At 42.7% G+C, this 110977-nt stretch overlaps 2 protein-coding genes across 3 annotated transcripts; both read left to right on the top strand.

Moving 5' to 3' along the window:
- The first annotated feature begins 23499 nt into the window (after positions 1-23499).
- Positions 23500-74482, top strand: LOC120057398 (transcription initiation factor TFIID subunit 6-like). 2 transcript variants are annotated; one of them, XM_039006007.1, is made up of 15 exons: positions 23500-23686; positions 43941-44101; positions 44305-44391; positions 46240-46393; positions 46653-46709; positions 48375-48491; positions 51499-51620; positions 54438-54515; positions 68120-68221; positions 68505-68687; positions 68863-68937; positions 70864-70989; positions 71296-71469; positions 71738-71929; positions 73664-74482. In XM_039006007.1, the coding sequence occupies exons 2-15, from the start codon at positions 43946-43948 to the stop codon at positions 73937-73939; spliced, it is 1899 nt and encodes a 632-aa protein (XP_038861935.1). In that variant the 5' UTR covers positions 23500-23686; positions 43941-43945; the 3' UTR covers positions 73940-74482. The 2 variants fall into 2 exon arrangements, with proteins under 2 accessions (XP_038861935.1, XP_038861936.1); XM_039006008.1 differs by lacking the exon at positions 23500-23686 and adding an exon at positions 34630-35440.
- A 15963-nt stretch (positions 74483-90445) lies between these two features.
- Positions 90446-110454, top strand: LOC120057397 (transmembrane protein 272-like). Its single transcript, XM_039006006.1, has 5 exons — positions 90446-90672; positions 104131-104214; positions 104643-104693; positions 104821-105030; positions 109255-110454. Exons 2-5 carry the CDS (start codon positions 104151-104153, stop codon positions 109461-109463), a joined length of 534 nt encoding a protein of 177 aa, XP_038861934.1. The 5' UTR covers positions 90446-90672; positions 104131-104150; the 3' UTR covers positions 109464-110454.
- Positions 110455-110977: the final 523 nt, after the last annotated feature.

Below are 110977 nucleotides of genomic sequence, written 5' to 3'. Positions count from 1 at the left end.
TTAAGACTGATAGACCTAATTGACAGATGCCAATCAAAGACAAATCACAGAACATATCACACTCTTTGTGTAATAAGAAATATATATTTTTTAGGCAAAATAATCACAGGACCCAGAGTCACGCTGTCTCAAACCACAGCCTGAAATGGAATACAGGATGCACAATGTTAACAGGGTTGCTTTAGACGAGTGATCCATTGCTTCAAACGGAATGATCTTGGAAACCCAAAACCTTGTGTCGACGAACGATTACAAACTGAAGGACTCGGATGTGTCCTAGCAACAGATTGTATTTTGTAATTTTTTACATGTAACCTTTATTTAACTAGGCATGTCAGTTAAGAACAAATTCTTATTTACAATGACGGCCTACCCCAGCCAAACCGGGACGACGCTGAACCATTGTGAGCCGCCCAATGGGACTCCCAATCATGGCCGGATGTGAAACAGTCTGGATTCGAACCAGGGACTGTAGTGACGCCTCTTGCGCTGAGATGCAGAGCCAGAATAACAACCTATCCCTCAACGTAACCAAGACTAAGGAGATGATTGTGGACTACAGGAAAAAGAGCACTGAGCACGCCCCCATTCTCATCGACTGGGCTGTAGTGGAGCAGGTTGAGAGCTTCAAGTTTCTTGGTGTCCACATCAACAACAAACTAGAATGGTCCAAACACACCAAGACAGTCGTGAAGAGGGCATGACAAAGCCTATTCCCCCTCAGGAAACTAAAAAGATTTGGCATGGGTCCTGAGATCCTCAAAAGGTTCTACAGCTGCAACATCGAGAGCATCCTGACCGGTTGCATCACTGCCTGGTACGGCAATTGCTCGGCCTCCGACCGCAAGGCACTTCAGAGGGAAGTACGTACGGCCCAGTACATCACTGGGGCAAAGCTGCCTGCCATCCAGGACCTCTACACCAGGCGGTGTCAGAGGAAGACCCTAAAAATTGTCAAAGACCCCAGCCACCCCAGTCATAGACTGTTCTCTCTACTACCGCATGGCAAGCGGTACCGGAGTGCCAAGTCTAGGACAAAAAGGCTTCTCAACAATTTTTACCCCCAAGCCATAAGACTCCTGAACAGGTAACCAAATGGTTACCCAGAATATTTGCATTGTGTTCCCCCACCCATCCCCCCTTTTACACTGCTGCTACTCTGTTTATCTTATGTGCATAGTCACTTTAACTATACATTCATGTACATACTACCTCAATTGGCCCGACCAACCAGTGCTCCTGCACATTGGCTAACCGGGCTATCTGCATTGTGTCCCACCACCCGCCAACCCCTCCTTTTACGCTACTGCTACTCTCTGTTCATCATATATGCATAGTAACTTTAACCATACCTACATGTACATACTACCTCAATCAGCCTGACTAACCGATGTCTGTATAAGCCTTGCTACTGTTATTTTTCAAATGTCTTTTTACTGTTGTTTTATTTCTTTACACACACACACACACACACACACACACACACACACACACACACACACACACTTGTAAGTAAGCATTTCACTAAGGTCTACACCTGTTGTATTCGGCGCACGTGACAAATAAACTGATTTCATTTGATTTAGACCGTTGTGTGACTCGGGGGGCCACAATGTGATTTCACCCCACCCCCAATTAAAAAAAGATATAATTATACTGGTTACAGGGCCCAGTTTTTCAAATGTTATCTGCTAGGATTTCCCCAACCGGATAGGATATAATGTTTGAAATTGGGTTTTTCAAAACTGAAAAATGATATTCAGTTCCTCCTGATTGGATAAAGAATTTGGTCATCCAATGTCACCTTTAAATCAAAGAAAGGTAGTCTTGAAAAAGACACCAGTGATGAAATCTTATTAAGAAGGAAACAGAGGGCAGAAAATCTGACTTGTCTTGCTGAAGAGAAGATCAAGTTGACAATGCTCCAACAAAAAGAGAAAACTGTACCTTCGCTTCCTTCAAGCACGCTTGAAAGATGCCAGGATTACATTTTCAGATGAAGACTTCTGAACAATATGGATTTGTGTTTAGAATTATTGAGTTATCCGGTGAGATGGTACATTTTCTAAAAATATTGAATACTTATTAAGTGTTATATTAAAAGTCATGCTTTACATTTTCTTCAAATATTTAACACTTATTAAGTGTTATATTAAAAGTAATGAAATAAAAAAAAATATAACTGACAAGCAAGCTCGTTTATCTTAGCTATATTCATATAGTTCATCATGCGCCAGTCTTTCAAAAGTTAGCTTATTGGATTTTGGCAATCTGCTAGGATTAAATGTTAGCATTGGGGTTTTCAAAACTGAACATTTTTATTCTGATCCTCTGGATAGAGATAAAAGCCAATTTAAGCTTGATCCGAAAATGTGGTCGGACAATACGTGTGGAGGGTGTGACGCGATTGCGGAGCCTCCAGAGGCACGCACAGGCCAAATTGAGGCGCGTACCGCATCGCTGTGGGCCTCCCAAATGTTGTAACAATGCGGAGTGCTCCGCATAGCTCCGCAGTGACATGATTGGTTGACGGTGGGTGTGGGCGGAAGGTCCTCTATAAACACAAACTCACTTCCTTGACAACTTCCTTCACAAAAGCTCTGCTCAGTAGGACTGACCATGCAGCACATTTAAGTGTGGCATTTATGGACAAAGGGAAAGCTTTTTCATGTGTACCAAATTGTTAAAATGATATTTGACTGATTTCTATCCATTTATGTGCCAGACCACGCCCACGTGGATGTTTTTTGGTCAATAGCGGCCGTGTTGTTTTAGGTTGTAGTCTGGAAAATACTGCGCTGAGAGACCTTTGTCCATAAGAGAGAGACTCTTTTGGACAGGTCTCTAAATTGTAATCTATTGGGCGAGTTATCTTGCAAAATTTTCTTTAGCCAAAAAGACAGTAAAGTTTTTCTGAACTTTGTATCTGGATCAACATAACTCACCCAGTAGATGGCAATATAGAGACCTATCCAAAAATCTGAATCTGCATTCTTTGATCTTGATATTGTGGTATCTGGATCAGAACGATCCCATCCGATAAGTCTCAAAAACCGTCTCAAAAACAGTTAGATCGATCTGATCCTGGATAGCAAAAAAACTGGATTACAGAATCCGGATCCGTCTGATCACCCACAAAAGGTTTTGATAAACCGGCCCCTGGTGATCACAGCATGCCAAAGACAAATTGTAGCAAAAGCCACATTCACATTGCAATAAGTCCAGGTCTAACAAATTCTTGTGTGAAAGGTTGTCAAAGTAGCCCTGGGATAATTTTAACCCAGGGTTAAGATGAGCCCTGTGCTAAGATAATGCAGTGTGAAAAGGCATAGAGGCCACAATGTCTTGGTCAGTGACTAGGCTGATGAATCAGACTGTGATACCAGCTTCTGGTACAGTCTGAAACTAAACAGTGCAAAAATGTGGAACGTTTCCTTACAAGCCAGAATGTCGAATAATAATAATACATTTGAACTTACTCTACCAGTAGTCCATTCCTTCTCACTCGTCTCCACTCAACACGCCATCAGTTTCAAACAGAAGACCCGCTTCTGCCATGTTACCGAACCCAATAAACACCTTCTTTAAATTTGCATTGTTGGATTAGGGCTGGACTACTGCATTTGCCCCCCCCACCCCAAAAGAATCATGCTATTCTACACATTTTGTCAGTTTTATAGCAAATTTCCTGCAATGCTACACATTTTGCTATCATATGCTATTTATGGGCCCCGGAACATGCCCTGCGTACCCATTCGGTAATCCTGCCCTGATAGCAAGCAACTGAAAGGTGCATAAACGCCACCTACTGTACTGGATTGTAAGGCTGGTCACGGCCACCCTATTAATCTATTTATCTTATTTTAGCCCTGTGTTTCCACCTACTATTCTGGAGTGTGAATTCCTTACACTCTGTGACACAAAATGGAAGGGGTAAAGGACAGGAAAAGATTATAAAAATTGCCCTACCTTCTAACCCTACAACCATTAAAACCTCACCACCATTCTACATCTGATCGTACACCAGGCCCGCAGCCTGACAAGACCGTTGAACAGACCTTGTAACTCCTCTGTAGTAAAATGTCGTACACCCATGTACTTCTCTGCAGCTGCCACCACAACATATATTTTCCGTGATTTACATTCCATTTCTGCAGTACAGTTAATAACCATGGCTATGAATGCTAAGAAGCCAACATTACTGAAACGTGTTATTTCCGATCACTATTGGCCTCGGCCTACTCATAGAGAGCCTCTTAAGATCCCTCGCCCTGGACCCATCTTCGTCTACTACTTTTCATTGCTTCAGCATACGACACCTTCTGTACTACTCTGATCCTGGCAACCTCAATCTGCCTTTCTATCACCGGACACTTCTGATCTCCAGAACCATGGGTACCACTACAGTTAACACACTCAGCTTTTTCCAAAGATACTACACGTTCCTTTGTCTCATGCCCTAATGCACACTTCTCACATCTAGGAATCTCCCTCCTACACATAGCCATAAGCTTGGCACATAAAACACCATAATGGATTCGGGACAAAAACTCTCACGGGATAACTGACACATCCTAACTTGACTTTGTTGGGTAAAGACTCTGCGTCAAAACTCATCAGGACAGACAGCATCCGTTTCACCACGCTCTCCACCGGGTCTGTGTCGCACCAAGCGGCATGAGTCACAAACACCGGGAATCCTCCATTTCTGTTGATCCTCCTCAACACTTAGCGTCACTCCAGTTATCACTCCTTTCAATGGCGCCCTGCTGCGGAGAGCAAAGGAAGTCACAGTTCTTGGCGCGGAGTGTCGGCTCCCTCTGGATGAAAATCATCATAAATCCACTTAGAGTTACTTTCAACGATTCAACAGGCCAACCACTTCTCCACCAATCCTGACACCATATATGGATCAGCCAGAAGGCAAGGATCCATTCTCCCCAAAAATCTTGCTCCCACTGGGTCAGAATCATCCTTGTAATCATCGGGACGAGGCCCGAAGTCGTCAGTCTTCAACGCACCTGCCACCGCAGATAATTCATCCTAACCCTCTACCTGCCGCCATTACTCCCCAAGGTTTCCTGCCCAGATTCATCGCATGATGCCTTAAAAAAACAAATAATAATAATTAAGACTATGATTGGAAGAATCAGGTGTGTTGCCGATTGGCCTTCATATGCCTACACTGTCCCTAGGGTTCAGGGACCGTACTCACAGGCAGCCCAATTCTGATATTTTTCCCACTAATTTGTATTTTGACCAATCACAGATCTTCACATCAGATCTTTTTTTAGGGCTGATCTAATTGGTCAAAATACCAATTAGTGGGGGGAACAATTGGGCCGCTTGTCTAAAACGCAGCCACAGTGTGAATCGCCACCTGATAATTTTGCATATCTGGCTTGTTCAAATCTGAAGAACAGTTACTGTGGCAGTCTCGTGTGCATTTCTGACAGTAGCAAAGGTAGAGTTCCTGCCCGACTAGATGCGTAGGCATTGCATCAACCAATGGTTGCGTGCCACGTCATCAGACAAACATATCATATGTGTTTAGCTGATATATTAACTAGACCCAAGACCCTGTTCCTCATAAGACCCTTTATAACAAGCCCAACATTGCATTTTCCTAGGAATGCCCTGTAACTTGATTAATCAGGAACCTTGGGACTTGTGATAACCTGATTCACATTAAGCCAAGACTAGCGATTGGTCTGGCTTTGCAAACTCAGGAAACCAAGGCCAAAGAAATCTAGGATTTGCAGAAACATGTGAAAAGAGTTGCCAGACTTTCTATGTGCAACATTCTTGTTGGTCGAGTCTACGGAATATGCCCTCTGATAATTTGTACATCTTGAGTAGGGCTAGAGTTGGACTGAATCTGCCCTCAATTATAATGAAAAAGAATGACATAACTGCCCTGACCATCTTGAACTCATTAGAAACCCCCGTAAAACACTGCAAAGGATATTATCCTAAATCTCTTAAGTCGGCATTCTTAACAAATAAGGCAATATTTCTGATTGCTCCTTGGGAGGGGGCAAAGTATGGCCCGCTGGCCACTTCAATTACCCCTTTTTTGTCCTAATTTCGTGGTATCCAATTGGTAGTTACAGACTTGTCCCATCGCTGCAACTCCCGTGTGGACTCGGGAGAGGCGAATTCAAGAGCCATGCGTCCTCCGAAACACGACCCAGCCAAGCAGCACTGCTTCTTGACACAATGCCCGCTTAACCCGGAAGCCAGCCGCACCAACGTGTCAGAGGAAACACCGTACACCTGGCGGCCATGTCAGCATGCGGCCGGCCCGCCACAGGAGTTGCTAGAGCACGATGGGACAAGGAAATCTCGGCCTGCCAAACCCTCTCCTAACCCGGACGACGCTGGGCCAATTGTGCACAGCCTCATGGTTCTCCCAGTCATGGCCAGCTGTGACACAGCCTGGGATCGAACCCGTGTCTGTAGTGACACCTCAAGCACTGCGATACAGTGCCTTAGACCGCTGCTCCACCTGGGAGGTCCCCCAAAAAACGTGGCGCTCTGTTGAATTTAAAAATCCCGATGTGGCCCTTGAGCCAAAAGGTTTTCCCACCCCTGCTCTAGCTAGTATGCAGTGCATAATGATAAAGATAGAAACGCATTGTCAAACTATACTGAAAAATATATATAAACGCAACATGTAAAGTGTTGGTCCCGTGTATCATAATCTGAAATAAAAGATACCAGACATTTTCCATACGCACAAAGAGCTTATTTCTCTCAAATGTTGTGCACCCATTTGTTTACATCCCTGTTAGTGAGCATTTCTTATTTGCCAAGATAATCCACCCGCCTCACAGGTGTGGCATATCAAGAAGCTGAATAAACAGCATGATCATTACACAGGTGCACATTGTGCTGGGGACAATGAAGGGCCACTCTGACAACACAATTCCACAGCTGTCTCTAGTTTGAGGGAGGGTGCAATTGGCATGTTGACTGCAGGAATGCCCACCAGAGCTGTTGCCAGAGAATTAGTTTTTTTTCTCTACCATAAGCTGCCTCCATTGTCATTTTAGAGAATTTGGTAGTACGTCCAACCAGCCTCACAACCGCAGACCACATGTAACCATGCTGGCCCAGGACCATGCCGGTCCAGGATTTGCACAACCAAAACATTTCTACACAAACTGTCAGAAACCGTCTCAGGGAAACTAATCTGTGAGATCGTCGTCCTCACCAAGGTCTTGACCTGACTGTAGTCTGGTGTCGTAACCAACTGCAGTTTGCAAATCCTCACCTTCGATGGCCACTGGCACGCTGGAGAAGTGTGCTCTTCACGGATGAATCACGGTTTCAACTGTACTGGGCAGATGGTATGACGTCTTGTGGGCGAGCGGTTTGCTGATGTCAATGTTGTGAACAGAGTGCCCCATGGTGGTGGTGGGGTTATGGTATGGGCAGGCATAAGCTACGCCCATTGTCGTGCCATTCATCCAATGCCATCACCTCATGTTTCAGTATCATAATGCATGGCCCCATGTCGCAAGGATCTGTACACAATTCCTCGACGCTAAAATAGTCCCAGTTCTTCCATGGCCTGCATACTCACCAGACATGTTACCCATTGAGCATGTTTGGGATGCTCTGGATCGACGTGTATGACAGCGTGTTCCAATTCCCGCCAATATCCAGCAACTTTGCACAGCCATTGAAGAGGAGTGGAACAACATTCCGCAGGCCACAATCAACAGCCTGATCAACTCTACGCAAAGGAGATGTGTCAAGGTAAATGGTGGTCACACCAGATACCGACTGGTTTTCTGATTCACGCTCCTACCATTTTTCGTAAGGTATCTGTGACCATCAGATGCATATCTGTATTATCAATAGTGGTTATGATTAGCATGGTGGAACCAACCTGATCGCTGCATTTACCTTTCTATTTCACTTCAGATATCATGATGTGTACAGTGAAATAGAATGGTAAACGAAGCGATCAGGCTGGTTCCACCAGGCTAGGTTATGAAGGTGAATTCGGACAAAACACAGAACTGTTTTAACCTTTGACCTGGTAACATGTCACCAACCTGATTCAAGTGTCCTCCCTGTTCCATTTCTAGGAATGCTCACAGCGAAGAAATGTCTGTGTGATGCTGAGGGTCCTCTTACTGGTCTTCTCCATGTTTGGCTGCAAACTGGACATCTCAAACTGCAGCAGCAGCAATCCTCATAAACAATGTATTTCCTCATCTTATGAGGTTGTGTTGACTGGGAGGGCCTGTGACACAATAGGCAGCCACGTGGTAAATTGCATTTTGTTATAATGGACAAAGATTTTTGAAAATGCACTTCACAACCAAAATGACTATCTGCTTGGCTGGGTCATTAACCTACTAGTTTATCAAACCAGTTATTTTTTAATACAACTTTTCACATAACACACATTGCAGTAACTCTGGTCAAGCCAATTCTAGGTCATCACTAGTTACCACAGCCACAAAGTCATAAACCCCACCCATTTCAAAAAATGATTCATTTGATTTGAAACCTAATCAGACTGCTAACCTCATGCCTAACCTTTAAGACCAAAATATTTTTGTTTTCATGAATTTTTACGATATAGCCAATTTTGACTTTGTGGCTGTGGTAACCCAAATTCTATGCTTTACAAGATCTAGACTGACTAGCTCCAGATTGGATTGATTCAGGCAAGTGACACCGTTACGGTTTGTTGCGCCTAGTTCACTGTATTAGTCAGACTCAGACATGAGTTAGCTACCACCATATCTGCATCCATTATTTATTTTAGCTAGCTACCTAGATTTGCACATGGAGCTTTTCAAAAAAGGGGGCATGATTTGTTGACAATGGTTATCCAAACTTAATTTACTCGTTGTGAAGCACTGCGGTTCTAAACTCCGTTTTAGACTAACTATGACCAAAATTATCCTATTTACACTTTGTAGTCAATTTTGACACTAAAATAAATGTTTGGCTCATATCGATGCCACATATGCAGTTATCAAAGGGATTAGTTACTTTTTAGGGGGAGTCATTCTTGAAATTCACATACCCACCATGATACAATACATTCCCTTACCATGAGTTCCAATCTTAGAATGATCCTTGTCAACCAAAGGCTTGGCTTCATCCTTCTCTTTACCTAGATCTTCAATCAGACCCTCTTTCTCTGTGGTAAACTCTGCTCCAAAGTCTCCAATGGGCTCAGGAATTAACTCAGGGTCTGGGATGGGCTCCAGCTCTGAGAACAGACTATAGTTAGCACAGAGCCTACATTCAATTACCACACATCCAAACCAGAAAGGTCATTACCTCCTTGGGACCGATTAGTCCTTTCTGCCTGAAGAGGCCATCATATGTTGTAGAGCTAACGAAACCTTGCTTGTTGTCGGGTCCGACCATCGGGCCCAAGGAAGTACCAGCATTTTGGGATTGGGCATAATAAGGTCCAGGAAAGAAATGTAATAGCTAGTGTTGCCAGAATTGGTAGCATATATGGATATGAAAAGTGTGCCTAATGGCCCCCTTTAGAGTGCACTACTTTTGACCACCACTTACATAAGGTATAACAACATAAAGTCATTTCAGACAGTCAAAGTACCTCTTCAAGTCCATTCCAGTCGACTGGGCCTCCTGTCCCATGTACTGAAGGGGACGCCAGGGATATGGATACCATCCCTCCCCGTGGAGTTAAAGGTGCACTCTTCTGTTTGGTTGGGAAGACCATCATGGGGCCCAAAGTGGTATCCTGTCCCATACTAAAAGGACAACATTTTCATTAAATGCATGCAGGGTCAACGTCTCACTAATGCATTTGCAGTCAAGACACCATGGCTCTTTCAATTAGCCTCTGCTACCCTCTGCCTATTGGCTACTTAGTTTATTCAAGCCAGTCTCAAAATATAACACTACCACTTTAAGACAAAAAAAAGCTGACTCACTTTTCAAATATGTATAGAAATGTACATGTTTTGTGCTCTTGTAGGAAGCAATCACTCCCCTATTGCTGACTACAAATGATCTGTAACTGGGCTAATAATCAAATCAAATCAAATGTATTTATATAGCCCTTCTTACATCAGCTGATATATCAAAGTGCTTTACAGAAACCCAGCCTAAAACCCCAAACAGCAAGCAATGCAGGTGTAGAAGCACGGTGGCTAGGAAAAACTCCCTAGAAAGGCCAAAACCTAGGAAGAAACCTAGAGAGGAACCAGGCTATGAGGGGTGGCCAGTCCTCTTCTGGCTGTGCCGGGTGGAGATTATAACAGAACATGGCCAAGATGTTCAAATGTTCATAAATGACCTGCATGGTCAAATAATAGTAATCACAGTGCACAGTGAACTCGCTAACTAGTAAAGGATATGAACAAAATGTGCACACATGGCAACATGCAGCTTTACTCACGACTGCTCATGCTGTAAACACAATCCAGTTAAAAGTAAAATGGCACAGATCCATGGCAATGGTCTATTTGCATATAGGCCTACTGCAGCTCTGATTGTTTATGCCACACCGGTCTGTGTAGAGTATGGGCTGAGTAGTGCGTGTCAATGCAATAGAGTCCTACTTCGAAGAGATCGGCTTACAACAAAATCTCCTGCATAGTCACCTCCAGAGTGGCGCAGCTGTCTAAGTCACAGCATTGCAGTGCTAGAAGCGTCACTACAGACCCCTGGTCGATCCCAGGCTGTGTTGCAGCCGGCTGCAACCGGGAGACCCATGAGGCGGCGCACAATTGGCCCAGCATTGTCTGGGATAAGCGAGCAGTGTGTCAAGAAGCAGTGCGGCTTGGCAGGGCCTAAACGAACTGCAATAATTGTATTTTTTGTTATTTACGGACTCAGGAGAGGACTCATGAGAGGCATGCGTCCTCTCCCGAGTCCGTAAATAACAAAAAATACAATTATTGCAGTTCGTTTTGTGTCTGTATGTTGCATTAAAAGTGGCTAATATTGCATTGATTCGATCACAATTGCCACGGTAAAGTGAAACGTTAATAGGGAAAACTCTAGAACAAGCATTTGAGTTAAGAATTAACATACCAGACGAGGATGACCACGCGATGCTGCCGAGGTCTACGATTAGTCACGACCCCAAAACGCAACACGAGGTTGAAGAAGACAAAGGAACCTCTTAACAATCAATGCTACGGTTGAGTAGGGCCACTCAAGGACACGTCTCCCTAACACTTCTTTGCTTACTACATGATTCCGTATGTGTTATTTCATAGTTTTGATGTCTTCACTATTATTCTACAATGTAGAAAATAGTAAAAATAAAGAAAAACCCTTGATTGAGTAGGTGTGTCAAAAACATTTGACTGCTACAGTATGTGAAGATCTATGTTGCACATGACTGGGAAATGATCACTGCCCAATGGCAATTTTAGCATGTAAATCTTGGTGGGGCAAAGTTAAAAAAAATATATGTTTATATTTGCATGCCAGCAAAGCCACTAAACAATACATGAATTGCACTATAACAGTGACAAACAGTTAGGGCCTACATAAAGCTGTCCCAACAGCAGAGCTTTCTCTTCAGCACCATGGAGTGAATCCACTGCTACACCTGGCTATCAGCAGAGCCTTGTCTGGCGCAAAACAATTCATTCAGCCTCATTTACTTCCTTTAAAAAAAACATAGCTGACTTGCTTAAACAAATGTGGTTTCTACTGACAATTGAGATGTACAAGCTGTGGCACATGGGGACGACAAGCGGATAAGAGGGAATCCGTAATTTAGATAAAGACATTAATGAGCGAGCTAAGAAAGACGTAGTCAATATAACTATTTGTTCAGCACTTTTGAAATGTACAGCGACAGAATTCAGAACATGGGCTTTTCTTACAGTATTCTCCCTGTACACCAAGTCAGAACCGTAGGATAAATGAAGGGGGCATATAAACAGACAATGAAAGCTCTTACAATATTCGATGATGACATTTCTCTAAAACAGTAGGGTGAGGCACATAGGCTACTAACAGCTTAGTACACAACATACGCTTAGTATTACTTTCTTAGCTACAGTATACATATCTCCCTTGCATATGACATCATTTATGCAGCAGCATACAATACATTATTGGACTCACCTTGTTGTGCTGTGTTCACTTGAACAGGAAAGTGGGCCGGCGGTCCTTCTTGTGTGCAAGTTCTGTTATCCAAGATGGCGTAGCAGTCAGACGTCTTTGTCTTTGTCCTGTCGTGTCCCTTGTATATATCTTTTTACATCTTTTTCTTCACATACCTTTTTAAAATATTTTCCTAAACTTCAACTTCTAAATACTCTCCTGCAACCCACCTCACCCAATGTGGCGTGGATCTGCTTTTTTCTAAAGTATTTCTATTTACTTCGGATCTGGAATCCCTCAACTGAAGCTAGCCAGCTAACTACATACCAGCTATCAGTTAGCAAACCATTGCTAGCGGTCATCAGCTAACCTTTAGCTCGGAAAGCTCTCACCAGTTCGAACAACGTGACTCAAACCAGAGCATAACGGACCTATTTCTCTCCATATCCCCGGATTCCTACCGCAAACTCTGAACATTTTCATCTGGATTTTCGCAACTAGCTAACCGCAATCCCGGGTGACCACTCCTGGCTAGTGTTTCCATCCCGGAGCAAGCACCAATTAGCCTGAAGCTAGCCCGGCCAGGGCTCCTGTGCTACCACCGAAGCCCACTCCTGGGCTACAATATCCGGACCCCTTCTACTGCCGGTACGGGGCACGGAACCCCGTGCATCCTCTACGACTGGAATACCGACATAATCTGCCCGAGGACTCCAACAGGCCCCTCAGGCGCGACGCCCGCTGAAGGTCCATTCTGCTAACCTGCTAGGCATGCTAACTACCTAGAGCTACCTGGAACCCTACTAATTCCACGACTGGTCTATCGACATCACCGCAAGAAGAGGCAAAAACAGACTTACCCCCATCGCGACGTCCCCCAAAGGCTAACTTGCTAGCCCCGGTCTGCTAATTGCTAGCTTGCCTGCCCCGGTCTGCTAACTGCTAGCTTGCCTGCCCTGGTCTGCTAACTGCTTGCTTGCTAACCCAGTCTGCTAACTGCTAGCTTGTTTAGCCTCGGCCTACTAACTGTTAGCTTGTTAGCATCGGCCTGCTAACTGTCTGAATCACCGTGTCCCCAGTCAGCCCAACCACTCACTGGACCCATATGTTCACTTGGCTACGCATGCCTCTCTCTAATATCAATATGCCTCGTCCATTACTGTCCTAGTTAGTGATTACTGTCTTATTTCACTGTAGAGCCTCTAGCCCTGCTCAATATGCCTTAACCAACCATGTTGTTCCACCTCCTACATATGCAATGACATCACTTGGTTTAAACGCCTCTAGAGACTATATCTCTCTCATCATTACTCAATGCCTAGGTTTACCTCCAATGTACTCACATCCTACCATACATTTGTCTGTACACTATGCCTTGAATCTATGCTATCGAGCCCAGAAACCTGCTCCTTTTACTCTCTGTTCCGAATGTGCTAGACGGCCAGTTCGTATAGCATTTAGCCATACCCTTATCCTACTTCTCCTCTGTTCCTCTGGTGATGTAGAGGTTAATCCAGGTCCTGCAGTGCCTAGCCCCACTCCCACTCCCCAGGTGCTCTCATTTGTTGACTTCTGTAACCGTAAAGCCTTGGTTTCATGCATGTTAACATTAGAAGCCTACTCCCCAAGTTTGTTTTACTCACTGCTTTAGCACACTCTGCCAACCCGGATGTCTTAGCCGTGTCTGAATCCTGGCTTAGGAAAACCACCAAAAACCCTGAAATCTTCATTGCTAACTATAACATTTTCCGCCAAGATAGAACTGCCAAAGGGGGCGGTGTTGCAATCTACTGCCAAGATAGCCTGCAGAGTTCTGTATTACTATCCAAGTCTGTACCCAAACAATTCGAGCTTCTACTTCTAAAAATTCACCTTTCCAGAAACAAGTCTCTCACTGTTGCCGCTTGCTATAGACCTCCCTCTGCCCCCAGCTGTGCCCTCGATACCATATGTGAATTGATTGCTCCCCATCTATCTTCTGAGCTCGTGCTACTAGGTGACCTAAACTGGGACATGCTTAACACCCCGGCCATCCTACAATCTAAGCTTGATGCCCTCAATCTCACACAAATTATCAATGAACCTACCAGGTACAACTCCAAATCCGTAAACACGGGCACCCTCATAGATGTCATCCTAACTAACTTGCCCTCCAAATACACCTCTGCTGTTTTCAATCAAGATCTCAGCGATCACTGCCTCATTGCCTGCATCCGTAATGGGTCTGCGACTAAACGACCACGCCTCATCACTGTCAAACGCTCCCTAAAACACTTCTGCGAGCAGGCCTTTCTAATCGACCTGGCCGGGGTATCCTGGATTGACATTGACCTCATCCCGTCAGTAGATGATGCCTGGCTATTCTTTAAAAGTGCCTTCCTCACCATCTTAAATAAGCATGCCCCATTCAAAAAATGTAGAACTAGGAATAGATATAGTCCTTGGTTCACTCCAGACCTGTCTGCCCTTGACCAGCACAAAAACATCCGGTGGCGTTCTGCATTAGCATCGATTAGCCCCCGTGATATGCAACTCTTCAGGGAAGATAGGAACAAATATACACAGGCAGTTAGGAAAGCTAAGGCTAGCTTTTTCAAACAGAAATTTGCATCCTGTAGTACTAACTCAAAAAGGTTCTGGGACACTGTAAAGTCCATGGAGAATAAGAGCACCTCCTCCCAGCTACCCACTGCTCTGAGACTAGGAAAAACTGTCACCACCGATAAATCTACTATAATTGAGAATTTCAAAAAGCATTTCTCTACGGCTGACCATGCTTTCCACCTGGCTACCCCTACCCCGGTCAACTGCACGGCACCCTCCACAGCAACCCGCCAAAGCCCCCACCATTTCTCCTTCACCCATATCCAGATAGCTGATGTTCTGAAAGAGTTGCAAAATCTGGACCCCTTCAAATCAGCCGGGCCAGACAATCAGGACCCTCTCTTTCTAAAATTATCTGCTGAAATTGTTGTAACCCCTATTACTAGCCTGTTCAACCTCTCTTTCATATCGTCTGAGATTCCCAAAGATTGGAAAGCCGCCGCGGTCATCCCCCTCTTCAAAGGGGGTGACACTCTAGACCCAAACTACTACAGACCGATATCTATCCTACCCTGTCTTTCTAAGGTCTTCGAAAGCCAAGTTAACAAACAGACCATTTCGAATCCCACCGTATTCATCGACCTGGCCAAGGCTTTTGCCTCTATGCAATCTGGTTTCAGAGCTGGTCATGGGTGCACCTCAGCCACGCGCAAGGTCCTAAACGACATCATAACCGCCATCGATAAGAGACATTACTGCGCAGCCGTATTCATCGACGTGGCAAAGGCTTTCGACTCTGTCAATCACCACATTCTTATTGGCAGACTCGACCGCCTTGGTTTCTCAAATGATTGCCTCGCCTGCTTTACCAACTACTTCTCAGACAGAGTTCAGTGTGTCAAATCGGAGGGCCTGTTGTCCGAACCTCTGGCAGTCTCTATGGGGGTGCCACAGGGTTCAATCCTCGGGCCGACTCTCTTCTCTGTATACATCAATGATGTTGCTCTTGCTGCTGGTGATTCTCTGATACACCTCTACGCAGACGACACAATTCTGTATACTTCTGGCCCCTCTTTGGACACTGTGTTAACTAACCTCCAGACGAGCTTCAATGCCATACAACTCTCCTTCCGTGGCCTCCAACTGCTCTTAAACGCAAGTAAAACTAAATGCATGCTATTCAATCATTCGATCACTGCCCACACCTGCTCGCTCGTCCAGCATCACTACTCTGGACGGCTCTGACTAAGAATACGTGGACAACTACAAATACCTAGGTGTCTGGTTCGACTGTAAACTCTCCTTCCAGACTCATATTAAGCATCTCCAATCCAAAATGAAATCTAGAATCGGCTTCCTATATCGCAACAAAGCATCCTTCACTCATGCTGCCAAACATACTCTCGTGAAACTGACCATCCTACCGATCCTCGACTTCGGTGATGTCATCTATAAAATAGCCTCCAACACTCTACTCAACAAACTGGATGCAGTCTATCACAGTGCCATCCGTTTTGTCACCAAAGCCCCATACACTACCCATCATTGCGACCTGTACGCTCTCGTTGGTTGGCCCTTGCTTCATACTCGTCGCCAAACCCACTGGCTACAGGTTATCTACAAGTCTCTGCTAGGTAAAGCCCCGCCTTATCTCAGCTCACTCGTCACCATAGCAGCACCCACTCGTAGCACGCGCTCCAGCAGGTATATCTCAATGGTCACCCCCAAAGCCAATTCCTCCTTTGGTCGTCTTTCCTTCCAGTTCTCTGCTGCCAATGACTGGAACGAACTGCAAAAATCTCTGAAGCTGGAAACACTTATCTTCTTCACTAGCTTTAAGCACCAGCTGTCAGAGCAGCTCACAGATCACTGCACCTGTACATAGCCCATCTATAATTTAGCCCAAACAACTACCTCTTCCCCTACTGTATTTATTTATTTATTTTGCTCCTTTGCACCCCATTATTTCTATTTCTACTTTGCACATTCTTCCACTGCAAATCTACCACTCCAGTGTTTTACTTGCTATATTGTATTTACCTCGCCACCATGGCCTTTTTTTCCTTTACCTCCCTTATCTCACCTCATTTGCTCACATTTTATATAGACTTATTTTTCTACTGTATTATTGACTGTATGTTCTGTTTATTCCATGTGTAACTGTCGAATTGCTATGCTTTATCTTGGCCAGGTCGCAGTTGCAGATGAGAACTTGTTCTCAACTAGCCTACCTGGTTAAATAAAGGTGAAATTAAATAACATTTAAAAAATCTAACTTCGTCATCAAAGTCTGGCATCCTCTGGATTTATGATGCTTTCAAAGACAACTGGGAATCATGACGTTAGTGATCTTCAGGTCGGAGCTCTAGAAAGAGACCTGAGTTCTCGTCTTGGAATTAAGAGTTGGAGGACTGTTCAAAACATATTTTTCCAGTTTGTGTTAGTTTTTTTCCCCAGAGTTCCCAGTTGTCTTGAACTTGCTGAAATCTGAGATTTCCCAGTTCCGAGTTTCCAGTTGTTTTGAACGTGGCAGAAGTCATGCTGGATTGACAGCATGGCCAATATATTCAACCTTTTCTGGCCCATGGTGTAGCATGGGAATGTTTATCCTTTAAAGCTTGGAAAAGAGACCTTTAAAATAGCAGACTTGGACCACACACCCTCTCCACTGAATAGCAGGTTAGTGATTGCTTCTCAATGCTTGGAGTTAGCTACTGATTCGTTCCAAACCACTCAATGTTGAATTTGCGATTTCCAACTTGTTGCGTAATGTTTATGTCCAATGGCCGATGAGCACCGATATGTTTTATATATAATTTCTCTTCATATGACAAGGATGGAAAAGGATTTGCCAGTAGATTGCCGACTTGATGCATGATGATGACAGCTTTTCTAGCTACGATTTTGAAAGTATGATGTTGACATGATCAGTACAATCAAAGCTATAACGTGATTTTACATAGTTTTATCTGTGGCCAATGACCTTGAACCTTCTTGGATGGGTAATTCTTATGTAAATCTATGGCAGCACCCAAGGGGCTTGAATTTTCGAGGTCTCACTGTAGACTTCGCGGTGACGTAGTGTCCCCTTGAGCCAATCAAGGTGCAACTAGAGAACATTACCAAACCCCTATGCGGCATATTTTCCGCTGGCTGTCCCATCAGGGTAAACTCACATTTACCCGTGTACCCCAACCATCATTTATACAAACTAGTCCCCTGCGCTCCATAAAATCTTTAACTTCTTATGGCTGCAGGGGCAGTATTGAGTAGCTTGGATGAAAGGTGTACAGAGGTGCCCATAGTAAACTGCCTGCTCCTCAGTCCCAGATGCTAATATATGCATATTATTATTACCATTGGATATAAAACACTCTGAAGTTTCTGAAACTGTTTGAATGATGTCTGTGAGTATAACAGAACTCATATGGCAGGCAAAAACCTGAGAAAAAATCCAAACAGGAAGTGGGAATTATGAGGCTGGTCGATTTTCAACCAAGATCCTATTGAAATCACAGCGAGATATGGATGAGTTTGCACTTCCTACGGCTTCCACTAGGTGTAAGCAGTCTGTATAACCTTGTCTGATGCCTCTACTGTGAAGGGGGGCCGAATGAGAGGGGAATTAGTCAGGTCTGCCATGACCTGACCATGCGCGTTCACATGAGAGGGAGCTCTGTTCCATCGCTCATCTGAAGTCAATGTAATTCTCCAGTTGGAACGTTATTCAAGATTTATGTTAAAAACATTCTAAAGATTGATTCAATACATCGTTTGACATGTTTCTACTGACTGTTACGGAACTTTTGGACATTTCGTCAGCTTTTAGTGAACGCGCTTCCTGACGTTGGATTTGTTTACCAAACACGCTAACAAAAATAGCTATTTGGACATAAATGATGGACATTACCGAACAAAACTAACATTTCTTGTGGAAGTGGGAGTCCTGGGAGTGCATTCCGAAGAAGATCAGCAAAGGTAAGTGAAGATTTATAATGCTTTTTATGAGTTTTGTTGACTGCACAATTTGGCGGGTAACTGTATGGCTTGCTTTTGTGGCTGAACGCTGTTTTCAGATGATTGAATATTGTGTTTTGCCGTAAAGCTTTTTGAAATCTGACACAGCGGTTGCATTAAGAACAAGTGTATCTTTAATTCTATGTAAAACATGTATCTTTCATCAAAGTTTATGATGAGTATTTATGTTATTTGACGTGGCTCTCTGCAATTTCTCCGGATATCTTGGAGGCATTTCTGAACATGGCGCCAATGTAAACTGAGGTTTTTGTATTTAAATATTAACTTTATCGAACAAAACATATATGTATTGTGTAACATGAAGTCCTATGAGTGTCATCTGATGAAGATCATCAAAGGTTAGTGATTTATTTTATCTCTATTTCTGCTTTTTGTGACTCCTGTCTTTGGCTGGAAAAATGACTGTGTTTGTGATTTTGCGGTGACCTAACATAATCGTTTGTGGTGCTTTCGCTGAAAAGCCTATTTGAAATTGGACACTTTGGTGGGATTAACAACAAGATTACCTTTAAAATGGTATAAAATACATGTATGTTTGAGGAATTTTAATTATGAGATTTCTGTTGTTTGAATTTGGCGACCTGCACTTTCAGTGGCTGTTGTCATATCGATCCCGTTAACGGAATTGCAGCCATAAAAAGTTTTAACCACTAAACTATTGTCATCTGTGATATTGCTGCCTCAAAAGCGGTTATGCACATTTACATCTCCACACTTTATCTCCTTATCACCTGAACTGGATTTCACAACTATGTTTAATTCATTGGGGTGGCAGGTATCTTAGTGGTTAGAGCGTTGGACTAGTAACTGAAAGGTTGCAAGATCAAACCCCGAGCTGACAAGGTGAAAATCTGTCGTTCTGCCCCTGGACAAGGCAGTTAACCCACTGTTCCTAGGCTGTCATTGAAAATAAGAATTTGTTCTAATCTGACTTGCCTAGTTAAATAAAGATTTCAAAAAATAAATATATATATATACATACATACAGAAATGGGCATAAAAGGATTATTGTAATTAAACAATGTGATATTACTCCCATCTCTACAAATCTCCACTGCCACACATTCATGTTCTTTGAAACCATTAATTGCTTTATGTGCTACAACTTATTTGATAAATGTAGCACACCCACCACCTGAACCTTCTATTGTATCACTTCTCACAGAGATAAACCCAGGTATAATATAATCCAATTGAGGTTTAAGAAATGTTTCTTGTATACACACACCACGTCGGATGAAACATCTAAATCATGTATAAACTTCTTAAATTCCTTTCCATTGGCTATCAAACTCCTAGCGTTCCATTGATCAACAAGGAACACCATAATACTATGTATTATCCTGATCATCATTTGCTATTTGGTTCAGCATCCGATGTATCACTTCTACCGTAACTTCAGAAATCCCCAGAATGTCTTTGGCTGCCTTCACTACTTATTTTATTTGTGCAGTCCTGCTCTTATGTGTTGCAGTCATATTGATTGCCCTACACATAAAGGCCAAGAAGTCTACACGATCTACTACCATGGTTCTCTGTAATCGATCATTTATGCTTGCATATCACATTAACAATCAGCTGAGGTTCCACTGGCGTCCTCGGAGTGACCACTATCCATGTTGTATCTGGAGTATTTTGAACACTTGGTTTGTTATTCACTTTCCGAACGGCCTCAGCATAGGATATATTGTTTGTAATGTTGTACCTCTGCGCTTCCATGGCTTTCCGTTGTACTTCACATCCTCCATATGCTGCACTGTTCTCCGTCAGAGTTACAACATTTAACTTTAGCATCAGGCTCACATTTCCCATACTTGTGATCAGTGGCGATGCGTCATTCATGCAGAGCCCCACCTGTTTAGCTTGCATATTATTTTGGCATTAATACGTGTCTCATATCACTTTGCAAACAATGTAAAAAATCATTGAGTTAATAACGCTGCATACAGACATGGTATCTTTTTAGCTTTCTTGAATAAGGCAGCTCCAAAATGTAGCTGTTTCAGCCTAGCTCAGCGCTTTCTGTTGTGGTGGGGCAGCCAAATCAAATCAAATTGTATTTGTCACATACACATGGTTAGCAGATGTTAATGCGAGTGTAGCGAAATGCTTGTGCTTCTAGTTCCGACAATGCAGTAATAACCAACAAGTAATCTAACCTAACAATTCCACAACTACTACCTTATACACACAAGTGTAAAGGGATAAAGAATATGTACATAAAGATATATGAATGAGTGATGGTACATAACGGCATAGGCAAGATGCAGTAGATGGTATCGAGTACAGTATATACATATGAGATGAGTAATGTAGGGTATGTAAACATAAAAGTGCATAGTTTAAAGTGGCTAGTGATACATGTATTACATAAAGATGCCAAGATGCAGCAGATGATATAGAGTACAGTATGTACTCATTTTCTCTAGTTGCGCCGTGATTGGCTCAGTGTTCTGTCACTCATGAGGACACTACGTCACCGCAAAATCTACAGGTAGAGCTAGAAAATTCAAGCCCCTTGGGGGCTGCCATAGACTTACATTAGGAGTGCCCATCCAAGAAGGCTTAAGGTCATTGGCCACAGATAAAATTATGTCAAATCACATTACATCTATTGTAGCTTTGATTGGACTGGTCATGTCAAGATCATACTTTCAAAATCTTTGCTAGTAAGCTAGAAAAGCTGTCATCATCATGCATCAAGTCAGCAATCTACTGGCAAATCCTTTTCCATCCTTGTCATATGAAGATAAATTATAGATTAAAACATATTGGTGCTCATCGGCCATTGGACATAAACATTACAAGTTGGAAATCCAACAATGAGTGCTAAGGCGCCACTACAGCCCCGGGTTCGATCCCTGACTGTGTCACAGCCGGCTGTGACCGAGAGACCCATGAGGCGGCTCAGAATTGGCCCAGCATCGTCTGGATTAGGGGAGGGTTTGGCCGGCCGGGATGTCCTTGTCTCATTGTGCTCTAGCAACTCCTTGTGGCGGCCAGATGCCGGCAAGCTGACTTCGGTCATCAGTTCGAAAGTGTGTCCTCCGACACATTGGTGCAGCTGGGTTCCCGGGTTAAGCGAGCAGTGTGTCAAGAAGCATTGCGGCTTGGCTCTCGACCTTCGCCGAGTCCGTAGGGGAGTTGCAGCAATGAGACAAGATCGTAACTACCAATTGTCTATCACGAAAAAGGGGATAAGGCCATGGACCAGAAAAGTTTGAATACATTGGCAAGTCATCCATATCAGCTATGTTTTCTAAAATGGCAGTATATGAGGCTGAATGAACTGTTTCGCTGTCAGACAAGGCTCCGCTGATAGCCAGGTGTAGCGGTGGTAAGGATTCAGCTTTATGTAGGCCCTAACAGATTGTGGCCACCGTTTGCCACCATTATAGTGCAATTAATGTATTGTTTAGTGTTGTGTTGTGTAGTGGCTTTGCTGGCATGCATCTCACTTTTTCTTTTTTTTTGCCATACCAAAATTTACATGCTAAAATCGCCACTGCTTGTGATCCCTACCACACTTTGCACATCTCATTTTAACTTTGCACACATTAGCAAAATGACCCATCCCTTGGCCCTTAAAGCACCGAAGTGGTGGCGGCACATACTCTCTGACTGGATAACTGAGTGATCCTAGCTGCACCCTATTCTGCAGGTTCCCTTCAAATTGTAACAGTACAGTTGCAGTGTCTACTCGACTGCACTCTTTTTGCTTTTCACATCAATAACTTTTATTCCTTTCAGGGAAGCCTTAACTTCTTCCATGATCATTTCCAATGACATCCCAGCAATTACTCCTCTCATTTTAGACATAGCACCGGGAATGTGACATTTCACCTAACTCCCATTTGGTGAGTTCAATCTCAAAACTTTCTCCTGCTGAATTTCAATGTTTGCAATGATCACGACCTTCCCATAACCCAGAGGTTTGGCATCCTTGATCACCCCAATCTCTTCCCTAATTGCTTTTGTAAAATGCAATGGCTGAAAGTACTTACTTGCTGTTTCTGGGAACACTACCATAACTGTGGAACTTTCTACTCCAACTCTTTGTCTAGAGTGGTCTTGTGCTTTACAGGTCTACTCTCAACACTACTCATTGTTTACCCAGCAGTATTCATCCCTCCATCACCCTCATTGCGGTTCTTACTCCAATTCCTCCGATTTACAACAGGTGTAAATAGCTGATCATCAATAGTTTTATCATCATTATCAATTGCCCTAATGCTACCATCTGACCTATCCGCCATGCCAACCCCAGTCACAGTACAGGTGTGCCAAATAAACAGCTTGTTACCGACCATGTTTTCTGGACCTTGCATCTGATTGGTCAATATCTTTCATCCTTAGGCAAGTTATCGGTGACGTTCCAGGTTGTCTTTTTTGGAATCGTGTTTGCGCTTGGATAAGTGTTCTCAGGAACCACATCCATATGATATAGGAATCTTCTGAGCTGTGCAGCGCGACTGCAATAAAGACAACCTGTAACAGACCTGTGGCTTAAGATAGGTTTGCATTGTAGGAACTAGGATATAATAAATATATATATATATATATAATATAGTAAATATGGAACAATTGCTGCCAGTCAGAACTAGCCGATTGATAAAAACATCCAACTAATCCTTACAGATGTGTAGTGTGAAATATTCAACAAAAAAAGTTACATTAAAGTGTTACGAAATCCTTATGTATACTATATTTTACAATAAGACCAGCTTCATAAAACTGTATACCACCATAGATACAAATGTAAAACGCTTGAAAATAGAGGATGTCACTTCATTCACGTAAACATGTTTGAGGACCTTGAAAGGTAAAACAAAATGGCGGATTTTCAGAAAACGGGGTCAGAGCTGCAGACCATAAAGCAGTTAAAATAAACCTACAAATGAATATATACTGCAATGATCTAGATTTGCAAAGAAGCCATTATCGCACATTTTAATAGTATTTGTTTCTTTTTAATTCGTTTAACTTTCTCCTGTTGGTGTTTAACGGCCGTATTTGTAGCTTTACAAAGGTAAGACCGCTATGCTAGGCTAATCAACTTGGCTTTCTAGCATTAGCGAACGTCAGCTAACTGTTATCCAGCTAGTAAATCAACAAAATGCACCAAGTTATCTGGCTTGCACGCTGTATAGAAATTGTTAAAATAACACACTTTGGAGAGTTTGCTGTATGTGTTGCTTTTGGTTCTGATTAGTAGTTCGCTAGCTAATGATCAGACCGTATAAACTGCTGGTAACTACTAACTAGCCAGCAAGTTTACATTTCGATGACTACCGTTTGCTCTCAGAGTTTAAAATAAGAAACGCATATGTTATTACTAGGCTGTTGATCCTATGCTATGGAAAGTAGAAAACACATACGTGTATAGCTTTTGTCCATTCAGACAGAATGAGGGAACATCGGGGTGCATTCATTACCTCTTGCAACGGAAACAGTTCACCGTTCAAGAACGAAACGGAGGGACCTACCGGAATTTGTCCAATTGAAACTCTCCTTTCCGTTGCAAAATGGTTTCCGTTTGAAGTAAACGGTTTCTGTTGCAAAACGTTTGGCAACAATCGGCATAATGAATACGCCCCATCGTACTTGCTTGTTCGTTCAGCCATTCATGGGGGGAAAGAATCGGGTTTTGAGATAAACGCCGAAAATAGGTTTACACAGGTTTAGGAGATCGTACACGTTATGTTCTGAGATAATAGCAGTCAGTTAACATGACCTTTATGAATTATGAAGCCTGTGTGCTTTTTCTGATTACATAGTCACTTTTTGTAAATGTAAGCATTTATCTCATGAAAATGACCATAGCACAAACCGTATAAGATCTCCTAAACTCTCTCCTATCGTGGACGTCATGGTTTCCCCTTGATGCATGTAATCTTACATTTCTCCACTATCCATTCGTGAATTGCCAGAAACCTAACATTAGATACTGGGACATGGCCTGGATTCAGAGGCATGCTTTGTGTTCAAAACAAGATGAGTCGTTTTTGAATGAATTAGAACAGTATGCTTTCTTTCTAAGATGCATTTGTAAGTTATTTATAACATAGACATTAGAACTCAAATAGGAAAACAGACAGTTCCCTTTGTTGGTCCTCTGTACAACATAGCTATAGGGAGATTGCACGCTAGCGCCCTCTACTGAGTAACATTAGAAGGACACCTGATGTGATTCAATTATATACACTGCTCAAAAAAATAAAGGGAACACTTAAACAACACAATGTAACTCCAAGTCAATCACACTTCTGTGAAATCAAACTGTCCACTTAGGAAGCAACACTGATTGACAATAAATTTCACATGCTGTTGTGCAAATGGAATAGACAAAAGGTGGAAATTATAGGCAATTAGCAAGACACCCCCAATAAAGGAGTGGTTCTGTAGGTGGTGACCACAGACCACTTCTCAGTTCCTATGCTTCCTGGCTGATGTTTTGGTCACTTTTGAATGCTGGCGGTGCTTTCACTCTAGTGGTAGCATGAGACAGAGTCTACAACCCACACAAGTGGCTCAGGTAGTGCAGCTCATCCAGGATGGCACATCAATGCGAGCTGTGGCAAGAAGGTTTGCTGTGTCTGTCAGCGTAGTGTCCAGAGCATGGAGGCGCTACCAGGAGACAGGCCAGTACATCAGGAGACGTGGAGGAGGCCGTAGGAGGGCAACAACCCAGCAGCAGGACCGCTACCTCCGCCTTTGTGCAAGGAGGAGCACTGCCAGAGCCCTGCAAAATGACCTCCAGCAGGCCACAAATGTGCATGTGTCAGCATATGGTCTCACAAGGGGTCTGAGGATCTCATCTCGGTACCTAATGGCAGTCAGGCTACCTCTGGCGAGCACATGGAGGGCTGTGCGGCCCCACAAAGAAATGCCACCCCACACCATGACTGACCCACCGCCAAACCGGTCATGCTGGAGGATGTTGCAGGCAGCAGAACGTTCTGCACGGCGTCTCCAGACTCTGTCACGTCTGTCACATGTGCTCATGTGCTCAGTGTGAACCTGCTTTCATCTGTGAAGAGCACAGGGCGCCAGTGGCGAATTTGCCAATCTATGTGTTCTCTGGCAAATGCCAAATGTCCTACACGGTGTTGGGCTGTAAGCACAACCCCCACCTGTGGACGTCGGGCCCTCATACCACCCTCATGGAGTCTGTTTCTGACCGTTTGAGCAGACACATGCACATTTGTGGCCTGCTGGAGGTCATTTTGCAGGGCTCTGTCAGTGCTCCTCCTGCTCCTTCTTGCACAAAGGCGGAGGTAGCGGTCCTGCTGCTGGGTTGTTGCCCTCCTACGGCCTCCTCCACGTCTCCTGATGTACTGGCCTGTCTCCTGGTAGCGCCTCCATGCTCTGGACACTACGCTGACAGACACAGCAAACCTTCTTGCCACAGCTCGCATTGATGTGCCATCCTGGATGAGCTGCACTACCTGAGCCACTTGTGTGGGTTGTAGACTCCGTCTCATGCTACCACTAGAGTGAAAGCACCTCCAGCATTCAAAAGTGACCAAAACATCAGCCAGGAAGCATAGGAACTGAGAAGTGGTCTGTGGTCACCACCTGTAGAACCACTCCTTTATTGGGGGTGTCTTGCTAATTGCCTATAATTTCCACCTTTTGTCTATTCCATTTGCACAACAGCATGTGAAATTTATTGTCAATCAGTTTTGCTTCCTAAGTGGACAGTTTGATTTCACAGAAGTGTGATTGACTTGGAGTTACATTGTGTTGTTTAAGTGTTCCCTTTATTTTTTTGAGCAGTGTATATTATGGTAAGTGTAACTTCTGTATAGCACTTTGACATCGGCTGATGTATAAAGGGCTTTATAAATACATTTGATTGATTAATTGAAACTTGCATGCTCAGGCTGCTCTGGATTGAACCAGCTCGTGCGATGACTGTCACTGGCTGCGTCTAAGCTCTCTCTCTCTCTCTCTCTCTCTCTCCCCCTCTTGAGGCGTGTAACTTTCCTTAGAAGGTTTGGTGAGACAGAAGTTCACTTTCCTCCCGTGGGTGCCTGTACGCTGAGTTGCAGGATACGAGGGTGGATCTGGGTTCATAATCGAATCACATGGAGCTGTACTCCCAGCATGGCGATATAGTGCTGGCTGAAATGTCGGTGTCCTTCAGTGTCACATAGGACTCGTGTAGGATGACGACGTGGTTTCTCTGGCTGGTTAACTTTTTTTTCTGAGACTGTGATGGAGGGTTTGGCTTTGGGGCAGCCACACATCCTTGATACGGATGTAGTAGGGGAATCCCTGGCTTCTAGAGCGCCGCTCATGGAGCTATGTCACCAAGCGGCTGCACGCTTGTCAGTGGAGTGGCCGTCCTCCCCCCACGGCGGAAGGCATTCAGGTTTGTTGGGGAATATCTGCTATCGGTCAAACACTGCTTGCCTCTTTTTCCAGACTTCGTCGATGAGCTTAAGATGACCTGGGCCCAGCCGCATTCAGCCATGCTGATGTTGAATGGGTAGTCCCACTTTATGAATGTGGAGAGGGTGGGGTTTGTCCACGTGGCTGTGGTGGATGGGAAGCTAGCTGGCTACTTAGCCCCTTTGGCTAACAAAAGGATGGCTAACCCCAACCCATTTTGCACTAGTTTGCTATCTGTTAGTGCCATTTAGAAATGGTTAGCCTAGGCTATAATCCCCCTAAACATCAGAATCATTAAGCACATTCCTTCTTACCAAATCAATCAAGTTTATTTTATATCAATCAAGTTTATTTTATATAGCCCTTCGTACATCAGCTAATATCTCGAAGTGCTGTACAGAAACCCAGCCTAAAACCCCAAACAGCAAGCAATGCAGGTGTAGATGCACGGTGGCTAGGAAAAACTCCCTAGAAAGGCCAAAACCTAGGAAGAAACCTAGAGAGGAACCAGGCTATGAGGGGTGGCCAGTCCTCTTCTGGCTGTGCCGGGTGGAGATTATAACAGAACATGTTCAAAATGTTCATAAATGACAAGCATGGTCAAATAATAATCAGGAATAAATGTCAGTTGGCTTTTCATAGCCGATCATTAAGAGTTGAAAACAGCAGGTCTGGGACAGGTAGGGGTTCCATAACTGCAGGCAGAACAGTTGAAACTGGAACAGCAGCAAGGCCAGGTGGACTGGGGACAGCAAGGAGTCATCATGCCCAGTAGTCCTGACGTATGGTCCTAGGGCTCAGGTCCTCCGAGAGAGAGAAAGAAAGAGAGAATTAGAGAGAGCATACTTAAATTCACACAGGACACTGGATAAGACAGGAGAAGTACTCCAGATATAACCAACTGGCCCTAGCCCCCCGACACAAACTACTGCAGCATAAATACTGGAGGCTGAGACAGGAGGGGTCAGGAGACACTGTGGCCCCATCCGATGATACCCCCGGACAGGGCCAAACAGGAAGGATATAACCCCACCCACTTTGCCAAAGCACAGCCCCCGCACCACTAGAGGGATACCTTCAACCACCAACTTACAATCCTGAGACAAGGCCGAGTATAGCCCACAAAGATCTCCACCACAGCACAAACCAAGGGGGGGCGCCAACCCAGACAGGAAGATCACGTCAGTAACTCAACCCACTCAAGTGACGCACCCCTCCTAGGGACGGCATGAAAGAGCACCAGTAAGCCAGTGACTCAGCCCCTGTAATAGGGTTAGAGGTAGAGAATCCCAGTGGAGGGGAACCGGCCAGGCAGAGACAGCAAGGGCGGTTCGTTGCTCCAGAGCCTTTCCGTTCACCTTCACACTCCTGGGCCAGACTACACTCAATCATATGACCTACTGAAGAGATAAGTCTTCAGTAAAGACTTAAAGGTTGAGACCGAGTCTGCGTCTCTCACATGGGTAGGCAGACCATTCCATAAAAATGGAGATCTATAGGAGAAAGCCCTGCCTCCAGCTGTTTGCTTAGAAATTCTAGGGACAATTAGGAGGCCTGCGTCTTGTGACCGTAGCGTACGTGTAGGTATGTATGGCAGGACCAACTCGGAAAGATAGGTAGGAGCAAGCCCATGTAACGCTTTATAGGTTAACAGTAAAACCTTGAAATCAGCCCTTGCCTTAACAGGAAGCCAGTGTAGGGAAGCTAGCACTGGAGTAATATGATCAAATTTCTTGGTTCTAGTCAGGATTCTAGCAGCCGTATTTAGCACTAACTGAAGTTTATTTAGTGCTTTATCCGGGTAGCCGGAAAGTAGAGCATTGCAGTAGTCTAACCTAGAAGTAACAAATGCATTAATTAATTTTTCTGCATCATTTTTGGACAGAAAATTTCTGATTTTTGCAATGTTACGTAGATGGAAAAAAGCTGTCCTTGAAACAGTCTTGATATGTTCGTCAAAAGAGAGATCAGGGTCAAGAGTAACGCCGAGGTCCTTCACAGTTTTATTTGAGACGACTTTACAACCATCAAGATTAATTGTCAGATTTAACAGAAGATCTCTTTGATTTTTGGGACCTAGAACAAGCATCTCTGTTTTGTCCGAGTTTAAAGGTAGAAAGTTTGCAGCCAACCACTTCCTTATGTCTGAAACACAGGCTTCTGGTCCCGTGTGGCTCAGTTGGTAGAGCATGGCGCTTGCAACGCCAGGGTTGTGGGTTCATTCCCCACGGGGGGACCAGGATGAATATGTATGAACTTTCCAATTTGTAAGTCGCTCTGGATAAGAGCGTCTGCTAAATGACTTAAATGTAAAAAATGTAAATGTTCTAGCGAGGGCAATTTTGTGGCTTCACCATGTTTCATTGAAATGTACAGCTGTGTGTCATCCGCATAGCAGTGAAAGTTAACATTATGTTTTCGAATATAACATCCCCAAGAGGTAAAATAGATAGTGAAAACAATAGTGGTCCTAAAACGGAACCTTGAGGAACACCGAAATGTACAGTTGATTTGTCAGAGGACAAACCATTCACAGAGACAAACTGATATCTTTCCGACAGATAAGATCTAAACCAGGCCAGAACTTGTCCGTGTAGACCAATTTGGGTTTCCAGTCTCTCCAAAAGAATGTGGTGATCGATGGTGTCAAAGGCAGCACTAAGGTCTAGTAGCACGAGGACAGATGCAGAGCCTCGGTCTGACGCCATTAAAAGGTCATTTACCACCTTCACAAGTGCAGTCTCAGTGCTATGATGGGGTTTAAAACCAGACTGAATGATTTCGTATACATTGTTTGTCTTCAGGAAGGCAGTGAGTTGCTGCGCAACAGCTTTTTCAAAAATTTTGGAGAGGAATGGAAGATTCGATATAGGCCGATCGTTTTTTATATTTTCTGGGTCAAGGTTTGGCTTTTTCAAGAGAGGCTTTATTACTGCCACTTTTAGTGAGTTTGGTACACATCCGGTGGATAGAGAGCCGTTTATTATGTTCAACATAGGAGGGCCAAGCACAGGAAGCAGCTCTTTCAGTAGTTTAGTAGGAATAGGATCCAGTATGCAGCTTGAAGGTTTAGAGGCCATGATTATTTTCATCATTGTGTCAAGAGATATAGTACTAAAACACTTAAGTGTCTCTACCGATCCCAGGCCCTGGCAGAGCTGTGCAGATCCAGGACAGCTAAGCCCTGGAGGAATACGCAGATTTAAAGAGGAGTCCGTAATTTGCTTTCTAATGATCATGATCTTTTCCTCAAAGAAGTTCATGAATTTATTACTGCTGAAGTGAAAGCCATCCTCTCTTGGGGAATGCTGCTTTTTAGTTAGCTTTGCAACAGTATCAAAAAGAAATTTTGGATTGTTCTTATTTTCCTCAATTAAGTTGGAAAAGTAGGATGATCGAGCAGCAGTGAGGGCTCTTCGATACTGCACGGTACTGTCTTTCCAAGCTAGTCGGAAGACTTCCAGTTTGGTGTGGCGCCATTTCCGTTCCAATTTTCTGGAAGCTTGCTTCAGAGCTCGGGTATTTTCTGTATACCAGGGAGCTAGTTTCTTATGACAAATGTTTTTCGTTTTTAGGGGTGCAACTGCATCTAGGGTATTGCGCAAGGTTAAATTGAGTTCCTCAGTTAGGTGGTTAACTGATTTTTGTCCTCTGACGTCCTTGGGTAGGCAGAAGGAGTCTGGAAGGGCATCAAGGAATTTGTGTTGTCTGAGAATTTATAGCACGACTTTTGATGCTCCTTGGTTGGAGTCTGAGCAGATTATTTGTTGCGATTTCAAACGTAATAAAATGGTGGTCCGATAGTCCAGGATTATGAGGAAAAACATTAAGATCTACAACATTTATTCCATGGGACAAAACTAGGTCCAGAGTATGACTGTGGCAGTGAGTAGGTCCAGAGACATGTTGGACAAAACCCACTGAGTCGATGATGGCTCCGAAAGCCTTTTGGAGTGGGTCTGTGGACTTTTCCATATGAATATTAAAATCACCAAAAATTAGAATATTATCTGCTATGACTACAAGGTCCGATAGGAACTCAGAGAGGAACGCTGTATATGGCCCGGGAGGCCTGTAAACAGTAGCTATAAAAAATGATTGAGTAGGCTGCATAGATTTCATGACTAGAAGCTCAAAAGACGAAAATGTCTTTTTTTTTTGTGTAAATTTAAATTTGCTATCGTAAATGTTAGCAACACCTCCGCCTTTGCGGGATGCACGGGGGATTTGGTCAAAGAGATGTTGTGTCCGTGCATCACCATGCAGTGTTCAATGTGGAATTGTTCATCTGTTTATACAATTCTAAAGAACAGGTAGAATAAACGAAATTGAATACTGTGTTCCACAATATAATAGAACAAATTGATATTCCGGTTTCAATAAATTAATCTTAAATGGCACTTGCTTTTTCATTGACTGAATATATGCGCTCTATATGGGGAAATGTAGCAATTAGGATTTATCTGCAATGGTTATAAATTAGGCATTGTTGCAATTTGTTGGCATATAGATAAATGCGTGCATTTTTTTCTAGTGCTGGCCTTGTGTTGTAAAAATATTTTTTTTACCATTCAAGTACAAAAAAAAAATTCATGTGACTACTCGAACGATGAAAATAAATGTCAAATGCTCCCAGATATTCGAAATGTTCTGCAGGACTGACGTCGCTGACGTAGGAATAGACACGCCGAATAATTGGTTGAGCCTCTGGACTGAGCACAGAAAGTTAAATGTATTGAACTAACTTATTAGAAAAGTAGTTCTTTGCACTCGTTTCTCAATTCCTGAAAAGAATGCATCAGTAAATCGTATTCCGGCAACTATCAGAAGAAGTAATGCCTCTTCTTGTGCTCTTCTTCTTGTGTGTGGTTGTGTAGCCAGTTAGCATGCCTAAACAGTCATTTCTAAAGGCTTTTCCCAAAAACCTTACCAATTAAATGTTGATTGCAAAGTAGACCTACCTGGCAGAATGATATCATGATGATTTGTATCAATCATGTGGGCATTTGTTTTGCAAACTCTCCCATCCTATGCAACACCGCTACAGAAACAGTGCTACCAAACACAACGATCTCTTGCTGGTGCACAATTGACTTATTTGTCACATGTGCGGAGTACAAGTGTAGACTTTACCATGAAATGCTTACTTACGAGCCTTTTCCCAACAATACAATTGAAAAGTAAGAAAATTAACAAATAAAAAAATAGTAACACAATAAAATAACAATGAGGCTATATACAAGGAATGCCGGTACCAAGGTAGTTGGTGTGATTGAGGTAATATTTTACCTATTTCAGGAAACTAGGCGTATGTTGCGTGTCACTAAAAATCTACATGTGTTTTTTGGCAGAAATGCCTTCTGGAACATGTGAACTTTCATGTGCCTTACTATCAAACTTGTATGCCATTTGTAAATACAAATACAATTGTTAAATTACGAGCCTAGTTGGTTTAGCCACAGAAAAAGGCAGGAACCTTCCCGCTAGCCATGATTGGTTGAGATAATGAGTAGGCTGGACATGCCGAGAGATGAGTTTGGATTTGTCTGCCATGTAGCACGCTTCTGTCTATTTGAGCTGGTCAGTATGTGTAGTAGGTAATCCTCTCTAACGTGGCTTTAAAAAAAAAAATATCACGTATTAAAACTGCATAAGTGTTGCTCACCACTTTCTGGAGGACTGAGTTTTGAAATCAGTGGAAATAGAGTATGATAGCTAAGGAGATGGAGAAAACCTGTCTCCAGATTACGTCTTCAAACTAAGGGCAACCATGGCATCTGGGGCAGAGGGAGAAGCATACATTCATGTACGATACTCTAGCTAGTAGGGGTGGGTGGTATACCGGTATGAACGTGAATACCCGTATGACGTTGTGCCATGATATGGATTTTGCCATATCGTGCATATCATAATAAATTAATAAATGTTTGAAATAAGACGTTTTTTGTTTCGTTCAAATTTTCAGTCGAGTCATACAGCCTAGTGGGCTAGTTCAAATTGTTTATCTTTCACTAAGAACATAACCTTTTTTAGCAAATAAAAAAAACTAGAAGCATGGACGTTACACACAATCTGCCTGCCAATCAAAGTCAACAAACAAGCATGCGCAACTGCAGAGTAAGCAAACATTTAGTGAAGTAAACTCCTTTCGTTAGCAAAAGTGTCCAAAAATCAAGCGCAAAAGTGTAAGCAAGCATTGAGGATGACTGAAGACAAGGAAAATAACGCTATTGAGGTTGATTTGCAGGACAACGAAGAATTGGTTCGTTTGGAACTGGTTTGGCTTTAAGATATCCGACCTCGACCAACAAACAGTACTGTGTAAGTTGTCAGAGCATTGTGCTAGGCAAAGGTGGAAACACCAGCAATCTTTTTCACCACCTGAAAACCCTGCATGTGCACGAATATGAAGAATCTACCAGAATGCGTGCAACATACCCCCGGAGCAAGTCCCAAGACATCTTCAAGCCAGACCCACACTCAGCTATCACTCAAGGCATCATTCGTTAGTGGTACTCCCTATGACAAGAAGAGCAAGAAGTGGAATGAGATAACGAGTGCAATTATGTATCACATAGCGATAGACATGGAACCAATTCAAACTGTGGAGAAAGACGGTTTCAGAAAGTTGATTCGAACTCTAGACCCAAGATACGAGATCCCGAGCCGTAAATACTTCAGCAAAACATGTCTGCCAGAATGTTACACAGAATGTCGGGACAGAGTTGCCAATTAAATTCGTAACGCTGCATTCTTCTCTACCACTGCCGAATTATGGTCATGCCGGACCACAGATCCATACATTAGCCTCACAATTCATTACATTGACGACAACTGGAAGCTGCAAAGCAAATGCCTTCAGACCTCTTATTTCCCAGACCGACACATCAGAGAAATAATTGCAGCTGGGCTGAGGGAGGCACTTTCATCCTGGGGCTTGAAAGAGTCGCGTCAAGTATGTATGACTACCGACAGCGAATCGAACATGGTCACAGCGTTGAAGCTGAACAAATGCACAAGACTAGGTTTTTTCGGACACAGGCTACACATTGCTATTGGTAAGTTTCCACGTCCAAAACACACAGAGCTAGGTAGAAAAATAACATAACTTAAAAACAACAACTTAAAATGCAGAAAGCTATTGTATTCCTTATCTCCTCTGTTTAAAGTTATAGCTGACTACACCACCTGATCCTTCTTATACTTTAAGTCGAATATATACAGCTATCCAAATCTATCATATTTGTAAATGTGTGCAATATCCAAACATTACATTGCTTTTATTTCTAATTGATACATTAGCCTGTGGTTTCAAGATATGAATCTATCTTCTCTCTTTTAATAATAAATAGCCTACTCAATAAATGATCCCGTTTTCGAAAGCAACATAGCTCTCTTAATCACGACAGTTGTATATACATCTATAGATGGATTACATTTGTAATCATGTCCAGTGTCCATGCTGTAAATTGATGTAATTACAGCAGATGCAATGTTATTTCTATTGAATAATTGTGATTCATATGTAATTATTTTTCACTTTTTTATTTTTCAGAGAAGAGTGTCCAAAACGAACCTCTGGTTTCCCAGTATGCAAGAAAGTGGTCAGCACATTTTCCTATAGTTGGAAGCAGAAGGCCCTGATAAGTGCACAGGATAAACTGAGTCTTCCCCTCCACAAGCTCATCACGGAATCCCCGACAAGGTGGGGATCTCGACTGCAGATGATGGAAAGAGTCCTGGAGCAGGAAATGGCCATCACACAAGTCCTGGCAGCAGACAAAAAAACACGGCACCTTGCACCCTCCTGGCAAGACATTGAGGTCTTTGAATCTATCACGGCAGCACTTAAGCCCCTCCAGGAGAGACATACGTGAGTGTGTCCTATCTGAAGCCGGTCCTCCATTTGTTCAAGATGGAGGTTCTGAAATTAAATGGTGGCGAAGCCAACCTGACCCGAGAGATTAAGATGAGTGTCCTCAATTACCTGAATGACAAATACACCGACCCTGAAACAGATGAGCTGCTCACCATGGCTACCTTTCTGGACTCAAGGTTCAAGACCACCTACATGACCACTGAGAAGCTGGTGAAGGTGAGAGCTGCCTCCGAGACAGAAGCCCTCCTGGTATGGGAACACAGCCGTGGGAGACTTCTCTCTTGAAGAGGACTAGAGTGAGAGAGAGAAGCAAGCTGCCACTGCTCCACAATCCGCAAAGAAGTCCAAGAAGAGCCTTGGGAGCTTCTTTAAGAAAAGCAGTAGTGCACCTGCCTTAAGAACCCAGAGACAGGTCATGGAGCGAGAGCTGGACAGCTACACTCTGATGATGGCAGCAGACAGTCAGGCTGATCCTTTGGAGTGGTGGCGAGTTCACACTTCCCACAAGTGAGTTGTCTGGCAAAGAAATACTTATACATCCCTGACACAAGTTTGCCCTTTGAGATGGCATTTAGCAGTTGGGGCAATGTGGTCACATGCCACAGGGCAACTTTGAAGCCAGAAACTGTCAATAGGCTGGTGTTCCTGGCACGGAACTTGTGAAGAGGGAGGCAGTGAATTGTTACATGTTATTGCTTATTGCTTGAAGAAGTTCGTTTGAAAAGGTTTACAACTTGAATTCATAATGACCAGTGTTATGCTGAAAAAAGACAGCACTTCTTATATTTGTCAGGAAAAAGTAAAAAAATAAATAAAAAGGTTTTACTCTTTTTTTTTTTTAGTTACATTTTACTGCATATTTATTTAACTCATATAGCTTTGTTTATGTTTCATGTTGGCACAGGTTTACCACAGAAGTAAAAAAGAAAAATGTGCAATGCCCCCTTTCTGTTTCTCTAAGTTTAAAAGCAATATTTTGTAATATATTAACTTTGAAGGGCTTAAAATATAAAATAAATAAATAACAGTATATTGTGATATTATATCGTTATCGTCTGGACAGTGGAAAATATCGTGATATACATTTTTGTTCATATCGCCCACCCCTACTAGCTAGCTATATTTTCAGATATTGCACGTTTATAATTTAGTCAGTCATTTTCATTTCAAGTTAGTGTGCTGTTAGCTAGCTAACGTTACGTGTATGATCTGTGTAGTAATATTACTCGTATCTCAGAGCCATTTGGTTAGCTACCTGCAGATTCATGCAGGGTAGTAATGTCATGAGTTGGGATTATGGTTCATTGTTTAGCTAGTTAGCTAGCTACATGTCTTAACAAAAGACTCCACAATGCGAGCAACCATTTCAATAATATGTTCATGATGTCACTGCAACAACTGTTGATAGATGTAGCTGGTAAATTTGCTCTGGCTATCTACTCCAATTTCAGAGCACTCTGGTCTGAGTGTGCCAGAGCACAGAATAACTGACGAATTTACGAACGCTCAACACCCATTGAATATGTCCCTTGTCAGTAAACAGAGCGTTGGCCAAAAAGCGTAATTCAATTGTTGCCAGCAGCACAGTTGCAGTCACCAACGCTCTGGATAACATAACTGCTTAACCAGCTCTGCTAGGGCGAATTCAATGGTCAGAGTGAGCTGTTCTCTCATTTGTCTGGAAATAGCTAGCAAGCTAGCCAACTTTAGCCAGTTAGCTTGGGTGCTTGACTGCTGTTGTTAGGACAGAACGATCGGATCAACCCTACTCCTCGTCCAGAGTGTGCAGTGTGTGCTCAGAGCGCTCCTTAACCTCACTGTTGTAGGGGGCAGTATTTTAGACTAGAATTAGAAAATTAGGGGGTAGAAATGTTATGCTCTTAGTGTAACCTTTATTTAACTAGGCAAGTCAGTTAAAAACAAATTATTATTTACAAAGACAGCCTACTCCTTCCTCCCCATCAGGGAATTGAACCCCGGTCTCCCACACGACACAGGGATGCTTTAGTTAAATAGCCCAGTACTGTAGCCTACTCCCGATCATCACGTTGTACAGCGCCATATTTTCCTAACGGAAACCCAGAGGGTTTTAATTTTTCTTGGAATAGAAACACCATAATATTCATCAAATTAAGCAAAATTTCTTAAAATCAGTCCCATATACTATGTTATTACAAAAAAAGGTTTTATATTCTCTAGTACAGCCACTATTGAAGGCTATCAAATGCTTCTCAAAGATGCCCTCTGGTGATCAAACTAGCACTAACTAGCGTTAATGGTACCAGTGGTTCACACTTAAATAACGTGCCATAAAATTCTGCGGCACCATGCAAGCTGCGCCGCAGTACGCTGCAACTTTTAAAGGACGAACCACTGTAATGGTAATCTGGTGCGTACCAAATGGCACCTAACTTTTTAGTTAAAATGTAATTTCAGCAATTACATGTGGAAAAACATATGAGTGAACATTAGCAAGACAGCAGTAGATGAAACCAGGGGTTGGAAGGGAAATCATTTTAGTTTTGAACAGAACAATAATTTTTCCCCATTCCGTTCCACTGTTCCGACCCAGCAAAATTAAAGTTCTAAACCGGTTCAAAACAAAACAAAAGTAACTGTTTATATTGTTCCTTTCTATTCCTTTTTAAATGTCTGAAATCAGTTTAGCTCGACATTAAATGACTTCATCAATGGATAGAGCAGCTTGGTATGGAGCGGGCAAGCTATGTACATGCATTGGACAGACAAGTGTAGTGTAGGTGGTGACATGCGATTGAAATTTTGCAGGTGAGGAGAACGCTGGGCATCATCTGAATTAAGCCCACAGAATTATACCTAAGGAGGAGCGGCTTTTATGAAGGAACTTTGAATGTCTTTGAACTTCAGAGAATTGGCTTAACTGCCGTTGGACCAGAGCTAGCCCTTGATCATGACTCAGTTCCATTACATTACATATAATGCTGCTTAGAGTTTTTGAGAGCTAGACTAGAGCTAGCTAACACACTTATGTGTAGTTAATAAGTCCATTGTGAAACGTGATAACTAACTAGCATTGAAAAAGTTATTCCATTGTTCTCTGATTAATCACACACAAACTGGCAAAGATTTTCATCTGGCAGGCAGACACTGGAATAAGTTTCTGAGTAACAGAGAGGGCTTTGCATAGGCACTTTGTTGCGTTTTTTGTGGGACTGGAAAAAAATGCCTAGAACGTAAAATAACGGTATTAACGGGTTCCCATGGTTTTAAAAGAACGGTTCTGCTCTGGAACATTATTCTGGCTCTGTTCCTCAAACCAGTTTTCGGTCCTGTTCCCTGAACCAGTTACAACCCCTGGATGAAACAGAAAGTGAATTCTCTCCTCCCTCCCCGGTTTTAGCTTGCAGCTATCACTGTCTAGGTTTAGGATATTTAGTAGCCCATACCAGTGACAAACTTGTGTTATCGACATATGGCAGTGCACAAATACAAATCTAGCTCACTTATTTTGCCGGCTAGAAAGAAATAGCCACAGATTCATTCAGTAATGGGGGAAGAGGCCTTAGCAAGGTAACATTATCTGCTGCATCTTCAACAAGAAGCAACTGACCTACCTGGAGCTGACACCAATTAGTCGACTGTTCGATTGTTTGGTCGATAGGCTGTTGGTCGACCAATATTTTTTTTAGTCGAGCAGTAGCAAATATTATATATATTTTTTTATGGCACACAAGACACCTGTCTTTTTTGCGCCCATCTGTGAACTAATCCATTGCAGAAGCCGAGAATAATCCATTGCGGAGGCCTCAGTGATGGCACAGTCCAAGAAGAAGGTGTGTGTGGCTAAGATGCTCAATGCACATCTCTCTCCAGAATGCTCACTCCTGCCAATTTGTGCACATTCATTGTTTCATGACATCATTGTATGAATTGTTTGCGTTTGATTGTTAGTGTCTATTACACATTTCCATGACACATCACCAGTAGTAAATGTACCGTTAATTCCAATCATTTCTGTTAATGCATTCAATATATTATTCCAATCTTTTATCATTGTCAGAGTGGACAGGTTGTTTGTAGAGTGCACAACCTATGCTACACTTGTGAGAAACAAGTTTTGGTTTATTTTATTCCATTTTCGAGTTTTGCCAATTTAGTCATTGTCTTGAGTGGTCCTGTCAGTGTTGAGTATGGACGCACACCTGATTATGCATAGAAGTAGGACTATAGGCTACATGGCCTGCGTGCAAATGTAGACATATAAATGTGCCCATTTGGGGATCTGATAGTATTTCTGATTGGCTTGACGCACCACCACTAATGAGCTGTGGAGCTTCTTAAAGTAATGTTTTCTTCACCTCAAACAGCAAGCAATATTTTCTACCTGCAGGCTTCAATGTTTTTATTTGTTGGCTTTATGTAAGCTATTTTTACATAGTTGGCAATGTCAATATAAGTTGACTTTTAAATTTGTATCATATTCATTTGGATTTAATTTTGATTAACCACATGACAATGATTGAGATACAAATTACATTTTTATAAATTAAGTTAAACTGTTCCACGAAAATATGCATATGAAAACCATAACTGGCATGCAGATCAGTAAAATTGGCTAGATACATTGGAATTCCACATGAGAAAGTTTGCCGACTCTTCAGTGTAGCCTATTACCGGCAACACCAGGAGAGTACTGGCAGAGAAAGCCAGCAGTGGCATGGTCAGGTTAAGGTTTTTTTCTTCGGGTTATTTTGATCTTTGGCTCCTTCTTGAGTAATTTGTCTAATTTCATCATTCAGTGAGCTTAAAGCATCAAACAAGCTCAATGCATATACATTTCTTTTTACAGTCGATTGGTCAAAAGAACAGACGACTTTCGGTTGACCCACATTTTTTTTTTTAGCCGGGGACAGCCCTACTTGATCCTAAGATCCAAAAATAAACTTTTCTATGGACCAATATCTACATTCCAACACTCCAAAAAAAGCATGGCTAACACGGAACCCAAACCGGCTGCCCGTGTGCGCCATCGTGCATACATTTATTTTGTCCAAGCTTGCACTTGCTAGCTAATTTGTCCTATTTAGCTAGCTTGCTGTTGCTAGCTAATTTGTTCTGGGATATAAACATGGAGTTGTTATTTTACCTGAAATGCACAAGGTCCTCTACCCCGCCAATTAATCTACACCTAAAATGGTCACTCGAATCGTTTCTAGTCATCTCTCTTCCTTCCAGGCCTTTTCTTCTCTTGACTTTATATTGCGATTGGCAACTTTCATAAATTAGATGCATTACCGCCACTGACCTCATTCGTCTTTCAGTCACCTACGTGGGTATAACCAATGAGGAGATGGCACGGTGGTACCTGCTTCTATAAACCAATGAGGAGATGGGAGAGGCAGGACTTGCAGCGCGATCTGTGTCAAAAATAGAACTGATTTCTATTTTAGCCCTTGGCAACGCAGATGCTCGTTGGCGCGCGCAATAATTGAATAACATAGATTTCAACTTTTATTTTGCAACGCTCACACACGCGACGCGAGCGGTGTAGTCAGCCTGTAGGGGCTTCTGCGAAATCCATGGCCAAAGTGTTGCAGTTCAGTTTAGCCCGCACTCGGCAAGCCTGCCTTGAAAACATCTCTTTCCCAAAGGCTTGTACTATCTATGACCGCATCAGCAGTTAGCTACCAACAGCTGTCAGACATGTTTACATTTGGTTCGTTTTATAAGTGCTTTAAGATGGAAGAAGTCAGCTAAATGTGGTCGCTCTATAGCTAGCTAACATTAGCATAGAGGTAGCAAGCAAGCTATTTCTTTCACTTACCCGATTCATTTCCATGCCATTGATAATGCTTGCGGTCTCTGCTGGTGCCGTTGTCTGTTTTTAGATGCTTTAGAAGCCACGTTAATGGTTGTGATAGCATCCACTTTGAGAAGCAACTTCTTGCTGAATCCCTCCAACCATTGTTGATAGCTGTGGAAGTTCTTGGATGAAATGTGCCCCACCGAAGTTAGAGCTGATTTGGAGAACCTCAAACCCAACTTTTAGAACAACATTATACTATTATAACAATTGATTTAAGAGTTTGTAATTTGAGAATGTTTTCTTGAGGTGCTGTAAGTTACTATTATATGAGTTTCTGGCATTGAGAAATAGGTGTTACACTGTCTTTTAAAAGGTGTGCCCCATCTTAGGCCGGTTTGTAAACCTATTGCGCCCACTTGGGCTTCGGATGTGCTGTGTGAGGACCCTTTTAAACTGATGGATTCTGTGGATCTGAAGATCCTCTCCTACAAGACCACCCTGCTTGTGGCTTTGGCCTCGGCTAAACGCGTTGGAGATCTCCACGCCTTATACCTTGACTACACCGCCCGCGTCGCATGTGCGAGCATTGCAAAATAGATTTTGAAATCCATGTTATTCAATTATGGCACCCACACTGCTCGCGCGTATCAACGAGTGTGTGCGTTGCCAAGGGCTAAAATAGAAGTACTTTCTATTTCTGAGGCAGATCGCACTGCAAGTCCTGCCTCTCCCATCTCCTCATTGTTTTATAGAAGCAGGTACCCTCGTGCCATTTCCTTATTGGTTATACCCACGTGGGTGATTGAAAGACGAACTGTGTTGCCGGTCGTCATGGTAATACTATGAAAGTTTAGATGCCAATCACCATATAAGTTCAAAGATGAAAAGGCCTGGAAGGAGGAGAGATGACTAGAAACGATTCGGTTGACCGTTTTATGTGTGGATTAATTGTCTGTAGACCCTGCCACATACGTCTCGTGTCTGAGCCGTTGAATTGTGACTCCACTTTGTCTCTATACTGACATTTTGCCTGATTGCCTTACGGAGGGAGTAACTACACTGTTTGTATTCGGCCATATTACCAGTCACCTTGCCATAGTTAAATACTGTAGTTCGCGCTTTCGGTATTTCAACAATCCACTGTTTCTGGTTAGGGTACGTTTTGATAGTCACAGTGGGTACATCATCTCCAATACAATTCCTGATAAACTCAGTCACCGTATCAGTGATTTCGTCGATGTTGTTGTCGGAGGCTACCCGGAACATGTCATATTTGGTTGTAATGTTTTACGTCAAGGGTGGTCAACCATCTCTTAGGAGAGCTAATAGGTGTGCAGGCTTTTATTCCTGTCCACCTCTAAAGGTGTCAGCATGCTTCAGTTCAGCTGGTGCCTAGCTGAACTCTGCTAGCCGAACCGAACACGTGTACTTGCATACTCCCTTAAATGACCTTAGCTTGAAAAACGAGAAAAAAGCGTCAATATGACCGTTTGTCCATTTTGAAACGTATAGCCAGTATACATTACCTCAAAATAGTCCGAATGAATCAAAGACAAAATCTGTCATTAATTTTGCCAAGGAGATCTTAGTCGTGCAATTTTACATCTAACTAAGATATTTGGTGCTGTATTTCTCCATGAAAAAATGTGCATGAAAATGAGTCGTCTCTTGTTGAATGACAACAAAGACTTTATTGAAGAATCCCTACTGTTGACCAATCACCGACGAAGGATCATAGACTTCGACTCCGAATTCAGCTTGCCTCCAGAAAAAATGTTGCGTGTACTCACCGAAGTCCAAAACGAACAAAAGCGTCACATAATGTCATGCTAATATATGCACCAACTCTGCCGAACTGTTTAGGCTGGGAAGCATGCGGATGCCTTAGCAACCCACATTTTAGAAATGAGCTGCTCAACCGGACCTTGATAAAACTGTCTCTGATGTGTTTGAGCAGGGCTTGATGAAAAGCCTGCACACCCAGTAGCTCTCCAGACTGAGGGTTTACCACATGCGTTTTATACAGTTGCCTAACAGGTATTCATTCTACTTTGTGGAATGAAGTGCCTTGCTCAATGACAGGAGACGGTACATGGGATCAGAGAGCAGCCTCTCAGTGTTGATACCACATTACGCTTACTATTGTATATAGAAACACAACCAATTGTTGGTCATAGAAATTTGGTTAAAAGTGATGGGGAAATCATGAGATTCCATCTGTCAAAATGTGTATGAACCCTGTTACTAGCATATGCGCCTAAATATTTTGCTGTGTGACCTGACCTGGAATTTTGATTTAGGAGCACCAGTGAACCTAGAAGAAAAAAAAGCTTTAGTACCTCAAAATGTTTCATTGGGCTCCTAAATGTCTTTGTGTGCATCTACATTTGTCAACTTAGGCACACACGTTCTCATTGTAAAAATAAACGTTGACTCTAAGGTGACGTTGCGTTCTAATGCATCTTTCGCCCTTAAGGTCATGGATGTCCTACAGGTCTCTAGCTTTTGAGCTTTTTCCCCTTTTTGCCGCCTCTGTTTGCTTCTGAGGAGCAGCGGCTGTTACATGTCCGGTACGAGCGTTACGTATGTACATTGAGCATTTCTAAACAGCGTCTCTCCCACTGGATTGTGGAGTCTATTTCTCTGGCATATGACAGCAGGAGGCAGGAATTACCTAATGGTTTACACTGTGCTTACGGCTGGAGAGGGAGAGGGTCATTTGGCAGTGTGTAGATTGTGCAATACCTGGGTACTGCACATTTTCCTGTTGGGTTGTAACTCTGGGTAGACTGCCGTGGACCATTTCATTTGGTGTCCACTGGGGTCATCTTGGGCGTGATTTTGTATCCCCATAGCTGTGTTGAACCGAGTTGATCGACTAAAAGGGAACGTACAGATGACTATAACTACTGTTTACTGAAGGAGGGAAACAACGTACAACACCTGTTCGGCCCGCACCGCCCAGTTCTGGACTCGGTGAAGCTCGGTACTGAATTGAAGGAATTCATCCGGGCTTCGGGTTATCACCTGTGGAAGGCGGCCTTATCAGACGTGATTCTAATTGTCTTCAGTAGAAGGCGCAATCATGCAAACTCCCCATAACTGTGTTTTACCTCGTTTCCTTTCTTCAGGAAACAGTAGTTATAGTCATAAGTAACTACGTTTTCTTTCAGCTTGACATGCCTCCTCGTTGACCTCTGCGCTATCTCTCTTATCCAACAGCCACCATGGCTGAGGAGCGGAGGCCGAAGCAGTGCACTGTGGTTCTGCCCACGGAGTCAATGAAGGCCATGGCAGAGTCCATAGGAGTGGGGCAGCTACAGGAGGAGAGCTGTGCCGCCCTAAGCGAGGAGGTCAGCTACAGAATAAAGGAGATCGCCCAGGTAAGAACAGGGCCGTGTTCCGTAGGGCACACAGTAGCAAAATGATTTGCAACAGAGAATGATAAACGGTGATCTTATTGGACGACTCATTCTGACATGTCGCACCTCAGTTCATATCAATACCAATGAACACAGGGTAATTGTGTTATGAAATGTGATCCTTTGCTCATATCTTCTGTTTTCCCCCTCCCTTTGTCTTCCAGGACGCGTTGAAGTTTATGCACCACGGAAAGAGATGTAAACTGACGACCAGCGACATAGATCACGCTCTTAAACTGAAGAATGTAGAGGTGAGGGGGACTATACTACGCCATCATGGAGAAATGGTTCTTTCTTTGAAGAACTTTTTGCAGGACCTCAATGAAGTACAGTATATAGGCTATATTGAAAGGAGCATTTCAGGTTTAATTTGCATAAGCAGACTTGTCAATTTAATGATATCAATCAATTGGTGGTATACTGTGCCTTTGGAAAACATTCAGACCCCCTTGACTTTTTCCACATTTTGTTACGTTACAGCCTTATTCTAAAATGGATAAAAAAAATAAAAAAAATGGTCAGCAATCTACACACAATACCCCATAATGCGAAAACAGTTTTTTAAACGTTTTTGCAAAAAACAACAGATAACATATTTACATCAGTATTCAGACACTTTGCTATGAGACACGTAATTGAGGTCAAGTGCATCTTGTTTCCATTGATCATCCTTGAGCTGTTTATACAACTTGATTGTAGTCCCCCTGTGGCAAATTCAATTGATTGGACATGATTTGGAAAGGCACACACCTGTCTATATAAGGTCCCACAGTTGACAGTGTATGTCAAAGCAAAAACCAAGCCATGAGGTCGAAGGAATTGTCTGTAGAGCTCCGAGACAGGATTGTGTCGAAGCACAGATCTGGGTCCCCAAGAACACAGTGGCCTCCATCATTCTTAAATGGAAAAAGTTTGGAACCACCAAGACTCTTCCTAGAGCTGGCTGCCCGGCCTGACTGAGCAATCTGAGGAAAAGGGCCTTGGTCAGCGATTGTCACTCTGACAGAGCTCTAGAGTGTCTCTGTGGAGATGGGACAATCTTCTAGAAGGACAACCATCTCTGCAGCACTCCACCAATCAGGCCTTTATGGTAGAGTGGCCAGACGGAAGCTACTCCTCAGTAAAAGGCACATGACAGCCCACTTGGAGTTTGCCAAAAGGCATTAAAGACCCTCAGACCATGAGAAACAAGATTCTTTAGTCTGATGAAACCAAGATTGAACTTTTTGGCCTGAATGCCAAGTGTCACGTCTGGGGGGAACCCGGCACCATCCCTTCGGTGAAGCATGGTGGTGGCAGCATCATGCTGTGGAGATGTTTTTCAGGGACTGGGAGATTAGTCAGGATCAAGGCAAAGATGAACGGAGCAAAGTACAGAGAGATCCTTGATGAAAACCTGCTCCAGAGCGCTCAGGACCTCAGACTGGGGTGAAGGTTCACCTTCCAACAGGACAATGACCTTAAGCACACAGCCAAGACAACGCAGGAGTGGCTTCGGGACAAGTCTCTGAATATCCTTGACTGGCCCAGCCAGAGCCCGGACTTGAACCCGATCGAACATCTCTGGAGAGACCTGAAAATACCTGTGCAGCATCGCTCCCCATCCATCCTGACAGAGCTTGATAGGATCTGCAGAGAAGAATGGATGAAAATCCCCAAATACATGTGTGCCAAGCTTGTAGCATCCTACCCAAGAAGACTCAAGGCTGTAATTGCTGCCAAAGGTGCTTCAACAAAGTACTGAGTAAAGAGTTTGAATTCTTACGTAAATGTGATATTTCATATATATATATTTTTTTTTATACATTTGCTTACATTTCTAAAAACCTGTTTTTGCTTTGTCATTATGGGGTATTGTGTGTCGATTGAGGGGAGGGGAAACGATTAAATACATTTTAGAATACATTTTTAACCTAACAAAATGTGGAAAAAGTCAAGGGGTCTGAATACTTTCCGAAGGCATTGTAGTTATTGATGGAAGTCACTACACTGGACCCTGCACCATTTCAGTTTGTCTGTATCTATACAGCCATCACAATATTAGTCATCCCAGTGCTTGGGTTCATAGCGGCCGCCTCTCTGTCCTCTCTCCTCCACAGCCTCTCTATGGCTTCCAGTCGCAGGAATTCATCCCGTTCCGCTTCGCCAGTGGAGGAGGGAGAGAGCTTCACTTCTACGAGGAGAATGAGGTGGACCTCAGTGACATCATCAACACACCCCTCCCTAGAGTCCCCCTTGACGTTTCTCTCAAAGGTATTATTATTGTGTTTTTTTGGGGGGGGGGGTTTATAAAAACGCAACTAATATAGATATATAGAGATATATATATATATATATATATCTCTCTCTCTCTATCTTAAACTATTTCAAAGGTATACCTTTACTGATGTTGATTGCATTGAGTAAGAAGATTCACGTGTACTGTGTTATCTACACGTCCTATGACAGTTTTTGATGTTGTTGATCATACAAGCTCTTGTAACTCTCCTCTCTCTTGTTTTCTGTTCCTCAGCTCACTGGTTAAGTATTGAAGGTGTCCAGCCTGCTATACCAGAGAACCCACCCCCAGGTGAGACGTCTGTTTGTCTGTCTGTGTTTGTCTATGTCCGTCTTTCTCTATCATCTACTTGAGAAAAGCAGCATAATTCTTCAAACAACCACATTTGCAGTATGTGTATATTTACACTATGTATACAGTGCCTTCGGAAAGTATTCAGACCCCTTGACTTTTTCCACATTTTGTTAAGGTACAGCCTTATTCTAAAATGGATTAAATAATTTAAAAAATCCTCGGCAATCTACACACAATACTCCATAATGAAAAGTGAAAACATATATATATTTTTTGCAAATGTATTACCAATAAAAAACAGAAATACCTTATTTACATAAGTATTCAGACCCATTTGAAATTGAGCTCAGGTGCATCCTGTTTTCATTGATCATCCTTGAGATGTTTCTACAACTTGATTGGAGTCCACCTGTAGTACATTCAATGGATTGGACATGCTTTGGAAAGGCACACACGTCTTTATATGGTCCCACAGTCGATAGTGCATGTCAGCAAAAACCAAGCCATGAGGTCGAAGGAATTGTCTGTAGAGCTCCGAGACCGGATTGTGTCGAAGCACAGATCTGGGGAAGGGTACCAAAAAATGTCTTCAGCATTGAAGGTCCCCAAGAACACAGTGGTCTCCATCATTCTTAAATGGAAAAAGTTTGGAACCACCAAGACTCTACCTAGAGCTGGCTGCCCGGCCTGACTGAGCAATCGGGGGAGAAGGGCCTTGTTCAGGGAGGTGACAAAGAACCCAATGGTCACTCTGACAGAGCTCTAGAGTTCCTCTGTGGAGATGGGAGAAGAACAACCATCTCTGCAGCACTCCACCAATCAGGTCTTTATGGTAGTTTGGCAAGACGGAAGCCACTCCTCAGTAAAAGGCACATGACAGCCCGCTTGGAGTTTGCCAAAAGGCACCTAAAGGACTCAGACCATGCGAAACAAGATTCTCTGGTCTGATGAAACCAAGATGTAACTTTTTTGGCCTGAATGCCAAGTTTCACGTCTGGAGGAAACCTTGCATCATCCCTACGGGCTACGGGGAAGCATGGTGGTGGCAGCATCATGCTGTGGAGATGTTTTCAGGGACTGGGAGACTAGTCAGGATCAAGGCAAAGATGAACGGAGCAAAGTACAGAGAGATCCTTGATGAAAACCTGCTCCAGAGCACTCAGGACCTCAGACTGGGGTGAAGGGTCACTTTCCAACAGGACAACGACCCTAAGCACACAGCCAAGACAACACAGGAATGGCTGAATGTTCTTGAGTGGCCCAGCCAGAGCCCGGACTTGAACTCGATCGAACATCTCTGGAGAGACCTGAAAATAGCTGTGCAGCGACGCTCCCCATCCAACCAGACAGAGCTTGAGAGGATCTGCAGAGAATAATGGGAAAGAATCCCCAAATACTGGTGTGCCAAGCTTGTAGCGTCATACCCAAGAAGACTCGAGGCTGTAATCGCTGCCAAAGGTGCTTGAACAAAGGACTGAGTAAAGAGTCTGAATACTTTGTCATTATGGGGTATTGTGTTTAGATTGATGAGGGGAAAAAACAATTTCATCCATTTTAGAATAAGGCTGTAACGTAACAAAATATGGAAAAAGTGAAGGGGTCTGAATGCTTTCCGAATGCACTGTATACCATCACCCTTCTGTCCCCTTCTCTTTCCCTCAGCCCCCAAAGAGCAGCAGAAGACTGAATCTACAGAGCCTCTCAAAGCGGTCAAGCCTGGTCAGGAGGAGGAGGGCTCCATCCAGAAGGGCCAGGGAGCTACATCTGCAGAGGCTAAAGGTCAGTGTATTCTCTGTTTGTAATGTCTACTGTCTCTCTATCCGTCTGTCTGTGTGTCGGTACTGTATGCCATCTTAAAATTGTACGTGCACAAGTAGAGTTGGATTATTTGCTCTAAAATATGAAATAGAGATTTATTTAATTTTATGTGTGGGACAAAACAAACCACATCGATGACATTCAAGATATTCTTCAGTATTTAAACGCATTCTTCAAGTGGCAATCAGCATTTTAAACAATAACAAAGTGTGCTCCCCGTTATGGTTAGGTGATGTCAACCTTTGTCCTATCGTGATTATGTACTCATAAAGTGTTGTGATATATACGATGGTATCGCCCCCTATTGGCCAACCTCAAACATAAAAATAATGATACAAAAACACAGTTGGGCTGAAACCACCGGTAGGCTATAGTACGAAATTGTATGCTACATCTGGACGAATCATGATGGAGGATAATGTTGTTGAAAGCTTGCCAGAGGCTAAGTACAGACAAATATTTTCTCATATTCCTTTCTGGTGGGGCGTCATTATAGAAGTGTGTGTGTGTGTGTGTGTGTGTGTGTGTGTGTGTGTGTGTGTGTGTGTGTGTGTGTGTGTGTGTGTGTGTGTGTGTGTGTGTGTGTGTGTGTGTGTGTGTGTGTCGCAACTGATGAGGAACGGGCTGTCTTACCGTACGTTAATTCATTTATAAATCATGGTCTTCAGAACTGGATAATAATTGCTTTGTCTCATCCTACTCTCTTAATAGGCTGTTTGTTCTGTCTCCCATAAAGCTGTGATTGAGAATAGCCTATAGACTTCGACTTTCATTCTTGTTCTTTTTGAAAACGGCAACTTTAGGGCAACCGTATTAGAATATTTGGGAAATAGGCTACTATTCACAACTTGAATTTGTCTTAAAGCTTGTATGATAGACCTAGTAGGAGGATAGGTTATTGGCCATTTGGTTTTCAACCTCAAATGGAGAGATTTGTCCGCCTCGCACGGATCATAGATTTTTTATAAGCTTAAACTAGATTGTTCTGTACGCCATTGATATTGTTTGTTCTGTCTCATTATTAGTCCCCTGGCTACCTTACGTTTTTAGCCTATTCAAACAACTTTTTGAGATGGACTCCAGCCACCCTAGTCATAGACTGTTCTCTCTGCTACCGCAGGGCAAGCGGTACTGGAGCGCCAAGTCTAGGTCCAAAAGACTTCTTAACAGCTTCTACCCCCAAGCCATAAGACTCCTAAACAGCTAATAAAATGGATACCCAGACTATTTGCACCCCCCCCCCCCCCCCGCCCCGCCCCGCCCCTTATTTTATGCTGCTGCTATTCTGTCTTTACTATCTATGCATAGTCACTAACTCTACCTACATGTACATATTACCTCTACTAACCGGTGCCCCCGCACATTGACTCTGTACCGGTACTCCTTGTATATAGCCTCGCTATTGTTATTTTACTGCTTTTCTTTAATTATTTGTTACTGTTATTATTTACTTAACCAACAATGCAATTAAGAAAAATTAAGGGCTTGTAAGTAAGCATTTCACTGTAAGGTCTACCTACACCTGTTGTATTTGGCGCATGTGACAAATGAAATTTGATTTGATATGGATGCATGACCATCTAAGATATCAACATTTTAACCATGTTTTGAGGCTATTATACAGTGTTTTATTTTTTACATTTACATTTGGACTTTAGCACGTATAGCTTGTTAGCACATAGGGCGCACCAATAGTCAGTATGCGTTACATCTGTGCTGGTTGCCATCTCGTTAGTGGGAAGGTGTTTCACCTGTGCTGGCCCAGGTGCTATTTAAGAGTGGCTGGCCAAGTGCTCCAGTGGTTTTAATAGATGCAGAGGGTTAATACCTTTAGTTGGCTCTCCCTATTTTGATTTCTAGACCAACAATCCTTGAACTGATTTCCCCGATTTCATTTTGCTCCACCTTTGTGGTTTGCTTCCTGGTGTAGGTTTTTCTTTTGTTTGCCTCTTCTTGGGCAAATTTAGTGTGCGCTCATGGTGGGTGTCTATTAAGTTGCTGTTGGTAGTCAACTTTCAGTGGACACTATTGTGAATTTTTCAGTACATATGTGGCAATTATTTATTTCAGAAGGAGCCAGCAAAACTAGTGCATTCTATATGTGCTCTGGGTCATTAGACACCATTAGACATGCACCTGTCTGGGGGTTGGACACGACTGGTTATTCCTGTAACTGTGTTATGGCCTACTATGTACTGTTGCTGTGGTTACACATCTTGGGTCTTTTCCAGAACAAGGGTGTCCCTTTCAGAGGAGTTAGCAGGATGACATGTATGGTTATTCCTGTAGAGTGCCAAGGTCTGTTACTATGGTCCTACATGCATGAACCTGGCTTAAGGCGAGTGCAGGTCTATTTGTGTCTATTTCTGTGGCTCTACGGGTTCCATGTCCTAATATGAAGGCAATATGATAACGGTGGCTAAATGCCAGAGGTGATGAGCCATTAAGAGGAGTTACTATGAGTGTGACATAAGGAGGACAAATGTATAAGTAGTCTGTGCCAAGACTGGAAGGCAGTTGTATTCATGAACCAGCTCGGCTTTTGTTATGAAGTAATAAAACGTCTATTTGAACTCACAGGCTTTGTGAAATATGATTGACCGAATATTTCCACGACAACACTGCCATGAGTGTCTTTCAGAACCCCTCCTAATACCCCACCTGTTTTGGATGTTGGTCAGTGACTCTTTGTTAGTTCCCCTATCTGTTTGAGCGACTTGGGTTTCTTGTTGGGGAACGTAACAGGGTTCTGATGGGGTACAACAGTTGAACTAAGCTCATGAGGCATTTCTAAGTTGTACCCATTGATTCTTGAAGAATATATATCATTAACTTATAAGTCCAACAATTGATGTAGCAGCTGCAGACAGCCCCATTTTTAAGGAAAAGCAATTCCTATTTACCGTAATAAACGTTTGTTTGCATCTCTCTCTCTTTCCCTGTGTGTTTTTCTACCCCTCATTCCCAGGTAAGAAGGATGGTCTGATGAGGATGAAGCCTCGCAGTACTCACGAGCTCTCAGTGGAACAGCAGCTCTACTACAAGGAGATCACGGAGGCCTGCGTCGGGTCCTGTGAGGCCAAGAGAGCTGTGAGTCAACTGTTTATCGAGTGTGCATTTGTGTGTGTATGTGCGCGTGCGTGCAAGAAAGAGTTGTGCGCATGTGTCGCCTCCAAAGTGATTGGCACACTTGATAAAGATGAGCAAAAGACTGTGAAATAAACAATACAAATAGAATAGCTACATCACATGGCTTAATTAGTGGATTTGGCTATTTCAGACACACTTGTTGCTGACAGGTGTATAAAATTGAGCACACAGCCATTGCAATCTCCATAGGAAAACATTGGCAGTAGAATGGCCCATATTGAAGAGCTCGGTCACTTTCAACGTGCCACATTCATAGGACGCCAGCTTTCCAACAAGTCAATTGGTCAAATTTCTGCCCTGCTAGACTAGAGGTTCCCTGGTCAACTGTAAGTGCTGTTATTGTGAAGTGGACAGGTCTAGGAGCAACAACGGCTCAGCCGCGAATTGGTAGGCCACACAAGCTCACAGAACTGGACTGCCAAGTGCTGAAGCGAGTAGCGTGTAAATATTCTGTCCTCGGTTGCAACACTCACTACAGAGTTCCAAACTACCTCTGGAAGCAACTTCAGCACAAGAACTGTTCGTCAGGAGCTTCATGAAATGGGTTTCCATGGCCGAGCAGCCGCACACAAGCCTAAGATCACCATGCGCAATGCCAAGCGTCGGTTGACGCCACTGGACTCTGGAGCAGTGGAAACACTTTCACTGGAATGATGAATCACGCTTTACCATCTGGCAGTCCGACGGATGAATCTGGGATTGGCGGATGCCAGGAGAACGCTACCTGCCCGAATGCATAGTGCCAACTGTAAAGTTTGGTGTAGGAGGAATAATGGTCTGGGGCTGTTTTTCATGGTTCGGGCTAGGCCCCTTAGTTCCAGTGAAGGGAAATCTTAACACTACAGCATACAATAACATTCTAGACGATTCTGTGCTTCCAACTTTGTGGCAACAGTTAAGGGAAGGACCTTTCCAGTTTCAGAATGACAATGCCCCCGTGCACGAAGCGAGGTCCATGCAGAAATGATTTGTCGAAATTGGTGTGGAAGAACTTGACTGGCCCTGACCTCAACTCCATCGAACACCTTTGGAATGAATTGGAACGCGGACTGCGAATCAGGCCTAATCGCCCAACATCCGTGCCCAACCTCACTTATGCTCTTGTGGCTGAATGGAAGCAAGTCCCCGCAGTGTCAGAATGAAAAAAAACAAAAGCAATGTATTTGGTTCAAAGTGCCTCCACTCTTCTGAGAAGGCTTTCCACTAGATGTTTCAACATCCAGAAGAGTGGAGGCTGTTATAGCAGCAAAGGGGGGACCAACTCCATTTTAATGCCCATGCTTTTGGAATGAGATGTTTGAGCACCCATGTTGGACTGTGTCTACATACTTTTGGGCATGCAGTGTACCTCTCCCCATCTTCACAACTTTGCAATACAGTCTGCTACCATTCTCAATAGTCTCCCAACCAGGTTTTCTATACCTGGTGGCTTATCATTATTGATGGATAACAACCGTTTTTCCGCTTCTTCCACACAAACTAGACCAAATTCAAAACGGCAATCCTTCTCTTTCATTAGTAGATCTTCAGTCCAAAAATATGATGGTTCACCATTCAAATCAAGTCAAAATCAAATTTTTGGTCACATGCAGATGTTAATGCGAGTGTAGCGAAATGCTTGTGCTTCCAGTTCCGACCATGCAGTAATATCTAACAATTTCACAACAACTGCCTTATACACACAAGTGTAAAGGATTGAAGAAGAATATGTACATATAAATATATGGATGAGCGATGGCCGAACGGCATAGGCAGATGCAGTAGATGGTATAGAGTACAGTATATACATATGAGATGAGTAATGTAGGGTATGTAAACATTATATAAAGTGTCATTGTTTAAAGTGACTAGTGATACATTTATTACATCCAATTTTTAATTATTAAAGTGGCTAGAGATTTGAGTCAGTATGTTGGCAGCAGCCACTTAATGTTAGTGATGGCCTTGAGATTGAAAAACAGCTTCTGTCTCTGTCCCAGCTTTGATGCACCTGTACTGACCTCGCCTTCTGGATGATAGCGGGTTGAACAGGCAGTGGCTCGGGTGGTTGTTGTCCTTGATGATCATTTTGGCCTTCCTGTGACATCGGGTGGTCACCACGCTGTCCGTGTGGGTGGATCATTTCAGTTTGTCCATGATGTGTACACCGAGGAACTTAACTTTCCACCTTCACTACTGTCCCGTCGATGTGGATAGGGGGCTGCTCCCTCTGCTGTTTCCTGAAGTCCACGATCATCTCCTTTGTTTTGTTGACATTGAGTGTGAGGTTATTTTCCTGACACCACACTCCGAGGGCCCTCACCTCCTCCCTGTAGGCCGTCTCGTCGTTGTTGGTAATAATTCCTACCACTGTTGTGTCGTCTGCAAACTTGATGATTGAGTTGGAGGCGTGCATGGCCACGCAGTCATGGGTGAACAAGGGAGTACAGGAGAGGGCTGAGAACGCACCCTTGTGGGGCCCCAGTGTTGAGGATCAGCGGTGTGGAGATGTTTTTTCCTACCCTCACCACCTGGGGGCGGCCCGTCAGGAAGTCCAGGACCCAGTTGCACAGGGCGGGGTCGAGAACCAGGGTCAGAGTTTGGAGGGTACTATCAAGCTGCCAGTTGAGGACTTGTGAGGCGTCTGTTTCTCAAACTAGACACTCTAACCCAAACTTTTGGAACGGTAGTGTATGTGTGTGTGCGTGCGTGTGTGGTTTTCTTATTTTCGCATCACGTCATCTCTCTGACCCAGTATGCGTCTCTTCTCTCCTTCAGGAGGCTCTACAGAGTATCGCCACAGACCCCGGGCTCTACCAGATGCTTCCCAGATTCAGCACTTTTATTTCTGAAGGGGTGAGCTGTTTTTCCTGTCAATTACTCTCACCCAGGGCTCTAAGGTGCAACCAATTTGGTCGCATATGAAACAAAGTATTTAGCTGTGCAACCAGGAGTTTTATTTTGGGAGCACTTTTGTGACTAGGAGAAGAATCTCCCAGATAAAAGTGGTTTTAATGATAAGGCCACTGTCGTGTCTTTGTCATCATTAAAGGTGAAGACTGTTATTTTATCAAATCAATTCTCTGTAATTATTATTACGTGATTAAACTAATCGTGTAAATTTAATTAACTAGGATGTCGGGGCACCACGGAAAATCTTCAGATTCCAAAGTTATAATTTTCTGAATATAACTCTTCAGATATTTTAATATCTGATCAATTAGTCTTCTATTAATTAATTATTCTTTACATTACGTCAGTCTTATTTCAAACGTTGTAGAATTCTTGGTTATCTGCACGAACCCAGCCTAAACCATGAATCCTCCATAACCTATATAAATAGGCCCATGTGCACCCTGATATTGAGGGTGCGCCATGCGGCCGTGCCTAATGGGGAAAGGGGGTGCGCCATGCGGCCGTGCCTAACGATGAAAGGGGGGGATGGAGCCGGTCGGGCGCAACCCAGGCGACATGGAGATGCGGGGATCCGAGATCGGGCTAGAGCCAAAGCCACCCTCCCAAACCTCCTGGCCCAGAACCCCTTGCCGAGGGAAGGGAGAAGTGGAGGGCGTGGGCCCCCTACCCTACCCAGTCCTCAGAGTCATAGATACTCCCGCCGTTTACCCGTGTTTTATTGGTCTGTTTTGCTTGATGGCCCTCCAATCTGCAACCGTTTTCTACAGTTATGTGCTCCCTTTCTTGAAGTGTATCTTATTTGGGCTTATAGATCGAGTCAATCCTTCATCAGATGAACCGCAATATGTCGGCTAAAGCGATTTAATTAATGAATGCATTTGAAAGTTTTTAATATTGTGATAGTGAAGAGCAAAATTCCTCTCAAGAGAATTAACATTACAGTTACACCAACTGGTAGGTTAATCACACAATTGTACAAAATGGTAAGAGAACTGGTGAAGAAAGTTACCCCTCTACATGCACATTTCTTTACCGGAATCTCTAAATGGAAATACTGGCAGATTCATAAAATGTCCTTTGACAGTAGTAGATCTAATTACATTTAGAGGATTCTAAACTCATATCTAAGGTGCTTTTATACAATTATAATGCAGGGTTAAAAAAAAAAAATGTTTTAAAAGGTTTCTGTTTACTAAGTAGTCTTGCTTGTCTCAGCAGCGCGAAACGGTGCTGAAATAGTTGACCACACGCGGGTAGTCTATTGCTTGTTGGGGGGGATTTTCACACGGTAGCCAGGCTATTAAACTAATTGTTGGATAACAGATCAGAACTCCTTAACACGCGTTACTGTATGTGTTTCGATATTCTCTCGCTCTCTCTCTCACGCACTTGCTGTCTTGACCTCTGAATGCTCGGCTATGAAAAGCCAACTGACATTTGCTCCTACACTCTAAAAAGAAAAGGTTCCTGGAGTATCCTATAGGGGATCTTCAAATTGAAACTGTGGGGGAACTCCTATAAGTTCTTCGATGAACCCTTGAAAAAAGGTTATTCAAAGAACCACTTATAATGGTTCCTTGAAGAACCTTTTTGGGGTTATTTTTTTTTAACTCCCTGTCCACCCTCCCTTAAAAATAATAACAATATTGACAATTATTGATTTAAATAATTCATTGTTTATTTAGTTGCACCACAAATGTGAATTAATATTTACCAAACAAAACGCATTACAAAATTTCACCATTTCTGCAGACATGTCAGACCATAATAAATACATTTACTTTGTATAGTGCTTTTCATTACAATTTCCAGCAAGACTATTCAAGCTATCGACTCACTGATGGTTGAAGATGATGGGCGATCGGCAAAGGCCATCTGGAATCTGCTGGCATCACGGAACAACATCAACATCGCTCTAATCACAGTCAGAAGACAGTTGAAGGAACTTGAGTGGACTTATGGAAAGGCTCTGTAAGACATATTTTATATAAACTCAGCAAAAAAAGAAACATCCTCTCACTGTCAACTGAGTTTATTTTCAGCATTTTTAACTTGTGTAAATATTTGTATGAACATAACAAGATTAAACAACTGAGGCATAAACTGAACAAGTTCCACAAACATGTGACTAACAGAAATTGAATAATGTGTCCCTGAACAAAGGAGGGGTCAAAATCAAAAGTAACAGTCCGTATCTGGTGTGGCCACCAGCTGCATTAAGTACTCCAATGCAGCTCCTCCTCATGGACTGCACTAGATTTGCCAGTTCTTGCTGTGAGATGTTACCCCACTCTTCCACCAAGGCACCTGCAAGTTTCCAGACATTTCTGGGGGGAATGGCCCTAGCCCTCACACTCTGATCCAACAGGTCCCAGACGAGCTCAAAGGGATTGAGATCCAGGCTCTTCGCTGGCCATGGCAGAACACTGACATTCTTGTCTTGCAGGAAATCACGCACAGAACGAGCAGTATGGCATTGTCATGCTGGAGGGTCATGTCAGGATGAGCCTGCAGGAAGGGTACCCCATGAGGGAGGAGGATGTCTTCCCTGTAACGCACAGCGTTGAGATTGCCTGCAATGACAACAAGCTCAGTCCGATGATGCTGTGATACACCGCCCCAGAACATGACGGACCCTCCACCTCCAAATCGATCCCGCTCCAGAGCACAGGCCTCGGTGTAACGTTCATTCCTTCAACGATAAACGCGAATCCGACCATCACCCCTGGTGAGACAAAACCGCAACTCGTCAGTGAAGAGCACTTTTTGCCAGTCCTGTCTGGTCCAGCGACGGTGGGTTTGTGCCCATAGGCGACGTTGTTGCCAGTGATGTCTGGTGAGGACCTGCCTAACAACAGGGCTACAAGCCCTCAGTCCAGCCTCTCTCAACCTATTGGGGACAGTCCGAGTACTGATGGAGGGATTGTGGGTTCCTGGTGTAACTCGGGCAGTTGTTGCCATCCTGTACCTGTCCCGCAGGTGTGATGTTCGGATGTACCGATCCTGTGCAGGTGTTGTTACACGTGGTCTGCCACTGCGAGGGCGATCAGCTGTCCGTCCTGTTTCCCTGTAGCGCTGTCTTAGGCATCTCACAGTACGGACATTGCAATTTATTGCCCTGGCCACATCTACAGTCCTCATGCCTCCTTGCAGCATGCCTAAGGCATGTTCACGCAGATGAGCAGGGACCCTGGGCTTCTTTCTTTTGGTGTTTTTCAGAGTCAGTAGAAAGGCCTCTTTAGTGTCCTAAGTTTTCATAACTGTGACCTTAATTGCCTACCGTCTGTAAGCTGTTAGTGTCTTAACAACCGTTCCACAGGTGCATGTCATTAATTGTTTATGGTTCATTGGACAAGGATGGGAACCAGTGTTTAAACCCTTTACAATGAAGATCTGTGAAGTTATTTGGATTTTTACAAATGATCTTTGAAAGACAGGATCCTGAAAAGGGGCCGTTTCTTTTTTTGCTGCATTTATATATTTATTTATTATTTAACCTTTATTTAACTAGGCAAGTCAGTTAAGAACAAATTCTTATTTACAACATAAAGATGTTGATGAAGAAGCAACATTTGCCTCGGGATCCATCTCGGTTCAGTTTCAAGTCTGGTGGTTACAGTCCTAACACACTGCTGCCCATGTTTGCATTGCAAATGAGGGCATAAACTGGGTCAAGACGCCAGCAGAATAAGTAGACCTTTATGTAGTAAAATAAATAAAAAGACCTACAACACCTACGATAGACCTACAGTATATCTAAAACATATATTTTTCATCTCTTCATGTAGGTCTCCTGATTTAAGCCCAATCGAACTTGTTTGGCATCAACTGAAAACATAACTCCGTAATGATACAATTCTCCCCCTACCCTCCTTGGCAAGAGTCTTTTGTCCTGCTAATAGCCCATTATGGGTGGATGGATGATTTATTTATTTATTCTCTGACTGGAAACGTTGTTTGCAGAGTTCACGATCTCATTTTCAAGTCCTTGTTTAAAAAATAACTATCTTTTTGAGATTATTTCGTTTTCCAAAAAAACTAAAGTGAGAGGTTGTAATCTGAATAAAGGGATGAAGGCCATTCTTGAACATGGGGTGAGACAATAGGCCCTTTTTAATTTTGGCTGGCTTGCCATTCCAAATCAAATTGAATATTTTTTCCTCATATCTTTTAAACAGGTCGCTCTCCACCTGACTCTCCACCAATGCCGCCTGGCAATCAACCAAAAACACAGCATCTACAGTGGTATTCCATTTCCAGCGAGACTATTCAAGCCATCGACTCCCTGATGGTTGAAGATGATGAGCGATCGGAAAAGGCATTCTGGGATCTTTTGTATGACTAACGCCTTTAGTGAGAAGGTCTAACGCTTTAATATTTAATCATTTCTGCCCTCCGAATTCATATAAATAGGCCCATGCGCATCTTCATCAGATGAACCGCAACATGTCAGCTAAAGTGATCTAATTCATGAATTCATAAAATCATGTGCGTGCAGGACAGAGGAATAGCAATTCTTACACTATTGTTCTAAATTCAATCACCTTCTTCATCCTCATTATTCAGCTCATCGAAATTCCAATTTGAAGTCGTGCACAATTATCAGTTTCTATTTGGTTTATATCGCCCATTGAAGCAGTGACACAGGGTACCATACTAAACCACAAATGACCTCTGAATCCTGCTGCATAATCTCAATTGTTTTTGTTGAGCAACCACTGTACATTAATGTGGATGCTACCATGATTACAGATAGTCTTGAATGAGTCATGTAGAATAGTAGTGAAGACATCAAAGCTATGAAATAACACATGGAATCATGTAGTAACCAAAAAAGTGTTAAACAAATCAAAATATATTTTAGATTTGAGATTCTTCAAAGTAGCCACCCTTTACGTTGATGACAGCTTTACACACTCTTGGCATTCTCTCAACCAGCTTCACCTGGAATGCTTTCCCAGCGTTCTTGAAGGAGTTCCCACATATGCTGAGCACATGTTGGCTGCTTTTTCTTCACTCTGCAGTCCAACTCATCCCAAACCATCTCAATTTGGTTGAGGTGGGTGATTGTGGAGGCCAGGTCATCTGATGCAGCACTCCATCACTCTCCTTGGTCAAATAGCCCTTACACAACCTGGAGGTGTGTTTTGGGTCATTGTCCTGTTAAAAACAAACGATAGTTCCACTAAGCGCAAACCAGATGGGATGGTGTATCGCTGCAGAATGCTGTAGTAACCATGCTGGTTATGTGCCTTGAATTCTAAATAAATAACAGACAGTGTCACCAGCAAAGCACCATCACACCACCTCCTCCATGCTTCACGGTGGGAACCACATAGACACGGCGGTTGGAACCAAAAATCTCAAATTTGGACTCATCAGATCAAAGGACAGATTTCCACCGTTCTAATGTCCATTCCTCGTGTTTCTTGGCCCAAGCAAGTCCCTTCTTTATGTTGGTATCCTTTAGTAGTGGTTTCTTTGCAGCAATTCGACCATGAAGGACTTCTGAACAGTTGATGTTGAGGTGTGTCTGTTACTTGAATTCTGTGAAGTATTTATTTGGGCTGCAATGTCTGAGGCTGGTAACTCTAATGAACGTATCCTCAGCAGTGGTAACTCTCGGTTTTCCTTTCCTGTGGCGTTCCTCATGAGAGAGTTTCATCATAGAGCCTGATGGTTTTTGCGACTGCACCTGAAATGTTCCGGATTGACTGACCTTCATGTCTTGAAGTAATGGACTGTCATTTCTTTTTGCTTATTTGAGCTGTTCTTGCCATAATATGGACTTGGTCTTTTATCAAATAGGGCTATATTCTGTATACCATCCCTATCTTGTCACAACACAACTGATCGGCTCAAAGGCATTAAAAAAAAAATAACTTAGGCACACCTATTAATTGAAATTCATTCCAGATGATTACCTCATGAAGCTGGTTGAGAGAATGCCAAGTGTGCAAAGCTGTCATCACGGCAAAATGTGGCTACTTTGAAGAAAAATATTTTTTGATTTGTTTAAACACTTTTTTTGGTTACTACATGATTCCATATGTGTTATTTCATAGTTTTGATGTCTTCACTATTTTTCTACAACGTAGAAATTAGTTAAAAAAAATAAATAGAAAAACCCTGGAATGTGTACAGTCGTGGCCAAAAGTTTTGAGAATGACACATTAATTTCCACAAAGTTTGCTGCTTCAGTGTCTTTAGATATTTTTGTCAGATATTACTATGGAATACTGAAGTATAATTACAAGCATTTCATAAGTGTCAAAGGCTTTTATTGACAATTACATGAAGTTGATGCAAAGAGTCAATATTTGCAGTGTTGACCCTTCTTTTTCAAGACCTCTGCAATCCGCCCTGGCATGCTGTCAATTAACTTCTGGGCCACATCCTGACTGAAGGCAGACCATTCTTGCAATATCAATGCTTGGAGTTTGTCAGAATTTGTGGGTTTTTGTTTGTCCACCCGCCTCTTGAGGATTGACCACAAGTTCTCAATGGGATTAAGGTCTGGGGAGTTTCCTGGCCATGGACCCAAAATATCGATGTTTTGTTCCCCGAGCCACTTAGTTATCACTTTTGCCTTATGGCAAGGTGCTCCATCATGCTGGAAAAGGCATTGTTCGTCACCAAACTGTTCCTGGATGGTTGGGAGAAGTTGCTCTCGGAGGATGTGTTATACCATTCTTTATTCATGGCTGTGTTCTTAGGCAAAATTGTGAGTGAGCCCCCACTCCCTTGGCTGAGAAGCAACTCCACACATGAATGGTCTCAGGATGCTTTACTGTTGGCATGACACAGGACTGATGGTAGCGCTCACCTTATCTTCTCCGGACAAGCTTTTTTTCCGGATGCCCCAAACAATCAGAAAGAGGATTCATCAGAGAAAATGACTTTACCCCAGTCCTCAGCAGTCCAATCCTTATACCTTTTGCAGAATATCAGTCTGTCCATGATGTTTTTCCTGGAGAGAAGTGGCTTCTTGCTGCCCTTCTTGACACCAGGCCATCCTCTAAAAGTCTTCACCTCACTGTGCGTGCAGATGCAGTCACACCTGCCTGCTGCCATTCCTGAGCAAGCTCTGGTGGTGCCCCAATCCCGCAGCTGAATCAACTTTAGGAGACGGTCCTGGCGCTTGCTGGACTTTCTTGGGCGCCCTTTAGCCTTCTTCACAACAATTGAACCGCTCTCTTTGAAGTTCTTGATGATGCGATAAATGGTTGATTTAGGTGCAATCTTACTGGCAGCAATATCCTTGCCTGTGAAGCCCTTTTTGTGCAAAGCAATGACTGCACGTGTTTCCTTGCAGATAACCATGTTTGACAGAGGAAGAACAATGATTCCAAGCACCACCCTCCTTTTGGAGCTTCCAGTCTGTTATTCGAACTCAATCAGCATGACAGAGTGATCTCCAGCCTTGTCCTCGTCAACACTCACACCTGTGTTAACAAGAGAATCACTGACATGTCAGCTGGTCCTTTTGTGGCAGGGCTGAAATGCAGTCAAAATGTTTTTGGGGATTCAGTTCATTTGCATGGCAAAGAGGGACTTTGCAATTTATCTGATCACTCTTCATAACATTCTGGAGTATATGCAAATTGCCATCATACAAACTGAGGCAGCAGACTTTGTGAAAATTAATATTTGTGTCATTCTCAAAACTTTTGGCCACGACTGGTACTGTACTTTTAAAAAAGCAAGCGTAATATTGACACTGGGATGCTGCTCTCGGATCTCATGTCCTGTCATAGAGTAAGACACCCACCCAAAGTAGAATACCTCTTAGGCAACTGTATGAAACGTGATCAACCCTCAGTCTGGAGACCTACTGGGTGCGCAAGCTTTTGATCAAGCAATGCTCAACACATCAGAGACACTTTATCAAGATCCGGTGAGCAGCTCATTTCTAAAATGTGACCCGTTTCAGAAAACTAGGCGTATGTCGCAAGTCACAACATTTTTTAAATGTGTTGCGTATTAAAACTTAACAAAAATCTCCAGTATGCAAGTATCTATTTCAATAGAACATCACTGCAACAACTGTTTCAGATCACTCCCCTCTAAGTGTACCAGAGTGCAGAATAACTGATGAATTTACGAATACTCAACACCGGTTGAATATGGTTGAATATGTCAACACCGGTTGAATATGTCAGTAAAGTCGTCAAAATAGCGTAATTAAATTGTTGCCAGGAGCACAGTTACAGTCACCAACGCTCTGGATAACATAAACGGCCTAGCCAGCTCTGTTAGGGCGAGTAAAATGGTCAGAGTTTGGGTGGGGGCTAAAGCTTAAGATGCGTCTTATGGCATTGCACACGGTCAGTGTGAACCAGAGTGACTTGACACAAAAACAGTGGGCCAAGCAAGCTGTACGTACAAAACAGAAATGACACAGGACGTCTTATTTAATGAAAGGGGTTGCAGTCTGCCGTGAAGCTTTCATCCATGTATACGGGTAAGAGTCTAGTTACAGTTTGATATTATACATGTCTAATTTTGTCAAAGTTGTTTTCATTGCAAGTTAAAGCTTGCTGTTACCTAGCTAGCTGAAGTTCGATGGCTGGCTTGCTAGCTAACAGTGAACCTATTTGGCTAGCTATGAAAATCGGTTTGTATTGCTATTACTCTATTGTTTGGGATGATAGTTCAATGTTTAGCTAGCTAACATTACATGTCTACTGTTAAAGGAAAGTCCCCAAGTTAAAGCTTGCTGTTAGCTAGCTAACGTTAGCTGAGGTTAGATAGTTGGCTTGCTAGCTAACATTAAACATGCGTGTATGAACTGTGTGTAACGTTAGTGATGTTGGACTGGATGATGATACGGTGCTGGTGGAAAGCTATGACTGGCAACAACACCTGACTCTGTACTTTTTGAGAAGATCAGGGAGTTTTGCGACGAAGAGGCTATGGACATCACATGCCCTGCACCAAAGTCAAGGGCAGGACAGAAACAGGCTCTCCGAAAAGGCCTAAAACGTTCCCTTGTTCATGCGTGGTTCTGACGGACCAGTCATCAGCACTATCTGCAGTGCCTCTATTCAAATGACTCTCCCCTAACATACACACCATACGTTGCTGTTACTATTTTTCTTTTTTATCCTGCTGCCCAGCCACTTTTCCCCTGATTGTATGCATATAACTACCTCATCTATCACTGATATTGTTCTTGTACATACTGTATAATGTTATTTATATTGACACTTTCTATTTCTGATATTGCTACTATGCAAGTAACCATTTGGCTGTACCGTTTACAGCTTCTGCAGAGACCCATCCACTTAGCAAGACATTGATATATACAATTAATATTGATATGTGTGGTCATAACATGATTTTGTGACATACCACAATATCAAGTGTCCACCACATAAATATATTGCGCATGCATCTGTTTATGTACTGTTTGTGTGCACCTCACTCAGGTTTCAACTCAGGTTGCATGGCCTTAACTTGTGTATGGAATACTATGTGATAAGTGTGTAACAGTATATAAAGTATGCTAATGTACTGGTGTGAAGGCATTTGGGTAGTGGTGTAAAGTACTTCAGTAAAAATACTTTATAGTACTAGTTAAGAATTTTGGGGGGGGGGGTATCTGTACATTACTATTTATAGTTTTGGCAACTTTTACTTCACTACATTCTGAATTAAAAGAATGTACTTTTTACTCCACTCCAATTTTCCCTGACACCCAAAAGTACTTGTTGTCCAATTCACACACTTATCAAGAGAACATCCCTGGTCATCCCTACTGCATTTGATCTGGCAGACTCACTAAACACAAATGCTTCATTTGTAAATTATGTCTGAGTGTTGGATTGTGCCCCTGGCTATCCGTCAATAAAAAAATCGGGCCGTCTGGTTTAAAATATAAGGAATTTGAAATGATTTATATTTTTACTTTTGATACTTAAGTACATTTTAGCAATTCCATTTACTTTTGTTATTTAAGTATTTTTTTTTAACCAAATACTTTTACTCAAGTAGTATTTTACTGGGTGACTTTTACTTTTACTCCAGTCATTTTCTACTAAGGCATCTTTACATTTACTCAAGTATGGCAATTTAGTACTTTTTCCACCACTGGATGTGGCTGGGGGTTATAGCATTTCTTTCACATGACCCATCAATTTAGACCAGTGTGTCTGGGTAAGCGTCATCTAATATTTAGAAAATATTTTTATCTGGACACTTTCTGTTTCACCTGGAATTTTTCCTTATTGTAGGCTACTACTTTTACCACTTTTAGTCTTAATCTTTACCACACTACTCACTGTTTAGCACATGACCTCACATGTGAATCCTTAACGAGATGGGTGGGGCTGGCTTAAGAGGGTGTGAACAATGGAGAATGGGTGTAGACAAAGGAGTGCTCTCCAGTAGGTACCAAAATATTCAAAGGCCCTTTTCTCAAAAGTGAGTTTACAAGTTTATCAACTTCAAAAGCAGAAATACTTTCCCATTGTTCCTCAAAAGTGCAGTGTATAATATACCATTTTGTAGCTCTGAGTCTCTACTTTTTACCAATGTAAAAAAAAAAAACACTTCAAATTTTGCTACAGAAGACCGAATTCAGTGAGTCACAAATGTGGTTTGTTAGAGGGGGACAGAAATTAAAGCCTGCACACCCATTAGATCTCATGAGGGATGGTTGACCACCCTTGATGTAAAACACTGCAACATTACAAACAAATACGTTTTATGCCTTTTGAAATAATTCACTCATTCAATATATCAAACGGCTATGGTAGGCTACAAGTCATTTTATTCAGCTGAAGCAAGCCCACAAATGTTGTTCATGAAAATGTACCTTTTCTAGTTTAGTCATATTTATCTTAGCTACCTTATAGGTGTTTACTTTGCAGGCTGATAGGCATCTATTGAGTTGCAATGTCCCATACATTGGATGCCCAAATCAACTGTAAGTATCTACAAAACAAGTTTTGAAGCCACATAATCCAAAAGAAAGGCTACCTCTAATCTTTTTTACTAAAATGAATGTTCACGATTCACTATTTTGATTCACATGATTTGATTCATCACAATTGAACTGAATACCAACTAATACAATGGCAAAGTAAATAGTTTGTTTCGTTGAAAATAATAGTTTAATTATATGAATCGTTTGAAAAATGTAAATTAACTTTATGGCCTTGTTTGCGAGTGTCGGTGATGTATTTTTTGGGACATGAGATGACAAACATGAATAGCCTACATGCTAATAATAGCTCAACAGTTAACTAGAAGATAAAATATATGTTTGAATCTATCATACCCCCCCAGAAAAAAATGCTATGTCTTGGGGGTATGATATAAAATGCTAACCTCCCCTGTTATTGTAATGGTGAGAGGTTAGCATGTCTTGGGGGTATGATAAAAAATGCTAACCTCCCCTGTTATTGTAATGGTGAGATGTTAGCATGTCTTGGGGGTATGATAAAAAAAATGCTAACCTCCCCTGTTATTGTAATGGTGAGATGTTAGCATGTCTTGGGGGTATGATAAAAATGCTAACCTCCCCTGTTATTGTAATGGTGAGATGTTAGCATGTCTTGGGGGTATGGTATAAAATGCTAACCTCCCCTGTTATTTTAATGGTGAGATGTTAGCATGTCTTGGGGGTATGATAAAAATGCTAACCTCCCCTGTTATTGTAATGGTGAGATGTTAGCATGTCTTGGGGGTATGGTATAAAATGCTAACCTCCCCTGTTATTTTAATGGTGAGAGGTTAGCATGTCTTGGGGATATGATAAAAAATGCTAACCTCCCCTGTTATTGTAATGGTGAGATGTTAGCATGTCTTGGGGGTATGGTATAAAATGCTAACCTCCCCTGTTATTTTAATGGTGAGAGGTTAGCATGTCTCGGGGGTATGATAAAAAATGCTAATCTCCCCTGTTATTGTAATGGTGAGATATTAGCATGTCTTGGGGGTATGATATTTGTGCATTTAACTTTCTCACTCATCATTGTTCAGGATTCATTCAGCGGTATCCGTAATAATGGTAGCATCCACATTAATGCAGAAGTGTTTAGAAACATATTCTATTCTTATTTACAATAAAGGTGACTTCAAAATGACACTATATTATTTGCCATGAATTTCTATTGGGCACAAAGTCATCTGAAACGCAACCAAAACAAACAGCAAATGCAGCCAACAAGTTTGTAGTCACAAGCTTGATGTAGTCATTGCGTGCTAGAAATATGGGACCAAATACAAAACGTTTGACTACATCAAATCAAATTTTATTGATCACATACACGTGTTTAGCAGATGTTATTGCGGGTGTAGCGAAATGTTTGTAAGTTAATTTGTCACAATACTTTTGGTCCCCTAAAATTGGGGGACTATGTGCAACAGTGCTGTAATTTCTAAACGGTTCGCCAAATATGGATGAAAATAATCTCACATTAAAGCTTGACGGTCTGTACTTTAACCTCATAGTCATTGTATAATTTCAAATCCAAAGTGCTGGAGAACAGAGCCAAAACCCCCCAAAAATGTGTCACTGACCCAATACTTTTGGAACTCATTGTATATGATCTTAAACATATCCACAGATATTTTGCCACGACTTCCGAGTAAAAAGCAATTCCAAAGTAAATGTAAAACCTTCTCTAGTCGTTCATTACAGAAGGTAAAACATCAGTCTTTAAAAAAAGAAATTAAGATAATGTTTAGTAGAGTAGCACTTAATTTATATAAAACCTCTATAATCTTATTAGTTCTTAAACTTCTGATTAATATTTCTTTAAAAGGCCATTCCAGAAAGATACTTTATGACATATGGGACTGAAACATATTTAAATAATTGTTGTTAAAAACAGTAGGAGAGAAACATATCTTGCCCACTGGTGAGTCAGCTGGATCAAGAGATGGTAAAGAAGCGGGCGTAGATCTGGCCACATCCTTAAAAAGTACAATAAGTCCAGAGGGGATTGCATCAATAATGATCGTAGCAATGAATGACCGATCTCTTGCATTTCATCATCACAAACCTGACATTTTTAAAGAGACAGTGTACAATTTTCAATGTAATGCATCCCAATAGGAAAATGTAGAAACCTAATATTTCACAAATGACTTTTTATTTATTTATAATAAACGTGTCTTAAGTGTTACATATTAGTTTCTAGAGCACAACATGTGCTTCAAAAGTAGCTGGAATTTATATAGGCTTTATCTCAGTCAAAAAAACATTTTCTGGTGCTCCTAACTTTAAGTTATCAGTGAGAATGTTTTATTTAGCCCTGCTCTCACCTGCCATCTACCCTCCTATATCCTGTTCTGCTGGGTTGTGTTCATTAGGGCACGCAATATAAAAGGTTACATTACATTCAATACATTCTTTTCAACAAAAACCTCAAATATTGTTACCAACTAGTGCCTCCTTGTTTCAATACGTCTTTATTCTGCTTGGTATCTAATGAATACAATCCTGGTGATGCTGAGGTGTCTCGGTGCAGTCGGGATCATGACCCCGTGACCTCTAACTAGTTTTTCTCTTACGTCTTTCTCTTGTCCCGTAGGTCCGTGTGAACGTGGTGCAGAACAACCTGGCCCTGCTCATCTACCTGATGAGGATGGTCAAGGCCCTCATGGACAACCCCACGCTCTACCTAGAGAAATATGTGAGAGCCGCCGCCATGACTCCGATTCTGTCAAATTCTAACACAGCTAAAAATCATACAAAGTCAACTGAAAATGAAATCAAAACGCATTAAACCGAACTATGACGCAGATCAATATTACACACAAACTGAAAACCAAATCCTAATATCATCCTAATTAATCATATATAATCATATAATCATAATACACTTTATAGAGTATTTCAATACAGACAGTTCTCAACTCAGTGCTGATCATAACACATTAATGTGTCCCTCTCTTGGTTCCCTGGTCGTGGTCTAGCTGCACGAGTTGATCCCAGCGGTGGTGACGTGTATAGTGAGTAAGCAGCTGTGTTTGCGGCCTGACGTGGACAACCACTGGGCTCTGAGGGACTTCGCTGCCCGTCTGATGGCCCAGAGCTGTAAGACCTTCAGCACCACCACCAACAACATCCAGTCACGCATCACCAAGACCTTCACCAAGGTATGTGGAGGTGCATCCGATTGATCAACTTCTACTTATAAGGGTGTGTGTGTGTGACTTTTGAAAAAAAAAAGAAATGAACACCATTTCATTAAACATATAATACTGGGATTGAGACAATAAGTGGTGGTATTATTATTAGCCATGAACATCACCTTCCATCTCTTTCTCTCAGAGCTGGTTGGATGACAAGACTCAGTGGACGACACGCTACGGCTGTATCGCTGGACTGTCTGAACTAGGACCTGACGTGAGTTGTGCCTTTTGTCTCTTGCACACTTGAAGAAATGTTCTCACCCCATAGTGTGTTCTCTCTCTTTCTCTCTCTTCAATTCAAAGTGCCTTATTGGCATGGGAAACATGCAAAAGTATGTAGACACCCTTTCAAATTACCGGATTTGTCTATTTCAGCCTGACGGGTGTATAAAATCGAGCCCACAGCCATGCAATCTCCATAGATAGACATTGGCAGTTGAATGGCATTACTTAAGAGCTCAGTGACTTTCAACGTGGCACCGTCATAGGAGGCCACCTTTCCAACAAGTCAGCTTGTCAAATTTCTGCCCTGCTAGAGCTGCCCTGGTCAACTGTAAGTGCTGTTATTGTGAAGTGGAAACATCTAGGAGAAACAATGGCTCAGTCGCGAAGTGGTAGGCCACACAAGCTCACAGAACGGGACCACCGAATGCTGAAGTGTGTAACACGATAAAATCGTCTTTCCTCGGTTGCAACACTCACTACCGAGTTCCAAACTACCTCTGGAAGCAACGTCAGCACAAGAACTGTTAGTCGGGAGCTTCCTGAAATGGGTTTCCATGGCCAAGCAGCCACACACAAGCCTAAGACCACCATGCGCAATGACAAGCGTCGGCTGGAGTGGTGTAAAGCTCGCCGCCATTGGACAGTAAACATTACAAATGTCATATTGTGGCTACATACACTGTTGTAACGATGTGCAAATAGTTAAAGTAAATAAATAAACATGTTCTTCACTGGTTGCCCTTTTCTTGTGGCAACAGGTCAGAAATCTTGCTGCTGTGGTATTTTTTTATTTAACCTTCATTTAACTAGGCAAGTCAGTTACGAACAAATTCTTATTTACAATGATGGCCGAGGAAGAGTGGGTTAACTGCCTTGTTCAGGGGCAGAACAACAGATTTTTACCTTGCTAGATCGAATCCCGAGCTGACAACCTTTCGGTTACTGGCCCAACGCTCGAACCACTAGGCTACCCTACCGCCCCATATTTCACCCAAATTGGATTTATTTTTTAATTCTTTGTGGGTCTTTGTAATCTGAGGGAAATATGTTTCTCGAATATGGTCATACATTTGGCAAAGGTTAGGAAGTGCAGCTCAGTTTCCACCTCATTTTGTGGGCAGTGTGCACATAGCCTGTCTTCTCTTGAGAGCCAGGTCTGCCTACGGCGGCCTCTCTCAATAGCAAGGCTATGCTCGCTGAGTCTGTACATAGTCAAAGCTTTCCTTAAGTTTGGGTCAGTCACAGTGGTCAGGTATCCTGCCAATGTGTACTCTCTATTTAGAACCAAATAGCATTCCAGTTTGCTCTGTTTTTTGGTAAATTCTTTCCAATGTGTCAAGTAATTATCTTTTTGTTTTCTCATGATTTGGTTAGGTCTAATTGTGTTGCTGTCCTGGGACTCTGTGGGGTCTGTTTGTGTTTGTGAACAGAGCCGCAGGACCAGCTTGCTTAGGGGACTCTTCTCCGGGTTCATCTCTGTAGGTGATGGCTTTGTTATGTAAGGTTTGGGAATCGCGTCGTTTTAGGTGGTTATAGAATTTAACGGCTCTTTTCTGGATTTTGATAATTAGCGGGTATCTGCCTAATTCTGCTCTGCATGCATTATTTGGTGTTTTACATTGTACACAGAGGATATTTTTACAGAATTCTGCATGCAAAGTCTCAATTTGGTGTTTGTCCCATTTTGTGAATTCTTGGTTGGTGTGCGGATCCCAGACCTCACAACCATAAAAGGCAGTGGGTTCTACAACTGATTCAAGTATTTTTAGCCAGATCCTAATCAGTTATAGAACCCATTGCCCTTTATGGTTGTGAGGTCTGGGATCCGCTCACCAACCAATAATTCACAAAATGGTATGTCGAATTTTATGTTCCCCTCTCTTTCTATCTACCTCCCTCTTCTCACTCTCTCCAGGTGATCAAGACGTTGATCCTGCCCAGGCTCACTGTAGAAGGAGCTCGTATCAAAGCAGTGTCTGATGGACCTGTTGTCTCCAACATTGATAAGATAGGAGCAGACCACGTCCAAAGCCTTTTACTGGTGAGGAGCCAAACGTATTGTTCTCTACTCATTATTGATAACTCAAATTGTAATACTCAATGCCTCTTTATGATTGAACATGTTTGTTTTATTCTCCATGTACCTGATTGTTAACACAAATAAGACCATAGACCACATACAGTATTATAGACACTTCTTCATACAGTACATTTAGGCCAGTTTCCCAGACACAGAGGAAACCTAGTTCTGGACATGCTTCTTAATCTGTGTCCGGGAAACTGGCCTTTTTTAAAGTCACATACCCATCTGTGAGAGATACTTGACTAATATCCTCTTCTCTCTCAGAAACACTGTGCCAGCGTCATCGCTAAAACCCGTCCCCTGCCTGACAACGTGGAGCAGTACCGGGCAGACTACGGTTACCTTGGGCCCATGCTGTGTTCTCATGTGGTCAAGGCCAGGGCCCAGGCAGCACTACAGGCCCAGCAGGTCAACAGAACCACACTTACCATCACACAGGTAGGGCACATGGACGTCAAATATCTATTGACCCGGCTTAGTGTTAGGTAAACATGACATTTTATGTAAATGTCGGTATAAAAAAATATGTAAATTCAGTCAGTTCAAGAAGTAAACTTAAATTCCAATTCTCTTCATTGAAAAACAAAGTTGGAATTGACTTCAATGCTGATATTGACTGGCAATATCAGCAACTTCATCCTGTTAGTGTAAAGTAACATAACAAAACCCAATCTGAAGTTCTACTGTATCTGTTTCTGTGTTGCAGCCTCGGACCACCCTAACTGTGTCTCAGAGCGGAATAGGAGGGTCAGGGGGGTCCCGTACCCCCAGCATCATCAAGGTACCCAGCTCCCTCACCCTCATGTCCACCCGACCAGGCACCCCAACACAGCCATCGCCCCCGGCAACCAAGTACATCGTCATGGCAACCAGCTCAGGGGCATCTTCCACCCAGCAGGTACTGTGGACGGCAGTTTTGTTGTTTTTGTTTTCTTTGAAATAGTAACAAAGACTATTGTATTTAAGAGCATAAATAGTATTCACTCTGTCCTCCTAGATTCACATATAGTACCAGTCAAAAGTTTGGACACACCTACTCATTCAAGGCTTTTTATTTTTAATATTTTCTATATTGTAGAATAATAGTGAAGACATCAAACCTATGAACTAACACATATGGAATCATGTAGTAACCAAAAAAGTGTTAAACAAATCAACATATTTTATATTTGAGATTCTTCAAAGTAGCCACCCTTTGCCTTGATGACAGGTTAGCACACTAATGGCATTCTCTCAACCAGCTTCATGAGGTAGTCACCTGGAATGCATTTCAATTAACAGGTGTGCTTTGTTAAGTTAATTTCTTTCCTTCTTATTGAGTTTGAGCCAATCAATTGTGTTATGACAAGGTAGGGGTGGTATACAGAAGATAGCCCTATTTGGTAAAAGACCAAGTCCATATTATGGCAAGAACAACTCAAATAAACAAAGAGAAATTACAGTCCGTCATTACTATAAAACATGAAGGTCAGTCAATCCGGAAAATTTCAAGAACTTTGAAACTTTCTTCAAGCGCAGTCGCTATGATGAAACTGGCTCTCACGAGGACCGCCACAGGAAAGGGAGACCCAGAGTTACCTCTGCTGCAGAGGATACGTTTATTAGAGTTATCAGCCTCAGAAATTGCAGCCCAAATAAATGCTTAAACAGAGTTCAAGTAACAGGCACATCTTAACTTCAACTGTTCAGAGGAGACTGTGTGAATCAGGCCATTATGGTTGATTTGCTGCAAAGAAACCACTACTAAAGGACACCAGTAATAAGAAGATACTTGCTTGGGCCAAGAAACATGAGCAATGGACATTAGACCGGTGGAAATCTGTCCTTTGGTCTGATGAGTCCAAATTTGAGATTTTTGGTTCCAACTGCCGTGTCTTTGTGAGATGCGGAGTAGGGGAACGGTTTATCTCAGCATGTGTTGTTCCCACCGTGAAGCATGGAGGAGGAGGTGGGATTGTGCTTTGCTGGTGACACTGTCTGTGATTTATTTAGAATTCAACCAGCATGGCTACCACAGCATTCTGCAGCGATACGCTATCCCATCTGGTTTGCGCTTAGTCCCACTATCATTTGTTTTTCAACAGGACAATGACCCAACATACCTCCAGGCTGTGTAAAGGCTATTTGACCAAGAAGGAGTGTGATGAAGTGCTGCATCAGATGACCTGGCCTCCACAGTCACTCGACCTCAACTGAATTGAGATGGTTTGGGATGAGTTGGACCGCAGAGTGAAGGAAAAGCAGCCAACAAGTGCTCAGCATATGTGGGAAGTCCTTCAAGACTGTTGGAAAAGCATTCCAGGTGACTACCTCATGAAGCTGGTTGAGAGAATACCAAGCTGTCATCAAGGGAAGGGTGGCTACTTTGAAGAATCTAAAATCTATTTTGATTTGTTTAACACTTTTTTTGGTTGCTACATGATTCCATGCTATTTCATAGTTTTGATGTGTTCACTATTATTCTACAATTATATAAAAAAATCCTGGAATGAGGTGTGTCCAAAATCTTTGACTGGTGCTGTATAAGGTGTGGTCGTAAATAAACATTTAAGTTTCTCCAAAAAAAAGTCATTATCTAGATGCCCTAGTAGTGGTGATGTGTAATGTAATATTCCCCTCTCCTTTACTTCAGGTGATCACTCGGACTTCCTCCTCAGTGACCAGCACGGTCGCCAGCGCTACCTCCACGCTGCAGCCTCTGGTCAAGCTGGAGTCTGGAGGGGCCGGCGGCCTGGGGGGGTCGCGACCCCTCCAGAAGTACATTGTGGTGTCCCTCCCCTCGTCCTCCTCTCTGGAAAGTAAGAGTGGCGTGCTCCCTCCCTCTTCCGCCTCCCCCATCTTGCTGGAAGCCGGGATGAAGATGGATTGCTCAGACTCCCCCGGCGCCAGCACACAGTCCCCGCACTGAGACTCTGGGTGTGTCCCAAATGGCAAACAATTCCCTTTATAGTGCACTACTGTTGACCAGGGCCCATAAGGCTCTGGTCAAAAGTAGTGTGCTATATAAGGAAAAGGGTGCCGTTTGACACAGACACTGGCTTGTAATTGGCTGAGTGGGGTAAGACAGCCATCTGATGGTAATAACAGAGACCTCTACTTCTGATTGGACAGAGACTAGGTGCCTGGGAGCGAGGACTTTTGGTGCAGGTGTGGAAACTAGCTTCTGGAGTAGCAAAGGAATTGTCAGAAAACGGGGGATATTACAGTCGCAAGAAAAAGTAGGTGAACCCTTTGGAAATACCTGGATTTCTGCATGAATTGGTCATAAAATTTGATCTTCTTCTATGTCACAACAATAGACAAATACAGTGTGCTTAAACTAATAACACAAAAACAATTATGCATTTTCATGTATTTATTGAACACACCGTGTAAACATTCACAGACCAGCGTGTAAAAAGTATGTGAACCCTTGGTTAATAACTGGTTGACCTTCCTTTGGCAACAATAACCTCAACCAAACGTTTTCTGTAGTTGCGGATCAGACCTGCACAACGGTCAGGAGGAATTTTGGACCATTCCTCTTTACAAAACTGTTTCAGTTCAGCAATATTCTTAGGATGTCTGGTATGAACTGCTCTCTTGAGGTCATGCCACAGCATCTAAATCGGGTTGAGGTCAGGACAATGACTGGGCCACCCCAGAAGCCATTCTGTTGTTGATTTACTTCTGTGTTTTGGGTCGTTGTCCTGTTGCATCACCCAACTTCTGCTGAGCTTCAATTGGCGGACAGATATCAAGACATTTTGCAGAAGAATGTTAGGCTAAACTTGGGAATTCATTTTTCCGTCAATGATAGCAAGCTGTCCAGGCCCTGAGGCAGCAAAGCAGCTCCAAACCATGATGCTCCCTCCACCATTCTTTACAGTTGGGATGAGGTTTTGATGTTGGTGTGCTGTGCCTTTTTTTTCTCCACACATAGTGTTGTGTGTTCCTTCCAAACAACTCAACTGTAGTTTAATCTGTCCACAGAATATTTTGCCTGTAGCGCTGTGGAACATACAGGTGCACTTTTGCAAACTTCAGACGTGCAGCAATGGTTTTTTAGGACAGTAATGGCTTCTTCCGTGGTGTTTTTAAGTGGTGTTCTGTAAGTCTTTAGCTGACACTACGATTCTTCTTAACCTCATTGAGCATTCTGCGCTGTGCTCTTTGCAGGACGGCAACTCCTAGGGAGAGTAACAATAGTGTTGAACTTTTTTCAACAATGTCTTACCGTGGACTGATGAACATCAAGTCTTTTAGAGATACTTTTGTAACCCTTTCCAGCTTTATGCAAGTGAACAATTCTTAATCGTAGGTCTTCTGAGATCTCTTTTGTTCGAGGCATGGTTCACAGGCAATGCTTCTTGTGAATAACAAACTCAAATTTTGTGCGTTTTTTTATAGGGCAAGGCAGCTCTAACCAACATCTCCAATCTCGTCATATTGATTGAACTCCAGGTTAGCTGACTCCTGACTCCAATTAGCTTTTGGAGAAGTCATTAGCCTAGGGGTTCACATACTTTTTCCAACCTACACTGTGAATGTTTAAATTATGTATTCAATATAGACAAGAAAAATACAATAATTTGTGTGTTATTCATTTAAGCAGATAGTGTTTGTCTATTGTTGTGACTTAGATGAAGATCAGATCCAATTTGATGACCAATTTTGCAGAAATCCAGGTCATTCCAAAGGGTTCACATACTTTTTCTTGCCACTGTATGTGAAAATATGATTAATAGTGAGGGATGAAGGGAGGAATGGATGGTTGCATGCAGTAAAGTGCACAAATTGCATCACTTTTTCTTATTGTACATATAGTCACACTCGCCTGAAGCTGTGTGGGCATTTATAATGGTTCAACCAACATTCTAATTGATTTCATGTTCCTTTTTTACACCCTATAATAAAACTGATTTTGTAATGATTCTATGGCGACTGCTTTGTTTTTTCCATTATAAGAGGACAATGATACGGTTGACGGCTGATGATCGCAGTAGCACAAACACTGGTAGCCTAAAGGCCTACATTCTTGCATTCGTGGGAAAGAATTCAGTAGCAGGTTATTTTGCTGACACTCAAATGGAAGAGTTAGGAAAGGAATGGTGCCAAACACATTTGCCGTACATATGTTCTGTTGAACTACTTCAGTTACTTTCTCATTCTTGACAAGGAGCCGTTGTCTTGAGTTGATGTTGGAAGAAGTAACATGTCAGTCATGCAGCATCACTTCTATTGATGAGTAGCATGCAGAGCTGTGCCTGCCCTAGCTCTGATCCAGGGCATTAGTGCGAGTTCCTTCACTAATGTTATTTATTCCTAACGCCCGTCCTCATGAAAGAGTACTACTTAATCACTACTATACAAGATCTATACAAACCTACTGGTGATTTAAACTAATTGCATTTTTAACTGAAGATCATGATTAGATGATTATTGGAGACAGGTGTGTTAGCTGGGGCTGGGGAAAAAGTCACCAATCAAGCCCCTGAGGCCTGGAGTTGCCCAGGCCTGACTTAAAACCTTCACATACCAACAAAATTCCTACATGTTCACTATTGAATTACTACGTAATGCCTACACCTTACTGCTGTATGCCTACTCAATCTCTATTGAATTTATACTGCCATTTGTGTGGGTAGTGTTGTCACTACTGAATTGGTCCTGATCCCTTTTCATTTCCTACATAAACCCTTTACGATTGAAAACTGACACATTTACTGTTTGCCTATTCAAAATCACCATTGACCGCTTGTTACACTATGTCAATACTTGACTAGTGCACAGTTGGCACTATGCATTCAGGCAGGTAGCGTTCTCCTGGCATCCACCAAATCCAGACTCGTCCATTGGACTACCGGATGGGGAAACGTGATTCATCACTCCAGAGAACATGTTTCCACTGCTCCAGAGTCCAATGGCTGCAAGCTTTAAATTTTTTTTCATTTATTTAACCTTTATTTAACTAGGCTACTCAGTTAAGAACAAATTCTTATTTACAATGATGGCCTACCCCTGCCAAACCCGGACGACGCTGGGCCAATTGTGCGCCGCCCTATGGGACTCCCAATCACGGCCGGATGTTATGCAGCCTGGATTCAAGCCAGGGACTGCAGTGACGCCTCTTGTACTGAGATGCAGTGCCTTAGACCTCTGTGCCACTGCTCCAGCCGACACTTGGCATTGTGCATGGTAATCTTAGGCTTGTGTGCAGCTGCTCGGCCATGGAAACCCATTTAATGACGCTCCCGACGAACAGTTATTGTGCTGAAGTTGCTTCCAGATGCAGTGTGGTACTCGGTAGTGTTGCAACCGTGGACAGACGATTTTTACGCGCTGTGTGTTTGAGCACTCGGCGGTCCCGTTCTGTGAGCTTGTGTGGCCTACCACTTTGCCGTTTTTGCTTCTAGAAGTTTCCACTTCACAATAACAGTTGATTGGGACAGCTCTAGCAGGGCAGAACTTTGACGAACTGACTTGTTGGAAAGTTGGCATCCTATGACGGTGCCACGTTGAAAGTCACTGCGCTCTTAAGTAAGCCCATTCTACTACTAATCTTTGTCTATGGAGATTGCATGGCTGTGTGCTGGATTTTATACACCTGTCAGCAACAGGTGTGACTGAAATAGCCAAATCCACTAAGTTGAAGCGGTATCTACATACTTTGTATATAAAGTGCCCTCCACTAATATTGGCACCCTTGTATGTGTATTTATTGTTTATTCTCTTGGTCTTTCATTCAAAATATTCACAAAAATCTAACTTTTAATTAAAGTAAAATAATTTAAATAAAAAATACATTGTTAACATAAAACAAATATTTTTCTCAAATATGTGTGCCACAATTATTGGCCCCCCTTCATTCTATACTTTGTGCAATCTCCCTTTGCCAGGATATCAGCTCTGAGTCTTCCCCTATAATGTGTAATGAGGTTGGATAAAACATGACAAGGGATCTGAGACCATTCCTCCATACAGAATCTCTCCAGATCCTTCAGATTCCGAGGTCCACGCTTGTGGACTCTCCTCTTCAGCTCATCCCACAGGTTTCTATGGGGTTTAGGCCAGGGGACTGGAATGGCCATGGCAAAACCTTGATTCTATGGTCAGTGAACCATTTTTGTGTTGAATTTGAGGTGTGCTTAAGTTCATTGTCCTGCTGGAAGATCCAACCAAGGCCCAGTTTATTTGATTTAAAATCTGCTGGTACTTGGAGTCCATGATACTATGTATCCTAACAAGTTGTCCAGGAAAAACAGCCCCACAATATTAAAGATTCACCACCATACTTCACAGTGGGGATGAGGTACTTTTCTGCATGCCCACTCTAACCATCCTCCTCACTGTGCGTGGGGTCAATATAGACACACGTCCTCTCCCAGGCCGATTGTTAGCAGCGGACGTTGCTCTGTGTATCACTGACCCTGGATAAGCTAGCAACTGGGGTAACACAGCTAACCTTTAAGATCAATAATAAGCTGTTTTTATTAACATTTTGTTGGCTTTATAATCGTGAGAGAAATGTAACTAGCTAGTAACTAGCTAGTTAGTTATACCTAGGTAGTTTACAAGGTTAGCTGACTTTTCTCAAAACAAACCTCATTGTGGCTATTTACTTATTGTCCCTCATGCTAGCCTTTTTCAGACAAAAATCACTTCAGAAACATCGAAATAGAAATATTGATATGGCCAGCATTGTAGAATTTCTCCCCTCTTGCTGCAGCTTCAGCTCATCTCGAAATAACAGAGAAATGTAGCGAAGACCAGTGTGCTGCAAATGTTTTAAAATGTTTTGTCACCAGTGCTTGTTTTGTTGGCATGTTTAGTCCTCACACATTGTTTGCTCCTACGGCACTAATCTGGTGAGCACCTTTGGAGCTCCGCCCAAGCAAGGCATTTGATTGGTTTGACGTGTTGCGAGGCATCACTGATTTACACTGGGTTCCAACCCCTCTTCAGCTGATTTCTGCCATGGAACTTCCAGGATTCCCGTTTTGAGGAACACCACCTATTTCTATAATTTATCTTCTTAGAATGTGATTTTAAACCTAACCTTAACCCTAACTTTAACCTTAACCCTAACCCTAAACTTAAATTTAGAATAAAAAGCACATTTTTGTTTTCATTAATTTTTATGATATAGCCAATTCTTTGTGGCTGTGGTAACTAGTGGAAACTTTGTCTGAGCGATCACTGACTATCTTGTCAATACAATACACAATTGGCGCGTTCGAGTTGATCACTTTTGTCAAGACATTGACGTTGGTCACCGCCTTTCAAAGTGTGTTGCATTATGGGTATAAAATTGTCCGACTTGTGACTACATATACTACCCACCACTACGACCTGTATGCTTTCGTTGGCTGGCCCTGGCTACATATTTGTCGCCAAACCCACTGGCTCCACGTCATCTATAAGTCTTTGCTAGGTAAAGCTCCGCCTTATCTCAGCTCACTGGTCACCATAGCAACACCCACCCGTAGCACGCGCTCCAGCAGGTATATTTCACTGGTCATCCCCAAAGCCAACACCTCCTTTGGCCGCCTTTCCTTCCAGTTCTCTGTTGGCAATGACTGGAACGAATTGCAAAAATCACTGAAGCTGGAGACATATCTCCCTCTCTAATTTTAAGCATCACCTGTCAGAGCAGCTTACCGATCACTGTACCTGTACACAGCCCATCTGTAAATAGCACACCCAACTACCTCATCCCCATATTGTTATTTATGTATTTATTTTTTGCACCCCAATATCTCTACTTGCACATCATCATCTGCACATCTACCACTCCAGTGTTAATGCTAAATTGTAATTATTTCGCCTCTATGGCCTATATTTCGCCTTACCACCCTAATCGTACTACATATGCACACACTGTACTTAGATTTTTCGATTGTGTTATTCACTGTACGTTTGTTTATCCCATGTGTAACTCTGTGTTGTTGTTTTTGTCGCACAGCTTTGCTTTATCTTGGCCAGGTCGCAGTTGTAAATGAGAACTTGTTTTCAACTGGCCTACCTGGTTAAATAAAGGTCAAATTAAAACAATTTAAAAACATGTTGACTGCATGACCTTTACAATAACCATGTGATCAAAGGTCATGAACTTTCGACTGCAGTCGACGGGAAATGTCTGCAGTTGCTTCTCACCAACTGCAAATTGACGTCAGAACCGAAGCATTGTGGGAGAATCTTTTTTTTAAGCAAAATGCACTACATGCTCATAAATGGTTGATGTCGTCACCTATTATTGGTTATTATCGATGCATGTTTACTGTTTTGGGTGGATGACTATTTAGAGCTTAAATAAATATTCATCCTGACAATCTAATTACACAGGCTTACATGTGAAATGTCTAACATAAATACATTAAATATCCTACTTGCAACAATATACAGTGCATTCAGAAAGTGTCACGCCCTGATCTGTTTCACCTATCCTTGTGCTTGTCTCCACCCCCCGCCAGGTGTCACACATCTTCCCCATTATCCCCTGGGTACTTGTTCCTGTGTTATCTGTTTGTGTGTTGCCAGTTTGTCTTGTTTGTCAAGCCAACCAGCATTTTTGTGTCAGCTCCTGGTTTTTCCCAGTCTCTCTTTACCCGTCCTCCTGGTTTTTGACCCTTGCCTGTCCTGACCCTGTACCTGTCCGCCTGACCACTCGGTTTTCCGGGAACCCTGCTTACCTCCCCCGGAGCGCTACGATGGAGATTCCAGAACCAGTCGGTCCTTTCTCTCTCAGTGCTCCCTGTTTTCGAGTTGCAGTCTTCTTCGAATCCCCTCGGACCACTCAAAGACAGCATATATTATTACTCGCTTGGGCCACGGCGGTGTGGGAGCAACAATCTGCCGTCTGCATCAGTCTGGAGGTATTAGTGGCGGAAGTGAGAAAAGTTTGGGGCTCCGGTGTCCGGGAGAGAGGTTGTCCGGTTACTTCAGCTTTGGTAGGACTCCCTCAGTGTGGCAGACTATGCGGTGGATTTCCGCACGCTAGCAGCGGAGGGTGCCTGGAACCTGAAAGCGCTGTTCGACACTTTCCTGCATGGATTATCAGAGGAAGTAAAGGACGAGCTTGCAGCCCGGGAACTACTGACGAATCTCAACTCACTCATCGCTTTAACCATCCTGATCGATGGTCGGCTACGGGAACGTAGGAGGGAGAAGAGGTCTGATTGCGGTTCCAATCGCTCACTCAAGGATCCCACCTTGCATCCGATGAACTCCGAAAGTCCCTGGCATCTTCATTCCCGAGAGGATCCGAGCTAACCCGAGCTCCTCCGAAGACTGCCGATTTTCCTCTTCCCAAGCCGATGCAGTTTGGCAGGGCTAGGCTGTCTCCAGCCGGCCGCATACGCAGACTTAACACCCAGAGTTGTCTGTATTGCAGTAATGCCGGTCATTATGTGTCTACCTGCCCCTTCAAGAGATCTAGCTCATTGGTAGGAATGAATACTCTGGTGGATCTTAAGGATAATTTTGCTTCTCCCCCTACTCACCCCCCTTTCCATGCCACCCTGCTGTGGGGCGACCAGTCCAAGTCTCTCCAGATACTCATCGACTCGGGGGGCTGATATGAGTCTTATGGATGTTACCCTGGCGTCCGAGCTGGACATCCCCACTCAACCGCTCTCTAGGCCAGGTCACCCACCATACCACCCCCATCAACCTACGAGTATCAGGGAACCACAGCGAGACAATCCAATTCCTGCTAGTTGAGTCTCTGCAGGTTCCCGTGGTATTGGGATTATTTTGGCTCCAGCAACACAATCCCTCCATTGATTGGGCTACTGGTACCATCGTGGGCTGGAGCCCGTCCTGCCACACTCATTACCTGAAGTCAGCTCTGCCTGCCCTGGGACGTCTTTCTGGGGGATTGGAAATTGCCCCGGAGTACCAGGACCTCCGGGAGGGGTGCAGTAAGGCCCGGGCCACTTCACTTCCGCAGCACCGACCGGTATCCAAGAAGGTCAAGCCTGAGGCGCTGGCACGCTGCTATAGTGCCGTGGCTACACCCCCAGAAGCCGAGACCTTTCCCCACTGCTCCAAGATCATTAGCCCCTCTGCTGTTCGTTCTCTGTTGCCCCGTACCCTCCGTATTTTCCTACCTTTTCTCTGTCTAGATGTAAACCCATGTCTCACAGCCCTTTGTCTCCTGTTTCCAGGTTCGACCTTGGGGCAGGGGATTCCAGTACCTGGTTGACTGGAAGGGTTATGGTCCGGAGGAGAGGTGCTGGGTCTCCGCTAGGGACATCCTGGACCCAGGCCTCATCTCTGAACTCCAACGCCGACACCCCGCTCAACCAAGTATGCGTCCGTGTAAGACGCCAGGTGGCGTCCCTAGAGGGAGGGTACTGTCATGCCCTGATCTGTTTTACCTGTCCTTGTGGTTGTCTCCACCCCCCGCCAGGTGTCGCCCATCTTCCTGATTATCCCCTGGGGACTTATTCCTGTGTTCTCTGTTTGTCAAGCAAGCCAGCATTTTTGTGTCTGCTCCTGCTTTCCCCCAGTCTCTTTTCCCGTCGTCCTGGTTTTTGACCCTTGCCTGTCCCTGTACCCACCCGCCTGACCACTCTGCCAGCCCCTGACCCTGAGCCTGCCTGCCGTCTGTACCTTTGCCCCACCTCTGGATTACCGACCTCTGCCTAACCTGACCCTGACTGACGTCTTGTATCTTTGCCCGTGTTGTTGTAATAAACAGTGTTACTTCGACACGGTCTGCATCTGGGTCTTACCTTGATACCTGATAGAAAGTATTCAGACACCTTGACTCTTTCCACATTTTGTTACTTTACAGCCTTATTCTTAAATGGATTCAATTGTATTTTCTCATCCATCTACACACAATACCCCACAAAGCAAAAACTGTTTAAAAAAAAAAACTGAACTATGACATTTACATAAATATTTTCAAACCCTTTACTCAATACTTTGTTGAAGCACCTTTGGCAGTGATTACAGCCTCGAGTCTTCTTGGGTATGACGCTACAAGCGTGATACACCTGTATTCGGGGAGTTTCTCCCATTCTTCTCTGCAGATCCTCTCAAGCTTTCATCAAGGATCTCTCTGTACTTTGCTCCGTTCATCTTTCCCTATATCCTGACTATTCTACCAGTCCCTGCCGCTAAAAAACATCCCCACAGCATGATGCTACAGTATGGATGGTGCCAGGTTTCAATATTGGTTTCCACGTGAAGCTGGTTGAGAGAATGCCAAGAGTGTGCAAAGCTGTCACCAAGGCAAAGGGTGGCCACTTTGAAGAATCTCAAATATATTTTGATTTGTTTAACACTTTTTTGCTTACTACATGATTCCAATTGTGCAATTTCATAGTTTTGATGTGTTCACTATTATTCTAAAATGTAAACAATTGTGAAAAACCCTGGAATGAGCAGCTGTCTAAACGTTTGACTGCTACTGTATAGTCTAATCATTTTCTGTACAGTGAGTGTTTTGTCCTTCACATGATTGAACAATGCTTTACATGCTTAGTGACAAAAGCAACATAAAGGTTGAGAATGAAAGAAACACACTGCAGGCTGTAGTGATGCTGACCTGCAATCAATTACCATACAGTAAAAATCTTTGTAGACACCATTTAATCACATCTGTTACAATTCCATGTTGAACAATCACAAATAATAAATGAGGAAGGTACAAGGGATTGAAGTAATGGCAAACAGAGCATTTCTCATATGCTGAAAAAACACCTATATGTTCTCATTCTAGCAGCCTATATGCCGCACTTATATTGAGAAAACTATCACAGAAATACAAAACAAGTTGTGAATGTTAGAAAGAGCTTGGGCTGGTAACTAATTTCCTTATAATCAAGATATTCATTCCTTGGACCATGTTCAGCATCATGTGAGAAGTGGCATTTCGATAGCATCCACTCTATTGGCAATAACATATGTGAATGCTAGGTTTCCATCCAATTGGCGACAGATGTTCATGTGAATATTCAAAACTCCGCATAAAGAAAATATGAGCATTTTCCCACCAGTGGTGATTCCACCAAACTTTATGCGAATCAAAATCCGTGCTTGATGAAGCAGCGCACACAAAATGTACTTTGGGCTTAAGCTTTCATGTAACCTACCCCTCAAAAAAGTATGTTCAATATACTGTATTTCCATCTCATTTTCAACTCTACTGATTAAGTAGCAAAACTACTCGTCTTGGAATGTGCGCTCTAGCCAACATATCGCAGATAGGCGCAGTAGGTAGGCTAGTTTACATGAGATTATTATGGATATGAGGGAGAATATTTGTATTTGTGAAATGTTAGTCCAGCATCGATCATCATGTCCCCAGAATGAGACCCTCGATATTTATTGGAATGGCGCATCAAGGTCACAGTGCACTTTCTTCTCCCTGTGAAGTTCATTTATTTAATCTGTAGCCAAATCAAAATCAAATCAAATGTATTTACAAAGCCCTTCTTACATCAGCTGATATCTCAAAGTGCTGTACAGAAACCCAGCCTAAAACCCCAAACAGCAAGCAATGCAAGTGTAGAAGCACGGTGGCTAGGAAAAACTCCCTAGAAAGACCAGAACCTAAGAAGAAAACTGGAGAGGAACCAGGCTATGAGGGGTGGCCAGTCCTCTTCTGGCTGTGCCGGGTGGAGATAACAGAACATGGCCAAGATGTTCATAGATGACCAGCAGGGTCAGATAATAATAATCACAGTGGTTGTCGAGGGTGCATCAGGTCAGCACCTCAGGAGTAAATGTCAGTTGGCTTTTCATAGCCGATCATTCAGAGTATCTCTACCGCTTCTGCTGTCTCTAGAGTTGAAAACAGCAGGTCTGGGTCAGGTAGCACGTCCGGTGAACAGGTCAGGGTTCCATAGCCGCAGGCAGAACAGTTGAAACTGGAGCAGCAGCACGACCAGGTGGACTGGGGACAGCAAGGAGTCATCAGGCCAGATAGTCCTGAGGCATGGTCCTAGGGCTCAGGTCCTCCGAGAGAGAGAGAAAGAAAGAAAGAGAGAATTAGAGAGAGCATACTTAAATTCACACAGGACACCGGATAAGACAGGAGAAATACTCCTGATATAACAGACTGACCCTAGCCCCCCGACACAAACTACTGCAGCATAAATACTGGAGGCTGAGACAGGAGGGGTCGTGAGACACTGTGGCCCAATCCGACAATACCCCAGGACACGGCCAAACAGGCAGGATATAACCCCACCCATTTTGCCAAAGCACAGCCCCCACACCACTAGAGGGATATCTTCAACCACCAACTTACCATCCTGAGACAAGGCCGAGTATAGCCCACAAAGATCTCGGCCATAGCACAACCCAAGGGGGGGGCGCCAACCAAGACAGGAAGATCACGTCAGTGACTCAACCCACTCAAGTGACGCACCCCTCCTAGGGACGGCATGGAAGAGCACCAGTAAGCCAGTGACTCAGCCCCTGTAATAGGGTTAGAGGCAGAGAATCCCAGTGGAGAGAAGGGAACCGGCCAGGCAGAGGCAGAGACAGCAACAGCGGTTCGTTGCTCCAGTGCCTTTCCGTTCACCTTCACACTCCTGGGCCAGACTAACCTCAATCATAGGACCTTCTGAAGAGATGAGTCTTCAGTAAAGACTTAAAGGTTGAGACCGAGTCTGCGTCTCTCACATGGGTAGGCAGACCATTCCATAAAAATGGAGCTCTATAGGAGAAAGCCCTGCCTCCAGCTGTTTGCTTAGAAATTCTAGGGACAGTTAGGAGGCCTGCATCTTGTGACCGTAGCGTACTTGTAGGTATGTACAGCAGGACCAAATCGGAAAGATAGGTAGGAGCAAGCCCATGTAATGCTTTGTAGTTTAGCAGTAAAACCTTGAAATCAGCCCTGCCTTAACAGGAAGCCAGTGTAGGGAGGCTAGCACTGGAGTAATATGATACTTTTTTTGGTTCTAGTCAAGATTCTAGCAGCCGTGTTTAGCTGCGGAAGTTTATTTAGTGCTTCATCCGGGTAGCCGGAAAGTAGAGCATTGCAGTAGTCTAACCTAGAAGTGACAAAAGCATAGATTAATTTTTCTGCATCATTTTTGGACAGAAAGTTTCTGATCTTTGCAATGTTACGTAGATGGAAAAAAGCTGTCCTTGAAACAGTCTTGATATGTTCATCAAAAGAGAGATCATGGTCCAGAGGAACGCCGAGGTCCTTCAGTTTTATTTGAGACGACTTTACAACCATCAAGATTAATTGTCAGATTCAACAGAAGATCTTTGTTTCTTGGGACCTAGAACAAGCATCTCTGTTTTGTCCAAGTTTAAAAGTAGAACATTTGCAGCCATCCACTTCCTTATGTCTGAAACACAGGCCTCCAGCGAGGGCAATTTTGGGGCTTCATGTTTCAGCAGAATGTGCAGCTGTGTGTCATCCGCATAGCAGTGAAAGTTAACATTATGTTTTCGAATGACATCACCAAGAGGTAAAATATATAGTGAAAACAATAGTGGTACTAAAACAGAACCTTGAGGAGCATCGAAATTAACAGTTGATTTGTCAGAGGACAAACCATTCACAGAGACAAGCTCTGACAGATAAGATCTAATCCTGGCCAGAACCTGTCCGTGTAGACCAATTTGGGTTTCCAATCTCTCCAAAAGAATGTGGTGATCGATGGTATCAAAAGCAGCACTATGGTCTAGGAGCACGAGGACAGATGCAGAGCCTCGGTCTGACGCCATTAAAAGGTAATTTACCACCTTCACAAGTGCAGTCCCAGTGCTATGATCGGGTCTAAAACCAGACTGAAGCGTTTCGTATACATTGTTTGTCTTCAGGAAGGCAGTGAGTTGCATAATAAACTGCATGGTTTCCCGCGTTATATGGGGAGGATCACACACCATATGATCGCTTGACCAGTTTACTTTGATATTCTGGTTATTTTATCAAGCCTTACCACCCCATTTCTCACATAATTCATTTTATTTACACAAAAGGATCCCACCATGTAAAACAAACTAATTATCTGTCAGTATTTTTACAATTGTACCAAAACATCCTGTTTCCATTACAGGTGCCATTCATTTTTTATATAGTATGACTTTACTTGCATAAAAACTGTGGATGGAATCGTGGTTAGAGATAGCTTTCCATCAAATTGACTTATTGCACACAAAAGGCTGTGCATAATGTGCATAAAAATACCTTTTGCGGTCACATTCCCGTGTACCGAATAAAAAATCCAAGTTAAATGGGTTTGAATCGGATTTTCTACTTTACTAATGTTTTTCTCACATTTTTTTGTGTTATATAGCGAGTCTGCCCACTCTGATATTGGCACATGCGCTCTAGCCAACAGCGACAGCAGATAGGCTACCTGCACGCTGTTGGCTGGAGCGCACAATTTATAGCCTACATTATGAGATTCTTGACAAAAGAGCTCATTTATTTTTCTTTGTCAAACTGCAGCCAATCATCTATGGTCATGTCACCAGAATAAGACTCAATATTTATTGGAAAGGAGCATCAAGCTCATCAACTTGCACCACCTTGTGAAGTTCATCATTTATTTCATCTGTAGCCTCAAATTGTATGCTTTACAGATGAGTCACAGTGGGAGGACCACACAACATGTTATCGCGTGACTCCAACTTTTCTCCAATATGATTTTTTTATTTCACCTTTATTTAACCAGGTAGGCCAGTTGAGAACAAGTTCTCATTTACAACTGTGACCTGGCCAAGATAAAGCATAGCAGTGTGACAAAAACAACGGAGTTACACATAAACATAGTCAATAACACAAAATAAAATAAAAATAGAAAGATCTATGTACAGTGTGTGCAAATGTAGAAGAGTAGGGAGCAAAAGAGCAAGAGGTTAAGTAATAATATGGGGATGAGGTAGTCGGGTGTGCTATTTACAGATTGGCTGTGTACAGTGTGGCAGACCAGGGGGTTTGGTCAAGACGTTTACACAGATCAGACACGGACAGAGTGCGATTAGCTCGGTTTCAAGGGTGTTTAAATAATCAATCAAAAAGAAAAGGATAGGGTCTCATAGGGGAGACCTCTCCGGGATACCGTCTTCTGGGCTCCGGGTCTTGCTGTATCCTGTCGGGCACAAAAACTGAACTCCCTCTGCATACCTCTGCAATCGTCCCCAACTATACGGGAGTCCTTTCTTCCCGCGCTCTTTTTTGTGTGCTGCCCTTCTGGCAGCTTTATGGGCCTTGCACAGCTGGTGCGCAATCAGCCTTTGATTACTCATCAGCCCCAATTAGTCCCGACCGGAGAGCCCGTCGAGACCTGGCACGTCCAGCAGATGGAGCCATCGCCTCGTGATGTAGACTCCGTCTGTCACCAGGCCTCGACGAGTCTCCCCCTGGTGGCTGACCTGCTGTACGCCACAACAGGTACAGTGATCGGTAAGCTGCTCTGACAGCTGATGCTTAAAGTTAGAGAGAGATATAAGACTCCAGCTTCAGAGATTTTTGCAATTCGTTCCTGTCATTGTCAGCAGAGAACTGGTAGGAAAGGAGACCAAAGTAAGTGTTGGCTTTGGGGATGACCAGTGCATGATGGTTATATATCTCAATATTTGTGCATAAAAGCGTTTCTACCGACAAAAAAGATCTCACCTTGTCAATTCTGCGAGAAATGGTTGTGAAAACGCCTCGATGTGCAAATATTGATATAATAACCACCACATAGAAGTGAACTTAGAGTCACACGATGATTTGTTGTGTGGTCCTCCCACAGTGACCACATGCACACCAATATCCCCTTATGATTGGGGATAGGCTACTCAAGTATTCTGTTTTTGAGTTAATGCATTTAAACATCATATCCCGTTTACAATAACCAGGAAAAAAAAATCTTGTATCTTGGTTATGACAAACCCGGATAAGAGGCCTGGGATATGCTGATCTTATGGCATGTAAACATCTTATCCCATTTTAATGTTGTTTTTTGCGGATGTTTTTGCGGTCTGTGCAGGCTCAGTTTCACATATCATGGATGTTGTGTGATGATGTTTTCATCCGATTGTCAAACAAATCACTTCATAAAGTAGACTACCTGTTCAATCCACCATAATAATTTAGCCTACTATAATTCACTACTGGCTACTTTCACCCCTGATTTCCAACATTTGGTAGGCCATATTATAATTTGACATTTGTTTGTCAACTATAGCTTGATACATGCAGCTTCTCTTCTGTCATAATTTGTTGCACCAGAAGACTAAATACATTGATATAATTAATGCCTTAGTAATCTAACACAGGTTTCGTTTAGGGACCGGGGAGAAAACGTATTAACTCCAAAACAGTGAAACGATTGGTCCTGTGCAAAATGTCCAAATGTCATCAGTTTGACGGGTTTTAAGGAAATTAATAGCTGAGAAAATGAAGAAACATGATTCTGAAAAAGATTTCAGTTGGTCTTGGGTGCATATTTTATGTGGTTGAAATATTGTCTACTTACATAAGTGTCAATGATACTCATTCACATTTTCTCAAGAGATGCTGACAAAAATAAATATTAGATATTTTCCACTTCTGTTCCTGAGACAAAATTAACATTTGTTGTATACTTTCACTGCAAGAAATACATAATTCTCACAGGGTCGTAAAAATTGTCTACATTATCGAGATTATTATGGATAAGAGCAATAACACTTATAATTGTCAAATGGCATCGATCATGTCACCAGAATAAGACCCTTGATATTTATTGGAAAGGAGCAATGCAAGTTGATGAGCTTGATGCTCCTTTCAATAAATATTGAGGGTCTTATTCTGGTGACATGATCGATGCCATTTGACAAATAAAAGTGTTATTGCTCTTATCCATAATATACTCAATGTAGACTATTTTATTTAACCTCGACTTAAAACTATTTATCTAATCTTTAACTAGCCTTGTATCTGTGAGCTGTTGGCTAGAGTAGACACATTTGCTATTTAATGCAACAGTTTTTGTGACAAAACTACTACTACTATGAAAATTATATGGAAACACATTGGACTTTAGATTTGTATTCGTTAGGCCATGAAAACTCCGTTTTGGTCCGTCTGGTTGAAACACACCACTGGTGGTAAAATGCGCATATTTTCTTTATGCGTATTTTAGAATATTTGCATGAAAATCAGTCGCCAATTGGATGAAAACCTAGATACTTTCACATTTCCTCGAAACAGCAGAAGTTGTCAGACTTGCTGTTCTCCCTTCGACTTCCGTCTACAGTCAACAACTTTCGGTTTACCACTCAAACACGCCCGTTGGCCGTGTTCGAGAACATCAAAACGACTGCAGGGAATAGCCAACTGACTGATCTACAAATCATCTTTCATAATAAATAATTACTCATTAATATTTATAGATCAGTTGGTCACAATTTGCCCATGATACATTGCTGTTTTGATCCTCTAGCTTGTTCATATCACTGTGCGGGGTTTCGGGATGTTCAGCAACAGCGTGATCTGCTAGGATGGTCCCTCCCTCCCTCCGTCACTCCACCCCACCGGAGCAACGGAGAAAGAGGGAGGAAGTTTACAGAATTGAATTTGCTGAATCTTCAGTCTACTTTGTGTCTATACTTTCATTTAGCCTCTAATCTACATTCATCCATCCGTCTCTACTTTTATGACGCCATCGCAGTAACTGGTGATTTGTACACTGTCACAACTACGACCGACAGGTAAAATATTATTTTCGGATACTGTAAACTCTTTGCGAACTAAGATACGATGGGTATATTCATTCCGCCAATTCTGTTGCAAAACGGTTCTTAAATGGAAGCGAACGTAACGGGGAGTACCTACATGCATTTGTCTAATATAAACGTATTTGTTTTAGTTGCAAAACGTTTTGCAACGGTTTCGCAGAATGAATACACCCCATATTATGGTCAGCAGCTGGTAGGCCTACTCTGTTTAATAATTGCTGCAGAAAAGCGCAACTTTATTTGCTTGGAATGTCAAGCAACAATATAGCGTTTGTAAAATACATCGAAAGTCCCCATTCTTAACACCCGATAAATACAGTTTTTTTCCAGGTGTACCTCACCTGTTAGCCTCGTACGAACCACCCTGTTCTCGCGAGTTTACTGTTTCTGTTTCGCTACACATTCCTGTAGCGAAACAGAATGTAGGCTTGCGATATCTGGATGGTTCGTAGGGGGCTAATGTTGTAAAAGCAAGTGAGAAATGTGTTATATTGTTCACGGATAGTTTACCGACAATTAACGAGATTTGATAAATCTTGTAAATAATATCAATCCTTAACAAATACATGGCCAATTTAGGCCATCACCATATCCATAATTCTGTAGCCATAACTACAAAATATTAGTCAAATGGTGAGTGAGTGGTTGCTCTATTTCACAAGACCAAAGGAAATGCAGAAAGCATGTGATTGGTGATGTGAGATTGTAATCCTCTGCTGGAGGAGAGCCAATTTCGCAGCAGATCTGGGTTCTGTGTAATAGTTGATCCAGAGCTTGATCTGGAGTTAACACTACTTGTAGCTTCGTTTGGAGAATCAACCAACCACAGCTATGATATTATCTCACACACCAGCTGAAATATATATATATATATAAACACATTTTTACCTGGACAATTCTGTACACAATGGAAAGAGGCCCATGCAGAGAATACTGTAAGCAATGACCATTGGACTATGGCCTTGGAGGCTCAGGGTGTAGTAGGTAACATAATGTTGGATTATGGAATGTGGTTGAAATCTTAAACTGAAGCCCTCGTCAGAAAATTATAATTTCAGGGCCATTCTAAGAAGTTTCTCCATACATTCTCCTCTTTGGGGCGGCAAGTAGCATAGTGGTTAGAGCGTTGGGCCAGTAACCTGAAAGGTTGGTAGATCGAATCCCCGAGCTGACAAGGTAAAAATCTGTCGTTCTGCCCCTGAACAAGGCAGTTAACCCACTGTTCCTAGGCCGTCATTGTAAATAAGACTTGCCTAGTGAAATAAATCAAATTAATTATGTTATACTACCCTGTTCTAGTACTTATTCTACTGCTCTTTACTCAGAGACATTCTTACCCTCTTAGAGCAGCACAAGGCTCAGCCACTGAACTCGTGAAGGCTTAAACCAGATATCCTTGGCTTTTACTATGAGGCTGACTGCTGCATTGTTAGCCTCAGATGTGGAGTCATGCCTGTTCAGATTTACTAGGTAATTGGGTTACTCTGGGTTACCAGGGGTTCTGTCCATGCAGCATGTGATAGGCCATTTGTTCCCAGAGTTTTCCCTTGTGGTCAAACAGAACAGGGCCCGGTGTTATGATACCGATGATTTGTCACCACAGATGCTTTGCTTAAGTTTCTGCCACTGTGGCTAGATGGAGTAGGTCTACAGCTACATATAGTGGTTGCGTCGGGGACAACAGTTGTTGACAACTGTAGCATTGAAGCTAAAAGGCGCTGCATGGTCAATCCAATGTCTGCATTGGCCGTGCAGCATTCATGGTGATATGGGCTTTGCAGAAGTCAGGGCATACATACTTCGCGGTGCATCAGAAAGCTGTTGCGAAGGAAGCGAGTTTATACAGGACCCCCCACCCTCACCTACCGTCAACCAATCATAAATAAGAATTTGTTCTTAATAACTGACTTGCCTAGTTGAATAAAGGTTTAAAAAAAAAAAAAAAAAAAAGCTTTACGGAGCCCTCTGCATTGTTTCAAAATTTGAGGAGGTGCACAGCGTTGTAGTACAGAGCTCAATTTGACTACGCAATTGCGTCGCACCATCCACATGGCGCCTCCGACAACATTTGAATCAAGCAGGAAATGTCTTTTAGCCAAACCCTAACCTTAACCACATTCTCCTAACCTGCTCCATTAATTCACCTAGCATGCTGCGTTAGTTCTACTAACCTGACACGTTAATTAATCTTACCCACCACGTTATCCTAACCTGCCAAGTTAATTATCCTCACCTGCTATGTATCCTAAACAAACCATCTGTGCCGGCAAATCATCAGTATCACCACACCTGTTTCCCGATAGTGATGGAATTAATGCTTACAAGAGTTTTAACGATGCATCTTACCTACAACAGTCGAAGATGTAACAATACACCAAGCAGAGAGAACGGTTGCTAATTGCGTTGCTGGATTCTGATAGGATCGAAAGTAAGGGAGAGCTGCTTTCGTATCAGGCTACACATCATGAAATGCAGTACCAATCGAAAGATTGGACACACCTGCTCATTCAAGGGGTTTTCTTTATTTTGACTATTTTCTACATTGTAGGATGACAAAACTATGAAATAACACATATGGAATCATGTAGTAAGCAAAAAAGTGTTAAACAAATCAAAATATATTTTAAATGGCCTCCCGAGTGGCGCAGTGGTCTAAGGCACTGCATCGCAGTGCTAGCTATGCCACTAGAGACTCTGGGTTCGAGTCCAGGCTCTGTCGCAGCCGGCTGCAACCGGAAGACCCATGGGGCGGCGCACAATTGGCCTAGCATTGTCCGAGTTAGGGGAGAGTTTGGCCGGCAGGGATGTTCTTGTCCCATCTCACCTCCCATTGCGCACTAGTGACTCCTGTGGCGGGCCAGGCGCAGTGAATGCTGACACGGTCGCCAGGTGCACGGTGTTTCCTCTGACACATTGGTGCGGCTGGCTTTTGGGTTAAGTGGGCATTGTGTCAAGAAGCAGTGCGGCTTGGCTTGGTTGGGTTGTGTTCCGAAGGACACACAGCTCTCGACCTTCACCTCTCCTGAGTCCGTACGGGAGTTGCAGCAATGAGACAAGACTGTAACTACCAATTGGATACCACGAAATTGGGGAGAAAACAGGGTAAAGATATATTTTATATTAGAGATTCTTCAAAGTAGCCACCCTTTGCCTTGATGACAGCTGTGCACACTCTTGGCATTCTCAACCAAAAGTCTTGAAGGCGTTTCCACATATGCTGAGCCCTTTTTGGCTGCTTTTCCGTTACTCTGCGGTCCAACTCATCCCAAACCATCTCAATTGGGTTGAGGTCGGGTGATTGTGGAGGCCAGGTCATCTGATGCAGCACTCCATCACTCTCCTTCTTGGTCAAATAGCCCTTACACAGCCTGGAGGTGTGTTGGGTCATTGTCCTGTTGAAAAACAAACGATAGTCCCACTAAGCGCAAACCAGATGGGATAGCGTATCGCTGCAGAATGCTGTGGTAGCCATGCTGGTTAAGTGTGCCTTGAATTCTAAATAAATCACTGACAGTTTCACCAGCAAAGCACCCTACACCATCACACCTCCTCCTCCATGCTTCACGGTGGGAACCACACATGCGGAGAACATCCGTTCACGTACGATTTGAACCGAAAATTTTAAAAAAAATCTCACATTTGGACTCATCAGACCAAAGGACAGATTTCCACTGGTCTAATGTCCATTGCTTGTTCTTATTGGTGTCCTTCAGTAGTGGTTTCTTTGCAGCAATTCAACAATGATGGCCAGATTCACGCAGTCTCCTCTCAACAGTTGATGTTGAGATGCGTTTGTTACTTGAACACTGTGAAGCATTTATTTGGGCTGCAATTTCTGAGGTTGGTAACTAATGAACTTATCCTCTGCAGCAGAGGTAGCTCTGGGTCTTCCTTTCCTGTTGCGGTCCTCATGAGAGCCAGATTCATCATAGCGCTTGGTTTTTGCGACTGCACTAGAAGAAACTTTCAAAGTTCTTGAAATTTTCCAGATTGGCTGACCTTCATGTCTTAAAGTAATGATGGACTACCATTCCTCTGTGCTTATTTGAGCTGTTCTTGCCATAATATGGACTTGGTCTTTTACCAAATAGGGCTGACTTCTGTATACCACCCCTACCTTGTCACAACACAACTGATTGGCTCAAATGCATTATGAAGGAAAGAAATTCCACAAATGAACTTTTAATAAGGCACACCTGTTAATTGAAATACATCCCAGGCGACTACCTCATGAAGCTGGTTGAGAGAATGCCAAGAGTGTGCAAAGCTGTCATCAAGGCAAAGGGTGGCTACTTTGAAGAATCTCAAATATTTGTTTAACACTGTTGGTTACTACATGATTCCATATGTGTTATTTCATATTTTTGATGTCTTCACTATTATTTTAAAATGTAGAAAATAGTCAAAATAAAGAAAAACCCATGAATGAACAGGTGTATCCGAAATTTTGACTGGTACTATATTCTGAACAAAAATAAACCCAAAATGTAAAGTGTTGTTCCCATATTTCATGAGCTAAAATAAAAGAGCCCAAAAATGTTCCATATGCACAAAAAGCTTATTTCTCCCTGCTAGTGAGCATTTCTCCTTTGCTAAGATAATACAGCCACCTGACGGGTGTAGTATATCAAGAAGTTTATTAAACCGCATTATCATTACACAGGTGCACCTTGTGCTGGGGGCAATAAAAGGCCACTCTGAAATGTGCAGTTTTGTCAAACACAATTCTCCTCAAGTTGAGGGAGCGTGCAATTGGCATGCTGACTGCAGGAATGTCCAGATAATGTTATTTTCTCTACCATAAGCCGCCTCCAACGTTGTTTTAGAAAACTTGGCAGTACGTCCAACCGGCCACACAACCGCATACCACGTGTAACCACGCCAGCCCAGGACCTCCACATCCGGCTTCTTCACCTGCGGGATCGTCTGAGACTAGGCACCCAGACAGCTGATGAAACTGAAATTTGAAATTTCTGCACAAACTGTCAGAAACCATCTCAGGGAAGCTCATCTGTATGCTCGTCATCCTCACCAGGGTCTTGACCTGACTGCAGTTCGCCGTCGTAGCCGACTTCAGTGGGAAAATGCTCACCTTCGATGGCCACTGGCATGCTGGATAAGTGTGCTCTTCGCAGATGAATCCCAGTTTCAACTGTACCGAGCAGATGGCAGACAGCGTAGCGTGTATGGTGTCATGTGGGCGAGCAGTTTGCTGATGTCAATATTGTAAAACAGAGTGGCCCATGGTGGGGTTATGGTATGGGCAGGCATAGGCTACGGACAACTAACACAATTGTATTCTATCGATTGCAATTTGAATGCACAGAGATACCGTGTTGAGATCCTGAGGCCCATTGTCATGCCATTCATCCGCCGCCATCACCTCATGTTTCAGCATGATAATGCAGGGCCCCATGTCGCAAACTGAAAATGTCCCAGTTCTTCCATGGCCTGCATACTCACCAGACATGTCACCCATTGAGCATGTTAGGGATGCTCTGGATTGACGTGTACAACAGCGTGTTCCAGTTCCCACCAATATCAAGGAACTTCGCACAGCCATTGAAGTCAGCTGTGCCCTCGATACCATATGTGAATTGCCCCCCATCTATCTTCTGAGCTCGTGCTACTAGGTGACCTAAACTGGGACATGCTTCACACCCCGGCCGTCCTACAATCCAAGCTTGATGCCCTCAATCTCACACAAATTATCAATTAACCTACCAGGTACAACTCCAAATCCGTAAACACGGGCACCCTCATAGATGTCATCACCCTCCAAATACACCTCTGCTGTTTTCAATCAAGATCTCAGCGATCACTGCCTCATTGCCTGCATCCGTAATGGGTCTGCGACTAAACGACCACCCCTCATCACTGTCAAACTCTCCCTAAAACACTTCTGCGAGCAGGCCTTTCTAAATCGACCTGGCCGGGATATCCTGGAATGACATTGACCTCATCCCGTCAGTAGATGATGCCTGGCTATTGTTTAAAAGTGCCTTCCTCACCATCTTAAATAAGCAGGCCCCATAAAAAAAATGGAACTAGGAATAGATATAGTCCTTGGTTCACTCCAGACCTGTCTCCCCTTGACCAGCACAAAAACATCCTGTGGCGTTCTGCATTAGCATCGAATAGCCCCAGTGATATGCAACTCCATGGAGAATAAGAGCACCTCCTCCCAGCTGTCCACTGCTCTGAGGCTAGGAAGCACTGTCACCACTGATAAATCCACTATAATTGAGAATTTCAATAAGCATTTCTTTACGGCTAGCCATGCTTTCCACCTGGCTACCCCTACCCCGGTCAACTGCCTGGCACCCTCCATAGCAATCTGTCAAAGTCCCCACCATTTCTCCTTCACCCAAATCCAGATAGCTGATGTTCTGAAAGAGCTGCAAAATCTGGACCCCTACAAATCAGCCGGGCTAGACAATCTGGACCCTCTCTTTCTAAAATTATCTGCCGAAATTGTTGCAACTCCCATTACTAGCCTGTTCAACCTCTCTTTCGTATCGTCTGAGATTCCCAAAGATTGGAGAGCTGCCGCGGTCATCCCCCTCTTCAAAGGGGGTGACACTCTAGACCCAACCTGCTACAGACCTATATCTATCCTACCCTGTCTTTCTAAGGTCTTCGAAAGCCAAGTTAACAAACAGATTACCGACCATTTCGAATCCCACCGTACCTTCTCCGCTATGCAATCTGGTTTCAGAGCTGGTCATGGGTGCACCTCAGCCACGCTCAAGGTTCTAAACGACATCATAACCGCCATCGATAAGAGACATTACTGCGCAGCCGTATTCATCGACCTGGCCAAGGCTTTCGACTCTGTCAATCACCACATTCTTATTGGCAGACTCGACAGCCTTGGTTATACAAATGATTGCCTCGCCTGCTTTACCAACTACTTCTCAGAGAGTTCAGTGTGTCAAATCGGAGGGCCTGTTGTCCGAACCTCTGGCAGTCTCTATGGGGGTGCCACAGGGTTCAATCCTTGGGCCGACTCTCTTCTCTGGATACATCAATGATGTTGCTCTTGCTGCTGGTGATTCTCTGATACACCTCTACGCAGACGACACCATTCCTTATACTTCTGGCCCCTCTTTGGACACTGTTAACTAACCTCCAGACGAGCTTCAATGAATATACAACTCTCCTTCCGTGTCCTCCAACTGCTCTTAAAATGCAAGTAAAACTAAATGCATGCTATTCAATCGATCACTGCCTGCACCTGCTCACCTGTCCAGCATCACTACTCTGGATGGCTCGGACTTAGAATACGTGGACAACTACAAATACCTAAGTGTCTGGTTAGACTAAACTCTCCTTCCAGACTCACATTGAGCATCTCCAATCCAAAATGGAATCTATAAATCGGCTTCCTATATCGCAACAAAGCATCCTTCACTCATGCTGCCAAACATACCTTCGTGAAACTGACCATTCTACCGATCCTCGACTACGGTGATGTCATCTATAGCCTCCAACACTCTACTCAACAAACTGGATGCAGTTTATCACAGTGCCATCCGTTTTGTCACCAAAGCCCCATACACTACCCACCATTGCAACCTGTACGCTCTCGTTGGTTGGCCCTTGCTTCATACTCGTCGCCAAACCCACTGGCTACAGGTTATCTATAAGTCTCTGCTAGGTAAAGCCCCGCCTTATCTCAGCTCACTGGTCACCATAGCAGCACCCACTCGTCGCACGCGCTCCAGCAGGTATATCTCACTGGTCACCCCCAAAGACAATTCCTCCTTTGGTCATCTTTCCTTCCAGTTCTCTGCTGCCAATGACTGGAACGAACTGCAAAAATCTCTGAAGCTGGAGACTCATATCTCCCTCACTAGCTTTAAGTGCCAGCTGTCAGAGCAGCTCACAGACCACTGCACATAGATGGGCTATCTACCTACCTCATCCCCATACTGTATTTATTTATTTATCTTGCTCCTTTGCACCCCAGTATCTCTACTTGCACATTCATCTTCTGCACATCTATCATTCCAGTGTGTAATTGCTATATTGTAGTTGCTTCGCCACCATGGCCTATTTATTGCTTTAACTCCCTTACCTCGTTTGCACTCACTGTATATAGACATTGTTTTCTTTTGTTCTACTATAAATTTGACTATGTTTTGTTTATTCCATGTGTAACTCTGTGTTGTTGTATGTGTCGAATTGCTATGCTTTATTTTGGCCAGGTCGCAGTTGCAAATGAGAACTTGTTCTCAACTAGCCTACCTGGTAAGGTGAAATAAAATTAAAATAAAAAGAGTGGGACAACATTCCACAGACCACAATCAACAGCCTAATCAACTCTATGCGAAGGAGATGTGTCGCGCTGCTTGAGTCAAATGGTGGTCACACCAGATACTGACTGGTTCTGATCCACTCCCCTACCTTTATTTTTAAAGGTATCTGTGTCCAACATATGCATATCTGTATTCCCAGTCGTGAAATTCATAGATTATGGCCAAATGTATTTATTTAAAATTGACTGATTTCCTTTTATGAACTGTAACTCAGTTAAATCTTTGACATTTTTGCGTTTATATTTTTGTTCAGTGTACATTGAGACAAATTAGACAGTGGCAAAATATAACTAACTTGATTGAAATTGGCCTATAGCCTACTGTTTATATTTTAATTCAGTCATCTCGGTTTGTTTTTAATCAACTGCAAAGACATTGGCAACTTTGTAGTTGTAGTCAACTTTGTTCTGAAGTTATTGGCATCCCCCAAACATACACACACCCCATTTCCACACACACACACACACACACACACACTACTAAGACGCAGGCAATACTGTTGACACAACATTTGCAGTACAGTACATCATTTCTCAACCACTGGTGTACTGGTGAGACATGGTCCTCCTCTTCTTTTTTTTTACCAGCTCATGCTTAAAACAACAATATGTAAAAGTACCACTGCAGATTAAACTCACCACTATAACTGTGCCTCTACTCTAGCCATTGTGTTTGTCTCCCTGTTATGATGTCTGTCTCTGCATCTTCTCTGCTGTTACTCTGTGCTTCTTCTTGTTCTGTCTGTCTGTCTGTCTGTATGCTTAAGCATTATAGATTATAAAAGCCAAACTAACAATTTAGGTTATATTGCAAATTAGTGCCTGTCATATTTGTTCTTTTGAATCAACAACTACCCCAAGTGTTAATTAGGGTAGTAGGGGGTAACTACACCCCTGGGGTAACAATAAATGTCCTCTGTCATCACAACTGAGATATTTCAACAAAACGATTGTGGTAACTTGATCAAATTTTTTTACATTTGGAAAAAGTTGTAGATATATTCCAATGAAGTTAGATCTATATATATTTTTAAAATATACAAGTAGGAAAGCCTTATGATAAATAACCCACTTGTTTAAAGAGAAACATTTTGATAATGTTTTTAATAAAGTAGTATTATGTTGGATGAGTGTGTTGGGGGCAACTAGCCCCTCCCCCTACTAGGGGGTAACTGGCCCCTGGGGGCTAGTTACCCCTTTATAGTTATGAATTTATTTCTACCTGTCATTTAGACAATGACTAGCCCAGTTAGTGCTACTTCATGCTAACTTGCTAGCTAGTAACTTCACTAGCAGTAAATGCTAGTCAGCTAGTTAGTTAGATTAAGCTGCTAGGTGTACTAGCTAGCAACCTTACTACAGGATTGTCTGAGGTAAAATACTTTTAAAAAGATAACTTAATTTCAGTTGTAAATGTTTCCACTGGTGACATATCTTTACAGTTAATGTAACTTTATAGCCTTTCAGCTATTTTACACAGTATTTTATGTTATATAGCTAGATATCTACGTTTTTAAAGAGAGTTATTTTCAATTGGCATCTCTCCCCCTGTTTTTAGTCACAGGTGGGGACTGGATTAGGTGTGAGCAGTGCAGGAGGTGGGCTCATTAGTTGTGCTCCAATTTTACTGGGGATCGCTAGATTTGTGATTTACAGGTACAAATTAGAATTGTGCAATAGCAGAGAGAGTTGCCGCATCAATGTTACACTGAGTTAGTTCATTTGTTATATTCCAATGTTATTTATATTCCACTCCAATATTATATATATTTTTTAATGAATTAAAAACATCTTGTATGTATGTGTAACCGATGTGAAATGGCTAGCTAGTTAGCGGTGGTGCGCGCTAGCAGCCTTTCAGTCGGTTACGTCACTTGCTCTGAAACCTAGAAGTAGTGGTTGGGTAGTGATGCTTCGTGGGCGACTGTTGTTGATGTGTGCAGAGGGTCCCTGGTTCGCGCCCGGGTCGGGGCGAGGGGACAGTCTAAAGTTAAACTGTTACATATGGGAAAGGAACAACAAATACAGAAAAAAAATAGATGTGCAGGTGAGTTAAAAAGAGGGACTTTACATCAAATCTCTTCATAGTGCCGATATTAATGCTGACGTGTGAAACACCATTCCCCCCCATATTTTATTTAAATCATTATTAAAATTAGACAAGTAGACTTAGCTTTTAAGTATTACTTACTAAATAATTTCTAAATAAAACTGATTAAATGGATTTTAACACTTGTGTGAAACCCTGTGCCATATCTATACAGAAAGCAAATGGCAATAAATAAATATTGTTCAATTATTATCAATACTAACTTTGCATAATATTATAGTCTATAGTGTACAGTATATGTATATTTCCTGACCATTGGTTTCCAAATATTGTATGAGAAGACTATGCTATTCTGTCTTTCACCATAAATCACTGTTCCAATTTTACATAAGAAATGTCAATTTGTAAGTTATGAACATTTGAAAATGAATACAAATAAATATTTTTAAGAGGTAGGCTAATTTAGTACCCATTAAGTGCAGTCTGGACTTTTCACATATTTGATCCAATATTTGTCTTATAAAAAAACATTTGTAAGTAAAGTCATTAAACTTCACAAGAGATTAATCTTACATTTTATCTCCACTTTTCTTGCAAAAATGAGGGGGGGGCTTGCTCATTACAGCATCCGGCCCCAGTGAAACAGTCACGGGGCAGGGCAGATACTTGTTACAGGAATCATGAAGTTAATGCACTTTACTGTTTGACCAAATCGGGGTTTTAGCCGCCAAAAAAATTGCACGTTTTAAGTGAGGTGACAATGTAGAATGTACTCTTTCTACATTTATAGGCACATTTAAAAAAAAAAATACGATCCATGAACTTGGCTGTAATTGATGAGTCTGAGCGGGAATCTTTACGGATGCCGCATTTGAATGCGAGTTTACATGATCTCACCTTAGCCTATCAGAAAACAGGCAGTAGGGCTGATCATTATTTGATCAGCCAAATAATCATTATAGATTAGTATAACAGAGAAATTGCACAAAAATCTAAAATGAGAAACTTAAGACCCATTTGTATATAAACAAATATTTGTGTCAATTTCGACCAGCCCACCAAACTAAAAAATGGTCCAGCCCATCTGGCATTTTCCAGAATTGCCAGATGACCAATCCGCCGCCAGAGACAGATAAACCATGTGATTCTAAGTTTAGCAGAGTGTATAAAGTGACGCGTAAGGGTACAAAAAGCATCTAACAACACACTTAGCTGTTCTATGAGTGGTCTAAGGCAGGTGTTAGATTACGAGCGTTTTCAAGTGCAACATTAATATAAATGGTTTTTGGGATCAACGCGGAGATTTAATTTATTTAACCAGGAAGGGCTCATTGAGATTTAAAATCTCTTTTTCAAGAGCGTCCTGGCCAAGATTACAAAAATTACAGACAAACAACATGAACAACTACAAGTAATCTAGTAAAAACCATAGAATTCACAAGAGTATAACAAAAATCAAAAACAGCAAATTAAAAACATTGACAGGTCAGGAACCAAAGTGCTGGTCAGTGTTTCTCAGGGGACCCTAATAGCATTTGAATAGATGCATAGATGTTACATTTAGACAAAGATTTTAGAACAGGCTATCAGATTCAGAACTTGCCGTTGCACAAACATGCTGATATACACCACCAATGGTAGCAACCTGTATTAGAGCTAATGTTCTTTGCCCTAGTGCATTTAGCTAAAGGGAATTTAGCTCGCCATCTAGCTAGTTAGCAATTAGCATTAGCGATTAGGCACATGCCATCTTCCTACATTTTTTGGGGGAGTACGATACAAACTAATATTATAGAGAAAACATGTGGATTCATATTTCAAAGCAACGTGGAGAGCAGTATCGTTGTTTTGGAAAAATCTATTGAGTGCATGCTGAGAGAAACATGCACAGTGTGGAAGAACTGTCTGTCTGCTGCTTGCCTGTTGAGTGACTGGCAGTGGGGCTGCAGCCTGTCTTGTTTGAGCAGTGTAGAGAAGAGTGTTGCGGCGAAATATTGTAACACATTGAAATTTTTACAGGATTTTTTGGGGGGGGTTCATATCGTGCTCCCAAAATAAACTGCAAGTCACATGGCAAAATATTTGGTCAGTATATGCGACCAAATTGGTCACACTTTAAAGCCTATTAAAAGATAAATAATTTCAATGATATTGGAATACATTTCATGTTCATTAAATTTAAGCTTTTGTATGCTACTTTCTGTCATTTCTGAACTGCACCTGAGGTTTACTTGTTTGGTGACCTAGGTCTTGTTCATTAGGGCACGCCGTAACAAAATGTTTTGCAATGGAAACGAAAACAAGTGTTTCTTTTTGAATGAGTCCAGGGGTGTATTTAGTCGGATTCTGTTGCAAAACGTTTTGCAAATGAAACCTTTTACTCCCAACCAAAGGAGGTTGGTGGCACCTTAATTTGGGTGGACGGGTTTGAGGTAATGGCTGGAACGGAATAGGTGGAATGGTATCAAATACATTAAACACATGGTTTCCAGGTTTTTGATGGCATTCCATTTGCTCCGTTCCAGCCATTATTATGAGCCGTCTTCCCCTCAGCAGCCTCCACTGCTCCAAACGTTGAGTTCCATTTTGTTCTTAAATGGAAGTTGTAGTTCAGTCATGACTCTCTTAAAAAAAATAGTGTCTGCAAGAAGTTGGAAGGAACCATGTGGACTTCACTCCACTTTAGAGCATGGAAGAATTTGTCATTCATAGATATGCTAAGTATTTGACATGAGCTGCACACTATTCAGATTGGAATGGCAACGCGTGGAAACCATGAAATTAAAATACACTACAACTTCCGTTTATGAACCCAGCAGCTTTTAACGTCATGTTGAAGAGCGTCTGGAGTAAATCATTTATGTTGCAAAACGTATTTCCAACACTATCCAACTAATGAATACACCCCTGGTAGTCCCTCCTTGTTTCATTCAGTTTTCTTCTGTTTGGTGCCTAATGAACACGACCCGGTTGACATGTATCCATCCACAGTCGCACAGTTAAATGATGATGATTATGATGAACTCTAGACTAACAGCTCACTGTGTGCCTCACTCTGCAGATCAGTGAGTATCAGCAGAAATGGAGGACGGGACTCTACTGCAGAACATGCGCCAAGCGCCCAAACCAAGTACTCCTGTGCTTGGTATGCTACCCTACATACAGTTTAAGCTGTGTTTTTAAACTGTGTTTTTGTGTTGTCTTATGTGTGAATGTATGGGTGTATGTGTGTGGGTGTTAGGGACTATGAAAAAAAACTGCTATGTGCCATTATATGTAACCACATGTTTTATCTGATGCAACTGTAGTCTTATTTTCTCTGCCTGGTGTTTTCAGGCAGCTTGTTAAGTGGCTAGCCACTGTACACCACTGAAAGGAATAATACACAAAAAAACGACCGTTTTGGTATTTTTTTTCATTAAATCGACAGTAGATACAGTTCCAAAATGTTTTGCATGTCAGGATTCAAGTTTAAGATATAGGACTTTCAAAAAGCTAATTGCCACATTATGAATGCAGAAACATCGAAAGATAACTGTTGTGATTGTTTGCCTTGTTCCTCTGTGCCTTCAGTCATATCCAAACTCATCATGACTGCCTTGCCAGTCGCCCAGATTGCAATAGGTATGTATCATATACTATTAATTAAAAGTATTTTTATTATCCCACGCATACACACACGCAGATGTAATGTTAATTACCTTTGTTTAGCCTACTTTCTGACACCCATACACCTTCTTCTCCCTACTAGGTGGTATGTTCCTGGAGAACTGCCCCCAGCAGCGCTATATCCCCATCTACCTGGTGGTGACGGGGGTGTTTGCCCTGGCACTGGCTGTCCTGTCCTGCCTACCCTGCACCAGAGAGCAGGAAGAGGGGCAGCAGCAGAGCCCTCTCAGCACCCTTTGTACCACCTGGAACTCTCTAGTGTCACTATTCCTCTTCTGCTGGTTCATAGCAGGTGAGGAAAGATGAGTGGTTGTAAATGGTGTGAAAAACAGTGAAAAGTAAAAAGGGAAGTTGTAGGTACTTAAAGGGCTATTGCAGTTACTGATTTGGCGTGGTTTTAGATTTGATTAATTAAGAAATGCTAGCAGCCATGACTGAGTAAAAAAAGTAACTATTATATTGACAAGAGAGCAGAGTGACTGCTCTAACAATGAAAATACATGTCCTCAATGATTGAAGGCAGGCGAGATCAGGTGCGACCATTCTAGCCAATGAGGGGGCAGATAGTTGCCGGAATGCCAGGTGCATCACCTTATATCAGTACATTGGTAAAAGTCTAAACATTATGAAACTTCTATCTGATCAAATAAGCCTGACGTAATTTGACACTAGACCTCCATACAAAAAAGGTCTCATCTCACAGACAGATTTTAGGCGGAGTAAATCCTCTCGCTTTGCCTCTTCCTCTCTGACTGAATTCAAACGTGAGTTGGTTTCGGGGTGTGGTTTGAGGTGGGATTACTCTGCCTAAAATCTGGCCATTTGAGATAAGCCCTTTCCTTTCCAAAGCAAAAACAGATTAAGAAAAACTGGAATATCACATTTACATAAATATTCAGACCTTTTACTCAGTACTTTGTTGAAGTACCTTTGGCAGTGATTACAGCCTTGAGATTTCTTGCGTATAACGCTACAAGCTTGGCACACCTGTATTTGGGGAGTTTCTCCCATTTTTCTCTACAGATCCTCTCAAGCTCTGTCAGGTTGGATGTAGCCTACAAAATCGCAAAGAACGTGAAATATATTCACGTGCGCTGCACACAGCCTAGTTGCAGCGGAATATCAAATGCAGGCAGCAAGAGTGCGCAGCTCTCAACTGGTTTTGGCATGGAGCAGCTCACAGAAGGACATTGGTAGCCGGTCGGTAGGAAAAACGTTTCGACTTATGATATCTACCAGTAAATGCGAACTAAAGGCAACAATGGGTATGCAAACCAGGTATTGAAAAAGTTTGATCCGAAAGTCTTGGTTAGTAGGCTCTTTTTTATCCGCAATTCAGTCATCATGCCCTGTTTGCATTAGGGGCGTAGGCATGGGTGGGCCTGGGTGGACAAGCCCACCCACTAGGGAGCCAGACTCACCCAATCAGATTGAGCAAAAACAGAAAAATATATTATTACAAAAATAGTCCACAGTACCCCATCCCCCCAAAAAATATATTCATTTATATTTTTCTCAGACCTCCTAAATGGTCTCCTAATATGTTTTAAGCATTGTTGTGGACTTAAAATATCACGTTTGTTTTTCTATAAAGAAAGTGTGGAAAACGAATAAAAACCATGGTAAAACATAGAATTTTCACCCATGGGGCCTTTCCGTCGCTGGGCAGGCCGTTTGGGATTTTTTTGGCAAACTTTTAGTATGCACCACTACACAGGGCCGATGGAAAGACAGCAGCCACACACAGCGTGATGTTAAAGGAAAAGCAGTCCATTCACTCAGACATACTCTACCGGTCCAAAGTTTTAGAACACAGACTCATTCAAAGGTTTTCCTTTATTTTTACTATTTTCTACATTGTGGAATAATAGTGAAGACCTCAAAACTATGAAGCAACACATATGGAATCATGTAGTAAACAAAAAAAGTGTTAAATCAAAATAGATTTTAGATTCTTCAAATATCCGTCATCAAGGCAAAGGGTGGCTTTGTACAGTTGACTTGGTCTCGCCCCCTCTCTGGTCTTGACTCGATTTGCTCCGTTCTTGGTCTTGAATCGATCTCGCTTTAGGTGGTCTTACCTTATTTAGTCACGTAACGCACTCTGCAGGTGTGGCTACCTTGCTCACTCTGAATACATTTCATTCAACTGCTGAAAACCCTCCCACTTGCTGGCCAACATATTTTCTGGTGGAGTTTTCATTTTCGGTACATTTATCTTAAGCCATCCCTTTAAATACAGTGTACCTTTCATTAGAATTGGCCACCCTCCCCCTCCCTATTTTGTCGACAGACTCAATAGAATATATCGAGAGAACGGGTTCAGAATATTAGGGATCAATGAAAGAAAGCCATCTAAATATATGCATATTGGTCTCCGTTTTAACACCACCTGGTAGAGTTAAAAATACTCTGATCTTGTCATTATTTAGAGTTAGGAATGTATTTATGAATAATAAAACAGGTTGAGAGCCTTTACACATGAATGAAAATTGCCACGTTTAGTTCTTTAACCCATGGTAATGTTGGAAGATTAGTGTACATAGAATTATAATAGGAAGAATAGTGTACGATAGTAGACTCAACCCTTGTCTATTGCCTGCACTAACTATGGAACTGTGATGACACAGCCAAGTATTGCGGCATGCGACGGGTTCAAACTTTTACGGCTTAGTCTGTGCTCTGCTCCATAATGATTTAATTAGCCTACATGTCTTTTATTATACACACTATATATACAAAGTATGTGGACACCCCTTCAAATGAGTGGATTGGGCTATTTCAGCCACACCCGTTGCCGACAGGTGTATAAAATCGAAGCACACAACCATGCAATCTCCATAAAAAGGCAGTTGAATGATCTTACTGAAGAGCTCAGTGACTTTCAACTTGGCACCATCATAGGATGCCACTTTTCCAACAAGTCAGTTTGTCAAAATTCTGCCCTGCTAGAGCTGCCTCGGTCAACTGTAAGTGCTGTTATTGTGAAGTGGAAACGTCTAGGAGCAACAATGGCACAACCGCAAAGTGCTATGCCCACAAGCTCACAGAACGGGACCGCCGAGTGCTAAAGCACGTAAAGATTGTCTGTCCTCAGTTGCAACACTCACTACCGAGTTCCAAACTACCTCTGGAAGCAATGTCAGCACAATAACTTTGTCAGGAGCTTAATGAAATGGGTTTCCATGGCCGAGCAGCCGCACACAAGCTTAAGATCACCATGCGCAATGCCAAGCGTCAGCTGGAGTGGTGAAAAACTCGCCGCCATTGGACTCTAGAGCAGTTGAAATCTGTTCTCTGGAGTGATGGCAGTCCGACGGACGAATCTGGGTTTGGCAGATGTCAGGAGAACGCTACAGGCCCGAATGCAGTGCCAATTGTAAAGTTTGGTGGAGGAGGAATAATGGTCTGGGGCTGTTTTTCATGGTTTTTCACAAATCTGTGCTTCCAACTTTGTGGCAACAGTTTCAGCATGACAATGCCCCCATGCACAAAGCGGCGTCAATACAGAAAGGGTTTGTCGAGATCAGTGTGGACAAACTTGTATGGCCTACACAGAGCCCTGACCTCAACCCCATCGAACACATTTGGAATGCTGACTGCGAGCCAGGCCTCGTCGCGTTGCACATCAGTGACCAACCTCACTAATACTCCCCCCAAAAAATTATTGGTCACATATACATGGTTAGTATATGTTATTGCGAGTATAGCAAAATGATTGTGCTTCTAGTTCCAATAGTGCAGCAATATCTAACATGTAATCTAACAATTCCACAACAACTACCTAATACACACAAATAAGTGGAAATACAAGACAGGAAAATCAGAAGCCGGTATCGGTTCACAAGTTAATTTATCTTCCAATTTCGGCTTCCATTAACCAAGTTATCTTTTGCTTAGCAAACAAAATGGAGGATATAACATAAGTCACACAATCAAATAATTAAATCAAACAAAAACAGGTTTCAGTGCAAGGAAAGCACATGAACTTTAATCGTATCCTTAATGTAAATCATGATCTCATCCAAGTAATACTTATCTTAGCCAAGGATTCAAAGGAGCTCTGCCACAGCCTCCAAACAAACGTAACTTCCCTCTCACCTGCGCCTTCCCCAGGGCAGCCGCACCCCAAACAAATGTTATAAAGGGGCAGGGACAAATGGGGAGCTAATCGCATTACGCAATGATTCAAGCAATAGCACATGGGTAGAAGCATGCACAGTAATTAAGGGTATTCGTCACACCTGTGACAGGTACATAAAGATTTTGGGAGGATTAAACTAGCAGAGATCGGAGTATGTTGTTGTTTGAAAAAATCTGAACATATAGGGCCAGTCTCCTCCCTGGATTAAGAAGCACTCTCAATGAAGACTCTCTTTTTAAGTATGTTTTTTTAGTCAAGGACTTAACTTTATTTGTGCCCAGGAACCCACAAAACCAGCCCGTAATGTATTCAAAAGGGTTATCAGCCTTCCCTTCTATTTCTTCACCCTCCCTTCTATCTCTCCATCTCCAGGCAACGTGTGGATCTACTCTATATTCCCTGCAAACTATAATGAAGGAGAACCTCTCCACTGCAACAAAACCCTGTATCTGTTTGCCTTCTGGACCACCACTCTGGTATACATCTTCCTGGGCGTGCTCATGGTTGGGGGCTGCTGTGTGCTTGTCTGCATGTGTCTGTGTGGTGGAAGGGGGATGGGCTCGAACAGTGCCGACGTCTGAGGGGGAGGCGAAGGGTGCTTATCTGGGTTCAAATATGATTTTTTTCCCTTGCAAATGCTTTAGCTGCGTTTAATTGAGCTTGCCTGACACATTGGAACCAATGGAATGGTCCCAAAAGTACAACCCCTACCCATCTGGCACTCCAGTCAGGCTAAATCAAACACTGAAAAGTATTTGAAGAAAAACATCATATTTGAACCCAGGTCTATTGGGTGGGGAGGGCATGGGGATCAGGGCTCTGTTCAGGAGGGAGGTGTGTTGCAGAACTTCCAGATATGTTTTGTAGAACGGAGACAGTTGGCTTGTGTGTCATGTTTGACACGGAATCGTTTGTTTATTCCTTAAAATTCTATATGCACTGTTTTGAACATTTAAATGTCACTGAATACACCTCTGTTGGGTGGGGAGTGTGGGAGGGGTGTGGTCCTATCCAGGTCCAAGGAGGGTTCAACACACACTGCACATTGCATTAGCATTGTGAAAAATGATTATCCATATTACCATGCCTTCTAACCTTTTGTACTCACAACCTGTCTGTATGTGTGCCAAATAATCAGCTTTATATTTCCAAATGTACATTGTTAAACACTCATCTGTCTGTAATCTCTTTCTGGTCTATTCTTTACTCTGTATATTCCAGCATAAATAAATGTAATCCATATGTAATGGTGCCTCCACATGAATATGACTGTCTAGATGAGAATTTCACCCCGTAGGCATAATGTACTGAAAATAAAGTGCCAGTTGTCTTTCTCAGTGTGCTAAAATAAGATGTGTCTGGATGTGCCTCTGCCTGTTCATTCGGAGGAAAAATAGTCTATTTGAAAGAAATGTTTGTGATGCAAGTTGTTTTCCTGTGTAACGTAATGATTTTTGTGTGTTGATTAACAGAAACATTCGTTGACTGAGTAGTAGATTTAATATGTCATGCATGTCATTTGTTCAACAATACAAAATCACACTTTTAGCAAATAAACATATTCAACCTCTCTAGTAATTGCCGGTCATACACAGCTTACTTTAGCATATTAGATGTATAGTACCAGTCAAAAGATTGGACACACCTACTCATTCAAGGGTTTATCTTTATTTTTACTATTTTCTACATTGTAGAATAATAGGGAAGACATCAAAACTATGAAATATCACATATGGAATCATGTAGTAACCAAAAAACTGTTAAACAAATCAAAATAGATGTGAAATTCTTCAAAGTAACCACCCTTTGCCTTGATGACAGCTTTGCACACTCTTCAAATCACATTTTATTGGTCACACGCACGTGTTTAGCAGATGTTATTACGGATGTAGCGAAACGCTTGTGTTTCTAGCTCCAACAGTGCAGCAATATCTAAGAAGTTATATCTAACCATTTCACAACAATACACACACAAATCTAAGTAAAGGAATGGAATTAAGAATATATAAATATATGAACGAGCAATGTCGGAGCGGCATAGACTAAGATACAGTAGAATAGAACACAGTATATACATATGAGATTAGTAATGCAA

This window comes from Salvelinus namaycush, chromosome 12 (genome assembly GCF_016432855.1).
Source record: "Salvelinus namaycush isolate Seneca chromosome 12, SaNama_1.0, whole genome shotgun sequence".
Classification (NCBI taxonomy): Eukaryota; Metazoa; Chordata; class Actinopteri; order Salmoniformes; family Salmonidae; genus Salvelinus; species Salvelinus namaycush.
The sequence above is the reverse complement of the archived record's forward strand: the minus strand, read 5'-3'. Positions and strand labels throughout refer to the sequence as shown.

Bases quoted from the DNA above. Each gene is read 5' to 3' on its own strand.
- LOC120057398 (XM_039006007.1), top strand. From the start codon at position 43,946: ATGGCTGAGGAGCGGAGGCCGAAGCAGTGCACTGTGGTTCTGCCCACG. The intron at 44,102-44,304 runs GTAAGAACAGGG...TTTGTCTTCCAG, and splicing joins GAATAAAGGAGATCGCCCAG to GACGCGTTGAAGTTTATGCA. The intron at 46,394-46,652 runs GTATTATTATTG...TCTGTTCCTCAG, and splicing joins CCTTGACGTTTCTCTCAAAG to CTCACTGGTTAAGTATTGAA.
- LOC120057397 (XM_039006006.1), top strand. From the start codon at position 104,151: ATGGAGGACGGGACTCTACTGCAGAACATGCGCCAAGCGCCCAAACCA. The intron at 104,694-104,820 runs GTATGTATCATA...TCTCCCTACTAG, and splicing joins AGTCGCCCAGATTGCAATAG to GTGGTATGTTCCTGGAGAAC. The intron at 105,031-109,254 runs GTGAGGAAAGAT...CTCCATCTCCAG, and splicing joins CTTCTGCTGGTTCATAGCAG to GCAACGTGTGGATCTACTCT.